We start from the raw sequence: 144,179 nt of genomic DNA, 5'->3' as shown, positions 1-144,179 counted from the left end.
AGCCTGTGATTCTGGAAACAACTGTGAAATAACCTTCCTGGAAATGTTTGTGTCTGCTCTAGAAATAGGCATGTGCACCAAAACACATATGGGGTGATGCACACACAAGCCACCTCATGTCCAGTTGGCATAGAGTTTCTTTCCACCAGCATGGAGCCTCATTTTACCTTCTCTGGCTTAAGACAGGCTCTGTCTTTGCACAGATGCTCATGGGCAGGCAGATGCAACCCTCCCAAGGGAAGAGGTCATAACTTCCAGAGGCCAACTTCCTGCTCACATACCTGTCAGCCAACCAGCCTCCCCTCCGACACTCCTTCAGGGTCCCCCAGTGCCTCTGCTCAGATGCCCAAGTGGCTGTCCAGGTCTCCCTGTCCATTGCACACAGTCAAGGGAGAGAAGGCTAGGGGAGAGCCAGTTATATCCTCACAATCATCTTGGTGCCTTTTCAGGGGTTCAGGACCTTTGTAGAACTCAATTTAGGTATGGGGATGAGACAATGAACAAGCAAGTCAGGGGAGAGACCCTGACTCCTGAAACATGGAATAAAATATAAGTAAACTGTCAAAAAGCATAATGTAACTTTCCAAATAATTAAAGTCAGTGAAGTAAACAAAGAAACTCAAGCACAGGAGACTACATGTTCTGCTATCATTAGAACCTTTTCCCGAAGAGGTACTCAGGTGCACCTGTGATAGGCCCTGGCACACCTCTGTCTTTCGGCCCCTGCTTCCTGCCAGTGTGGGTGCTGTGCTGTGCCTAGATCATGCCCAAATCCATGCAAGGGGTGGATTTCAGTGTGCCTTTGCCCAACCAATTTCAGGACATGTGTGCACAGAGAAGTGTCTGGGTGGCTTGGGGACCATATGTTGTGAATGGGTCACTGCAGACTCCTGTGGGTCTGGGACCCCCATGGAGTAACAGTCCAGGAGAAGAGCACAGGCCAGGTGATCCCTGATTGCCTCCTCCTAATCTGGGCAGAATTTAACTATCCTTCATTCCCTCCCAACCCTACCAAAGTCAACTTTTCCTGAGTACCCCCTACCCTGAGCCCCTTTACACACACACACTCACTCATTCTCACTCACCAGTGACCTCAAATATGTGTTATGTGGCAGAGTCTCCTCTGAGAACTGTGGGCAGCAGCTAGGTGACCTTGTGGAAAGGAGAGGGGTGGGCAGTGACTGACCTGGCCCCACCACACCTTCTCTGGGCACCCCTAGGTGGTTGTACATCCTTCAGAGTCTTCCATGTTCCAGGAACAATCAAATAAGAAGACATGTTTGTGATGGGGCACTGGAATTTACAGTTATCCAGCTGCTTTCAGGCTTCCTGGGCCTTCCCCACAGAGCAGGAAAAAAATGGGGCCCCAGGGCCTCATAGTGATTCTGTTCTCTCTAGGACTGAAACTCAGAATGACCCCTGACTTCTTCCTGGCTGATCACAGGACAGGTGATCTTAGTCTCCACCTGGTTTTGCGCCTGTCCAGTGGGCATAGAAGGTGAAGAAAGTGGTGTCTCCTCCCCTTGCAGGACCCAGGCTGCCAAGCTAACAGTGGGGGCAGCCGTGGACACGAGGACCAGGCACTATACACACTGAGCAATCAGGACAGAGGGAGCTTCCTGGGACCCTTTGGAGCCAGAGACAGGGCATGCAGAGACACAGTAGGCCAAGCCCCATCATCCCTTTGGGCCTCAGGCACATTCTGCCCAGACTGAGGTCACATGGCTCTAATGACCGAGGTGCAGGAGGTGGGGGGGCAGCATATCACAGCTGAGTCCTTCCCACATGGAGACCACAAGAACCAGAGGGGGTGTGCTGTTCTCTGGGAGTCTCCAGTTCTGAGAGGGGAGCAGTGGGAGAGGGCAGCCCCAAGCATCTTAGCTACCCCTGCCAGGCTGACAGAACTGCCTGCACTGCTGGTGCCACCTCTCTGCCCAGCAGCCTCAGGACTTTGTTCTGTATTATCAGAGGAGGCCAGCTGCGGGGGCTTTAGGAATCACCAATCCAGGTGGAGGAACTGAGGCACACAGAGGGGCAGAGCTTGCCTTATGCCTGCAGTACAGCAGGGGCTGGTCCACGGCTTGACATAGATCTCAGAGCCATGCAGCAGCTGTGTCACTGGGCTCATCCTGCATCCCTTCATTTTGTGCCAGGAGGAACCAGCTATAGATTCTGACATCTGTTTATTTTTTTTTTAAGATTTATTTATTTTTAGAGAGAGGGGAAGGGAGGGAGAAAGAGAAGAAGAGAAACATCGATGTGCAGAGAGGTACATCAACTGGTTGCCTCCCACATGCCCCCATCTAGGGACCTGGCATTCAACCAAGGTATGTGCCCTGACAGGGAATTGAACTGGTGATCTTTCATTTTGCAGGCCAGTGCTCAATCTACTGAGCCACACCAGCCAAGGCAACATCAGTTTATTCTTAATGAAAAAGGATTTTTTGAATGTTGAGATAACCAAAGTCCACAAAAACCATGCTTGCATCTCATTCTTCAGGCATTTGGATTCTGCCCAAGAATGCCAGCAACCCAGAGGCTGGCCTTTCTTGGTACAGGAAATGGTCCAGGGGACAAGCAATCTCTGGGCTGGGGTCTGGAGGAGAGAGGCAGTCACCATGAGTAGTCCTGAGATATCTTCTGGGAGTGAGGGATAACACAGACATAGGAAGGCAGTGATTCCCTTGATTCTAAGAAAAACAAGGAATATATATTCCCAAGATACTTTCCCCTCCATCCCCACGCCCCACCACCGACAGCTGTGGATTTTGCGATATGGGGAAGAAATAAGCATTCATAGCCCTGATTCATACCCTACCTTTAATGGTCTCAACATTGTTTCCCCCTTTAAAAATGGAAACAAGGCCTTGATCTTCAAAGTCAGCCCTCTCCTGAGGGGATCCCCATGACCCTGGAGGAGGAGGTCTGGGGTCAGCTCAGAGGGCTGGGTGGGGAGGCTACAGGGGGAGTGGCCTTTCCAATGATATGTAGCCCTGAGGTTGTTCATGGGTGGCTAGACCTCATCTGAAACATTGAAGTGCTTCCATCCATTTGGGAAATAGCTATTGCAAGTTCAGCCCCAAAGAGGTTAAAACTGTCATCCCAGCTGCACTGTGATTGCTGAGGGCCTCAAGGGAGGTTGTCAGAATTCTGAAGGCTTTCTGCAACAAAAGGTGTGAAAGCCTCCCAGGTAGCATTCCCCTGCCCCCACTCCCCAACTCAGGCACTCTGCTGAGCTTCTGGAGAATGTCCAGGACAGCCATAAGGGTCCAGGTGTCTTTCACTACAGCCCCTGACAGACAGCGGTCATTCTGTGCACCAAGCTCATTCTGGTATTGGGGCCTTTGAACTTGCTATGGTCTCTTGTCTGGCATGTCCTTTCTGGTACCTTCACAGGATGGCTCCAACCCAGCACGGAAGTCTGCTTCAGGCTCACCTTCCCAGGGGGGCCTCCTCTGACCTACAAACTTTATGGCATAGCTTTTCTCATCACCAGCTGTAATTTTGTTCATTTGTTTACTTGTTTACCATCCCACATCCCATGGCCTTAAAAGTAAATACTGAAAGCAGGAGGGACTGTGTCTCTGAGAACTTAGCACATTGTAAGTGTTCATCATCTTTTAAAAAAAAAATAAGCAAGTGGCCTTGACCAGTATGGTTCAGTTGGTTGAGCATCGTTCCACAAAACAAAATGTCACCAGTTAGATTCCCAATCAGACCACGTTTGCATTTTCCAGGGAGCCTGGGTTGCAGTTTTGGTCCCCAGCCAAGGCACATACAAGAGGCAATGGATTGATGTTTTTCTCACATTGATGTTTCTCTCCCTCTCTTTCTCCCTCCCCTCCTTTCACTCTAAAAGTAAATAAAATATTTAAAAAAAATAAGTGAATAGTCTAGTTAGGAATGCAAATTGCCAGCCAATTGTTGAAGAACCCACAAAGGACTGAAGCTGATCCATGGCCCTAGTGATCCATTCCTCTGCATCCTCACCAGAGTCAGACATCACTAATCTAATAGAAGACATTCAATTCAAGGAACATAGACAGGCTATCTAATTCTCCCAGTGAGGCCCTCCAGGGAGCCGCTAGCTCTCCTTGAGAGATGATGGGAGGAAGACTAGGAGATAAATTGTATGTTGTAAGTGGGCTGGCAGTCCAAGGGTGAAGCCCTTGAGGCTGCTCCAAGGGTCAGGAAGACTTCCTAGAGGAGGTGAAAGGCATTGTGGGCAGTGGGGGAAGGAGAAGGACAATTTGGAAGGTGGGTAATAACATAAGTAAAACTCAAGGGGTACACCAAGACAATGAACACTAGGCTATATAGAGAGGAGGGCACCTGTCGGGCCGGCTCGGGAGCCCACTCGCCTATCCTCAATCAACTCCTACAAAGTGTCCTTGTCAGGCACCAAGCTGAGCCTTCTGGTGTGCCAGCTGGAGGGGAACGTTGTGGAGTATAAGGAGAGGAGGAAAAGTGATGAGCACTGCTTAGAACATACACCAGAACATGCTCCAGGCAGCTGAGACTGCTTGGGGGCTCATCTAGGTTTGTTTGACAGTTGAGAGACAGTCCTTCAAGGACCCAGGTGTCTGGAAGGTGCTGCTCCCATGCAGCTGTGCTGCCTGACATAGCCTTTGCTGACATCCAACCATGAGGCTCTGCAGGCTTCTCAGATGTTCATGCCCATCCCACACCCTGCTGGGAGCAAGTCTCCTTTCTTGGGGAGCCTGTGGACCCTGGTGGGCTACTGCCAGTGCAGCCCTGCCTCCCACCAGGCATCCTCAGGAGGAGTTCCAAAGCCTCAAGTCCTGGTTTTTAAAAAAACTACCTGCATTGTGTTGTGCGAAGGATAGAATTATTCATGTTCATTGTGGAAAATTTGGGAAACACTTAACAAAATAACTGAAGAGAAGAGGAACAAAATAAGGGTCTGCAGGGAAGAGCCATCGGGGGAATGACCCCCTGATTAACTTGCAGTGTGTATGTGCTCATCTGTTTTATTTGCATGTACACACATGAATGTGGAGGCTTGCTCAAACACACTCATGACCAAGCATACATGTGCAAATACATGAACACAAGAGATGCACACATGTGCACAAACACAAGGTCACACATGTGTGCATGTGCACGTGGATGCTCTGTGCTTTAAACCATGGCTGCTGCCAAGGAATGGAAACCAACCTCTGTCATCCATTTCTTTCCTTTTCCTGCCAGTGACATGTCCTTCCCCCAACACTCACGCTAAACACTGTTTTACTTTTAACATAATTTTTGCATATTTCACAGGTGAAAATCAATGATGCAGGGCTTTTTGTCACCATGAAGCAATCCACTTGTTCTTGACAGGCCTTTCCTGTTTCTTCATTTGTGTTCCCCTCACCCTATTTTTAGGCTCTGAGATGGAGGCTCTGCCACAAGGACATTCACTCCTTGTCTTTGTGCAACTTTGTGCAGCCCAATACTCAGGCAGGCAGTCTTTTGCTTAGGTGATGGGGTGGGTTTGAGAGCTGTATGTGGTAAAGGTCTTCAGCCTTCTCTGCACCATGGATACTTCCATCAGGCTCTTTATGGGAGCCTGGTGCACATCACAACTTCCTTCACCTCAGGGAAGCCTCCTGCCGTGGCCCTGCCTGCCTGGGTGACCCAGCAGCCTCCTACTGACCTTTCCACCTCCAGTTCCATCCCCTATCCCCAACAGATGCCCTAAGCTTCACTAGGCCCTCTGCCCGGGCCTGATGTCCTGTGTCCCTGCTTTCCACTCCCTAAAAGGCTTCTCACTGCCCGCTCTGTGCATTTGCACAGGCTGTCCCTCAGTCTGTGGCCCTGCATTCCAATCCAAGTTCTCACACTGTCTCCCAGAGCAACTGAGTCCCCATGTACCCTTGGAAGCAGGGTCTCTGAGGCCAGGGCCTGGACATTGCCTTATTAGCAAGTTCTGAGGGATTTGGTCAGGTTTGGGAGCCCCTGTCTGGAGGGACCTCCCAGCCCCTCATTCCCCCCTCTTCTGCTCCTACTTCTGTGAGAGCTCTGGAGTGTAGCTGAGTCCTGGCTGGGCCCCTGGCCTGCAGAACTGGCACAGAGTGGCTCCTTCAGGAGCTTCAGAAGACACCTGTGTCCCCTGGTCTCCAGAACACTGAAGTGGATGAACAGATTCCTGGAAGCCTCATGTGAAAAGAAGCTTCAAATCCTCTGTGTACCTTAACATACTCGTGTATCCTAACAGAGCACATTTGTCCTGATGGAGATCCTCATTCTCAGTGACAAAGGAGAGAAGGTGGGTTTGTGTCTCTGCAGCACCTAGGAGCAAGGCAGCCTCACTCCATCTTCCTGCCTGGCAGGGTCATCCTCCAGGGCAGCCCTGACCTGTGAGGCTGGGATCAGATGGGAAAAACACACATGGAGGCAGAAACAGGGCTGCAAACACACAGGACTGGGATGGGCTCTCAGATGGACCACTGTGGCCAGCCACCCAGTGGGAGGCGGGGCAGGGGGAGAGGACACATTACAGGGGCCTTCCTCAATGAAGGTCTCTTGGAACACTCAAGAGAAACCAGCGCTGTGGTCAAATGTCTTTGAGAAATGCTCTGCCCAGTGGTCCCTCTAGAACATAGCCTGTCACATACAATGCAAGGGTGCCAGGCCATGGGGTGAGTGGGCTAGAAGCCAGCTGGATTTCTGTTTGTGAAGCATGCCTTGCTTGGGCAAAGTGTGCCTTTTTCTAATTCTCACAAAAGGACTGTAAGGATGAGAAGCACTTCCATCCCTGCTTGGGCTGAGATTCTAAGAAACCCTGAGTGAAGCCCAGTGCTAAACATTGATCCTAGAACCCTTCTTTCCTGCAGCACTGGCACCTGGGCACCCTTGGTGGGCACTGGCCTGAAGCCACAAGCTTCCCAGGAGACAAGTCAGTCCCATGTTTGTACCACCTTGCTTTGTGCTTTGGGCCTTTGTCTCCTCACCTGTGAGATGTGTGAAAGTTTTGTCCAAAGTGTGTTGGTTTATAGGTTGGTACAAATCAAGATAGCATCTCAGAGCACCCTGTCAGTGCTCATAGTCTTGGTGGCCAAGCATGGGGCAGATGTGGCAAAAGCAAGCTCGGCTGGGGTCACATCTGGGGTGGACCAGAATGACACCCATGAAAGAAGCAAAAGGACAGTAGTCTAAGCCATCTTGCCTCAACCTTCCTCTGTCCTTTGGATGTGACAACCAGATTCCCAACTCCTGCATGACTATGGGCCTGGGAACAAGGCACTCTCTGGACCTTAGTTCCTCTCCCCATGCAATGGAGAAAGGGTATGTGCTAGACCAAATGGTCCCTCTGCCCTTGTGCTTTCCCCTGTATTGTCTCTGATTTGGTGTTCATCAGACACCCCAACTCTCCTTAGGTGGGGTCAACTGTGCCATCTGCATGTCCAGTCTTCATAGCTTACAAGCTCCTCTGCCTAAAGGCTGCACAAGAACCAGCAATCACCCAAATAAATTTTGGTCTCAGCACCATCTGTGAGAAAGAACATCGTAAGTCCTGTTTTTGGTTGGGGCTGAGACACTATGACATGGCCAAGGGCTCTCTGCTAATGACATACAGGCCAGGGGGCAATGCCAATGAGTCTCTGCACTCCCTATCTCACCATCGCCCAGACAAACAAAAACTCTCTTGGACCACATACCCTACTGTTCTCCAAAGCCAGAGGACTGCCCAGCCCAAGGTATATACCTTCTGGAGGGCCCAACCTCAGGATCTCTGTGCCCTCAGCCATGCGACTCTACAGGACTGAAAGTTTCACTTCAACCTGACCTTCCTGTGATCACTTCAGGGTCAGCTTCCCCGCAGCAGAGCTTCTAAACCTGGAGGCTATACCCCTTGGCAATAGAGGTGTTCTGTAAACCAGACCCCTCAATGTCAGAGCATTCTTTTAGCTGGGCCACACGTCAGTGCCGGAGGGGTGGAAACATTTGGGGGTACAGCCAGCAGGTGGGCCTTGCTCTTCCAGTCTAGTAGGAATCTGACTTTGGCAAGCAGCCACCTTCCTCTGCAGCTTCCACTGCTGATACTTGCCAGGGAGGCAAGTCTGGGCTTTGATCACCCTTCTCCGAGAGAGTATTCTCCCTCCTCCTCTGCCATCAGATGAATAAGGCTGCTGGTCACACAAAGACAAAAACAACCTCACTCCAGAAACTGGCCTGACTAGGAATTGTTGCCCAAAGGTAAGCCTTGTTTAGGATAAATTAATTCATTTCTTCATGAGCAGGAGCCTGAGTGCATCCTCTCTGAGACCATTGGATAGGGCCATGGAAAGAGCTGGGGTGTGGCCTCAGGCAGCCCTGGTAGTACTCTTTGGCCCACCCCTCTAGCCCAGGATCCTGGGTCCCAGGAGGCTGACCCACCCACTGGTGGGCATGAGGGCAGCGGCCCACAGGGTCCTGCAGGCAACCATTGGCAGGTAGCTCCACCTCTGTCCAGTGATCTCTGTGCAGGGGCTCTGGTCCATGCTCTGCTCACCTCTACCAGTCCATACTGGTAGGGGCTCAGTATAACGGGGCAGCAGGACTCCAGGAAAGCATGCTCAGGAAGGGGCACAGGTAGGAAATGCCCCTCACATCTTCTCTGAGACAACAAGACCCAGGAGTGCTCAACCCAGGCCTGCCTCCTTTCCTCCTGCCCTCCTTCCACAGCCTGTGTCCCTGTAGTCTACCTAGAGACCTCACCTAGAAAAAGGACTCTCCTCTCTTCTGCATCTTTTCCCAGGATCACAAGCACAGGAGAGATTTCTCTTCTTACACACCCCCCAACTCCCTTTGTAAAAAGTTTGTTCTCTAAGAGTCTAGTACCTCCAGGTGCCCTTTGCAGGAGCAAGGTGTCTTCTTGAGCATCAGGATCTCTGTGTCCTCCCAGCCCTGCCTCCCAGACATTTCCCCAGCTCCTGGAACCCTCTGGGTCTGACCAGGCCCCCTCAGGAATTGTGCCTTGTTGACACAGACCCAGAACACCTATAGAGTGGACAGAGAGCATGAGTGAGAACCTGGCAGAATGGAGGGAGGACATACTGAGACATCTGGTCTGTTTGGGTCTTTTAGTGGCCAAGGGTGCTCCAGGTCTTTCCAGGTAAACATCCTCCTTTCCTGAGGTAGGTGCTGAGGCATAGAAGGGAGGTGGCCCTTGGGATCTCAGCATCATGCCCAAGACAGCCCCACTGGTGAGCAGGGAGTGCAGGGTTGCATGAGACCTAGAGGGAGGGCTTCTCCTTACCAGGCTCTGCCACACATTTTCTTTGTAGGAGGCCTGAGTTCCCTGCTAAGCTCAGTAGGACATAGTGCTATGTGTCAGAGCTGCTACCAGCTGTCAGAATGAAGGCGTGCCTCTCTCCAATCAGCCCCATCACCCTACTGCCCAACCTGAGGTCTCTGCCTGGTCTGCCTTGCCTCTCAGTACTGCTGCCACTCTGTGCACAGTGAGCGGGGCAGTCCTTCAAGAGGGCAAGGCTGAGAGCAGGGATTCATGGTCATGTACCTGACAACCTTGTACTCAGCTGAGGTTCTTCTCCACCTGACCTATTGGTGAGACAGCAATGACAGGGCCTAGGGGCTGCATCCCAAGCAGTCTGTTACAGTTTGTCATATGCTTGGTGACACACATGCACTTAACTACACGCCCAGGGTGGGTGGGCAGCTTGTCCCCTAATCTGTTATCACATTAGCACAAAGGGGAGGCCACAGTTGAAGGACAAGTGAAGGCTGTGAGGAGAGTCCTGTGGAAGTTTGTGCCCCATTGAGGGCTGTTTATTTGGGCAAAGCAGTAACTTCTGTGATATGTAGGATTAGCTGACCCCCCTCCCTGCCCCTCACACACACCTTTTACTCCAGTGCTTCCTAGAAACATCAGTAATTCATTTGCTTAGAATATTGTTCTGCAAAAGGGAGGGCTAATAGGGCAGTGTTAGGGAAATTAAGAGGCCTGTATAGGTTCTCCTGTGGTCATGAAGTCATGCCCAGCTAGTTCAGGTCCCTTGGGGACAGGGTCAGCAGCTGAGGGAAATCAGCACTTCCCACCCCTCCTATGGGTGCTGGGCATAACTGCCATGCAGTTCCTGGGTGTGCTGGGATGTGAGCACCACAGGGTGACCAGTGACCATTCCAATAGTGCTGACTGGCCCATGGGCTATCCCGTGTCCCAGCAGGTTCCTGAGCATCACTGAGTTCAGGCAGTCCAATAGCATAAACCCTTGGAGCTAGAAATTGAGAACTTTCTAGAGTTCCCCAAGTGTTTCATTCATTTTGCTTCATGTTTGCCAACCACCCTGTGGGGTGGGCCTCATGAACCCTGCATCATACCTGGGAAATGACAGCTCTGAGAGGTGCTGCCCCTCCACTCAGGGTTGGAACCCAACCCCTGCTACAGGGCTACCCTGGGGAATGAAGTGGGTATAGATGGCCCCGGTCAGGCAGTGTCGGGGTGGATAGTTACTGCAGGATGCAGACCCCAACTTCTGCTCCCTCTCCCTCAGTGGCCACTCCTATGTGGTCCCATGGACACAGTACAAACTTTCATCCATGACTGCTGGATGCCTGTCCTCCCCTTGACCTCCACTGCCCTGAAACCCAAGACTCATAGCTCTTACATTTGCAGGGTCTTTGTCTGATCCTTATCAACATCCCCTGTGGGGCACTTGAGGATCCACTTCTCCCTCTGTTCTTCAAGGTCAGTCACTCTGCCTTAGGCCACCTTCCATCTTCCAAAACCCAAACTTTACAGGCCCTAACTTTGTAAAGGAAGATCAAGGCATCTTCACCAGAAGGGCCTTTGGTCTTTGGGGCATGAGGAGAGAGAGGCTGAGGCCACCATTTCCCCCAAAATGCTCCTTCCTCTAAGTCAGCTTCTCTGAGGTGTAGCCCACAGCAGACTTAAAGAGCCCAGGGGCTAAACTTTGCCTGCACTGTCTGGGACATTATTTCTCGGTTTTTTAAAAATTTTTTTCTCCCTCAACTTTTTAAAAAACATAAATTGTTTTGAAGCTTAATTAACATAAAGAAAAGTGCATGAGTCATAAATGTGCAGCTCAGTGATTTTTTCATGGGGTGAATACATGGGTAACTGGCACCCAGCCCTGCATCCCACTGCTACCTGAATCCCTCTGGACCTGGATTGTGTGGTATCCCAATGAAATGTTCTTCTGTGCTTGTTTCTTGTGGTTCATATGATGGGGGTGGGATGATCCCTGAGATGGCTGTCTGTCCATCCTCATTGTTATGGACACTCTACTGAGCAAATACACTGCAGCTCACTGTTGAGGTCTACTGGTGGTGGTTGGGGGAGGGGGTCCCAGTCTGGAGCAATTGTGAACAGTGCTTCTCTAAATGCTCTGGGATGTGTCTTTTGGTGGGAGTGAATGAGCACTTTTGGTGGGTTTGCACATGCTCAGCTTCCGCAGGTACTGTGGAACCATCTCCCTTTGAGGTTTTACCAGCTCATGTTTCTACCAGCTCCCAGGGTTTTTCATTGGGTCACATTCTTGTCAGCACTTGACATTTTCTGCCTTTTCATTTTAGCCATTCTGATGGGTATATGGAAGTGTCACACCATGGTTTTAATTTCCCTTCCCCTGATAATTAATAAAGTTGAATGTTTTTCCTTATGTTTATTACCCTTTTGTATATCTTTTCTTTTGTTACATACTTCCTTAAGTCTTTTGCCTATTTTTTAAAAATTAGGCCTTCTGAATTTTGACTTGTATGAGTTCTTTATATTAGGGATATGAGGCCTATGTTATATATATACAACTGTGTCTATATCTGCACAGAGATACACAGACACACACATTTATTCAATAGATAGATGTCAAGTGCTCCATGCACAAACGTGTGACAGTCCCTGGGGTATGGCAGTGAACAAAACAAAGGCCTTACCTGCATGGAGCTTGGATTCTCCCTAGAGGAGATGAACAAATAAGTAGAAAGAATATATTGACTGTACCCATGCAGAGAAGAGTTCAATGGGAGAGGAAGTGCAAAGGTAGAGGGTGACACTATAATTATGTCACTGAGAGGGTACATATCAGTAAAGACCTAAGGGGCAGAGTCTACAGACACTTGGGGAAGAGCATTGCATGCAGAGGGAGGATGGTCAGAGCCTGAGAAGACTGGCACAGAGAGAGCTGGTGAGGGGGAGTGAGATGGGAGGTCTCATGTGGGATCAGGTCTGCAGGGCCTGGGTGGCCACTAGGACTTTGGTTTTTATTTCATTGGGGGTTCTAGGCAGAGGAACAGGACCTGACTCAGGTTTTAAGAGGGCCCCTCTGGCTTTGGTGTTGAGGCAACAAAGGTAGAAGTAGAGACATTTATTAGGAGCCTGTTGCAGTAAGTCCAGGTTCCTGTCCCAGTTTCCCGTCTGTCCCAGGTGTTCTCGCTGGTAAGGATGTCCGGGGTCACTGACACCCTGGAATCAGGCTTCCCAGCTCTTTGTTCTACCATTCTCAGAGAGTCCTCCATGGTCATGGGATGGACACACTGTTTCTGAGCTCACGTCCAGTTCCCATCACCTGGGCCTCCCTTCCTATGTGCCTCCTCTTTCCAGAAGCCCCCAACAGATGTCCACTGGCAACACTGCACCTGGCTCATTCTTCACTTTCTAAAATTAACTCTGGCAAGGTAATGGGTTTCTGTGTGGGTCCCCACAGCCTTCTCCACAGGACCTTGCTCCTTGTACCCACCCCTCCTCACAGCTTCAAGTAGGGGAACAACCCAGCATGGGTCAGCCCTGGCACTCCTGTTTCCCTGCCTCCTTGGGCACTAAGGAAGATGTAGATATAGTCTAGACACACACATAAATGCTGAGCTTACCCCTGTCAGTAAAGGAGAGAGTGCCATTGTGTCTGCAAGGATGCTTTTGGCAGAGACAATAGACAGAGGGGTCCTCCTCCCTCCTGGGAAAGTCCTTGGGGATTCTGGTGAATTCTGTGGGTGAGCACACATGGGAAACCACTCTATGACTGTATAGGGAGGGATCTTGGGGCTTCATGTAAGCCCAGCCAACTGATCTGGCTGTATGTAACATAGAACGGGAGAGGGGAAAGCTTTCTCTCAGTGTAGGTGGCAGCAGGAGGTTTAACTGCCCCCATCAATTCCATGAGACAATACTGTGAACGCCTTAGGGCCCAGATATTCTGCAAGGCTGTGGGGCAGGCTAAGAACATGGTATAGGTGCCTTGCAGGCGTCTCCAGGGAAAGATCCTAGGACTCACCCTTTTTGGTGCGCTGGAGCCATCTGAAGGGGTGGTGTGGCCATGCAGGCCCAGGGCTCCAGTACCCAGACTGGTCCTGATGGTGTCACAAGTCATTTGCAGAGGCCACTTGAACTTTGCATCCTCCAGATGGCCTGAAATGAGAAGCAGATGCAGCAGGGAAGAAGGACAGTGAAAGTTTAAGAGATGATGTGCCAGCGGTCTGTAGCCCTGACTCTCCCTTCCTGGTCCCCCTTTTCTCCCCTACTGCTCACCCACAAGAGCCATACAGGGGCACAGTTAATAGTGCAGGCGCTTAAGCAATGAGAGGTAGTTCCAGTCCCAGTAGAGAAAGGAGGGGTGGGGACAGAGCTCCAAGAGAAAGACAGCTATCTCCAAGCTGTCCAACCAAAGGACCCAGCACAGCAGCTAATTCCTCAAAACAGAAATACTGTCCATCAAGACTCAGCGTGGTAGTCAATATTGCAACTGGTAAGACAGCAGGCAAACAGGAAGAGGCAGGCAAGAGGAAAGAGAGCTGTCTCATAAACTCCTGGGCAAAAGGTGGGACACTGAAAGTGTCTCCTGTGTCCCCGGCCCCGTTGAGCCCCTCACCACCTCCAATCCTTGCTCTTTGCATCTGCCTGACCCTGACGCCCTCCCTGCTGCACCTGGCCCCATCCCAATTCCCTGGACCACGCCCTGCCTCCACCCCAGGTTCCACCCTGTTCCCCAGTGGGCTTCACCATCCCCCCAGACCAGCCTGGCATTTCTGGCTGCCAGTGGGCTTGGGGAATCGGATAGCGAGCACATGGAGCAGGCAGCCAGGATGTTTCTGGAGCCTCAGGTAGGGCTGCGGTGTGTGACATGTGGTGGCAGATTCCAGTGGTGGCAATTTGGACAAGCTCCAGAGCAACCCCTTGACTGTAGCAGGACCACAGTGTAGGAGGTTTCTGCACCTCCAAGCTTGGGAAAAGGTGCTGATCTCCCAGGAAGGACTGTGACCATCCCAAACACCTCTTGTCTGGCCCAGAGGGAACAGGCCCTGGGAACCACTTCTGCATTGTCTCCACAGAGGTATCTGTGGATAGCTGGGGAACTCTAAGGGCTCAGAAAAGTGGGGTGGCTCAGGCTGCCACTGCCCTTCCAACAGGTTCTGCTAATGCCGGTGATTAGCTATGGTTAAGGGCACCAGTAAACCTGGTAGGGACCCTTGTGGGTGAAAATGGCAAGAGGAAATGGGAGACAGCAGTCCCAAGATACCCAGGGTGCTCCAGTGGGTGGCAGCCCTGGGACTGGCAGTCAGGCTCATAAAAGCCAAGATGACCCTGGGTCATTTCTCCAACTTGAGCGGCCCAGAACTACCTATTTGCCCTGGAGGAATTGCTGGGAGAAGGGGAGGTCTCTGATGAAGCAAGCACATGGGTGAGAGTGAGAGTACTTAAAACTTCCAGAGTGTTTACATATGGGAACAGATGTGAAAGAGAGGGAGAGGCATGTATGGGGACAGGATTCTATCCTACAGGCTCACAAATGCCTGTGTATTTCAGGAGAGTGGATCTCCAGGGTAACACTTCAAGGAGTATGGGCTCCAGGGTGAGGAGCAACTTCCTCTCTACTGGAGGGAAGCTAAGAACCTGTCCTAGAATTAATCCTGAGCATGAAAAAGTATTGCATTTTCATGGCTGTTTATTAAAACCCTCCCTTTGAAATATACCCAGCAGTGTAATCCAGGTGCAATGTGCTCCCATTGTTCCAACCCCCTTTAGCATGGAGCTGATAGCCCAGTGCAGATGGGGACAGCAGAGACCAGGATGTGTCTCACTAGGACCAGTAATGTCAACCCTGCTCAGCATGGCAAGCAAGAGTCCAACAATTTGTTGCCCAGAGTACTGACTACCAATGTGGGTGAGCTATTTGTACCTAGATTAGGGTAGTCAAGGAAGGCCTTAGCATGTGTGACCTGCACATGAAGACCTGATGAAGGGGGGGGGGGGGTGAAGGAAATATGTAACAGTGGGAGCAGAGGAGCACAATAAGAAAAAAACCTGTCAGGACTTTGAAGAGGAACCCAGACTGGAGGCAGGGTGTCAGGAGCAGAGCAGGTGAGAGGACTTTGGGACCAGTGTAGTGACCTACAGGCTCAGACCAGGGAGGCAGCAGTGGAGAAGATCCACTTTGGACACACTCTGAAGGTAAAGCACAAGGCTTTGCTGATAGCAGAGGTGTGGTGTTACAGATGGGGGGGGTGGGGGCAGGCACGCCACTCCAGGAAGTAGAGCATTGCCATAAGCAGAAGTGAGAAAGAATGTAGGTGAGCAGGTGAGGTGGGTTGGAGGCAGTGGACAGCATGAGGGAGCAGGCAGCCAGGATGTTTCTGGAGCCTCAGGTCGGGCTTTGGTGTGTGACATGCAGGGTGGCGGGTTATGGAGGCAGTGATGTGGACAAGACTACCCACCCTATTACCAGATGACATCACCCCTGAGAGAATCTAAAGTTCCTGGAGAGGTCTGGCCTGGAATGCTAATTTGGAGCCTGAGCTTGCTCCTCCCTATGGACCCCTTGCCACTTCCTGGCCACACTGCCTATACCTGTACCTCCTGGCTAAGGACAGTCTGGTCCTGGGCCCAGTTTGCCCAAGTACTATGCCCCCATATTGCTGGGTCTCCTGCAATGGGAGCTCTGCCTGGAGAGGGAAGGTGAGCTGAAGGAACTCCTGCATCTGGTATGACTTGGCTATTGTGTGCCTAAGGCACAGGGGACGGTACCACCTGCAGGTCGCATACCCACCAAGCACAAGGACCAAAGTGTTGCAGTCTTCGAGGGCTAAGAATTCTAGGAGGGCACCCCCACACGCCTGGGGGAGAGAATCACACATTGGCTTTCAGATGGGTACAGTTAGACTTGGACACAAGATGGAGCTGGGGTACCTGGGGAAGCTGCCTGCACCCTCCACACCTCTGGGCTCCTTGCACTTCACCCTTGAGGAGGGCTGCTATTGAGTGACCAGAGGAGGGCCGAGTCTGTTGGGACTGGGGTGTCAGCCAGACCTGTGATACTGCCCTATTTTTCCTCCCCTAATCCACTGGAAAACTGGTTATCCTCAGAAGCCCATCTCAAAAAATCACCTCCTCCAGGAAGCCTTCCCCTGATTTCTTCTTTCAGCTTTAGTTCTCCTACCCTCAGCACCTAGCAAAACCCCTAATTGCAAGTTTCTAACACTATACTGTGGTGTTACATTTGCCTCCTCTGGCAGACCCTGAGGTTGATAAGTTCTTCTATTTTCAAGTGTGAGGCACAGGTCAGCAGGGCCTCATGGATGTTTGTTGACTGAATAAGTGAAGGAAGGAAGGAAGAAACAAACCCATCATCTGGAAACAGCCTGCTGAGACTGCCAAATTCTGCCGCCTTGTTTTACTCATGGGGAAACCAAGGCCCACAGAGACTGTAGTTTGCCTGGGTTCAGCCAGAAGGTCAGGGGTCAGAACTGTCTCCCAGACCAGGATGCCTCCACTGTGCCAGCTTCTATGCTAGCTAGGTCCCTGTCAGTTCCAGGAGTAGGGGAAGCCCACAAACAAACACACAGAGGAGCCCTGTGGTAAGTGGTCAGGTGAGAGCATATAAACAACAGCCAGGGTCCTCCACTGTGGGCTTTTGCTTCTCTGCCCTCTGTAACGCTGCCCTGTGACCTCAGTTGTCAGTAGATTTTCTCTGGAGGGCCCACTCCCCTGTGTCTCAGCCTCCAGCAGAATAACCGCTCTCGATGACCTGTTCACACCCACCTGCCACCTACCTGCGGGCTAGAACCAAGCCCAAGGCATTTTCCAAAAGTCAGTGTGGCTGCCCTAGCAGTTGCCCCTTGCCTTCCAGTGTGAGTTATAGGATCTGGGAGACAGATCACAGATCTCATTTAACCCTCAGGAGGTCGCTTGCATATGATGCAAGTGGAAGCCAAGGCTTTGAGATTTAAGCTTACAGCAACACCAGGAGTAGGGGGAGCCCACATTCATTCTGGGACTGGCTGAGCAGCATCTTCAGAAGAGGGACAGCAAGTTCATAGAGGAGGCTGGAAACCAGCAATGCCCAGCCCAGAGGGCAGAGTGGTGCAATGTCATAGGCCAGGAAAGAGAACTGTGGGCCAGTGGCAGACCTGGGTGACAGAGTGAGCCCACTGGGGAGAACGTGTTCCTGGCCAATGGCTGGGAGACCTGCAGAGTCAGGAGGTCCCAGGACCCTACGACCATGCAGGCACCTGCTCACACATACCCCTCCTTCACTGACACTGGAATAAGCATTTCAGTTTCTACTCCACATGGACTGAATAGGGATGTCTTTGGGGATGGGGACACCTGTACCCAGGGAGATAGATACATAAGCTATTGATTTTTTAAAAAACCTATGTTAGGTCATTCATAATTAAACTCCCTTATTAGTTGTAAAAGATTTTCAGTTTGGCTTCCTGGAAAACCCAAGAAATTAATGGTATTACCACTCATAAGTTACATTCTACCTCTCCATTTCCAATGTACCTTTTATTTATTTTCTTATACTGTGTTTTATAAAAGGTGCAAAGCAACATTAAATAATAACAATTCCCTTGGCTTCCTTTTTCATTTTATTTTATTTTTGTTTGTCTTTTCACAGAATCACCTCACATTTTTATTAATCTTTTCCATTTTTTTGTCTCTATTTTATTTATATCTGCTTTGATCTTTATAATTACCTTCTTTCTATGAACTTTGAGGTTTCTTCTTTTTTCTAGTTCTTTAGGTGTAAGTTTAGATTGTTTATTTGAGATTTGTTTTCTTTTTTTGTTTATTTTTTAATTTATCACTTTTTAAAATTTGTTTTTTTTTTTTAATTTTTCACATACATTTGTCTCCATTTACCCACCACCAGTTTCCCCTGCCCCACCGACCCCCACCTTGTTTCTTGAAGTAGGTTTGTATTGCTATGAACTTCCTCTTAGAACTTCTTTTGCTGCATCTCAAAGATTTGGGAATGTTTGCTTGCTTTTTCAATTTAGTAAGAAGGCCTCTAATGTTTTCCTGTAAGCTGAATTTGGCCTTAAATTTTAAGTAGATATTCTTTATGAACAGTACACTCCATTCCTAGTTAATTGCCAAGAATATACACCAAAAATGGATATTCAGTTTTATTGAATCTTTTCCTTTATTCAGCAAAATCACCAAATTTCTTTCCTCCATGGACCTATTAATGTGTTGACTTATTAGCTTTTCTGAGTGAAATCATCTCATATTCCTTGGGGTCAGGCTCAATTGTGCTTTAAAGTGCTGCCAGTTCATTTTACTGAAATGATGCTTAGTGTATTTTTCATCTATATTCATAGGTTAAATTTATATGTACTTTTCTTATATCATGATGTATTTGTTTTGGGAGTAGATCTTAGTAGTTAGACAATCATATACTTGACCCTCAATATTTCCAGCACCCCAGCTGGCACCGCACATAGTTATCGCAATATTATTGACTGTATTTCCTATGCTTTACTTACTTCCCTGCATATATATACTTTTCTATTAAGGAGACATATTTATAATACTTATGAATCAGAGTTGTGATTAGTTATGAATAGGAATTATGTAGTTGAACTAGTTTAAATACTGTATAAAATTATTGTGTCTCCAAGGCTTGAAGTAATTTATTTTAGAAATGCTCTCAGCTATGGCTTGCTTTTATTTTTCCTTGAGGATTAGTTTGCTCTGTCAACTTACTTAATTTGTACTATGGTTATTAAACTTTTTGAGTTCTAAACACTTTTAGTCTCTTTTAGTTATTTATATTTTCTAGATAACATCCCAGTTCAAAAAGCTTTCAAAGCTCTTAGCACAGAGTTACACAGTGTATTCTTTTAATGTTTCCTTATATCTGTGGTTACATTCCTTTTTCATTCCCAATAGCTGTATTTCTGCATTTTCTCTCTCTCCCAATTTCCTCCCTTCCTGTCCCCTTCCCTGTTTGCCAGTCTCCCTCCTTTCTTCCATCTTTTTGCTGATTAGAATTGCCAGAGGTTTATTTTTTAATTTGTGTTTTCAAACAAATCAGTTCTTGAGTTTAATCAGCCAGTTCTACTCTCTTTCTCGAATTAGATCCACTAATTTATCTCTTAGTAATTCCTTCCTCCAGTTTGCTGTATGTCTGTTTTGTTTAGAAGCTTGATTTAGCTTTTTCAATCAAGAGTTTAATTCATTTGTTTTCATTTTTTTCTTTATTTAAATTATTTTGAATTCTATGAATTTTTATCTGAGTACAGCTTTGGCCATATCAAAGTTCACAAGGAGTTTCCTTATAAGGGTGATTTTTCTGATGTGTCTGTAATTGGAATTTTTATTGCTTTTAACACATAATGTGGGGAAATTTTTTTCAAGTACATGAAATTTTTTGGTTCACCATTTGTTTACTACTGTTCAGCTGGGTGGACATATCATTCTGTCACCTGTACACTTTGTTTGGGGACTGTTTTGGGGGTTTCATTGGTGCTGTGATATATGAAAAATGTGGATGAATACTCTGATAGAAGAACATGATGTCCTATGCTTAGGGTGTGGTATTCACACACTTGTCTCTTTATGTTTCCATCACCCTTGGAGAGACACACTGCAGGATTCTACTCCTTCCCACTACTTGTCTCCTGGCTATCTCCCACTTGTCAGGAAGTGCAGAAAGTTCTAGTTGTCCTCTGCTGTCTCTCTGGCCCATACAAGTCAGCTCCATGCATTGTGCTTCATTACCAGACCCACCTCATGAACACAGCAGGCTGTGTGTTCTCAGAATGTACCTTTCACTTTCAGCCCTTGACAGAAAGAACTAGCCTGCAGGCAGGAGACCAGGGCTACTTCCCTGGCTCCCTCTGCCTGACCATCTGTGTGGCCTCAGGTTGTCCTTAGCCTCCCGGGCTGCACCTTATGTGGAAAATGGACAAGAATGCTTGGGAGGATGCTGTGGGGATGTGTAGGATGGAAAGTCTTCCATGAATGCCACTCATTGGCAGTGAGAGTGTTGGGCTGTTTCAGGATAGGCCTGAATCTGCCTGCCCAGCATAGGGTCTCTCAGGACACATGCATGGCTGGCCCTCTGACCTGGCCAGGCATCATCCCCTTGCTGAGATGCTATCCAGTTCCCTCAGGCCTTCACCTCATTTCCCTATTGTTCTCCTGTGCCTGTGCAGATGATTCTGGGTTCAAATCAGGTCATGGTGGTTACATTCAACTGTGTTCAGACCCAACTACTCTGCTTTGGAGCCCAAAGACTGAGAGTTGATGGCTGAAGCCCTCTGGGCCTTGTTCCTTCATCTGCCATGCCAGTGGCATGCTGCACTGTGTGAGGGTCCACTGCCCAGGAAGGGATGGAGGTGGCTGTGCCACTGGTATTTCTGGGGGCTGGTCAGGCTGCCTGGCTTTAAGCCTCCCGGGCAAGGGGACACAGGGTCAGGGAACACAGGGAGTGGCAGAGGAGGTGGAAGACGTTTTTGTTGCAGGGTTAAGACACATGACTTGGTCCTTTTTCTGAGAGAATCTGGCCTCTGGACAAGGCCCTGGCTCTCTTGACCTAGCAGGGAGCTTGGTGTCCCCTCCCTTCACTGCTTGGTTGGTACTCAGATACTTCTGTTCCTTAAGCACAGTGGGGTCCTGGTGCACCACTCTGAGCATTTGCCAGAAGGATGAAAATTCAAGTGAAGGAAACTGATTTTTATTTGTTTTTAAACACAAAGGAAAATTATTGCTTAGTCTAATTAGGTATTATTTAAAAGTAGAAGAGCTGTGTGTGTGTGTTTTTTTCCCATACATCAGCACCCCCAGGCAGCCTCGGGACGGTGGAGGCTGCCACTCACTCCTGGAGAGACCTGAGCCATGGCCTATGCACTGCCCCACCTGTTCATCCAGAGGAATCCAGCCTCCCTACCTGTCAAAAACCCTCAGCTCTGACACAGCCCCTTCATGCCTCACTTGCTCATGGCCATGCCATGCCACACCACTTCTCAGACAAAGAGCTCAGTAACGTGCTTCCTCCTGGAACCTGGGTTCCTCTACCCTTACAGGCCAGATTCTTCTTAGCAGCAGTCTTAAGCGTGTGCCCCATAAACAAAGGGGATAAAAGAGAAGCAATTTCAGCTGAGGTGGGAATCTGCACCCAGTCCTTACCTCCACCTCAAAGGTACCTTGAGATTTGCAAATATGACAGGAGTGGCTCCCAAGTTTATCTCAGTTTGCATACTCTCTTGTCCAAGCCCAGGCCCAGCTCAGCCTCCAGAAGTTTGAGTCACTCACCCACATGGGGAGCGCTGTGTGGCTTCTGTGGAAACTGATGCAATTGGCTTAAGAGAAAAGAAGGCCAGAGGTGAAGAGGGAGAGGAAGCCCCAGCATCCTCACGCAGCCCTGAGGGCCCTGAGTGGCCTGAATGGGAAGCCAGTGTGCCAGCATCCTCCCCTGCAGGGAACAGGGATTCTCTGAAACCCTACCTACTTATCCTGTCACATCTTCAGTCTCAATAATGGGACGGTTATTGGTAAACAATGACAACTTGTCCCCTGAGCAGCCACAGAGAAGCTGACTGGACAAAAAGGGAGAGAAGAAGGAAGAAAAACCCCAGACTTGGCAGAATTTGTACTTAGGAGTGTGAAGAGGAGATGGCAAGATTCCTTCAGTCAGTGCAAATAGTATTTGGAAGTAGGCAGGAATTCAGAAGGAAAAACGTGAATAAAGCCTTAATTATTAGCATCTGTGCTTGTCCCTGGGCTAGGTCTTTGCATAGGAAGTACTGGGTGAGGTGCTGCCTAGCTCTGGTTCCCATAGCAGCGGCCTCCTGGTAGGGGCCTCCTGGCAGGAGTCTAGTTTGCAGCCCAGAGGGTGCACAGGGGTGAATATGGCCATCCTCATGGCATCTGTGAATATTTCTTGAAGCCTGGTTTATATGAAAATGTCACCCCTTGCTCTACAGCCCCCACTGTGCTAGAAAGGTGCCAAGATGGGAGCTGTAGGGATAGGGCCAGCCGTATCTGTATCCTCCCAAGGATGCAGAGGGAGGAAGGTGAGAACTAAAGAAGCTTCTCCACAGTGGAGTGTCATCCCTGACACTCCCCACCTAGGGCATTGGCCAAGCAGCCACCCCTAGGCCAGAGCCCATATACCAGGACAGGGTTGTGCAACCAGGCCATGGAACTTCCTGCTTGGAAGCAGGAGGTAGCTTCTCTCCATGTTTTCCCTGTCTGCAGAGGGACACATTGATTGTGCTGGGCATGAGGAGATGAGGGGGGCCTAGAGGTAGGATCAGGGAGAGGGGAAGCTCTAACCTCTATAATCTGTGTGTAGGAAGGTAGTAGGTAACCTAGAGGACAAGTGCCCATCAGTGTTCTACAGTTCTAGTGTCACCCAAACCAGCAGGTATTAAGCATAGTGGCCTCATGCCTTGCTCACTGCCACCTGTGAAATAGGTGCTGGAGGTGCAGAGGAGAGTGCTGGCTCCCTGCTCAGGGGTGCCCAGGCCTTGCTCCCAGCCTGATGGACCCCCAGCTTATTGTTGCAGCCAGTATCTGTGATGTGTGGCCCCAGCAGGCAGCACCAGGGATTTCTGGAGCTTAAAGGATACACGTTTCAGATCAAAGTTAAGAAGAACTGAGCTGGGGTTTAGGGAAGGGAAGGACAGTCCACAGCAGGAAGCTTCCTGCTTGGACACTTCTGTTGTTGGACACTGTTGAGGTTGGGTCTTTCCATCCCTGTGGGTGAAGGAGCCAGATGTGGACAGCCAGCAGAGCTAGAGGAAATGGGTCCCCTGCTCTGGGATCCAACCACCTGAGCCGAAGGGCAGACAGGCCTCGGGCCACCCTGGAAGCAGAAGCAAGGTGCAGCTGGCAGGCTCCTGGCTTTCAGAACCTCTTGTACCCTTTAGAGTCTCTGGAAATGATGGTGAGCTAGAAGCAAGAAGACTCTTAAGTAGGTGTTATTTGCTTGTGCTCTGTGTAGATGACACCCAGAAGGCCTGGCCACTGGCAGGTCACTGGGCAAACGCCACCTGGCCCCAGGTAGGGATTGGAGGCTAGCCAGGGACTGCAGTCCTAATAGTTCCAGGAAACTTTTGGTTCCAGAGTGGGAATGGGAGGGAGGAACACTGAGCTTTCAAGAACAGGGGAATTAGAGAAGTGGAAAGAGGAATGAGGACCTGAGAGGAAAAGCAGGTTGTACTTGGGGTGGGCAGCCCTTTGCTCCTCCAGCCAGAGGGTCCAGTCCCTGCTGTCCTTAACACCCCTGGTGTCTCCCACAAATGGGAGTGCCCTCTCATCTTTCCTTCTCCCCTAACACCCTTCAATGCAGGGGGAACCCCAAGAGGCCATGATGAAGAGGCCATGATGAAATGAGTCCATCTACTGCCAGTCTGCCTGCTTTTGTTGCATTTTCTGGTCTTTGAACCCAATTGGGGAACACCAGGGTTGGAGGACAGAAGGTTAAGTGAAATGACAGGGAAACTAAGGAGGTGTAGCTGTCTGTGCTATCTGACCTGTCCTGCTGAGGTGGGCAGTGGGCGGTGGGGAGAGGGAGGGGAAGGGTGGTGAAGCCTAATTCTTATAGTGGGAGGGGGAGGCCCAAGACACAGGCCTATGCCTCACAACACAGAAAATACAGGCAAAATACACTCCAATCTTTCCCCCATGTGTCTCTGAACTCCTGTCCAAACTAGGAGGCTTCCCACAACCCTGACCTCCACCCCTTCATGATGGATGGCTGAGCCAGTAGGTGCCATGAGTCCCTAGGCTCAGCAGCTGAACATCCTGCTTCCTACTCTCCCCTGCCCCAAGCAGAGAGATTCTTAATAATAACTTAGAGTCACAGGTTCCAGAAAGTCGAGGCCTCCTCCAGTATCCTGATGGCTTTAACCTGGCAGGGGTAGCCCTCACCCACTCTGCCCACTCAGGTGGTGTGACTGTTACCAAATAATGGACCCGTTTTCGGGGGGCAGGGGGCCCAGATAGGGTTACTGAAACAACACTCCCCTTCCCCAGAGTCCTTCTTGTTAGGTAGCTGGGGGGTGGCTAAGAAGGGACCCACAGCCAGAAAAGTCCAATTAAGGGCTTTTATTTGAGGCAGGACACTGCATTCAGGCAGGCACAAAGGAAAGGGTAGAAGGGCTTTTAAGATAGGTAGCAAACCCCACCCCCCCAACCAGGAAGGGTGAGTCACCCTGCTCTTCTGCTCCAGGTGTTGGGGTATTTGATCAGGGAGAGGTGATTCTGTAGAAAGCTTAGGAGAGAGGGAAGGGGGCAGTGAGAATTCAACCAGTTCCCAGCATAGTGCCAGCGGCTATGTCTCAGTTGCTTTTGATACAGGGAATCTCGTGCTCAGGTATTTAGCTGATGACATATACCTTCTTTGTTCCAGCATAAACAGTGGTTTAGGTCACTGTTCCAGTACTTTCTGACACCTCTGCCCTAAGTTCTTTGCTGCTGCCCTTAGAAATTATGGCTCTCAGTGGCAGAGTTTGGTGAAAAGGAAAGGAACTATTTATTCAAAAGTTATACAGGTTTTGAGTAATGGCTAAATGTTGCTGTTAAATCTCAAAATCTCTTTAAAACATCCCCCAACACACACAGTCCTTTTACACCCTTTGTCCAATCAGGCCAGTCAGGGGTATAGTCATTCAGAAGAAAAAGGACAGAAGTTTGGAGCATGGCTAGGCAGGCCTCTGGCAATTCCCAGCACCACCCACTGCATTGCTGCAATCTCCAGTTCCTAATCCAAAACCACGTGGCACCTTCCCTTGACCCACTAGCAAGAGTCCTTTCTCCCCTTTCCTTCCCACAGGGTCTTCGCATTCTTCCCTCCCCCGCCCAGCGCTGTAACCAGGGGGGCTGCCTCCCAGTTAGTCCTGGGTTAAAGTTAAGCAAACCTTCTTGTTAGCCTTGTTGATATGCAAAAGAACCGTCTTTGCATATGAGGTATAAAGCTATCCTGTTATTGACATGCAAACTGACTTCTCAATGGCCCTGCTCAAGGCTCCCATCCCCCATGGTGGCCCTGTCTGGGGTGGGGGATATATTTTTCTTGGACACCCCAATCTCTGGACCCCGTTACAAATACACTTCGGGGGGTGGGCCCTGGCTGTGCCGTTACACTAGCTGCACCACATTACGTGACTAGAGAGGATCCAAAGAGTAGACCCAAATCCTCACTAATGCAGAGGACCCCCTAAAGTTCACCAAAGGGTTTTGCATTGGCTCAAAAAATCCTGAAAATGTGGTGGAGGTGGGAGCTGTGCATTTAAACAAGCATTTCATTTATAAATTTGCTTTGACTTGCAACTTCTGGTTTAGAATTTCCTGCATTGTAAAGTGAGGGCCTCTTCTGCTAATCCCTCTCCCTAGACTGCACCCCTAGGGGGTCACCTGTCAGATCCTGAGGCACTTCATTTATATGTTCTGGCCTGAGGAGCCCACCTGGAGACCCCGTGCAGTCCAGGGATGAGGCTGTGCTGGAGGAGGGCAGGGAGGGTGCCCTCCACAACCCCCCTACCCAGAGCCCTGGGAAGGGACTCCATGTGGCCTGACTCCAGCAGCCTGGCACAGATCCACGTTTAGCAGGGATGGCACGGGTGATTAGGAAATATTTATTTTGGAGTAAGCAAGTAGGAAGTATTCAGGGGAGGCTGTTTCCAGAAAGCAAATAAAATGGAAGGCTCACAGGTCTTGGGGACTGAGTGCTTAGGCTCCAGATCCTGCTTCTGCTCACAGCACTCATCCTTTTCTAGAAGTCTCCTTCAAATTTGCTTAGATCTCACCTCCTCAGGAAAGCTAGTATTTTTTTCTTCTTCCAGAGCACCGATCTTCTTCCAACCCATAAAATCAGGACTTTATCTGTGGTCATCATGCATGCCAGCCACAGCCTGTTCCTATGGGTGCTCAGCAGGACAGGGGGCTCTGCTTCCTTCACTGCTGTATCTACAGTGTCTAGGTGGGTCCTTGTTAACCTTTGAATGGATGAGTGAATGAATAAATGAATGAATGGGCAAAGAGTAAGGGCTCTGTGGAGCACCCCACCTCCTGCCATATACCAGTATACATGACTTCAGAGAACCACACAATCAGCCTTTATAAGTGTGCTGGAGTCCATTTCACAGATGGGACAGGGGGCCCAGCCTCAGCTGCCCCAGGGTTCCTGGCAGAGCTGGGCTCACATGTTGCTGGCCTGGTCCAACTAGCTAGCATGGTTCTCTCCCTGGTTGTGTCTTCTAACTGCTGATGGGACTTCTGCTCTGCTCCCATCAAGGCTAGATCTTTTTTTTTTTTTTTTTTGGAACCTGGATGAAACTCAAGACAGCTCCACTGAAGCACCCGTTCTGAAATCTCTGCCAAAGTCTGCCCTCTTGATTAAGGGGCCCACCAGGGAGGGGGCATAGGGCTGGCACCCTGCTCTTTCCAGTATTTTCTCTGTGTCTCTCTCTCCTAGCCAACAGAAGGGAAACTAACAATATGTGTAATCTTCATTTGCTAATTGTGATGCCGTGAAGCTTGCTGAGACAAAAATAGCCTCCATTTGTGTGTATGTGTGTGTGTGTGTGTGTGTGTGTGTGTGTTTGAGTAAGTTAAAAAATAGAAGCCCACTTGTGTGATGCCTCAGAAAGAAGCACACTGTGCAAAGCCTGGCAGAGTCAGGGGCTACTGGTGCCCCCTACCCTCTTTGGGAGGATTCCTGGGGTCTCATGCAGGATCAGTCCTACGGGCCATTTTTGCCCATTTTTCAGGAAGCTGGGATCTTAACTTGGCATCCATGGATGAGCTTCTGGGAGCCTCTCCACTCCTGGAATCATATGCATGAAAAATGCCCTGGAACAAGCATTTTTCCATATGTATAGGGTGAGGGTCATGCCAAACCAAGAACAATGACAAGGATAAATGACAGTCCTGAGAAGGAGCAGGGCTGTGAAATAGGCAGTCCTGGGCAGACCAATCACCACTATTGCCTGATCAAACTTAGACCTTCTTCATCTGAGAAATGGGCATCTCTGTACTGCCTCCTGGGTTAGAGGGATTTCATCAAGTGAGATAAGATGTTTAATACCCAGCATACACTGGGCCAGATGACAAACATTTAAAGGTTAGTCAAAAGAAATCATGTCTCTGCTTCTGTGTGTCTCAGAAATTTCTAGAATTGCAGACTCTAGGATCTTGAAGGGACCCTAAAATTCTGATTGTGTCATGGGAGCTTGCCCCAGACAGCTCTTCTTCTTCATAGTTAACTGGAGGCCTGGCACTGTTCCTGACCAGCTCTGCAGGAGACTGTCCCCTTCCCAGGCTATTATCCCTGCTATCAGCTGGAGCAGAGTCAGCTGTGTTAGAGGCCAGCCAATTATCACCAATGCCACATTCCAGTGTTTCTCCTTTAGTCCTCTGGGCTGAGAAATGTGCTTCATGCAAATACCCCAGAGTAGTAGGGGGTAAATGCTCCTTGACCCCTGCCTCCACGCCTTCAGAATGTGCCCTAGAGGGCAGAAGTGGTGTTGGAAGCAGGTAGCTGGGCATCAGAGGCCTCATAGAGCCCACTCATAGGCAGGCAGTGACCCCTCACATGTGGCTCCTAAAGGATGGGGCGCCTGTCCCACCCAGCCACACTGAGTCTCTTTCTGTCCTCTCCCCTCCCTGCCATCCTGCTTGAGTGGGATTATAGGCAGCTAAAGAAAGGCCCACAGGCCCTGCTTCTGGGCAGGGAACCTCACCCTTGAGGGCTAGGAGGCAAGAGATAAGGTTCCCTGTAAGAGCAGACCCTAGGCATAGGGGCACCCCTAGGGAGCTGTGCAGGGCTGCTCCAAACAGTTGTGAACATGACAACTCTGCACACAAATGTTGCAGTAACTGGGTGTTTCTTTAGAGTCACTATCATTTGTATTCCTTACCCAGGTACTGTTTGTGACTTCAGTTGTAGGAGTGTTACGAGACCATTGGGCAGTGTCAGGCCTCCTTGGATCTTGTTGGACCTTTCAGGATGTGATGCAGGAAAAGCACTATGGAAAGGATATAACCCTTACTCAGACTGGACAAGTGCAAGTGCATGTAAACAGCTGTGAAGATGTAGCAACGAGTGCCATTGGGTGCTCTCAGCAGTCTCTGTGTGCATGGTGTCATATTGAGGCCAGCAGCCTGGCCCAGAAGGATTGGGGCCTCTGCCATGGCTGCTGCTCCCTGGGATCAGGGGGCTACTGGGATAATGGAGTGAGGTGAAGTGTCTCTGAAAGCCATCTCAGGCACAAACTGAGTTTGTGAGTAGGGGAACTGTGCCCCAGGTCACAAAAAGTGTACACATGTGCATGTGCAGGACTGCCCCTCCCAGGACATATGTCCAACTTCGATATCTTCTCTATTTTGCTGCCTGATAGATGGGCATGGATCCTTCATGGCCCTAGTTTGCTGAGACCACATTAGAAAGCACTATAGCAGAGAGCAGCCCTCAAATCTCTAGCTAAAGTCTCCTGAGGAGGCTGCAAAAGAGAATTTTATTTATAAGCTTCTGCAAGAAGTTCCTAAAACTCTCCTTTCCCATCTCTCCCAGAATCTCTGACAGCACTGGTGATGCCTAAGATCTTTCCTCTACCCTCTCAAAACGCTCAGAAGTCTCTCACACTCAGGCTGCCCCCGCTGAGCTTCCCTCTTCTTCCCCTGGGCCCTCAGTCCAGGTAGCTTCCATGCTCTCGATCCTTTGGTGGAATGTGTGCTTAGCAGATGTGTGTGTGCATTGTATACCTGTGCATGCACTGTGTGTTCACTGTTTGAATGCTATGTGTGAGCACTGTGTAAGTGTGTGCTATGTATATATGCTGTGCCTATGTGCACACACTATATGTGAACTGAATGTGTACTGTGTATGTGTGTGCTGTGTGTAAATGCCATGTGTTTTTTGTGTGTGCACTGTGTGTGTAAGCAGTATATGAACACTACATGTGTGCTGTGTGTGTGTGCATGCTCTTTGTATACAGTGTGGGTGACATGTATTTGTGCTATGTATACTGCTTGTGTGCATGCTATATATATTTGTGCATGCTCTTGTGTATATGCCTGGTTTTCTTTGTGTGTATGTGCACTGTATGTGTGTGCACTGTGTGTGCATTGTATATGCATACCATGTATATCTACTGTATGTGTACTCTGTGTACTTCTATGTGCTGTGTGTGTTCATGTGTGCATGGTGTAAGACAGCTGCGAATGCTCAGAAGCTAAAGTATTTGTCTGAGTCCTGACAAAGAACTTCTGAACTGAGCTACATTTACTCAGAGCTCCAGACTGTACCCCCTGGGAAGGACCCAGAGATCAAGGACCATTTTGAAACAGTCCCTCAGCCAGGCTGAGCAGAGCTTGGAGAATGGTGTTTCCATCTATACTGACATGGCACTGGATACACCGTTGTATAAACACTTGTTCTGGGCCAGAAGCCATATTCCATGCCTTTTCTCCTCATGTACTCCTACACCTGCATTATGAAGTTCAGAAGCCATTGTCCTTGCCTGACAGATGTGGCCATCAGCTTGTGTCTGTTCTAGATGTGGGAAGGCGTATGGAAATAAGGCAATGGCCGTTCTTCTCTAAGCTGGCTTTTCTAGTGATCAGAGCCTTAGGCAAATCTCATGTGTGAGCACTTTGTGGTATGGGAGTATGGTCTAGGGAGGGAGGAAGGAGAGTGCATAGATACCGAAGAGGTCTTCCAATAGGACTCAAGGCTGTGGAAAGACTCTGTGAAGCTTTCGTCCATTGGGGGTGAGGAAACAGAATTTACTTTCTGGGTCCACTGTCCCATAGACCCACATTTCCACCAGATGTTACCTGGCCCTGCCCTGACTTCAAGGTTGTGCCTGTGAACTGGATGGATCCACAGGGTAAGAACCTGTAGTCCAGGACAGGAGGCATGTGGCCTGCTGGTGGTTGTCAACTCCTAGGTCAGAGGCCATGAGAAGCTTCCTGCTTCCAACTCCACCTGGAAAACCTTGAACAAATGGCAATGCCCAAGCTAAACCCCATGCCAGTTAAATCAGAATCACAGGGTGGGTGCTGGTCAAAGTGTCTTTTTTTTTTAACTCTCCAGGAGATTCTGGTGTACAGCCACACCTGAGGGGCACCGACAGCTGAAAGGAGAGGTCAGAAGTGGGAGCAGGAGTGTGAAGTACTTGGGTGGCACTGAGGCATGGATGTGAGTGGCACATTACAGCATCTCGCATGGCTCCCAGGAAATAACCACCTTAGATTCCACTTTCTCATCTAATCCTTACCACAGCCCTGCAAGAAAGGAGAGGCAAGAAACTTTACAGCTGAGGAAGCTGAAGCTCCATAGCTCAGAGCCTTCCCCATTGTGGTTGAGACCGTGTGTGTCTCCTGACTCAATCTAGGCATTCACTGAAGTCCCACACCCAGAGCTGACAGCACAGGAAAGGACTTGGTGTGGATGTATGGTCACAGGTAGAAATGCAGAGTGTGAAAGGAATGGAGCTGTGGGAGCCCAGGGGCATCCCCTATGCCAGACTATGGAGAGGGGAGTAGACATGAGCCCTGAAGCAGGTGCAGATGTAGGACCCCACTGCAGTCACTTTCTTCTCTGGGGAACAGCAGGAGATAAGTATGCCAGACGGAAAACCTTGGCTGAGTCTGTGGGCCAGGACAGCCTGTGGTCAGGCAGGGTGGTAGGGGAGCCCAAGAAGTGGGTGGAAAGATGGAAAGGGCAACAGAGCAGCCACAAGAAGCCCCTATGCCTTGTTGCTTTGCCTGCCTGGCCCATCCACCTACTAGTGGTAGCTGGACACTGCTGATGGAAGCTCATCCAGGCAGGTGGCAAAGGGCCAAAGCAGCCCTTGCTCTGCCTATGCAGGGGCAAAGGCTGTGGCCTTCTCATCTGGCACCCAGGCACCCTTTGAGGCTTGGCCAGGAGGATATAGGGAGGACTTCCTTTTCTTGGTGGTGCCCCCAGAGAGCCAGGTAAACCCAGGTATGAAACAAACACATGGCCACTACCTTTGAACTCAGGGCCTTTTCTCTCCCAAGCTGACAGAAGGGCCCCTCCTTCCTGCACCTGGGTACCTGAGCCAGCCCTTGTACTCCCCTGGCCCTGTGTGGGAGATGGGAAGCTTGAAAACCCTGGCTTCTAGGAGAGGGTGATTCACTTTCATATGCTTGGCTGTGAGCGAGTTGTGTCTTTAATTAGAAGGTGTTTGCCTTCCTGCCGGAACACAGGAGGGGCTGCAGGGAGTCAGAAGATGCAGGTTGGATGAAAGTCTGTCCTGTAACTGCCCCCAAAAGTGTTGCTTTGTCCAGGCTAGCCCCAGCTGACTTGGGGCAAAAACACAGGTCTGGGGGCTCCATCCCTGGGCCTTACAGAAACAGGTACAGAAGGCTGTCCCACCCTAGCTGCATCCTCCCCAACCCTCGGGCCTGGCCTCAGGAGGCTTCTCAAGGTGTCCACCAAGTCAGAAGCCACTGAGGCAGGAGAGGTGCTCCCTGTGTTTCTTGCTTCCAACTCTACCTGGAAAACCTTGAGAACATGGCAATACCCAGGATATACCCCAGGCCAGTTAAATCAAAGTCATGGGGGTGGATGCTGGTCAAAGTGGTTTTTGTAAACTCCCCAGGAGACTGTGGTGTACAGGATGAAGCCAGCTCATTTTGCCTGCAGACTAAACCTCTCAAAGGAACAAGTATGTCCCAAAAAACCTCGAGCTTAACCCAGTTGGCCTGGTCTGGAACTCGAGATCCTGCATTTTAGCAATTAAGCAGGTAATGGGCTTGATTGCTCCAATCAAGCAGCTCCCTTGCAGCTCCAAAGTTTTAGGGGAAAATTTAAAACTCCAGAAAACAGTTAAAGTTCTGACTCAGGATGTGCACTATGTACAAATCCCTGGTGACACTACAACTCTGGGATGCATTTATTTTGAGCATCCTTGAAGGGCCTGGCTCTCTGGGGCCTTTCAGGGCCTGTATGTCTAGAGTAACATAGTGCTTCTGTGTCCTGGGCACCACCATGGCTTGGGGGGAACACTGAGCATGCATGTCTGTGGGAGTCGGCTCCTCACGTGGAGGTATACCAAGTCTAGGGTGCAGCATTTTCCAAACTGGCCTCATTTAATCCTCCTGGCAAGTTTCTGAAGTAGTGGTCTCTGTGCCCATGGAACAGATGAGGAAATTAAGGCTCCAAGAGGTTGATGATTCTGATAAAGCCACAAGTGGTGGAGCCAGGCTCTGACTCAGGACTCTCTGCCTTTGCTGCCATCCTGGCATGGCTGTGGTCTAGATGTGTGGCCTGGGGCACTTTGCCCGTCTGTGCCTGTCCTCAGCCAGTGTGCAGAGAATAATGGCTTCTCTTGTGGGGTTACTGAGAGGATTAATGAGATGATTAAGCTCTAGCATTAGTGTCACTAATGGTTAGTATGAAGTATCCAGAGCCTTAGCTACTGTTTTCTTATTATGATTGTTCTTGTGTGCTTTACCCCAAGAAGGAAGCCCAGATTTTCTGGGTGCTCTGCTCTCAGTGATCCTTTTCTGAGCAGGGTAGTGGGTGAGGGTGATGGACACACAGGTATGTGGCCAGAAGCTGCAGTTCCTGCTCTTGCTGGATTGTCAGTGCAAGAACACAGGGACCACAGGGACCACCAGGACCACAAGGCGGGTTTGGGTGGCCAGCAGAGATGCCACAGGATTTAGCAGGAATAGTCCTGACCTCATCCTCATTGACAGCTAGGGAAATTGAGGCTGGTGAAACTTGTTTGGGAACAAGGAGCTGGCCGGTTGCAAAGCAGGGATTCAAACCCGAGGGGACTCTAAATTCCTGCCAATGAGAACTTGCTTGAGGGATCTGCCTCCTCCCACTTGGCACTGAGCCTGGTGCTCATGGTCAGGATGGGGTGGGCTCTCCTAGGGACTGAGGTGGAGCAAGGAAGGGGCTCTTGCCATCCCCGGCACCTATGGTGCCCCATGCACAGATGAGGGGAAGCAGAGTGACATGTGGTCAGGACTCTTGGTCAGGAAAATCTGCCCCAGGACCCTGTGGTCTCTGCCCATCCCCAAGGGGATTCTGGCCCTAGTCTCAAAGCCCACCCTCGCAGGTAGCCGTGCTTACTTTTGCAGGCCCAGCGCTGGAGCTCCTGCCTCTTTAATGTGCCTATAGAAAAGTGCCAATTTCAAAACTAAGCCTTTTTTCCACTAAAAAACAGTTATTTAAAAAGTGACAAAAACAGATGTGCTGTTTAGAAGTCACCAAATAGCTTACGAATGTTTGGAACAGAAAATGAACACCCCATTTCTTCCTTGCAATAAACTCTATAATTAGTGTGTCTTAGTAGCCAGATGTTTTCTAAGCATTTATGTACATATCCTGTACACTTATATTGATATCATTTAAAAATGTCAAATACAGAACTTTGTGCAGCTGGGGAGTCCAGTTGTGGGATCCCTGGTCCAGCTGCTGCAGGAGGTGTCACTGCCCCAAGCTGCAGAGAGAGGCCTCCTGGGCTTTACCTGGGAAGCATGTGGGTGCAGCTGTGGGCCAGTGCCCAGCATAAAACTTAGTACCCTGGCCTCCTGTGCAGCTCAACAGCCCCTCATGGGCAGCAGAGTGAGGGCTGAGTCCCAGTCTGGCTCCCTGCTGGTTCTTGGTCTCAGTAGCAGTGGGGTGGACCTCCCTGCAGGCTGGGCCCAGAGTAGCCATGCCCTGTGGGGAATCCTGCAGGGCCTGTGTAAGTTAACGGGGAGATAGAGTGCCCCTAACCCCTTCCCCAGCACCTCCTGACCAAGAGTGCCCTGCAGCCTCCACAGCAGGAAAGGCCAGTGGCTCAAAAAATGCCGACTCTGATGAAGAAACCTGGGATCGATCAGGAGATCCAACTGACCAAGGATACCACTCTTAGGTCACCTTTTGAAACCAGAACTATGTGATCTTGAGAAAGTTGTCCCACAGCACATAGGTTTCAGGTGAAGTGTTGTGGTTCAGGTCCCCTCAGGAGCCAGTGATGGCACAGCAGAACAGCTGAGGTAGTGAGGGTGCTGAGTTGCCTGGGGAGCCCACCTTTGTTATTTCATCCCATAAATAGTTACTGAGCATCATGGGCCAGGATCCAGCTGGGCAGGAGGATGTGAAGGTCATTTCTAGCCTTGTGCATCAGTAGTCTAGGGATTAACCCAGAGAGGCTTCCTGGAGGTAGTGACACCTGGACTGGACTTGGAAACCCTAGGATTTTCTCAGCCAAGATCCTACTCCTCAGTTTCAACATCTAAAAAAATGCAGAGTTTGCTCAAGTCAGTGGTTCTCTGTCCAAATTGTATCAGAACCCCCAGAGGACTTGTTAGAGTTCAGACAGAGGGCCAGCCCTTATTTTTTGATATGGCAGGGCCTGAGAATGTGCATTCTGACACTTGGTGAGTGGTTTGTGAGCCTGAGCTCCCATCCTCGGTGAAGCAGCACTGAGTGTGGGCTACGGATGTTCCAACCTTGCCTGATCACAGGGACTTGATTTGAACTCCTGCCATATGGGGCAAATAGGTTAAATCATTTTACTCAGGGATTTCTAGAGGATTTCTAGAGGATTTTAAGGTGGCCTCTAGGTGGTTGGCCAGGAGGCTCAGTTGCTGTGCTTTGGGAAAGAGTGTGTTCTGCTTGTGCCCTCTTTGGAGGGCAGCAACCTGAGGCTCTCTCATGGCAGTAAAATAATCATGGCTATGGTTTGTTCTGCACAGTGGAAAGACTGAGGCCACAATGGTTCAGAGGCTTTTTCCAGTTGGATCAGAGAGCAGGCTGTGCCTAGGAGCAGCAGTATCAATGGCAAGGTCAGCACCGAGGGCCAAGAGAACCCGAGGAGGGTGGATGCACAGTCCAACCTCCTAGGCATGAGGAGGCAGCCCTGCCCCCAGAGAGGGAGGATATGTGGCTGCCTGGAAAGTCAGGCACTGGGGCAGGGGCACCTGCTTGCCAGTGACTGGAGAGGGCACAGCTAGCCATGGCTCCACAAAAGCAGAAAGGCCCAGCTCCTCCACTCTGAGCTCAGTCCACCTGCCCTCCAATGGTGGGACTATGTGAGCAAGGGGGTGGGGGTGGGGGAGTCAGGCCATACCAGACAATCATGATGGAGCACTAGCTTTCAAGGCCTCAGGCTGGCAAATTCCCATAAAACCCCTTTCAGGTGCTGCTGGCTGCCTTAGGCAGGGAGGAAACTGAGGACCAGTGGGCTGCAGGCTCTCCCATGCCTCAAGAGAGCTTCCAGCAGAAGCCCTGCTGCAGTGTGAGCTGGGAACCCTCTGCTCACGTTACACAAGTCCAGGCCTTGATGGGCAATCCCAGCATGGGAACACCCAGGCCCTAGATTGTTGCCCGACATCTGTCTAATAAACATCTCAAATTCAAAAAGACATATCCAAAGCATGTTCTAGATCTTTCCTCAAACCCTACCCTCATGCTTTCTCCATGCTGGTCAGTCACTCAGGCCAGAGACCATTCCTTACATGTGCAAAGTCAATCCTGCTCCCTTCCTCCTCTGTTACTGTTACTGTTTCTGTTACTGGTGGTGCTGGTGGCAAAATTGGACCTCGATTCTTAAGTTAGGCAAAAAACGATTTCAGAGCCAATAGCTCAAATTATAAAAGAAAATTTATTTAGAAAGTTACCAAAGTAGTAGAAGGGTCCCCGATGTTGAGGAGAGAGGCAGAGGTAATGCCTCTGGTGGAAAAAATGGGGGAAGGGAAAAGTGCAGGTGGACTCCCAGAGGGGAAACATGTACTGGGTTCTTCATTTTGAGGGTTTTTAAAGGCTGGGAGTTTAGGGGAGCTCTAACGAGCATATCATCAGCTTTACACTGATGTACCAAAATAAGATTTATTCCCCTGGCTTCATCTGTCCTTGGGTGCAGTTGGCACAAATGGCACTAACTGGGTTTTTGTTATCTAGCTCCCTGAATAAAGCGATTTAAGCTATTTGCCCTTTGGTTGGTGAGAAGTGTAAGCCATTTGCTCTTAAGTGTCCTTGGTTAGGGAAGATAGGATTTTGTGATTTTCTAGATGTCTGTAAACTGCTTGGCTGTTTACCTATTTGTCTCTGTTTCCCTATTCCACTTGTCCTGGCTGACTGGCCTGTCTCACTACCACCTGACCTGAGAAATCTCTCTCTGGGTTATGGCAAAACTCATCAACTGGTTTTCAGATCCCTTCGTTGCTGGGTCTCTACATGGCCGTCTTCACCCTGAGTCAGGTCACTCCTGTGCTCAGAACTCCCTCACTTTCTGCCTCACTCAGAAAACAACACACCATTATCTGGCCCCTGAGAATGTGCATGGTCTGGCCTGTTTCTCTCCACATACACTCCCTGCTGATCCCTTCCATACACACTGCCTCAAGATCTTAGCACCTGCTATCCGTTATGCCTAGAATGTTTCTTTCTTATCCTAGGGAGCTGCACAGCTGATGCCATCAGTGGATCCCAATGCCACATTACGGAGGCTGCCTTGTCCCACATCCTCCACCTCACATGTCCAAGTTCTCCTACTGGGTTGTATTTCTCCATAGTTTTTTTCCCCGCCAGTGAGATAGAATTCTAGGAGTCTGGGTTCTTTGTGTCCTGGCACTTGAAATGAGGCATGATGTGCATGAAGCAGGTGCTGAAGAAACATTTACCAGACACCCAGTGGCTGCAGGCCCTCTCACATGAGTTGATGTCTCATGATTGGTGCACCACTCACCACAAAGGCCAGGAGGAGGACCTGGAGGAGGCTCCCTGATGTCTCACAGCCTTGTTCTTCTCTCACAGGAAACTATGCCCCAGACTTCCATCATCTTCTCCAGCATACTTGGGCCCAGCTGTAGTGGACAGATGCAGCCCATAATGGGGGAGCAAGGAGGTGGGGCCAGTGGCTCCAGGGACCTCATCTTCCAGGATGGACGCCTCATCTCTGGGTCCCTGGAGGCCTTGATGGAGCACCTTGTTCCCACAGTGGACTATTACCCTGATGTGAGTGCCTAAGCCTGGAGAAAGGTGGGGGTGACCTGGGCTTCAAGGGAAGCTGCTTCTGGGATGAGGAGGGAGGACCAGGGAGGGTCATGGCAGGCCAGTGAGGAGTGACTTTCCTGTGGCCTCCAGGAAGGTAGAAGATGGCCCTGGTAGCATAAGCAAGCAACACAGTTTCTGGGCGAGGCCCAAGGGGAGTAAGAGGTGTGTAAATGGCCAGGCCAATTCCTCAGAGTACTGGTGAGGCTCTGCATTGCACTTGTCCCATCCCTGAAGTTTGCTTTGTGCATAAACGTCCATAGTCTGGAATAAAGAGGGGACAGCCCTGCCATGCTCACTGGCATTTGGACCCTAGTGCACATGCCCACACCATCGTGGCCAGCCTTCACTTATAATCCAAAGCCTCCCTCTTCAACTCAAGATGAGATGGGTACATTCTAGTTCCCTTGTCATGTGAGGTACCCTTCTGACTCTGATAGTAGTGGTGATGAAACCAGGAAAGTTGGCATTTGTGCTGCCTCTCATATCCAGAACCAATAAGTAGTAACAAAGATTGATTATTTATGGGTGCTTTATTCAGATGCCAACAATCCAAGAAGATGGTAATTAGGTATTTGCCATCTCATCTCAAGCCAACATTTTTATAAGGAGAAGAAAAGGGTAGGTAAGTGGTTTGGGAAAAGGTTAATCAGATAAGAATTGCAGTCAGGTGGGGATTTTCCTAGTATTTCTTTACCTACTGATCAAGCATTCTTTATCTGTATCATGGACATTCCCTTCCTGGAACACAATGGCTCAGATGCTACCTCCATTGTTTGCAGACCCCCTGGGGCAAAAAAGGTTGAATTGCTTGTTGACTTCCTGGAGAAATGTAGGTCATACATTCCAATTTCTGGAACAACAGCTCTTCACATGTATTAATCACTTAAGTCTAACAACTATAACTAAAGCTAAAATCTTTAACTCTTGAGTTCTCCTATCATTCTCCACTGTTAGTTTTAATCATCTTATTTCTAGGAGATTAGTTTCCTATGGAAATAATCATTTTACTATTGAGCATGTAGGAATAAACTGTCCTTCCACATGTTAAAAACCATCCTGCAGGCAATCTGACATGACTAAACAATGAATTATATTAGTGGTGATGTTGCAATCTTCAGAATCTCCAAATCTGCTGACAACATAAAACAGTATTTAGTACAGTTGACAAAGTTTGCACAGTCTCCAGCTGGGGCTACATTAGCAGTTTTTAAAGGAAACATTTCCCTGTCCTTAGAGTTACATAGGCCAACAATTACATTAATAATGTTGGAGCCTTTCCAGGGGAATACAAATGCCTACAAGACATGAAGTAAATTTGTGCAGCATAGGTTCCTCCTGCAAAACTCCTCCTGCAAAAGTGAGAGATACTTAGAAAATGTTTACTACATATACCCAAATATTTTCATCTTGTTTGAAAGGAATAAGTTCTCCATAACACAAGAAAAGAATATGTCATTATTTTCAAAAGATGACTTTAAGGTCTTCATGCTGTTAGACAATCCATTGTTCTTCCGGTGCTTTCTTTATTCTGGTGTGATAAATCCAAGGTTTTATTCCTGATAATTTCACCACAGTTGGGATGGTGAGGAGTGTGTTCCAAGGTCCAGTTCACTTTTCTTCTATTAGGCTTTCTGGACACCCTGTCTTCCAGCTCTTGAGTAGCACCTTATCTCCAGGCTAAAATGAATGTAGCAAACCTGTGGGGAAGAAGTCTCTAATACAAGCAAGGTCATTAATCACAGCTAAGGTCTGATTTAAATGTTGTACATAGTTCTTTACCTTTACTTCTGTTTTTTAAAGTATATTTTATTGATTGTGCTCTTACAAGTTGTCCCATTTTTTTCTCCCCTTTATTCCTCTCCACCCTGCACCCTCCCTCCTGCACATATTAAGTTTTTTGACCTCTCCATTTCCTATAATATTCTTGACCTCCCCCTGTCTATTTTGTACCTACCATTTATGCTTCTGATTCCCTATACTTTTCCTCCCATTATCCCCTCCCTCTCCCCACTGGTAACCCTCCATGTGATCTCCATTTCTGTGATTCTGTTCCTGTTCTAGTTTTTTGCTTTTTTTTGTTTGTTTGTTTGTTTTTAGGTTCAGTTGTTGATAGTTGTGAGTTTGTTGTCATTTTACTGTTCATAGTTTTGATCTTCTTTTTTCTAAGATAAGTCCCTTTAACATTTCATATAATAAGCGCATGGTAACGATGAACTCCTTTAACTTTACCGTATCTGGGAAGCACTTTACCTGCCCTCCATTCTAAATGATAGCTTTGCTGGATAGAGTAACCTTCAATGTAGGTCCTTGCCTTTCATGACTTTGAATACATCTTGACAGCCCTTTCTTGCCTATAAGGTTTCTTTTAAGAAATCAGCTGATAGTTTTATGGGAACTTCTTTGTAGGTAACCATCTCCTTTCCTCTTGTTACTTTTAAGATTTTCTCCTTATCTTTAACCTTGGGTAATATAATTATGAGGTGCTTTGGTGTGTGCTTCCCTGATCTAACTTCTTTGGGATTCTCTGAGCTTCCTGGACTTCCTGGAAGTCTATTTCCTTTGCCAGATTGGAGAAGTTCCCCCCTTTTTTTTCAAGTAAGCTTTTAATTACTTCCCCTTCTTCTTCTCCTTCTGGCACCCCTATGATTCACATGTTGGAACGTTTAAAGTTGTCCCAGAGGTTCCTAAGTCTCTCCTCATTTTTTTGAATTCTTGTTTCTTCATTCTGTTCTGGTTGAAGGAAATAAATTCTTCATTTCATCCTTATACTCCAAATTGTTGAGTTGAGTCCTGGTTTCCTTCCTTTCACTATTGATTCCCTGTATATTTTTCTTTATTTCACTTTGCATAGCCTTCACTTTTTCCTCCAGTTTCTGACCATATTAACCATTTCTGTGAGCATCCTGATTACTAGTGTTTTGAAATCTGCATATGATTTCTTCAATGCTTAGTTTTATTTTTGGAGTTTTGATCCGTTCTTTCATTTGGGCCATATTTCTTTGTCTTGGTGCACCTGTTTCATTGTAAGGGGCAAAGCCTTAGGTATTCGCCAGGGTGGGTCAACTCATGTTGCTGCGTTGCAACACTGTCAGTGGGGGAGGGGTCAAAGACAGAACAGTGCTGCTTGCTCAGCTATCAACTGGCTTTCAGTCACTTTGCCTGCTAACGAAAAGCAACCTGGGCCCATCTGGTGCTGATTCCTGGGTGGGTGGATTTGTGTATGTTCTAGGACTCCATGGGTCTCTCCAACAAACACTCCTGTGAGGCAAGGAGTTTGGTTTCTTTTATTCCTTTTCTTTTTTTTTTTTTTAATTGTTCAAATACATTTGTCCTCATTTTCCTGCCACCACTTTCTACTGCCTCACCCACCCCAAACTCCCACCCTCAGTACTTCTTCACTTTGGCTTTGTCCATGGGTCCTTTATACATGTTCCTTGACCTCACCCTTCCCCTTCTTTTCCCCATTATCCCTCTCCCCCTTTCCCTCTCATTATTGTAGATCTGCTTTTTCTTTCAATGTTGCTGGTTATATATTTCTTTCTTGTTTTCTTGATTAGGTTCCACTTATAGGTGAGATCATACGTATTTGTATTTCACCACCTAGCTTATGTCATGTAGCATAATGCTCTCTAGTGCCATCCATGATGTTGCAAAGGGTAGGAACTCTTTCTTTCTGCTGCATAGTTTGCCGTTGTGTAAATGTACCATCGTATTTTGATTCACTCATTTATTGATGGGCACTTAGGTTGCTTCCAGCACTTGGCTATTGTAAATTGTGCTGCTATGAACATTGGGGTACATAGATTCTTTTCAGTTGGGCTTCTTAGGGTATAATACCAGCAGTGGAATCACTGCGTCAAAAGGCAGTTCCAGTTTTAGCTTTTTAAGGAAATTCAAAACTGTTTTCCACAGTGGCTGCCCCAGTCTGCTTTCCCACCAACAGTGTACTAGGGTTCCCTTTTCTCCACAACCTCACCAGCACTTGGTTCTTAATTTGTTTATGATGGCTATTCTGACCAATGTGAAATGGTATCTCATTGTGGTTTTAATTTGTATTTCTCTGACGTCTAGTAATGCTGAGAATCCTTTCATATGTCATTGGGCCCTGTCTATGTTCTCCTTGGAGAAGTGTCTGTTCAGTTCCTTTGCCCATTTTTTAAATGGATTGTTTGTCTTCCTGGAGTGAAGTCATGTGAGCTCTTGGTATATTTTGGAGATGAAACCCCTGTCCAAGGAATCCTTGGCAAATATATTTTCCCATACAGTTGGATCCTTTTTCATTTTTTTGATGTTTTCTTTAGCTGAGCAGAAGCATCTTATTCTGATGAAGTCCCATTTGTCTATTCTTTCCTTTAGGTCCCTTGCTCAAGGGGATGTATTGGTGAAAATATTGCTACGTGGAATATCTGAGTTCTTCTCTAGGAATACCTATGTTCTTCTCTAGGACTTTTATGGTGTCATAACTTACATTTAAATCTTTTATCCATCTTGAGTTTATTTTTGTTTATGCTGTAAGTTGGTGGTCAAGTTTCATATTTTCTTTTTGCATGTACCTGTTCAGATCTCCCTACACCATTTGTTGAAGAGGCTATTTTTACAAAATTTGATGCTTCTGCCACCTTCATCAAATATTAATTGACCATAGACACATGGGTTTATTTCTGGACTCTCTATTCTGTTCCATTGATCTATGTGTCTGTTCTTATGCCAATACCAGACTGCTTTGATTACAGTGGCTTGTAGTATAGTTTAATGTCAGGTATTGTGATCCCTCCTACTTTGTTCGACTTTCTCAAGATTGCTGCAGCTATTTGGGGTTGTTTATGGCTCCATATATATTTTAAAAATGTTTGCTCTATATCTGTGAAATACATCATTGGTATTTTAATAGGGAGTGTGTTGAATCTATAAGTTGCTTTGGGTAGTATGGACATTTTGATGATGTTAATTCTTCCAATCCATGAACACAATATCTCTTTCCATTTATTTGTTTCTTCCTTAATTTCTTTGCTCAGTGTTGTGTAGTTTTCTGCATACAGGTCTCTTGCCTCCTTGGTTAAGTATATTCCTAGGTACTTTATTTTTCTTGTTGCTACAGCAAATGGGATTTTTTTCCTGATTTCTGATTCTGATATTTCATTGTTGGTGTACAAAAATGCTTTAAGTTTATGAATATTGACATTTTATCCTGCTGTTTTGCCAAATTCACTTACTAGGTGAGTAGTTTTCTGGTGGAGTCCATGGGGTTTTCTATGTACACTCTCATGTCATCTGCAAACAATGACAGTTTTACTTCCTTCTTTCCAATTTGGATTCCTTTTATTTCTTTTTCTTGTTTGATCGCTGTCGCTAGGACTTTCAATACTATGTTGAATAGAAGTGGTGAAAGAAGACAGCTTTGTCTTGTTCCCAATCTTAGTGGGAAAGCTTTTGATTTTTGCCTGTTGAGTATGATGCTGGTTGTAGGTTTTTCATATATGGCCTTTATTATGTTGAGGTATGGCCTCTGTACTCCCACTTATCTGAGTTTCTTTCATCATAAATGGATGCTGTACCTTATCAAATGCTTTTTCTGCATCTGTTGATATGATCACGTGTTTTTTGTCTTTCTTTTTGTTTGTGTGATATATTACATTTATTGATTTGCAAATATTGAAACATCCTTGCATCCCTTGGATGAATCTCACATGATCATGGTGGATGATCATTTTAATGTATTGCTGGATGTGGTTTGCCAATATTTTGTTGAGGATTTTAGCATCTATTTTCATCAGCGATAATGGCCAGTAGTTTTCTTTCTTTGTTGTGTCTTTATCTGGCTTTGGGACTAGGATGATGCTGGCCTCATTAAAAGAGTTTGGGAGTCTTCTCTCTTCTTGGATTTTTTGGAGTAGTCTGAGAAGAACAAGGGTTAGCTCCTCCTTAAATATTTTGTAAAATTCTCCTGTGAAACCGGCAAGTCCAGGGCTTTGGTGTGCTGGGAGTTTTTTGATTAGTTCTTCAATTTCACCAGCTGTTATTGGTCTGATCAGGCTTTCTGATTTTTCTTCATTCAGTGTTGGACGGTTATATTTTTCTAGAAATTCATCCATTTCACTCAGCTGTTCAAATTCCTTGGCATACAATTGTTCATAGTAATTTCTTACAATCCTTTGTGTTTCTTTGGTATCAGTTGTTATTTCTCCTTTTTCATTTCTGATATTATTTATTTGGGTCCTCTTCCTTTTTTTCCTGAGGAGTCTGCTTAAAGGCTTTTCAATTTGGTTATCTTCTCCAAGAACCAGCTCCTGGATTTGTTGATCCTTTGACTTGCTCTCTTAGTCTCTGTCATTCAATTCTACTCTGATCATGATTATTTCCTTCCTTCCTCTCACTCTAGGCTTTGTTGTTGTTTCTCCAGTTCTTGAAGTTGTATGGTTAGGTCATTTATTTGAAATGCTTCTATCTTTTTGAAATAGACCTGTATTGCTCTGAACTTCCCTCTCAGGGCTGCCTTCACTGTGTCCTATAGGTTTTGCTGTTGTGTGTTGCTTTTCACTTATTTCCAGAAAATTTTTGATATCTTCTTTGATCTCATTATTGACCCATTCATTGTTTAATAACAGGCTATTCAGTCTCCATGAGATTGAATGTTTTTTGAGTTTTTTCCTTGAGGTCCAAGAAAATGCTTGTTATGATTTCAATTTTCGTGAATTGTTTGAGGCTTGTTTTGTGTCCTATTATTTGATCTATCTTTGAAAATGTTCCATGTGCATTTGAAAAGAATGTGTATTTTGCTTCTTTGGGATGAAAGGTTCTGTATATGTCAACTAAGTCCATTTGATCAAATATGTCGTTCCCTTTCGCTATATCCTTCTTGATGTTTTGTTTGGAAGATCTTTCCATTTTGACAGCGGGCTGTTAAAATCCCCTACTATCAGTGTGTTGCTGTCTATATCTTTCCTAAAGGCTTCCAAGATTTTCCTTATATATTTGGGTGCTCCTATGTTGGGTGAATATAGGTTTACAATGTTTATGTCTTCTTGATGGATTCTCCCTTTGAGTATTATGAAGTGTTCTTCTGGGTCTCTTTTTAATAGCCTTTGTTTTGAAACCTATTTTTTCTAAGTATTGCTATCTCTGCTTTTCTTTCCTGTCCATTTACTTGGAATATTTTCTTCTATCCCTTTACTTTCAATTTTTATAAGTCCTTTGTTCTGAGGTGGATCTCTTATAGGCCGCATATGTGTGGGTCATGTTTTCTTTTCCGTTCAGCTATGCTGTCTTTTGATTGGAGCATTTACTCCATTGACATTAAACGTTACTGATAGGTACTTCTTCATTTTTTCCTTTTGTATCTGTGTTCCTCTCTTTCTCACTCTTTTCTTCATCTTCTTTACACAGTCCCTTTAGCATATCTTGCAGTGCTGGTTTGATGGAGCTCTATTCTTTTATCCTTCTTTTATCTAGGAAACCCCTTATCATTGCCTTCCATTTAATTGCGAGCCTTGCTGGGCATAGCAGCCTTGGTTGCAGGCCTTTGCATTACTTGCAGTATTTCTTGCCATTCCCTTCTGGCTTGTAATGTTTAAGTTGAAAAGTCAGCTCTAGCTATATCAGGGCTACATTGTATGTTACTACCTGTTTCTCCCTTGCTGCCTTTAGGATTCTCTTTGTCTTTGATATTGGCCATTTTAATTATGATGTGTCTTGGAGTGGGCTTTTTTGGGTTCCTCTTGAATGGGACCCTCTGTGCTTCCTGGACTTGTGTGGCTTTTTCTCTCTTCAAATTAGGGATGTTTCCTATCATCAGTTTTTCTAACAGGTTCTCTATCTTTTCCTCCTTTTCTTCTCCTTCTGCTATTCCTATTATATTATTATTACATTCAGGTTGTTCTGCATTTCCCTGAATGCCTCTTCATTCTTTTTTAGTTTTTTTTTTTTTTCATTTTCTTGTTCTTTCTGGGAGCTTTTTTCTACCTTATCCTCCAGCTTGCTGTATTGATCCTCTGCTTCATCTAGCCTGCTTTCGATTCCTTCTACTGTGTTCCTCAATTCAGAATTTGTAGTCTTCATTTCCTCTTGCCTCTTGTTAATAGTTCCTATGTCCTTTTTTCATGCTGATATAGTTTGCAGTAAATTCCTCGTAGTTTCCCTGTAGGTTTTTGTAATTCTCTCTATAGTCACTGAGCTCACTCAGCTCATTGAGCTTCCTTAGAGCCATTTTTTTGAACTCAATACCTGATAGTTTACCTGCCTCTATTTCATTTAGTTTTCTTTCTGGGGATTCCTCCTTTGCCTTCGATTGTGGGGTGTTTCTTTGTCTTCCCATCATTTATGAGACTCTTCTTTTTTTGCTTCTGCTTCTTAAATTTATCTTTCTTGACTTCCTGACTTTGTGGTGTGAACTTATATGGCAGGACACCACTGTTTTTTCATTCGGGAGTTGCCTCTGATGATGTCAGATGTTGTCCCCATCTGACCTTAGGCAGTTGTTTGAGACGTCCAGGAATCTGTTTGTGGCTGTCTCCTTCAGTTGTTAATCTAGTCACTCTGCAATCAGCAGTCAGGCTTTGGCACCACATGACAGGACATTTTCCCTCCTGTGGGCATGGCTATCGTGTCCTCTCATGCTGCTGCCGCTCAGGGGAATAGCCTGCCTGGGCAAGATGGCTGCTGCTGTATGGGTGAAGAGTCAGCTCCTGGATCCCACCAGCTATTCCCTCAGATCTCTCCTGACAGCATCCTTCCCCAGTCTCTCGTCAAGCGTCTCCGACCTACTCTGCTCCTGCCTTTGCCGGAGCTCTGGATAAGTGGCTGCAAATAAAAACTTATGCATTGGCCCTTTAAATGGCTCTTTGCATCTCCAGCCTCCCATCTCTTGCATAGAGGAACCCTGTTGCTTTTTGCAGCTGGCTATTATCTATGTACTCTTTGGGCTCTGGTTCTGTAGGCTAGAGATTCTCACTTATGATTTAGAACCCACTCTTCTCAGGTGGATTTAACTGGCTGTTTAAATATCCCTCTGGTGCTGCTATCCATGCGCACCCAGCTTACCTTCTCGAGTTTCTACCACACTCCTTACCAGTCAGGTTGTGCTAAAGCTGATTCTTCTGTCTGTCCAAGGTTAAAAGGTTCCTCTCTCACTATTGTTTAGTTGTTTGTTCCAGGTGGTTTCTCCACAGTTTAATTGTAATTTCAGATTTGTTCTAGGACGGTCAGTGTGACTTCCATTCACTCCTCTGCCATCTTTCCCTCTCAAGGCTGAGAGTTTCTCCCACTGCCATATCCCCCACAGATTTTTATAGCCAGAGGTTTTGAAGCTTTCTTTTCCTGCACTAGAACCCTGGATTGCACAGTCTATCTCAGTCCTCTGATGTTCCTCCCAGTTTATTTGCATGCAAGGATGTGACCAGCCACCATTTCAGTCAGCCAGTCCTCTAGCCTCTGCCTTGTCACATGTCCTCTCCACCCTGCTGTCCTTCTCCATCCCTTCTGCTGGTCTGGATTAATGTGTCTTCTTTAATCCCTTGGTTGCTGGAATTCCATACAGTTTGATTTTCTGGCAATTTTGGTTGGTTGTTGTTTTTAAATTGTTTGTTGTCCTTCTTTTGGTTGTGTGAGGAGGCAAAGTGTATCTACCTATGCCTCCTTTTGGCTGGAAGTTTTACCTTCACTTCTTGATCTAAATACATATCTCCCACTCCAATCCTAACCTGAAATGGTTGCCCATACACAATTTTATAAAGACTCAGTTGAATCCCACTTTAAAGAGCCACCCTTTTCCTGAGCAGGTAAATAGGTTAAACTTGATCCCAATGGAGATGAGTTTCTTGACACAGTTTGGTTATATTTTTCTTTAAGGTCTGATTCATCTCTACTTTCCCAGAAGCCTGAGGTCTCCATGTCATGTGGAGTCTCCACCTGTTTCCTAAAATTTAGTAACTTTCTGTGTAATTTCTGAAACAGAAGCAGTTCATTATCGCTCTTGATGCATAGGTAGGCCAAAGTAAGGAATCATTTCTTCCATAAGGCTTTCACTATTTCTGAGGATTTCACAAGTCTAATAAGATATGCTTCTACCCATTTTGAAAAGGTACCAACAAAGACAAACTAATATTTCTATCCTCAGAACCTCAGTATCTGGGTAAAATTATTTGCCAGTTCTCAAATGGGCACTGTCCTTGGTATTGTTTCTTTCTTCCTTATGATGACGGTCTGTCTTGGAGTGTTCTTCTGGTATACAACACATCTAGCTATTGTTTTCCATGTGGCCTTAGAAATTTTAGGACCTGTGAGTCATAGTTTAATATAGATGGTTAATGAATCCCTTCCACAATGAGTGGACTCATGCAAATGACTCATGACTGGCTCTACTTAATGTTCAGGAAGCAGCATAATGCTTTTCTTATTCCTTTTCCATTTACTTTTGGGGCCTTCTTCATCAAAACCCAAGCTCTTAGCTTTCTCTAAGTCTGCAGTCAAATATTCAGGGTCAAAATGTGACAAGTTTAGAATAGATACCAAAGGCATTATAAATATACCTTTAGCAGCCTCCTTTGCTGCTTGATTGGCCAGATTGTTTCCTGTAGTCACTTCAGTGTCCTCTTTCTGATGCCCCAGGCAGTGCATAACTTCTATCTATAAAGGTACTTTAACGGCTTATAATGATTTTAAAATTTCCATTGCATGCTTAATTTCCTTTTTATTGGAGGTTAATAGTCCTTTTTCCTTCCAGATGGAACCATGTGCAGGCAAAATTAGAAAAGCACACTTCAAGTCAGTATACCCATTCACTTTCTTTTCATGCAACAGTTCTAGTATCCTCATCACTGCAATCAGTTCACCTTTCTGAGCAGAGGTTTCTGGTGGCAAGGACTTGGCTTCTACTGTTCCTTCAAGAGTCACAACTGCATACCCAGCCTTTAGGTTTCGTTTTTCCATATAACTGCTTCCATCTGCATATAGAGTCCAGCCTGCCTCTTTTAGAGGATAGTTCTATAAATCAATTCTGCTAGAATACACTTCATCAATTATTTCAGCACACAGTCATGCATTAGCACAGCCAAGTCAGGGTTTGGGAGAAGGGAGGCAGGATTTAACTTACATTTTTGAGGGAGATGTTGGGATTGTCAAGAAGAATTCCTTGGTCCCTGCTCATTCTTCTAGCAGTGAGCCAGAAATTTCCTTTTTGCTTTAGTAGGCAAAAAGCAAAACCCCACTTGGTGGGGTGCATAAATGGTGAATGGCTGTCCTGAGGAAAACTTTTCAGCTTCCTATTAAGCTCACAGGTGGCTGCCCCAGCCTTCAAGCAGGCTGGCTACCTTTGGACAGTGTGATCTAGTTTCTTTGACAGGTATTCTTTTAAGAAACTCAAAGGGGCCCCCAGAGGGCTTTTGTTTTACTGCCTGTTACACATTGAGGCTTTTATGTTTAAGGATTCATTTCTTCAGTCCCTCAAAGATGTACCTTTTATAAACTTCTAAGAGAAGAAGGCTATTTTCATTAGGATCCCAACTGGGCTCAGTTAAACATATTGCCTTAGTATGGTTGGGAGCCTCATCTGGATTTTCTTGGTGCAGTCTCCATGCCTCTTCATTTGCCTTATCCAATACCAACCTGTTCATCTCCCATAAGCAAAATATTCAGTAATACTTGTATGTCTGCTCAGTTGGGATGGTGGGTGGCAAAAGCTGACATAACTCAGTCAGTCATTCTAGTAGCATCATCTCTATAAGAAGGATTTGAGCTTTTTCAGTTTAACAGATCAGATGTAGAAAATGGAATATGTGCCCAATAATATCCAGCAGCTGGCCTCTGGCCCTGCTCCCATTGGAAGTCTTGACATAAGATATTGCCCTGCCCCAGTAAGGGCTTGTCTTGTACCAAATTTGGTTCCCTGATGGATTTGGGATGGAGAGACCAGTTCAGGCTCACCTCCTTCAGTTCCCTCAGTTGAGTAAGGAAGAGGATCCCCCAGGGTTGGAGGGGCTGTGGAAACCCTGATGATGCTTACAGCAGCCATGACATCCTGATCTTCGTGGTTCCTCTCTTCTGAGCTTCTGCTATCTGCCACAGGTAAATTCCCTTTTCTCTGGGCCATCGATCTATTTCCTTTTGGTCCTACATATGCATCTTTATGACTTTATATGAAATCATACAAGCCTATACATAAGATATTTCATCCCATATCCCTGATCTATGACAAAACAACTCTGATTGCCATGTAGTATAATAATTTAAGACCCATTCAGTGGTCTGGACTCTCCTGAGTCCAAATCATACAAAAGTCAAGCACTATTGCAATAAAAACGTTCCATGTTTAGTCATAGGCTCATAAGCATGAGTCAATCAATCAGCCAGATTTAGCCCCACAGGGCTATTTCCCAGAATGGAGGATCCCCTGCCCATTCTACCAGAGAGAGCACTGTCACATCACACAAACTAAAAGGCACCTTAATTTCTGACAACCGTTCTAAGTTGTAACCTGGGACTGTAATCCTGAGCCAGAAAGTGCAGCGATTCAATTGAAAATGAAGGTGATGGAGAATGCCTAGAATCCTCATTGAAATCACTTAGCAGCTGCTAAGGAGTCTCCAAATCAGCACCCCAAGGGACACGAATCCAAGCAGCCAATGGGACTCCCTGACAAATACCCCAAAGGTGTTCCTCCAGAGACACCAGAAAATTAAACTGAAAAAAGTCAGCATTTGTGCTGCATGTCACTACCAGAACCAATAAGTAGAGAAAATGATTGAATCTTTATGGCTGCTTTATTCAAATGCTGGTGATATGAGAAGATGGCAGGAAATGTACCCTAAAAACTCTTAACACCTCACCATTAGTGGGCCTTTTTATAAGGAGAAAAGAAGGGTAGGTAAGTGGTTTGGGAAAAGGTTAACAGATAAGAATTGCAGTCTGGTAGCAATTTCCCTAGTATTTCTTTATCTACTTATCAATATTTTTTTATCTGCATCACAGATATTCTCTCCCTGGAACACAATGACTGAGATACCACCTCATTGCTTTCAGACCCCCTGAGGCACAAAGGTTGACTTGCTTGTTGACTTCCTGGCATCATGTAGGTCAGAGGTCCCCAACCCTGAGCTGTGGACTGTTACTGGTCCATGGCCTGTTAGGAATTGGGCCATTCCACAGGAGGTGAGCAGCGGGCAAATAAACAAAGTTTCACTCACATTACTGCTTGAGCTCTGTCTCCTGTCACAGTGGGTGAGTGAACAAAGCTTCACTCACATTACCTCCTGAGCTCTGGGCTGATATAGGTTATGCATTCCAGTTTCTGGAACAATAGCTTTCCACATGGATTAATCACTTAAGCCTATCAACTATAACTAAAGCTAAAATCTTTAACTCTTTAAGTTCCCCTGTCAGTGGCATTGTGCCTGCCTACTCTCTTTCTAGAGCCAAGCTGCGCTGACCCTTCCAATGACAACTTTTTTCACAGGGCAGAGCCAGGCTCCCTGGCCTTTGTGAGTCAGAGATGGCCTAGGGAAAGTGGAGTAGGAATTGTCCCCTTCTACCCTCCAGCATTTATCTGATGGTGCTGGAGACAACTATTCTTATGGGGATTTGTGGCCCACCCACATCAGGACTCCTCCCTGCATCCTGGGGCTCTGTCTATTCTTCCTCTGTCCTTCCTTCCATTGTATAAACCCCTCTCATGACCTGGCAGAGGCCACTCCCTGCCATCTTTTAGCCCAGATCATGGGGAATCCTCAGAGTATGCACTGCAAAGACAATGAGGAGGGCACATGTATGTGGAACAAGAGCTATGATGTGGCAGTTGTGGACAAGGCCCACAACAGGTTAGTGATTGCACAAGTATTGAGGTCTGCTCCATGGACAAGGCCACACCCCACCATCCAGGACCCACGGGCCAGGCTGGTAAGAACTTGGAGAAGTAGCTTGGAACCAGGCTCAGGGAGCACAGTGGACTGGGCAACAGGCTCACATAGACCTGGAGAGTCCTGCAAATATCCAGTGCTGTTAGCTAGCACCCATCTTGTGGTAGGACAGAGAGTAGGAAGAATCCCATCAGAGCAAGACTGTTGGAAGCTGAGCTCATCAGGGAGGCCTCCTTGAGCTGCTGCAAAGTGGGGTTTATCTGTTACTTGCAAGGTGGGCAGGATTTGGGTGGCAGTGGGAGAGAAGGAGGGCATTCAAGGTGAAGCAAGCTAGGCAGAAACTGTGGCCACTTTAACAGTGATGTTGGTCTTGGGAGTTAGCAGGGCCAAGAGGGGCAGCAGGCCTGGGGACTGTGCCAGGCCTGACCCACACTTTGCCCTCTCTCCCTTTTCTTCCTTTTTTTTTCCTTTTCTTTAGGGAACGTACATCTTCACATTTCTCTTGAGCTCTCGGGTCTTCATACCCCCTCATGACCTGCTGGCCCGTGTGGGGCAGATATACCTGGAGCAGAGGCAGCAGCTGGAGGCTGGGTCTGAGAAGGTAAAGGTGTGCTGACCAGATGCTGCCTGCCTCTGTGTCCCTGGCTACCTCTTCCACTCCTACTTTAAGAGAACATGCTCAGTGTGAATTGCAGGACAGGGTCTGATTGAGACTGGCCTAGGGCCCTCCCTGATGGGGGCACACCTGGGACAAGGCTCACCTCCCAGGATGTGGAATAACTGCCATTGGTAGGCATTCACACCCCCTCCCAAGGAAGGACCCTAGTAAACAGTTCCACCAGCTGTCCTGATCAGTGCTGGGACCTCCCAATAGAGGCCTGACTGTAGTTGGTGGAAAAGAAGCCAAAGGCGCCTGGGTCACTCCCTCCCCAAAAGGGTGAGGTAGCAGCACCCTCAGGATGGTACCTACTCACAGGAGTTTTCAGTGATTCAGACAGGGCTGTCTGCCACTGTTGTCCCTTCTGATTGAGCCTATTGGCAGTCAGGATAGTCAAGAAACCACAGCTCAGTTCTGAGGCCCTGGGTCTTGGGGTGGGATCTGAGAAGCCCAGGGTTTGGTGCAGAAGGGGTGGTGAGCATGCTGTCAGAGCTGGCAGGGCCTAATGCAGGCTGTGGCAGAGCAGAACCTGTCCCTGTTTCATGATGTCCTTCCCTTCCACCTTACCATGAGGTTGAGCTCTGGAGGGTTTGGAACAAAGGTCTGTGAATGCCCATGCCTTCTCAGAGTCTCCTCTTCAGAGGAACTGTCTTGGGGTCATGCGGGGCAGTGATGGGGACAGATACTGACCAAAGCCTAGCGGTCATGAAGGGTTTCTGAGGGACAGGTGGAAATAAGCCTGTGCAAGGTGAGTGGGGATGCTGAGGGTCAGAATGGGGACAGCCTGAGAGGAGCTGGGACTAAGCCTTCCAGCCTGTGTCCATGGTGACATGCATGGCAGGACTCTGAGGTGGCTCTGGCTCCTGCTAAGTGTGGGTGTGGTAGACATCTAGAGGAAGTGATAGCAAAACCTCCTGGGATGTCCATGCACTAGACTCTGTCCAGAGGCAGTGTCTGTGGGATTACCAGGCTGGCTAAGAGAGGCTCTGCCAGGTATGGAGAATCATCACTAAGGGACCATCTGGAGGCTTGGGGCAGCCAGAGTCAGGCAGGTTGGAAGAAGCAGGGGGGGCTTGGGAAGGTGCAGGGCTGGGGAGTTGGGTTCTCTGGGATCCTGGCCCTGAGGGCAGTTGGGTTCACCCTGGAATGATCCAGGTTGAAGAGGCATGGGCAGGTGATCAGGGAGGGCAAGAAAAAGTGATGCTGGCACAGGTGCCAGCAGCAGGGTGGTGGTGGTGGTGGTGGTGGTGGTGGTGGTGGTGGTGGTGGTGGTGGTGATGGTAGCATTGGGTCTATGTGGGCATTTCAGGGGGATGTTTCAGCCAAGCATCTGACACTCCCTCCTCTTCTCTCATGGAGCCACAGCAAGAGTGTCAGGACCATATTTTATGACACAAAATGGGGAGGAGGCTGTCTCCATGTATCTGTGTTCCTTCCCACCACTTGTTAACTTGCTTTAACTTAGAAGGGGCAGGCAAGAGCCTCTTATTTATTGTTATCGCATTTGCTTGGTTTTCTTTACATTCTTGATTATAAGTAATTTCTAACTACAACAAATGAAACTAGTTTTCTATGCCATGGTAGCGATGGTGCAAGTTTTTTAAAAATGAATTTACTTAAGTGAAGAAAAATCTGACTTAATGGTGCCAACAGACAGTTTTTGGCACCAATCAGTGCCAACAAGAATCCCTGATTTGGGGTATGGGGAAGAAGGAAACTTTATGCAGTGCAAAATATCTCAGATGTGATACAGCACAGCTGTGAAAATACCATGGCTATGCAACAACTCAATAGTGTTACAACTCAATTATGAAGAAGCACAGCTATGAGGCAGCTCTAAGTTGCTCTGGCCAGCCTTTTTTTGGTTTCACCTCCAGCCAGGGAAATACAGTCTTCATTTTGTATTGGAAAGGAAAAGTAGCCCCCTAAGCAAGAGGGGAGCTGACTTTATAGAGAGAGAGAAGTTTCCACTCCTGTTCCCTGATTGGTCTGTCCTTGTGCATGAGTACTCCAAATCCTCACACTTCGATTGGTCCAAAAAGCACTGTCCTGATTGATCAGAATGGAGTTGTTCTGGTGGGTGAAGATGCTAATAGAAATATAGCTGCACAGTTCCAATTGGATGGGGAAAACCTCAGTCCTATTGGTTGAAATAGAATTCCAGTAATTCCTTTATAAGGAACATATGGCAGGAACACAGTGCCAACACTCCGGTGGGTCAGGACTTACTCTCTGCCCACCCTTCCAGGCCATGTTGAAGACATTCTCAGCCAAGATTGTGCAGCTGCTGAAGGAATGGACAGAGGCCTTCCCCTGTGACTTCCAGGATGAGAAGGCCATGACAGAACTGAAGGTTATCACCCACCGGGTCATGCAGTGTGATGAGGTGAGGTCATCCTTCAACTCTGGTGGAGCTCCTTTTTGTGTGCAGGGGGAGGGTCCTTAGAGGCAGCTCTGAATGTGGTCCCCTTCCCTGTCACTCCCCCATGAGGACTGCTGGGTGCCTCCATTTGGTTATCTTCCCTACCTTGGCCAGCAATGAACCAGACTTGCCCTTGCCATGTGAAGGACCTTGAACAGTGGGGTGGACCTAACCCTGAGAATGTGGAATGAGCCTAGACCCCTTCCTCTCCTGGGCACTGTGTGGGGGTCTAATGAGAAGGGTAAGAGCCTATCTACCTTTCCTGGCTCCCAAGCTACTCTTGCCTTTATGGGAGACAGGAACCTAGACGACCGGGAGGGAGCCTAGGTTGGCTCTGCCTTGATGATAGAAGTGTTCCATGTTCTCAGCTGCTCCTGTCCCCCAGAGGGCTCAGAAAGCCCAGAGAGAGCTTTGAGAGGGACCAGGGCTGCTCCCTCCTGGGAGTGAAGGCTCCTGACCCCAGAATAAACCTTTCTGGATGCCTTCATCCCTCTTGCTGTGGGATGGCCCTGAGAAGTAGCTTAACTGGCTGCCTTCACCTCCAGTAAAGTTATACTTTTCAGACCCAGAAGCCTAGCTCTGGCCCTGCTCTGGCCCTCAAATCCCTTCTTTACAGGACAGCTCACTAAACTACTCTCTCCAAAAGGCATCTGAGGAGCCCACATTTACCTCACTCTCTCAAGCCCAAGTGCTCATGGCAGGTTTGGTTAGGGCTGTGGGCTCAAAGTCCCTGGACATGCTCATATCCCTGGGCATGAGATGGGCCCCTCCAGAGAGGCAGTAGTCTTGCCACTAGCCCATGAAGGCACCTCCATTGCTTCCTGACCCCCACAGGAGAATGGCACAGTGAAGAAGGCCATTGCCCAAATGACGCAGAACCTGCTGCTATCCCTGGCTGCCCGGAGCCAGCTTCAGGAGCTTCGAGAAAAGCTCTGCTCACCAGCTGTAGACAAAGGGCCCATCCTCAAGGCCAAGCCACCAACCACACAGAAGGATATCCTGAGCGTGTGCTGTGACCCCATGGTGCTGGCCCAGCAGCTGACTCACATCGAGCTGGTCAGTGCTGCCCTGTGCCTGCAAAGGAAGGGTCTGGGGTCATTCGCTCATGCTTACCCAGAGCCACTAGACCCCCAGTGTTTTCCTCAATGTAAGAATTACAGGACTGCCCTTACTGGGCGGACTAGGGTTTCAGGTAAAGCCTGCTTGCCAGCCCTGGTCGCTGCCTTTTGCTGGTGTGTGTCCACCTAAACATCAGGTTTCTCTGTGCCTGGTGCATGGGTCCCCAGGGGCACAGCAGCCCTATGTTAATGGGAGGGGCTGGGGTAGTAAGGTCTGAAGTTGCCCCAGGATGGAAAACCAGCCTGGGAGGAGGTGAGGGGCTTCAAGGGTGAGAGCTAGTTCCTCTACCCTGTCACCTCATCCTGTCTGTGCTCTGGGCTGGGAAGATCTCCTGTGTATGGCAGTCACTGCCCTGAGGTGTCCATCTCATCCACTTGCAGCCTTGTTTCTTCCCCTCCAGGGGAGGGCCTTTTAAATCCCTGGAGTACTTTTAGGGAGGGCCTGGGCAGGAACTGCCCACTGGTTGGGTGCTCTGATGAAGGAGGGGCCATTGCACACACTTGCAGACCAGTCCTGGCTGCTGCTCCAAACACCTCCTATACCCCAAGTGTGGGGCTTGCCCAAGGAAAGTAGGCTTATCACTTCCTGTGCTATCTCGCCCACTGCAGGAGAGAGTCAGCAGCATTCACCCGCAGGACCTGATGCAGATCATCAACCATGTGGACACTCCAGACAAGCACAGGGTGAGGGACTGTGGCCAGAGGATGGGCCCAGCACCGACATCCCATGCAGGGTGGCTGGGAACCCCACCAGAAGACCTGAGAAACTCTGGACTGTCTGACCTCACAATCCCATGGATGTGGGTCTGGCCTCCTGGCACTGGCCCCAGGGGTTCAGCAGATGGCTATACAGAGTGATACATGCTGGGAGGGGGCCTAACACTCCCAGGGGCTCAGGCAGTGTCCTCCAAGGCTGGCTCTGGGCATCCTGGAGACCCAAGCTGGCCAAGGGGACCTGTCCAGTTGCCTCCACCCAGCATCATTTTCCGTTTCTTCCTCTGGCCAAAGTTCCTGCTCCTCCATTTTGGGGCAGGGCTGGGCAGCACCTTCTGGCAGCATCCTTGGTCTTCCTGTGACCTGCTATGTTCTCCCCAGTGCCGAGGGGACCTGACCAAGACCTACAGCCTGCAGGCCTATGACAACTGGTTCAATTGCCTCAGCATGCTAGTGGCCACCGAGGTGTGCCGGGTAAGCACTGCACAGTGGACATGGCAGGGTAATGCCATCTCCTCCCCAATCCCACGGTGCTGCCTGAGACCCTCAGATGCTTCTGTCCCCTCAGATGTTGAAACTGAAAGTAGAGATAAGAAACCTCCATTGGCAGGGCCTTGAATGTACTGCACCACCCCACCCCACCACCACGTCCAATAATGATGACTTACTTCAATGACAACTGAGACCCATTCATGGAGTGTACTCTGTGCCCAGCACATGATTCCTTAGTCCTGTCCACCTGCCCTCCTTCCTTTATTCAGCATCAGAAATGCCACAGCTGTGTTTTCTGCCTCTTCAGTCTGCCGGCATCCCCCTCCCCTACTCCCTTGTCTGACAGCTCTGTGGGCAGCTCCCATCAGATGCCCTTCAGGGACTGGTGGTGGAGGGGATGACCCCATCCTGGGGCTCATGCTGAGGGTGCTGATTGCTCCCCAGGTGGTGAAGAAGAAGCACCGGACCCGCATGCTAGAGTTCTTCATCGATGTGGCCCGGGAGTGCTTCAACATTGGAAACTTCAACTCCATGATGGCCATCATCTGTGAGTTTCTGGGCCTGGGGTTTCCCATTCAGTTTCTGTATGACTGGACTCTCCATCCTGACCCTACCTGCTGTCTTCTGCAGCTGGCATGAACCTCAGTCCTGTGGCTCGGCTGAAGAAAACGTGGTCCAAAGTTAAGATGGCAAAGTTTGATGTCTTAGAGGTAGGCACTCAGTCTCATCTTGTGTTGGCCTAGTGAGGAGGGCCTCCCATCACCTTCTACCCACCCCTTGTTCAGGACCTGCTACCTGCAGTGCCAGCTGGTGTGGACGGTTGAGCCTGCTTGACCTCGCCACACTGGAGAGGCCAGTAGCTTGAGCTCTCCTCAGCTTTGATTTCAGTCAGATCTGGCATCTCCTAAAGTGAGTTTTGGGGAGTGGTAAAGAGTTTGACAAAAAATGAGCCCAAGAGACTGTTGATTGATGCTGACTAAGCAGAGATGGGCTTTTCCTGGTCCAAGTTTCCACAGCACTAGATCATCCGGGTGTCCGGAGGCTGACAGGTAAGCTCGCTCACCGCCTTGCCCAGGTGTATTTGATCATAGAATCCATTTTCTGCAAACATGTTTCTGTAGAGCTAGTAGGTTTGGGAGGCATTGGTCTAAGCAGAGGGGCAAAGGAAGGTTTTGAAAGGAAGGAGGAGAGACCCAGGCTCAGCAGGGCAGGAAAGAGCTGTGTGTGGGCTGTGACTTCTCTACAGCTTTCCCAATGATGTTCAGATCCAATCCAGAAGGCCTTGGCCCTGTGCTCAGCTCAGCACCTCTGGGCTTCCCTCCTGGAAGGGAAGCCTTTCCTGGGTGACAATCAAGTTGCCCAGAGGGGAAGCGCCTTCCCCATTAGCTCATTCTCTGCTCCACTCTGCGAAGGGGTGCAGGGGGAACACTGCCCACCTTGTGTATCCTCCCTCCTGTCTTCCCACAGCACCACATGGACCCATCCAGCAACTTCTGCAACTACCGCACAGCCCTCCAGGGGGCTACACAGAGGTCCCAGATGGCCAACAGCAGCCAAGAGAAGATTGTTATTCCTGTGTTCAATCTTTTTGTTAAGGACATCTACTTCCTGCACAAAATTCATACCAACCACCTGCCAAATGGGCACATTAACTTCAAGGTGAGTCAGCCCCACTGTGGTCTGAGGGGAGGAGCTAGGCTGTCCCAGCATAAGGCAGGGCAGACCTCTCAGCCTTGCCCCAGGGCGGAAAGAATCCATCTGTGCCAGGAGAGCAGCAAGGTCATGCCCCTGTTGCAGAAGGGCCTTTAAGACTGACAGCTACAAGGTAGGTCATACTATTTGACCTCAAGATGTGATGGTGGCATTGCCCTTCTGGGTGGATAATCTGGTTATAAGGCTTGGAGCCACAGGGAACCTACATTCACCCAGGACGCTGGTCCCAGCACAGACCCCACCAGGGAGACAGAGAAGGGGCTACCCCTGGGGGTTTGGAAGTTGGAAAGATTTTAGGCAAGAGTGACTTGAGCAGGGACGAGGAGGCAGCAGAATTCCAGATGGAAGCAAAGACCCGTCTGGCCAAGAGCACAAGGGTAGGACAAAGGTGCTTGGGGAGGTATGGGGGAGATAGGTTGTCCAGTGTTCACCTCACATAGGTAAGGGGTGGGAGGGAGTTACAGATTCCCAAACAGGCCCCAAAAAGTGGCATTGTGACATGTGCTGGTTGTGGGTGCTGTGCTGGTCATGGCTGGAACACAAGCCTCAGCTTGGAGTCACAGATGGAGCCCTATTGGGGTTCCTGCTGCCAACCTGATGGCCCACACAGAGGGCAGGACAGAGTATCCTCTGACATACCTGCTGTGCTGATGCTGCACAAAGTCCTTCCATGGCCATGAAGTCAGCTGTGCAGAGCCACTGTCTCATCCTTCTGGGACCAGGGAAGTGAGCAGCAGACAGACCCCAGAATCTACATTCCTTGACCCTGACCAAAGATTTCTAGCTTATGGTAACAAGTAAACATCCAGTTTGTTCTCTGCCCCTTCAGAAATTTTGGGAGATCTCCAGACAGATCCATGAGTTTATGACATGGACACAAGTAGAGTGTCCCTTTGAAAAGGACAAGAAGATTCAGAGTTACCTGCTTACAGCTCCCATCTACAGCGAGGAAGGTGAGGCCGCCTCTGCACAGCAGCAGCCCCCTCCCCATGTGTACATGTCTCTGTCTCCCTGACTTCTTTGGGGGCTGGCCTGATCATCACCCCCATGCTATACAGGCTCAGCTCAGCTCACAGGGTGAGTTCATGAGGGTGGGTCATGGGCAGCGGACAGGTGAAGGATAAGGACAAAAGGAGACCAGGCTCCCGGGGCCACATGAGAGAGCCAGGATGGGTTTGGGCCAGTGCTACAGAACTAGGCAACTTCTCAGTGTCCCTGAGCAGGAAGCTGGGAGCTCTAGGCCCCACGGGGCCTGAAACTTCACATAGCAGAGATCCATGGACGAGCTCAGGACAGAGGTCACTATACTCTCTGGTCTAGGAGTTCCTTCTTAGCCTAGCTACATGCCTATAATGATAGTTTGAGAAGGGATAACTGGTATACTAGGCAGGTTGACTGTATGTGGACATGGGTTCTGAATGGCTTCCCCATCTCTCAGCACTGTTTGTCGCCTCCTTTGAAAGTGAAGGTCCTGAAAACCACATGGAAAAGGACAGCTGGAAGACCTTGAGGTAGGAACTAAAGGGACCATCCTGTAAATCCCCAAGAGTGGCTCCATACAAGGAAGGGAGAGGACTGGGGGTGGAGTGGGGGTGCCCTTCTGAAAGGCAGTTGAAGGCTCCTCCACATAGTCCAGGGAAAGGAAGGTATCCCTAGTGAAGCTGATAGATGGAGGATTTGGAGTTTCAATGTCCCCAACTCCTTCCTTCCATGACCAGTTCCTGGAGTCCAGGCCTCCACTGACAGCATGGGTTGCCTTCTGCTGGCTCAGGGGAAGGCCTGCTAGCACCTGACCATTGTGCCCTGTCCACCTATAGGACCACTCTTCTTAACAGAGCCTGAAGGTGTGGATGCAGCCTGCAGACACAGGATGAAGCACACGTGGGAACCAAGCTTTAATCTTGATATGGGTTGAGATGAGGTGGCCTCACTGGTTGGGGTCCATTTTGTATATAACTTTTATGGGGGGAAAAATGGTAATTATTTCATTCATCAACCTTTGGCAATTTTTTTTTTTTTTTTAAATAATAGGGCAGGGCCCTGGTTTGGGGAGGGGCGGGGAAAGAGTATCATGGGAGATAGCATCCATGATAACATCTGGGTCTAATGAAATGTAGATTTTTATTTTCTACTTTTGACTATATTCACCTTATGAAAAATACATTAACCCCCCCCCCCCCCCCCCCCGAAATTAATGTGAGCCCTGCCTGCTTGGACACCTTTCCAGCCAGTGTCTCTGATGTCAGGGCTAGTGCCTTAGAGGGTACTGGAGGGCTGTCTCCTGCTCTGCTCTGGCCCCCTGAGCTGCAGGAGGCTCTGTGAATCCTCAGCCCTAGACTGCAGGTGCCTGCCCTCAAAGCCTGGGCCGCTGAGGTTCCAGGTTCCAGCAAGGTCTTGGGAGGCCAAGAGGTCTCATTTGCATACTTCTGGAAGCAAACCTCTGACCGAAGGCTTTCCAAAGTTTACATTTCCTTTTCTTTTATCAGGGATTTATGGGGTCAGGAGGGGCAGGGAGACACTGGCAGCAAATTTTTCTGTTGGTATATGTCTGGCAAATCTTTCTTCAACTACATTTTAGAAAAATAGAAAATCTGAAATAACGTCAGGTATGGGGAGTTGTGGAATTGTCAGTTTTCCAGGCTATAACCGGACAACACACTTAGCTGTAAGGAAGAGCATACTAAGGATACTTGAGGACAGGGACACTTAGGCCATTTTCAAAACCCAACTACCAAGTGAAAAGAAGCAATGCATAGACCAGTATTCCAGTGGACAGTCTCTCAGCACTCCTCCCCTCTAGTGGGAACTCTACTGATGGAATGTGAAACAGCAAATTAGCCAGGCCAGCAACTGCTGGAGCCCAGTCACATACAATTGCCCAACATTTGGAGGTGTATTCCACTCCTAAACTCAAGGAGCACACTCATTCCTAGCTGTGGGATGATGATCGCCCTGTTCCCTAGAAAGTGGGAGGTGGGCCACCCATGCTGACTCAATCTTCCTTGCAGCAGGCTTCGTCCTTGAGTAGTTTGGAACTACTCACCCTGGTCTCTCTTCATATGCCTGGCTTCTGCAGGAGCCTGCAGTTGGAGACCTGTTAGTTGCAAATTCCCACAGCTCCTGGAAGAGCCTGGAGATGGGGAGCAAGGCCTCAGGAAGGAGGTGGCTCTGTGAACCACTGCTGATGTCACCTTTAGCTCTGGGTGGAGCAAGAATATTTACACTGTATTGTCACAGTGTTTTTGCACTTTTTGGATGTTTTAGATAGTAAATGTATGATAGTACCTATTGATTTGTTTATGTATTTGAGATAAAAACTTGAAACTTGAGAGTATATATTTGAAATATGACATTAGAACATTTTCTGTACATGTGTTATGGAGCTTTCCTGTCATGTACACATCATTGGAGCCTCAGTTCTAGTGCCTGCCTAGCACATCGCCTGTGTTTGCCACTTTTTTTTCCCAGTTGGATACATTTTCTATGATGTTTTGGTATTGTGAGATGAACTGTGAGTATAAAGCTGTACTGTAACACAATGTGTCGGTTGTTGGTGTGACTGGACATACCTGCATAAATAAAAGGACACGTTGCTCCCTCACGTGACTACTGTGTGTGTGGCCAGCAATGACAGAGAGCTGTGCTGTGGGCCCAAGGCAAGACTGCCAGTGCCCACACAGCCTTTCATGAGCAGCAAGTAGCTCTCATCTGCACAACACATCCTGACAAAGAGCTTTTGAAAACAAAACAAAAATTATACAGGTGGTGTGTTCCAGTTCTGCTTTCCTCAAAGTCAGATCCTAAAAGGTGTTAAGAGCTGCTTGTATTACACAGTCATGTAAGTTTGGGAAAGCTAAATTAAGCTCTAAAGGTCTCTTTCCTGTAGGGCTCATAAGAACTTTCACTGTCCAGGAGCACTGTGGGTCTCTCCCAGGGCAGGGGCACCTGCTGGCATCTTTCTGAAGAGTAGTTTGCAAAATGCAGCTCAAGGGGCTCTTTCTGTTGTGATGAGTTGCATTCGAGAGAACTACAGAAAAGGGGTAAGGGGCATGTGAGAACTTGGGGAATTGAAGGAAAAGAGTGAGACTAGAATGCAAGCCAACTCCCACCTGCTTCTCTCTGGCTCACCACACTGCAACAATACTTACAATGCCTGGGACCCATGAGGTCACTGGTCATAGCTCACCAAACCTTGTTCTATTCCTTAGAGCCGTGTCAGTCATCTTTAATGTGTTCAGTATTTGTCATGCCCTCAAGACTACCACTGCTCAGCAGAAAATTTTCTGCAGTGATGGGGGGTTCTGTATCTGTACTGTCCACTGTAGCAACTGTTACACACAGGTACTGAGCACTGAAATGTAACCAGTCTGACTGAACATGTAAGTTTAAATAGCTAGTGACCCCTGTGTTAAGACAGAAGGCTGCCTCGTTCCCACAGTGCCTCATGGAGTGGATAGCACACAATAGGTGCTTAGGTGTTTGCAGAGCAAACAAGGACACCTGTGAAGATGTGAGTTTTGGGTAAATGACACGATGTTTTAGGTCTTTACATTCAATGGCATCCTTAATTTCTTGATCAAGTTAATTTTGTAAGTTTCTACTTATCTCATCTAAGAAGGGGAAGCACATTTTTGGTCTGTGTCTTGGACACGGAGCTTGAGCTGGGAGTGAACAGCAAGCTCACTTGGCTAGCTGGTTCCCTCACCATCACCCATAGAATAGTCCCTCCAGGGTGTTCTTTTTAAGGTGTGGTCCCAGCCCAGCAGGGGCAGCACTGGGACCTTGTTTGCAGTTTATCCTCAGGGGTCCACTACACACCTGCTGAATGGGATACAGGGAGTCCAGACAAGCTTGAGAAGCTCTTCCAGCAGGTGAGGTTCTGCAGGAATTGGCTCCTGGTTAACCTCACCACCCACCTCTACCAGGTACCCTCTCAGGCACAGTAAACTCAAACGTGCCACACTCATGCACCTCATCTAACACAAGTACCCCACCATTCTCACACATACACATTCTTGGAGAGAGCCAGCCTCCTTACATCTTCCTGTGAGAGGCACTCTGTGCTCCTCCAGGCCCTGCTCCTCTTGCCACATCACACTGTTGGCATTCGTCTCATGCACTGGAGTCGCAGCTCTTTCTGCATAGGAGCCACTTGTGTAGCTGTGTGGCTGTGTGGCTAGTGACCACCACAGTGTGCAGCTCCTAACAATATTATATGATGACTGAATGCTACCTTTCACTTTACACACGTTTCAGGAACAAATCTATGTTACAGATCAGCTGTGACTGGAAAAAAAGCTAAGGATCTGTACTAACACCATAGAGGCTTCCGTGACAAAACTAAGATTATTTGTGAAATATGCACCAACTACACCTGTAAGTAAAATGTGCATTTGATTGCTTAGGGAGGCAAGGCAGGGTAAGTGTAAGAAGATTTGAGTTCGTTTCCAGTTCTCACCTGGGTACCCTTGGACAAGCTGTTTACATTTTTAAGTTTCTATCTTCTCATAATTAAAATGGAATTACAATACTCTATATCTCATAGGGCTGTGGTAATGGTGTACAGCAGAAAAGTGTGGCCCCTGGTTCCTTAGAAGTAGTCAGTGTTAGCTGGGTACTCGCAATGGCACCTCTGTTGACAATGAATGCAATTTCTCCTGAAGAGAGCAGAATCTTCTGGAAGAGCGAAACGAAGGAATATAAGCGCCTTTCTCAAAAGAACAGCTGAAGTCCTGGTCAATACAAATATATTGTAACATTAACAAAGAGTCACTTAAATGTTAAATTTAACCGGTACATAAATGTTTCCACTAATTTGGGATTCAAAACTACTTTCTAAATGAAAAACCTACTGCCCACCCGCAGGCTGGTAACCTTGGATTATACCAACACAATTTATATCTTAATTCCCAAAATGGAATTCATGATATTGTGAGGAAGGTGAAAAGCTGCCAGAAACTCCAGAGATATACCCGAATATAACCAGGGATCAGCCACAATATGTGGAGGAAATGTCAAAAATATGAGTTATGCACTTGCCCATTTCTAGTAGCATGAAAGACTAAGTGCTTGCCTGATGAAATCAACTGATAAAGTTATGCAAAACTTACAAAGTCCAAGTGGATGCAGGAACCCAGAGGGGTTTGGAAAGCTCTAAAGCCAGCTTTTACCCTGAGGACAGAGACCCTGAGCTTCCACTTTCAAGTCCACAAGGGGATGGAGAATAGAGTCCAGGGCTCACTTCAGAAGGAGAGTCAAACAGGACACCTCTTGTTCATAAAGCTGGCACGACTCTGCATAACAGTGGGTTTGAAGTAAAATACTCCACCCTCCAACCTCACAAAAGGGATTGGTTAAAAAAAAATGCCTGTTTTAAACTTCAGCATGAGGATGAGGAAAATTTTACCCCCAACAGTTTGTAACTACAAGCCAGTGAATTTCATTAAATAGCGCAGCACAAATCACACTGGTCAAAAAAATTTTAAGCCAATTATTTTCTTTTTAATTGTTCAAATACATTTGTTTCCATTTTCCCGCCACCACTTTCCTCTGCCCAACCTATTCCCACATCCCACCCTCACTCCTTCACCGCATTGGCTCTGTCCATGGGTCCTGTATAGATGTTCCTATACCTTGCTCTTCCCCTTCTTTCCCCCATTACCCCCATCCCTCTTTCCCTCTCATTAACTCTTTCTTTCTTCTTTCAATGTTGCTGGTTATATTTTCCTTGCATGTTTTCTTGATTAGGTTCCAATTATAGGTGAGATCATATGTATTTGTATTTGTGTTTCACCCCATGGCTTATTTCGCTTAGCATAATGCTCTCCAGTTCCATCCATGCTTTCACAAAGGGTAGGAGCTCTTTCTTTCTTTTGGCTGCATAGTATTCCATTGTGTAAATGTACCATCGTTTTTTGATCAATTCATTTATTGATGGGAATTTAGGTTGCTTCCAGCACTTGGATATTGTAAATTGCACTGCAATGAACATTGGGGTGCATAGGTTCTTTTCAGATGGGATTCTTAGGGTATAATCCCAGCAGTGGAATCGCTGAATCAAAAGGCAGTTCCATTTTTAGCTTTTTGAGGAAATTACAAACTGTTTTCTACAGTGGCTGCACAAGTCTGCATACTCACCAACAGTAAACTAGGGTTCTTTTGTCTCCACAACTTTGCCAGCACTTGATTTATTTATGATGGCCATTCTGACTGGTCTGAAGCGGTATCCTACTATGGTTTCAATTTGCATTTCTCTGATGGCTAGTGATGCTGAGCATCCTTTCATACGTCTCTGGGCCCAATGTCCTCCTTGGAGAAGTGTCTGTTTGGGTCCTTTGCCCATTTTTAAAATGGATTCCTTGTCTTCCTGGAGTGGAGTTGTGTTGAGTTCTTTATATATTGTGGAGCTCAAACTCTTGTCTGAGGTATTATTGGCAAATATATGTATTTCCCACAGGAAAAGGGTTGGTTCCCTTTTCATTTTGTTGTTTTCTTTAGCTGTGCAGAAGCATCTTATTTTGATGAAGTCTTATTTGTGTATTCTTTCCTTTAGATCCCATGCTCTAGGGGACCTATTGGTGAAAATATTGCAGCATGGAATATCTGAGAGTTTCCTGCCTATGTTCTCCGCTAGGACTTTTATGCTGTCACGACTTACATTTAAGTCTTACGCAACTTGAGTTTATTTTTGTGTATAAGTTGGTGGTCATGTGTTTTTGGCATGTATCTGTCCAGATTTCCCAACACCATTTGTTGAAGAGGCCATTTTTACTCAATTTGATGCTTCGGCCTCCTTCATCAAATATTAATTGACCATAGAGATATGGGTTTATCGGCTCTCTATTCTGTTCTTATGCCAGTACTAACCTGCTTTGATTGCAGTGGCCTTGTAACATAGTTTGATGTCAGCTTTTGTGATCCCTCCTACTTTCTTCTTCTTTCTCAAAATTGCTGCAGCTATTCAGGGTCGTTTATGGCTCCATATACATTTTTGAAATGTTTGTTCTATATCTGTGAAATATATCATTGGTATTTTAATCGGGATTGTGTTGAATCTATAAATTGCTTTGGGTAGTAAGGACATTTTGATGATGTTATTTCTTCCAATCCATGAACACAATATCTCCTTTCATTTATTTGTTTCTTCCTTAATTTCTTTCTTCAGTGTTGTATAGTTTTCTGAGTACAGGTCTTTTTCCTCCTTCGTTAAGTTTATTCCTAGGTACTTTATTTTTCTTGTTGCTACAGCAAATGGGATTTTTTTTTTTTTCCTGATTTCTGATTCTGATATTTTGTTGTTGGTGTACAAAAATGCCTTCAATTTCTGAATATTGATTTTGTATCCTGCTGTTTTGCCAAATTCACTTATTAGGTTGAGTAGTTTTTTGGTGGAGTCTACAGGGTTTTCTATGTACACAATCATGTCATCTGCAAACAATGACAGTTTTACTTCTTCCTTTCCAATTTGGATGCTTTTTTTTCTTTTTCTTGTCTGATCACTGTGGCTAGAATGTTGAATAGAAGTGGTGAAAGCAGAAAACTTTGCCTTGTTCCCAATCTTAGTGGGAAAGGTTTGGTTTTTACCTGTTGAGTATGATGTTGGCTGTAGGTTTTTCATATTTTGCCTTTATTATATTGAGGTATGCCCCCTGTACTACCACTTTGCTGAGTGTTTTTATCATAGATGGATGCTGTACCTCATCAAATACTTTTTCCACATCTGTTGATATGATTACATGCTTTTTGTCTTTCCTTTTGTTTATGTGATATATTACATTTATTGATTTGCAAATATTGAAACATCCTTGCATCCCTGGGATGAATCCCACCTGATCACAGCGGATGATTGTTTTATATATTGCTGGATGCAGTTTGCCAATATTTTGTTGAGGATTTTAGAGTCTATGTTCATCAGGAATATTGTCCTGTACTTTCCTTTCTTTGTTGTGTCTTCATCTGGTTTTGGGACTAGAATGATGCTGGCCTCATAAAGAGTTTGGGAGTCTCCCCTCTTCTTGGATTTTTTGGAATAGTCTGAGAAAAACAAGGGTTAACTCCTCCTTAAATGTTCTGTAAAATTCTATGAAACCAGCAAGTCCAGGGCTTTTGTGTGCCAGAAGTTTTTTTTATGAGTGCTTCCATTTCACCAGTTGCTATCGGTCTGCTCAGGCTTTTTGGTTCTTCTTCATTCAGTCTTGGAAGGTCATATTTTTATAGAAATTCATCCATTTCACCCATATTTTCATATTTCTTGGCATATAATTGTTCGTAGTAATTTCTTACAATCCTTTGTATTTCTGTGGTATCAGTTGCTATTTCTCCTCTTTCATTTCTGATATTATTTATTTGGGTTCTCTCCCTTTTATTTCTTGATGAGTTTGTCATTTTTGTTTATCTTCTCAAAGAACCAGCTCCTGGATTGGTTGATCCTCTGAATTGTTCTCTTAGTCTCTGTGTCATTCAGTTGTGCTCATCTTGATTGTTTCCTTCCTTCTACACACTCTGGGCTTTGTTGTTGTTTGTTTAGTTCTTTAAGATGTAGGGTTAGGTCGTTTATTTCAAATGTTTCTCTTTTTGAGGTAGGCCTGTATTGCTCTTAACTTCCCTCTCAGGATTGCCCTCACTGTGTCCCGTAGGTTTTGGACTGTTGTGTCTTCCTTTTCATTTGTTTCCAGAAACTTTCTGATTTCTTCTTTGATCTCATTATTGACCCATTCATTGTTTAATAGCATGCTATTCAGTCTCCATGAGTTTGAATAGTTCTGAGTTTTTTCCTTGAGGTTGGTTTCTAATTTCAAGCCCTTGTGGTCCAAGAAAATGCTTGTTATGATTTCAATTTACTTGAATTTGTTGAGGTTTGCTTTGTGTCCTATCATGTGGTCTATCTCTGAAAATGTTCTGTGTGCATTTGAAAAGAATATGTATTTTGCTTCTTTGGGATGAAGGGTTCTATATGTGTCAGCTAAGTCCATCTGATCTAATGTTCCATTCAGTTCCACAGTATCTTTGTTGATGTTTTGCTTTGGAAGATCTATCCATTGTTGACAATGGGGTGTTAAAACCCCCTACTATCAGTGTGTTGCTGTCTATATCTTCTTGAAGTCCTCCAAAGATTTCCTTATATATTTGGGTGCTCCTATGTTGGGTGCATATAGGCTTACAATGTTTCTGTCTTCTTGATGAATTCTTCCTTTGAGTACTATGATGTGTCTTTCTGGTTTTCTTTTTATGTCCTTTGTTTTGAAATCTATTTTGTCTGACATAAGTATTTCTACCCCAGCTTTTCTTTTCTGTCCATTAGCTTGGAATGTTTTCTTCCATCCCTTGTCTTTCAGTCTCTGTAGGTCCTTTGTTCTGAGGTCAGTCTCTTGTAGGCAGCACATGTACGGATCATGTTTTCTTATCCATTCAGCTACCCTATGTCTTTTTATTGGAACATTTTACCCATCTACTTTAAAAGTTATTCATGCTAGGTACTTATTTATTTTATTCCTTTGGACCTGTGCTCCTCTCTCATTCTTTTCCTTCATCTTCTTAAGCAGTCTATTTAGCATATGTTGCAGAGCTCGTTTGATGGAGGTGTATTCTTTTAGACTTCTTTGGTCTACTAAACTCCGTTTTTCACCTTCCATTTTAATTCCGAGCCTTGCTGGGTAGTCTTGGTTGCAGTACTTTGCTTTCATGACTTCAAGTATTTCTTGCCATTCCCTTCTGGCTTGTGGTGTTCTGTTGAGAAGTCAGCTGCTAGCCGTATCGGGGCTCCCTTGCATGTTTCTACTTGTTTCTCACTTGCTGCCTTTAGGATTCTCTTTGTCATTGATATTTGCCATTTTAATGATGATGTGTCTTGGAGTGGGCCTCATTCGGTTCCTCTTGAATGGGACCCTCTACTTCCTGGACTTGTGTGACTCTCTCCTCAAATCAGGGAACTTTTCATTACATTGTCCAAGCAGCTTATTTATCCTTTCTTCCTCTTTTCCTTCTGGTATCCCTATTATAATGATATTATTACATTTCAGGTTTTCCTGCGTTTCCTTAAATGACTCTTTATTCTGAGTCTTTTTTCATTCTTGGTCTTTCTGGGAATTTTTTTCTACCTTGTCCTCTAGCTCACTGATTCAATTCTCTGCTTCATCTAGCTTGCTTTTGATTCCTTCTACTGTGTTTTTCAATTCAGAAATTGTAGTCTTCGTTTTCTCTTGCTTCTTATCGTTAGTTCGTCTTTTTTCATGGTGATATAATTTGCAGTAAGTTCCTTGTGGTTTCCCTGTATTTTTTAAAATTCTCTCTGAGCTCACGGAGCTCATTGAGCTTCCTTAGAACCACTGTTTTGAACTCAATATCTGATAGTTTACTTGCCTCTATTTCATTTAGTTCTCTGTCTGGGGATTCCTCCTTTCCCTTTGACTGGATGGTGTTTCTTTGTCTTCCCATTATTTGTGAGACTCTTCTTTTTTGCTTCTGCTTCTTAAATTGATCTGTCTTGTCTTCCAGGCTTTGTGAACTTCTATGGTAGACCTGTGAATTCCAGTGGTGTAGTCTCATTGATCTCCTGATCTTGGTGCTCTTTGGATGCCTTTTTTGTTGGCTCTCGCTGTTTTTTCCTTCTAGATGGCAGCTCTGATGATGTCAGATATTGACGACATCTGACCTTAGGCAGTCTGTTAGAGACTTCCTGGAATCTACTGTCTGTGGCTATCTCCTTCAGTTGTTAAACTAGTCACTCTGCACTCAGTAATCAGGATTAGTCACCACAGGCCGGGGCAGAGTACCTCCTGGGAATGGGGCTATTGTGTCCCCTCATGCTGCTGCTGCTCAGGGGAGTGGTCTGCCTGAGTCAGAAGGCTGCTGCCACTTGGGGGAGGAGTCAGTACCAGGATCCCACCAGGTACTCTATGTTCTCTTCCCAAAACCTCTGTCTCCAGTCTCTCCTCAAGTGCCCTTTATACCACTCTGCACCCCCTTTAGCCGGGGGTCTACTATATGTGGCTGCCACACTGTACTCCACACTCAGGCTTAAGCACCACAGGGCCAGAGCAGAATCCCTTCTGGGGGCAGGGCTATTGTGTTTTCTTACACTGCTGCTGCTCAGGGGAGTGGTCTGCCTGAGCTAAGCCAAGGATTTATTAATGTGGCCCTGAAATAGCACTGCCCCTAGGTTACCCACTAGAAGGAAACATTCTGACCTATATTCTAGTTTCAAAAGTATCTCCCACTAGCTGTGTCTAATCTGTTAAACCCATCTGTTGGACTTAAAAATGTCATTTTCATTTCTAGAAAAACCAGTGGAAGTTCTTTCCCAATCTATTTGGTCATAATTCTGAAGAAATTACAAAAACTTAACACAGAGACAAAGATCAGGAAAAGTGAAACAGGTTGAGACATGGAGGATAAAAGTTTAACACATATTATCAGGGTTATAAGAGAGTGAGAATGAGGCAGAAACAATGAAAATATAATAGCTGAGAAAATTTCAGAATTGATAAAGGGCAACAATCTAAGGAGTCCAGAGAATCTTAAGTAGGATCAGAAAAAATAAATTTGCACACAGATGTGTCACAGTACAGAGATAAAGAGGAAAAAAATCCCTACAAAGGAGTATCAGCTGTTGCTAGCTCACTTTACAACAGAAATAACTGAAGCCTGACGACAATGAAGTAACATCAATGTGCTAAAAGAAAATTTCCCATTCTATATCCTTTAAAAATATTTTAAAGATAAGATAAAGATATTTACAAACTAAACTGGAGTTTGCTCTTGGAAGATCTTCACTAAAAAAAGATTCTAAAGGATGAATTTGACTCTTACTATACAGGGTCTAGCACAAATAATGCCCCATTTTTATTACAAAATCTTTTATTACAAAATCATAAGCATGTTATTCTGTAACAACAAAATATCACACTCAAGCACACCATATAATATTTTAGGTGAAATGTTCAAATTAAAACTATAAATTATTACACCCATATTATTACCATACCAATGACACTCAAAGCCTTACTTCTGCCAGACCCTGTATATACAAAAATTATTTCTAGATGTATCATAGATTCAAATATGAAAGGCAATACAATAAAATGTCTAAAAGGAATATAAGCATTTCTTTAGAGTACACAAAGGTTTCCTTTTACTGGACATCAAAATCACTAGTCATAGAAGAAAGAAAATTGATAAACTAGACATTATTAAAATTAAGAACTTCTGTTTATTAACAGATAACATTAGGAGAATCAAGAATAGTCTCCTGGCTAGGAGAAGATATTTGCAATACATAAATCTGACAAAAGATTCACATCTAGAATACAGAAGTAACTCCTAGAAATATTTTTTTTTTAAAAAGGCAACAAGAGAACAGCAAAATATTTTAACAGGTATTTCATAAAAAAATATAAATGGTCAATAAGCATATGAAAATGTATTTAACATTATTTCCTTTATGATAAACTAAAACCAAAATGAGGTAACTGTATACAGGGGTGGGCAAAAGTAGGTTTACAGTTGTATGTAAAAGTTTATTCTTGTATTGTTTTTGTATCATTTTCCATATGAACTGTAAATCTACTTTTGTCCATACCTGTATATGCAAAAGAAATTAAAAAGTCTAAATTAAAAACACTGAAAGTCCTGTGTTGGGAGGATGTGAAGCAACTGGATCTCTCATACGTGGCTCACAAGGGCTAGTTATTTAAAAGGACCAAAAACAAAATTTGCCAACCTATAGCAAAACTAATTAAAAAAAGAACACAAATGGCACAAATAAACAGTATCAGGAAGGAAAGGCTATCATTATAGGTCCTGTACATATTACACAGATAATAAGAGGATATTGCAGACAACTTTGTATATTTCATCTGAATTTTCAAATTATCAGTATAAATTCCTAGAAAATTTCACTTTACCCAAAATAACTAAATCAAAATTGACTCTAGAAAAAATAGAAAACCTGAATAGTTCCAAAATCATTAAAGAAATTGAACCAACAATCAGAAATCTCTCCACAGAAAGAAGTTCATGCCCAGGTGACATGCAGGCAGTTCTGGAAAATATTCAAGAAAAGAAATAACTCCAGTCTTAACAAAACTTTTCTAAGAACAAAATAAGAAGGAACATCTGCAACCTATTTTATAAGCTAGACTATTTTAATAGAAAAGCTCAACAGGGATGAGAAAGGAAAGTTATAAGCATTCTTACTCATGAACATAGATAAAAAATACCTGAAATACATATACACATACAACCTTGTGCACGCAAATTCATACAAAGATATGTACATGGGTGTGTGTGTGTGTGTGTGTGTGTGTGTGTGTAGGCATTTGTGTGTACATACGCAAACTTGATCTAGCAAAATGTAATAAAGATAACATATAACAGATTGTAGTTTTCCAGATTTCCAGGATAACAGATTTCCAGGAATGCAAGGGTATTTCAGAAATCTGATGAGTTCGTTTCATCAAGTTAACATATTATAGAAAAAGATCATGTGATTATCTTGATAAAGTAACAGTATTTGATAAATGTTCTTAAGTACGATAAAAACTCACCAAGTAGTAATATAAGGTAAATTTGTTAACTTGATAAAGGATATTCATAAAAACACCACCAGTAAATATCATACTTAATGATGAAACACTGAGAGTGTTCCCTGTGACATCAGAAACACAGGCAGGAAGTTCACTATTATCACTTCCAGTCAACACGGCACAACAAATCCTAATCAGCATAAGATGACAACACTATAAAAATGAAAAGACAGAAACAAAATTCTTACATATACATATATATAAATATATAAAATTATATAGCAGGAAAAAATGCAAAAGAAACTAGCAATACATTTTGGAATTAGGAGTTTTGGCAAAGATGCTGAAGAAAATCAATTTGTTTTCTAAACCCTAGCAGTAGACAATATAAATAAGATAGTTACAATGCCATCAAAAAGGCAATGTATCTTGGAAAAATGTAAAATTATACTTAAAGATGTGAATTTTCTCCATAATGACCTTATAGATTCAATGAGATTCCAATCAAATTCATAAAAGTTCCTGTGAAAATTAACAAGCTTATTCTAAAACTTACATGACAGTAGTACCAAGGCTTCAAATAGACAATCTTTAAGAACATGGCAAGTAGCCTAACTCTCAGAGATACTGAATAATTTAGACTGTGATGTAATGGCATGGTGACAGACAGAAAGCCTTATTGAACAGATGACGGCCCAATTCAGACCAGTGAATGTGTGAACATCTGATGGATGAGAGTGGTTTTGCAGATCAATGGGGAAAAAACAGACCTTATAAGAAGGTGATGCTGGAAAGAAGTAAAATGCACTCATTACCTCACAGAAATTCAGAAAAATCTCTTCTACTTAGGTTAAAGACCTAATTGGGAAAAGCAAAGCTATGTTTGAGGTATTCAGAAAATAATATTTATTCGCAAAAATATATGCACCCCTATGTTCAGTGCAGCATTATTCACGGTGGCCAAGACATGGAAACAACCGAAGTGCCCTTTAATAGAGGATTAGATAAAGAAGATGTGGTACATATATACCATGGAATATTACTCAGCTAAAAGAAAAGGTGAAGTACTGCCATTTGTAACAACACAGATGGACCTTGAGAGTATTACATTAAGCAAAATAAGTCAGTCAGAAAAAGCTAAGAACCATATGATTTCACTTGTATGTGGGACATAAAACTGAAACTCAGAGACATAGACAACAGTGTGGTGGTTACCAGAAGGAAGGGGGTTGGGGGAGGGAGTAAAGGGCCAAATATATGGTGCTGGAAGATGATATGATTTTTGGGTGGTGGGCACACAATGCAATATACAGATCATGTATCATAGAAATGTACACTTGAAACCTATACAATCTTTTAACCAATGTAACCCCAATAAATGTAATTAAAATAAAATAAAATACATTCCAGTTCATATTTCTTCTGCACCAGTTGGGATTAAATTAAGCAGCAAGTGACAGAATCAAATGAGTTTTGCCTCTTTCCCATCTCTCCCCAGGGGGAGGACTGAGTGAGAAATGAGGCAAGAGGCCAGAAAGGTTGCTCTAGGAAAGCTGAGGAGTGGGAACAATGTAAAACCCACACACTGCATAATAAAGTTCAACTTCTTGGGTTAAAAAAAAAATTACACACACACACACACACACACACACACACACACACTAGCTTTAAACATCCTTTCCTTTGAGGTCAGAATTTTATAATAAAAAGAATACATAAAGGAAGATTAGGCATATTAAAGTTCATTTTTATTCATCAAAAAGTACCATCAAGAATGCGAAAAGACAAACGACATCCCGGAAAAAAGGTATTTGCAAACATGTAACCAACAAGAATTTGTATCTGGACTATGTGAAAAGTCCTATGAACTGTAAAATGGGCAAAATGACTGGAAATGCAAATTATAATTCCTGCCTAAAGCCCATTAGATTAGCAAGAATTAATAAGCCTAACAAAATTAAGTAGTGCCTAAAATGCAAAGTGAATTCTCTCACAGTGCTGGATGTGGTCAGTCTACTTTGGAAAGTATATTGAATGTACAACACCATGAATGATCTAGCATCATCACTCCTGGAGAAATTCTCGCATTTTTAAGAGACATGTAAAGTGGTACTTATGACAACACTGCCTGCAAAAGCCAAAAGCAAACAAGCAAACAACAAAAACCTACAAACTCAAATATCTATAAAAGTAGAATAAATATTGTAGTATACAGCTACATGCCATTTAATGATATAATACATTCTGAGAAATGTGTCAATTAAGCAATTTGCAATTTCATCCTTGTATGAACATCATAGAGTGCACTTACACAAACCTGGATGGTATAGCCCACTACACACCTAGGCTATATGAAATAGCCTATTGCTTCTAGGCTACAGGCCTGTACAGCATGTTACTGTACTGAATACTGTTGAAAACAGTAACACAATGGTTAAGTATTTGTGTATCCAAACATATCGAAACAGAAAAGGTACTCTAAAAATACAATATAAAAGTTAAAAAATGGTGCACCTGTGTAGGGTACTTACCATGAATGGAGCCTGCATGACTAGAATTGCGCTAGGGGAGTCTGTGAGTGATGAGTGAATGCGAAGGTCGAGACTATTACTGTACAATACTGTAGATTTAAAAAATTGCACACTTAGGCTATGCTAAATTTATCAAGCAACACGAGATTAAATCAAGCAGAAGAAAATGATGCAATCAAGAAGCAGCAGTAAACATGAGATGTCATATGTTGCTGCCAGGGCAATACCATGTTTCACAGCGAACTTTTTTTTGTAAAAGTGCACTATTAAATAACGATAGAAAGTGTAGTAAATACATAAACCAGTAACACAGTCATTTAATATCAAGTATGACATACGGTACATAATTATATGCGCTATATGACTGACAGCACAGGTTTGCTTATACCAGTCTCACCACAAACATGTGAGTAATGCATTGTGCTACAAATTCTGTCTCTCCAGAAGTACAATATTTATTGATTGACTAATTTTGAGAAAGAGAGGAAGGGGAAAGAAAGAGCAATTTTTGTTCCATTTATTATGCATCCATTGGTTTATTCTTGTATGTGACCTGACTGGGGATCAAACTTGCAACCTTGGCATGTCATCCAGGATGATGCTCTAACCAACTAAGCTACCCAGGCAGAACTCTCCAGAGCTACAATATAAGCTCCACCATTCTTTTTTTTCTTTAAATCCTCACCCAAGCATATTCTTTTATTGGTTTTTAAAAGAGAAATGAGAAACTTCGATTTGTCACCTTCTGTATGTGCCTCAACGGGGGATTGAACCCACAACCTCGGTATGTGCCCTGACCAGGGATCAAATGCACAACCTTTGGTGCACAGGATGATGCTCCAACCAACAGAGCCAGATGGCCAAGGTTAAGCTCCACTATTCTTGTTCACTGTTGTACTCAATGTCTAGAATGGTACTAAGCATATAGTGGGATTTCAATAAACATTTTGGAATAGTTGGTTTAAAGGCAATGGTGTACTCCTTAGTCCTCAAGACAGTGATTCTGATGTTTTAACATCACAAGGTGACAGGAATTTGTCAGCTCCATTATAATCTTATGGGACCAATGTCATATATATGGTCTGTCCATTGACTGAAAAGTCATTATGCAGCACATGACTGTATTCATACAGTGGAATACTAGTCAGTATTAAACATAAGTTAATTTTGAGATTAACATTGGTAAACCTCAAAAATTGAGAGCTAAAAATACATACTGAATTAATATGTATGTATATTCACTGGGTAGAGGTAAACACATAATTGGGAAAACTTGGAAGAAAAACAGGTGAAAAATTACCACAAACATCAAGTTGGTGATTACAATGGAGAGAGAGGCTATGTGATCAAGAAGCAGCACACAGAAGGCCTTTAATTGGTAATGCTCTGTATCTTAATCGGGGTAGCTCATGCCCTGATGTTTCCCTTATTATTCTTTAAAGTACACAGTTATACATATTTGTACTTACGATATTTTACAACAGAAATTAATTTATCACATTTTCATTTAATTTTTGGTAATAAAATACTTTATTGGTACCATTTAATGTAAAAAACATGACAATGTTTCCACTGCTTAGCTTCCATCTTTAAGATAAAAGTTAGTTTAAAAAAAAAAATCAGGAAAAAAATCATTTGATTCTGTCAAAAAACAAGCTGAAACTTACCTTGGCAAATAATTAATTAGGTTCCCTCACTTTTCCCTGGTCTTCATAATACTTTTATATCAAAGTAGACAACAGCCTGAATAACTGCACTAAACATTTTACACATCTTAAAAAAGAAAGCCTAAGTGCTATCCCAACTTAAAACTTGTAAGGATAATTAGTAAGAGTTATTATAAAATTGAATTCATATAGCACCAAGAAATTTGGAATTTATAATATTTCATGGTATGATTTACTGAGTCGAAAGAGTAATGATTTTTCTTCTGTGATTTTTCCAGAGGTTTATATACAAATAGAAAAAACAACGCTGGGCCCTTGTTAAAAGCTAAAGTTTAAAAAATCTACACATGCCTTTCACCATATCTCTAATTTCTGGATTTAGCAATTGACGCTATGGTAAAAGATTCATGTGTGATACATAACATAGTATGGTCCTATCTGAATATAAGTCCTTATTCATCTTGTCTCATTAATACAATTTATACCTCAAAACATCATTCTATCTGCAAGTAATATATATCTCTAAAATAGTCTATAATCCAGATTTCCATTCATACTCTTCTCCCTCTCCTCTCCTCAAATCAGTCTGATCTTATGGTATATATATCTCATTTTCCTTTTCTCCCTTCTGTAAAACTATCAACTCAAAGTATTATGCTAATAACGCAAATACAGATGTAACATATATTAACATATTAGGAAAAAAGGATTGTAAATACATATGGATCCATGCTAAAGGAGACAGTACAAACCAAAAACACATAGCATCATGCTATGCTCATCTATTCTGAACCACCCACCACTAGAAGGTCCTGACAGAGCCCTGGCTCATGATGTTACCAGACCACTGGTGTCCTGTGCCCCAACATAATTCAATGTCTGTTAGAGACGTTGCCATGCTGATTGTAGTTCTCTTGAAACAGTCTACAGAAACTCTGACTTCTAATCCTGAACATTATGACAAAGTAATAACACCCTATATTTTTAATTAAGTCATAGATTCTAAGTATTTCCAACTATTACCCATTTGCTTGGGTAATAAAACAGACATTTAGGGGACTAAACAACAAGAAGGGGTTTTTACTTCTGTCTTCTCTTGATTGGTTGGGGATTTCAGATGTGTCATTTAATTATCCTCCGTTTCAGTGAAAAAGGATTCTTCAAGCAACTGACCAATGATCTTCATTTAAAAACCAAGCAAGTTGACTCAAGTGGTTAGGTGAAAAACCTTTGTCCACACACTCTATCTGTAATTCTCCATCTGTGCAGGAATGAGATGCTCCTTACCCATCATCATCATAGATGCAACCAGAACACATGAGAACATGGGTAGAGTAGAAACTAACTCAAAACTACTTCTGGAACCAAACACCAAATTTTGATTTATCAATGATTCCAGATGGAGCATTCTCACAAAACAGAGACTTTGCATTGAAACAGTTGCTTTTTCTTTTCATATGAAGTTAAACTCCTAAAGTAATGTTAGAAAGAACACAAAAGATAAGCATGTCTTCCCTAAAAGAGGCACTACATCTGGAACTGGAATTAAGGCTAAACAAATAGTGCTGGTTTGTGGTTTGGTACTGGGTTGTGGTTCAACTAATGGTTACATTAACCAACAACTTCACTATTTGTCCTGTATGCTTTTTTGCGGAGATGTGTCTCTATCTCCTCCCTGAAGACCAGCATTCCCATGTGTGAGTGAGAGGCTTCATTCATGGCTTTGGACTGGATGCACATGCGGTACTGCTCGGGGGTCAACTCATCAGCACAGTGTTTCTCATGCCAGAGGTGGAAAAGACCAGGAACTGGAGTCCGAATCACAATCAGGTCACCATGTAAGTATTTTCGATAAAGATGAACATCTTCTCCACCCCAGCCTTTAACTTCCATGTCAAATCCACCTGTAGGATCAAAATTAGCACTCTAAGTAACTACCTAGCAGCTGGAACACAGTCAATCCCGGTAAAGACTTTAAATGTTCTGTTTCAAATGAGATGGCATGGAATATAGTCCACAGACACCTCATGTTGAGGACTGACATTCTGGTTTGGAAGTCCAGTTACCAGATGACATCTAGGAGTTCAAGGTCTGTTGTTGAGACTATTGAAATGAAATTAAATATTTGAGACTACTTTGTACACTTCAAAGTTCTATAGAAAATTTTGAGAAAGTCAAGAAGGAAATATAAATCACCCATGATCTAACCACCATGAATATTTTATTGTTTTCTTTCTCTCCTTTGAGATGCAAGTTTTGCTGGGTTGCGTAAAACTTACCAGAGGGAAGAAAAAGAAATGTCTAAGCTAGAGATATAAATTTAAAAGCAGAGTCCAGGTCTAAATGGTAACAAATGCTAATAAATAGAGGTTAAATAGGCAGGGGAAGGTCAGTCTGCAAGAGACTGAGAAATGGCCCCAGAGGAGAGAGAAAATTCTACAAAATGTGCTATCACAATAGTTAAGTGAAGAAAGTGTCTTGAGGAAGAAATGGTCAAGCATGTGCTGCTCAACTAAGAACATAAAAAGAAGTCAACTAGATCTGGCAACATAAATGTCACTTATAACCTCACGTAGAACAATTCTGAGAGAATGGGCAGAGGGTTAACTAGAAAGGGCACATGAAATGGGAGTTGAGACTAATTTGAGTTGAATAAAAATGCTTTTTAAAGAAGCATGGCAAACAAAAACCATTTTTAGTTTGTTTATTTTTAAAGCTATAAAAGATTCTTAAACACTGAGAAAAATTAATTCTTTTATTAAGAACTGGGTTTTCAAATTATGTCTTCTGTCAAATAATTGTACTCCACTGAATTTCACATCCACAGGATGACAATAATCCAGGGATCTGTAAAAAGCATTACTTTAAATAGCCACAGCTTCACTAAAAGCTATGTCTGAGACATATGGGCTTTTGTGCCTTGTAAGTACAAATAAATTCTTCAAATATCAGAGATGGTATAGATACTTAAAATAAATGGGGAACTTCAAGTTTCTGGTTCAGCACATAAAGAGCTTAAAAGTCAACACTGCATCCTAACAACAAATTTTAAAAGCTTAACAAATTAAAAAAATCAGTAATGTTTCTCAGACTCCTCAGAGAAATAAAGTCATGGGGCAAAGTGCTCCCCACCCCCAAACTGGAGAGACATGATAAGTGGGTAGGATATAACCACAATTGTTAGAGCAGAAATTCATGAGAAATTAGGGAACCAGTGCAAGGGTAGGAAAATCTCAGCTGCAATCAATGAATTGCTAGAGGCTCAACTCCAGGAGGGCCTATTCACAGGAGGGCCCCTATACTTTTGTGAGTTTTACTTCTAGGAGCTCTACAAGGTTCTAACAATGAAGATGGGAGAAACATCCCCCAATGCTTCCAGAAGGGGGAGAGGAAAGTAATGGTTCTGAAACATGCCAGAGCATTTTAATAACCTACTTTAGCTTTCCTGTCCCACCGAAGGTGAGGGGCAGTGTCTGACAAACGCTTGCAAAGTTCACAGTCCAGACACACCTCTTCTCCCACAGCCCACTACCACATTACTCAAGACCGATTTACTGCAGTTTCCTCTACCCAGTATGTCATGTCCAGCTATGAAGAAAAAACTAGGCATATTAAAGGGCAAAGAACAGTTTCAAGGGACCAGAGCAAGCATCAGAACCAGGCTCATATGGCAGAGACTTAGAATTTAAAACAACTATGATTAACTGCTAGAGACTTTAATGGAAAAAGTAGACAACATCCAAGAACAGATGAGTAATGAAGGAAAGGGAAAGAGAAACTAAGAAAACATAAAAATGAAATGCTAAAGATAAAAAACAATGAAACAGAAATGAAGAATGTCCTACTAATAGGACAGTAAATGGAACTGGCTGAGAAAAGAATCTGAGGTTGAGGACATGTCAATAGAAACTTCCAAAACTGAAAAGCTAAGACAAAGACGACTGGGAAAAACAAACAAAAGCAGCAAAGCATATTCAAGAAGTATAGGGCAACTACAAAAGACATAACATACATATAATGGGATTATCAAAAGGAAAGGAAAGAGAAAGAAACAGAAGCTCCAAAATTTCCACAAAGAAGTGCCCCTGAGGGAAGGGGCTCCCTTTCTCACCAGCCAACATCATAGGATGGTTTCTTTTGCTGTGCAAAAACTTTTTGGTTGATGTAGCCCCATTTGTTTACTTTTTCTTTTGTTTCCTTTGCCCCAGGAAATGCATCAGAAAAAAATATTGCTAAGAGAAATGTCAGAGATTTTACTGCCTATGCTTCCTTTTTGGAGTTTTATAGTTTTGGGTCTTACATTTAAGCCTTTGATTCATTTTGAATTTATTCTTCTATATAGTGTAAGAAGGTGGTCTAGTTTCATTTTTTGCATGTATCTGTCCAATTCTCCCAACACCATTTATTAAAAAGACTGTCATTACCCCACTGTATGTTGCCTCCTTTTTCACATATTAATTGACCATATAATCATAAATGTATTTCTGGGCTTTCTATTGTGTTCTGTTGATTTATATTTCTTTTTTATACCAGTCATGATTACTATGGCCTTGTAGTATAGTTTCATATCAGGTAGTGTAATACCTCCACTTTGTTCTTCTTTCTCAAGATTGCTTTGTCTGTCTATTCAAAATCTTTTGTGGTTCCATATAAATTTTTAGAATATTTGTTCTAGTTCTGTGAAATATACCATTGGCATTTTGATAGAAATTCCACTGAATCTATCGATTGCTTTGGGTAGTATGGACATTTAGTGTTAATTCTTCCCATCCATGAGCACAGTATATGCTTCTATTTATTAGTATCTTCATCAATTTCTTTCTTCAGTCTTAAAATTTTCCAAGTACAGGTCTTTTACCCTCTTGGTTAAATTTATTCCTAGGTGTTTTTTACTGATACAATTTTAAGATTGTTTTCTTAGTTTCCTTTTTGAAAGTTCATTATTGGTGTATAAAAATGCAACTGATTTCTGAGTATTTATTTTGTATCCTTCTACTTTACTCATTTATCAGTTCTAGTAGTTTTCAATGGAATCTTTAGGATTCTCTATATAGAGTATACCATGTCACCTGTAAATAATGCCTATATTACTTCTTCCTTTCCAATTTATTTCCTTTTCTTGACTGATTGGTGAGGCAAAGACTTATTCTGTATTGAATAAAAGTGGTAAAAGTAGACATGCCTGTCTTGATCCTGATCTTAAGGGAAACATTTTCTCCCACTATGATGTTAGCTGTGGGTTTGTTATGGCCTTTATTATGTTTAGGTATGTTTCCTCTATTCATACTATGCTGAGAGGTTTTTTAAAAAATCATAAATGGGGGATGAATTTTGTCAAATGCTTCTTCTGCACCTATTAATATGATATCATTTTTATCCTTCATTTTGTTTATGTGGTATATTATGTTAACTGATTTGCAAATATAGTACCAACCATGCATCCCAGGAATAAATCTCATTTGATTATGGTGTAAGATCTTAATGTATTGCTGACATTGAATTACTGATATTTTGTTGAGGATTTTTGCATCTATTTTCATCAGGAATATTGACCTATAATTTTCTTTCTCTGTAGCATCTTTATCTGGTTTTTGAATTAGAATAATGCTGAACTCATAAAAACAGCTTGGGAGTCTTCCCTCCTCTTGAGCTTTTTGGAATAGTTTGAGAAGGATAGGTACTAATTCTTTGACTGTTTGGGAACAATTCACCTGTGAAACCATCAGGTCCAGGACTTTTGCTTGATGGAAGTTTCTTGATTACTGCTTCAATTTCATTAGCTGTAATCGATCTATTTAGATTTTCTGATTCTTCCCGCTTCAGTTTTAGAAGATTGTATGTTTCTAGGAATTTATCCATTTTGCTCAGATTGTTCAATTTATTGGCATATAGTTGTCTGCAGTACTTCCTCATAATCCATGGTATTTTTATGTCAGTTGTTATTCTCCTCTTTCATTTCTGATTTTACATATTTGGGCCCTCTTTTTCTTTTTTCTTGATGAGTCTCTTTAAACATTTATCAATCTATCTTTTCAAAGAACCAACTCTTGGTTTCATTCGTCTTTTGTATTTCTTTTTATACTCTGTTTATCTTCTCTGATCTTTATTTCCTTTCTTCTACTGATACTGGGCTTTGTTGTTCTTTTTCTAGTTCCTTTAAGTGTAATGCTATTTTTTTTGAGATTTTTCTTGTTTCTTGTGCTGGACCTGTAATGCTACCAATTTCCTTCTTAAGATTGCTTTCACTGTGTCCCATATATTTTGGGTTGTGTTCTTGTTTTCATTTGCTTCAAGGTATTTTTAAATTTCTTCCTTGATCTTACTGTTAACCCATTCATTGTTTAGTAACATGTTGTTTAGCCTCCGTGTGTCCATGTGTTTTCCAGTGTTTTTTATTTTTGTGATTTCCAGTTTCACACAATTATGGTCAGAGAAGATGCTTGACATGATTTCAATCTTCTCAAATTTACTGAGACTAATTTTGTGTCCAAACTTGTGGTCTCCTAGAAAACGTCCCACATGCACTTCAAAAGAATGTCTAGTTCGTTGCTTTGTGGTGAAATGCTCTGAAGATTTCAATTAAATCCTTCTGGTCTAGTGTGTCATTTAAGGCCACTATTTTCCTGTTGATTTTCTCTGTGGAAGATCTATCCATTGATGTCAATGGTGTGTTAAAATCCCCTATACTACAACCGCATTACTAGGCATTTCTTTCTTTATGTCCATCAAGATTTGCTTTATATATCTAGGTGCTCCTATGTTGGGTGCATAAATATTTACAAGAGTTAAATCCTCTGGACTGATCCCTTTAACATTATGTAATGTCCTTTGTCTCTTATTATACCTGTTTTTTTAAAGTTATGTTCTCTGATATAAGTATTGCTACTCTAGCTTTTATTTCTCACTTCCATTTGCATTAAATATCTTTGTCTATTTATTTACTTTCTATGTGCATCTGTCATTCTGAGGTGGATCCTTTGCAGACAGCATATTTTTGGGTGTTGTTTTCTTATCCATTCAGCTAACATATGTCTTTTTATTGAAGCATTTAAACCATTTACATTTAAAGTGATTATTGATAGGTATGTACCTATTGCCATTTTATTCTTTATAACTATGTCCCTCCGATATCTTTTTCTTTCTTCTTCTTAAAGAAGATGTTTTACCTTTTCCTGTAATCCTGGTTTGGTGGTAATTAACTTCTTTAGCTTTCTGTCTGGGAAACTCTTTACTTCTCCTTTGATTTTAAATGACAGTCATGCTGGCTACAGTAGTCTTGGTTGTAGGTTCTTCCTTTTCATCGCTTTGAGTATTTTTTGCCAGTCCTTTCTGGCCTGACATATTCCTGTTGAGAAATCAGCTGACTGTCTTATGACCTCCCCTGTAGGTAACTGTCTTATTCTTGCTGCTTTGAAGATGCTCTCTTTGTCTTTAACCTCAGTAATTTTCATTATGATAGGTCTTGGTGTGGGCCTCTTGTTCATCTTGTTTGGGAGTCTCTATGCTTGCCCGACTTGTGTGTCTTTTTCCTTCACCAGGTTAGGGAAGTTTATTATTTTTTCAAATAGGTTCTCAATCCCTTCTGTCTCTTCTCCTTCTGGCACCTCTATGATGCAGATGTTATTATGTTTCATGTTGCCCAATGGCACCTTAAACTATTCTCATTTTTAAAAAAAAGATTTTATTTAGATTAACAGCTGAAGGAGACAGCCACAGACAATAGATGCCTGGAAGTCTCGAATAGACTGTTTAAGGTCACAAAGGGTCAACATCTGACATCATCAGAGGCAAATCCAGAAAGAAAAAAGAGCGGTCTCCTACCATAGGAGGTCACACCAAAAAGTCAGGAAATCAAGACAGATCAATTTAAGAAGCAGAAGCAAAAAAGAAGAGTCAATACTTTCCTTTTCTGTTAGTTGTCCTTTAACTTTTTTATACATATCATATAGTCTTAAATGTTTAATATGGTCCTATTGTCAATGTCTTACTTTATAACTTCTGGGTTTGAATATGTTACTTCGGGGTAAGAAAAACATTATTTTGTATTTTCTTCTAAAACTCCTTAAATTTTACATATTGATTTTTAACTCACCTGAATATTTTTTTTGGTATAATATGTGAAAGAGGGCTCTATATGTTTTATTTCAAATAATAGTGGTCCATGCACCTTATTTGTTGAATAAGCCTTATTTTCCCCCACTGATTTGAAATATCAGTTGAATCATATATATAAACATTGTTAGACAAATACATACATTTGTTTCTACAACGCTCATTTTATTTCATTGATCTACTTGATTATTTCTATGCTGGTGTCACATTGTTTTAATTGCTGAGACTTTATAATGGATTTAAATTTTTTAATATTTTATAATGGATCTTGACATTTAAAAAATAAATAAATAAAATCAATCTGCATTTAAAAACAAAAAAGAGGAACTCTGACTTTTTAAAAGTGACAACATGGATGGAACTGGAGGATATTATGCTAAGTGAAATAAGCCAGTGGGTGAAAGACTAATACCATATGTTCTCACATCTATTCAACAAAATAAACTCATGAACAAAATAAACCTCAGGCAAGGAAACACGGAGCAGACTGAAACTGACCAGAGGGGAAGGGGAAGGAAGACAATGGTGTAAAGCAGGAAAAGGGACTAGACAAAAAACATGTAGAAATAACCAACAGACATGGACAACAGAGTAGGAATTGACTGTGGGAGACGGGGGTGGGGTGGGATGTGCGGGGAGGGCAAAGGGGGAAAACTTGAGACAACTGTAATAGAATAAAAGTGACTTAAAAATTTTTAAAAATTTAAAAAACCAACAAAAAAAGATTTTATTTATTTATTTTTTAGAGAGGGGAGGGCACGCAGAAATAAAGGGAGGGAAACATCAATATGTGGTTGCCTCTTTTGCGTCCCTTACTGGAGACCTGGCCCGCAACCCAGGTATGTGCCCCCCAGACTGGGAATCGAAACAGCGACCCTTTGATTCACAGGCCAGCAATCAACCACTGAGCCAGAGCAGCCAGGGCTAACTATTCTCATTTTTAAAAATTCATTTTTCTTTTTGCTGCTCTAGTTGGGTGTTTTCTGCTATCTTGTATTCCAAATCATTAATTCAGTCCTCTGCTTCATCTGACCTATTGTTTATTCCTTCTAGGATATTCTCATTTCAGATAATGTATTCTACATTTCTGACTGGTTATTTTTTATGGTTTTTACGTCCCTTTCCAGGCTTGCTATCTCTTTGTTTAAGTTCTCACTAATTCCACCCATTCTTCTTCTAAGGATGATTCAAGTTCCTTGAGCATCCTTATAAGCATTGTTTTGAATTCTATCTGGTAGCTTCTCACCTCCATTTCGTTTAGCTTTTTCTGGAGTTAGCTCCTGTTCTTTCATTTTGTGCATTTTTGTCTTCCAATTTTGGCTGCCTCTTTGTGTTTCTGTGTATTAGGTAGATCTGCTATGTCTCCCAGTCTTGGTAGGGTGGCCTTATGTAGTAGGTGTTCTGTGGGACCCAGAGGCAATGTCTCATTGATCACCCAAGTTGGGTACTCCAGAAATGTCCACTGTGTGGGTTATGTGAGCTCTCCTGTTGCAACTGAGTCTTTGTTATTGGCCCATTTGTGTATGGGGTTGATCCTTAGGTTGGCTGACTATGAGGGGGCTGCTGTGTGGGTGCTGACCACACGAATCAGAATTTGCCTCAGCAGGTTCTGGAGCCTGCTGAAATCTCCCTTTGGATGTGCTGCTTCTGAAGCTAATTGGATCCTGCTCTGATGTTTGAAGCCCTCAACCGGATGTGTTGTTTCTGGAGCCTCTTGGGAGGAATTCTGGTGCATATCAAAGACAGATGCTAGCTGTGACTGGTCCTGAGCAACCTGTTTGAAGTCAGAATGTCATCCACAGTTTGTGGATGCCTCTGCTAGGCTTTGGTATGCATGGAAACCAAGCTGCACATCAAAGCCAGCCTCTACCAAAACCAAGCCTCAGGGTCAGCACAAGGCCTAAGGCATCCTGGTATCTACCTCTGCCTGCCTCCACCTGTTTGCTGCCTATTAGCCTAGTCATTGAAAGAGCCTCTGGCAGTACTCAAGTTGCATGGGCTAGGTTCTCAGTGAGTCACCAGGTAGGTTGAGTGGTGTTCAACAGACTGATACAGGTTCAAACTCCATGTTAGTGCTGGCTCTGAAGCTACTGAGCAAAAACCCCACAGTAGCCTTTCCAGGTGGCTCAGCTAGTTGGAGCATCGTCCTGTACACCAAAGGGCTGTGGGTTTGATCCTTGGTTGGGGTGCATATGGGAGGCAATGATTTATATCTCTCTCTCTTTCCCCTTCCTCTCTCTCTAAAATCAATAAACATATTCTTGGGTAAGGACGAAAATAAAAAGGCCCACAGCACACCAGGGTTGTCAGCCACCACCTGGGTGACCTCAGACCTTTGTGGTATGGTGTGGTGTCAGAGTCATCAGCGTGAGGCCAACAGAGTTTATCAGTCCTAAACATACCAAGATTTGGCTGTGTGAAGAAAGGGCTCTACACAGGTCGGGCATGCAAGGGAAAAATGGCCCCAGTTCTAGAGTCTGTTCCAGATTCTGCCTGGACATCCTGGAGAGCCTAAGATCAGCAGGGTGGAGTCACTGGGAATACGGAGGATGGGGCCAGTGGATCTCCCCGGGGTGGGAGGCGCAGGTCAAACTCACAGGAAGGTGGGAGTATTCCACTGTCTCAGAGTCACACAATCCACAAAGTGACAACCCATGTCTGCTCGGACCTCTATACTCTGGGCTCAGGCAGCTGACTCAACAGGGCATGAGTTCTGCAGTATGGTGTGACAAGGAGTCCAGATGGTGGGGCTACTGCATTCCCCCAGGCTGATGCTGTATGGAGAGAAGTTATTCACTGAAGAAACAGTGTCTGTGGTGTGGGAAGACTCAGCACAGGACCCTGGTGGCTGTCCGATCAGCTCTCTCTCTGAAGCCAAAACACCCAGTCTCTCCTCACAGGACTGTTATCTACTCTGTACTCCCTCAGCTGGAACCCAAGGTTAGTGGCTGTTGAATGAGATTTTGTGCACTAACCCTTTAAGAGGGCACCTGGGTCTCTAGCAGACCTCTCACACTGGTAGTGGAATCCCTGCTGATTTTCAGAGCCAGGTGTTATGTGGGTGCCTCTTCCCAGCTCTGGTGCTCTGGGCTGGGGAACCCAGTATGGGGCTGAGACTCCATATTCCTAAGGGAAAACATTTGTAGCTGAGATATCCCTCTGGAATCTCAACCACCACCCATAGGAGTGGGGCCAGCACATTTTGCATCTCCATGCTTCCTACCAGTCTCGATGTGGCTGCTTCTGTAAACCCCTGGTTATAAGACTTCTGTTTAGCCAGTCTTCAGTTGGTTATTCAGGTTGATTGTTCTATATTTTAGTTGTAATTCCAATTTGGTCCTGGGAGGAGGTGAGTGTAACTTCCACCTAGTCCACTGACTCGTTCTTTTTTAAGGTTTCTCTCTGTGGGATGTCTCATTGATTCATCTATTCTTCCCCTAAGTTTATTCTCATAAGCAGTGTTTTGACCTCTGTATCTGGTATATTGCTTTCCTCCATTTCACTTAGTTCTGTTTCTGAAGTTTTGTCTCCAGTTCTTTCATTTGTGACATGTTACTTTGTTTCCTTAATTTGGCTGCCTCTTTGTGTTGTGCCATTAGGTAGATCTGTTACATTTCCCAGTCTTGGCCAGCTGGCCTTATGTAGTAGGTGTCATGGCACTATCTCCCCAGTCACCTGATCCAAGTGCTTCAGGGTTGTCCTTTGTGTGGGTTGTGTGTGCACTACTGTTGTAGTTGAGCTTTGATTGCTGTTGGCACATCAGGAGATGGGACTGACCTTCTGGCTAACTGATCACAGCAGATAAGCTGTTGAGTGGAGGTTAACCCCATGAAATGGGATTCAGTGCAGGATTTTGGTGCCTGTGGAGTCCACCCTTTGGGTATGTCTTTTTTGGAGATTATTAGTTGGTGATCTAGTGTGGTCTGAAGCCAACCTCTGGCTGTGTTGTTCCTGGGGCCTCTTGGGAGGAGTACCAGCGCAGGCCCATGTCAGCCACTGCCGATACCTTACCTGAGGCCACATGGTAGGAGTTACAAAGAAATCTGTGCTTGGCAGCTGCCTGTTCTGGGCTTGGAGGCACCTGTAAGTGGTTATGCTATAAATTGATGCCTGGCCACTAGTGCCAGGCTGAGGGTCACTTAGCAAGAAGTACAGGATATTCTGAGGACAGCTGATGCTTGTTAGGCATTTGTGGACCTTTGAGAGATATAAGGAAATTCACAGCACAGGTTGCAGCCTGCTGCTTGTGAGAAGAGCTGCTGAAATATGTGGGTTGGGTGAAGTCTCAGGGCATCAGCAGGGTGGTCTGAGCTGTGATAGCTGGTTTCATGAAGACCTAGATTGGTTGCATGCATGCTGGGTGAGGGGAGAGCTTAACAAAGGAAAATGGTGCCTGTCAGCACTTGTCTTGGACAGACCTGCCCTTCCAAAACTCACCCCAAAGCCAGATAATTCAGTTCCCCCTTGTTTACCCGTGGTGCTTTTCAAGCTGCTGCCCCAGAGCTGGAGCTCAGAGTGATGTGTCCATGAGCAAGTAAGTCTGTGCATGGGCCCCTAAATAGAGGTATCTGGGACTCTAGAAGCCCTCTTTCTTAACCAGACAGAACATATGATGATTTTTACAGCTACAGGCTGGGGGAACTACTCTGCCCAGCACTGGTGGTCTGAGCTGTCGAGCCCAGTGTGGGGCTGGGCCCCCTCGCTCCTCAGAGGATAACTCTACAGCCAAGATGTCCCTCTTGACTCACAGGTGGATATGAACTAGCCTGTTACGTATCGTCTTGTTAACAGTCTCAACATGGCTTCTTTTTATCCTTACTTTATATATTTTTTTAAATAGTTCTTTTTAAAAAAAGATTTTATTTATGTATTTTTAGAGAGGGGAAGGGAAGGAGAAAGAGGGAGAGAAACATCAATGTGCAGTTGCCACTCGTGCGCCCCCTACTGGGGACCTGGCCCGCAACTCAGGTATGTGCCCTAGACTGGGAATCAAACCAGCGACTCCTTGATTTGCAGGCTGGCAATCAATCCACTGAGCCACACCAGCCAGGGCTATTGTTTTCATCTTATTTATAGGCATTCTGTTTACCTAGTCTTCAGGTGATTCCCAAAAGTGGTTGTTTTATGTTAGCTGTAATTTTGATGTAATAATAGCAGCAGACTAGCACAGTGTTTACCTACTCTGCCAACATGACTGAAATCTCAGCCTGCTTTCTGAAACTATGCTCTAACACTTCATTTTCTGCTGTATAAGAATGGAGCTGAGGTATGGCAGGAAGCCTCAACCAAATTCTTCATGGTCATTTGTGGTTTAGGAGAGTGATGAATAAATTAGTAACCCTAAGTCCCCCACTCCAACTTCAACCAGAGTCAGAGAGAGCAGCCTTTTTGTTCATTTGTTTTAAATACTGAAATTTTTCGTAACAGTTCAATAGACAATTTAAAGGGGTTTCATTTCTCAATAAAAAGTATAAAAGCCCTTCGACCAGATAACGCAACATTACTTCTTGCTGTAACAATCCATGAGTACAACACTAAAGTTGTGTAATGATCTTTTGTTAGAAAATTCAAATCAGCTGCAAATATGGGTAACGAGTCACACAGATATTTAAAAAAACCAGTGTTTTGATTTTAAAGAAACAACACTTTTTGTTTTACCTTTATGACCTACCTCATTTTTGCTATTCAAAGACAATAATTATAGACTCATTTTGCCTTTCCTACGTCCAGACTCTTCCTTTCAGCTATTCCTGGACATATATAATTTAAGAGGAAAATACTCAAATTTGAGATCTTTCAGAAAAATGACATAAGGTAATACGTAAAGTCCTCTCCTTAAATGTGATGTACACTCACCAACAGTCAGGAAATCTGATCGGTACTGACAAGTCATTCCAAAGCCAAAATCTCGCCAAAAGCCAGAATCCTTTTTGTGAACCTTAAGGTAGAGAGGGGGAAAATAAATAAATAAATTTAGTCCCTTATAAACTAGGAAAAGTTTTAATCAACAATGAAAAAAATGTTCCAAATAATAATTTTTCCTGTCATTATATGACTGACAATGAATAATTACCTCTGTGTTTTGCGTATTTCCAACTATAAAACTACTTTTGCCCCACCCTGTTAATCCCCATGAAAAAAGATTCTGGCCACTTTCAACTTATTTGAATTAAAGCCCTGTCTAAGGTGCAAGCTGTTACTAGTAATCAAACGGTGTGGTGCCTGATCTCAAGGGCTCTACATCCAATCTAGGAGGGCAACAGTTGCACATACTGCAATACACTGTCATAAATTCTACAATGTGAACCTTATCTGGTACCTACCCAGATTCTATTCCCCTACTGCCTTCCTTATTGTGCAGTTTTGGCTCCATGCAACCCATGACCTTCAAGCAAGCTCCTTCCACCAGTACACAGTATGAGCCATGAGGACTCTATACCAGTGTGACAGCCTCACCCCATTTAGTATAGAAATTGGTTCATTAACAGGTATTTGACAAAATTCAGGCCAGTATGCTAAAATGGGAGGGATTGAGAACTTTGGAAATGAAAGTCCCCTTGTCCTCCTGAGCGCTACCAGAAAAAGACACTTGCTTGTTTTAGATGGTGTAGGGGGGAAGCTGGCAAACTGCAGCCTCCAGGCCACCTGGTTTTGTAAATCATTTGACTTGAATACAGTGACACTCATTTGTTTACAAATTTCCTATGGCTGCTTTCATGATACAGTGGTAGAGTTGAATAATTGCAACAGGGACTATATGGCCTGCAAAGCCCTAAATATTTTCTATGATGCTCTGTACAGAGTAAGTTTGTCAACTCCAGGTGTAGGGTGTAGCAATCTTTGGAACTGCTAGTCCTTCTTCCACAAGGGAAACCAGCTTTAAAATGAACCTGTCATCACTGAAGTCCAAGCAAACAAAGAAAATCAGGGTTTTGTTGATACTGAATCCCCAGAATCAAGTAAAAGTTGAAGTCTGGTAAATCTTTATTTTATTCATAGATATAACAAGTGTTTAAAGTGTTCACATGGTTCTGGGAACTGGGACACAAATGTGAGCAGAGGTGACAAGTACCTACCTCTCTCATGGCACTGGTTTCCCCCTAGTGTCTAGGTAGTTTTAGTTCACTGCTGTTTACTCTTGGTAGAAAAATTAGTGTTCAAAAACCCGTGGCTGTTAGCTATGATTATAAGGACCCATCTCCAGTGATAGTGGAGGGGCTGAACATGGTCTAGGGCACAACATATCAACAGGAGCTCATTCTTGCAGACTGGGGCTCCGCATCCTCCCTACATCTCAATATTCCTAGAGCCACCTTTCTGGCTCTAGGGACCACATACACTGTCTCAGCCTGCGGGCCAATCTCTGTGATGCCTGCTGCTTAGCACAACCCCAGAGAAGCAAAAAGACATATTCCTCTGTGTCCTCTTGAACATGATCCAGATTGTTCTCTCCACCATTGATCCTATATCCATCCACTTAACAGAAATTTCTCAAACGTCAGACTATTAACAGTAACTGTCTCACTTTCCAATACTAATATGACATTTTCTTAATTTTTACAAAGGATTTTGGGTGTCAGGTAAGGTACATGTGGGTGCTTGATTTGCCATTTTGATCCCATTTGTATCTGTATTCCTAAGTAATACTGGCCTACAGATAAGGTAGAGATGTGTTTAGTATGTGTATGTGTGTATGCTTTGCAGGTATTAGTGTAAAGATAACACTGGTCTCATAAAATATATTAAGTAGATCATATGACACTAATATTGCCTGTCTTTGAAAATTTGGAAAACCTCACCAGTAAAATATCATCTGTATGTAACTGTATAATACTTTTTTGATAACTGTTCTAATTTTTTAAGCAGCAATAGTTTCTTCAAGGCTTCCATCTCTTTTATTTAGAAATACTAACATCAGCTTTTATAAAATACTACCATGAACTTACCTCTTATTAAAGGTTTATAAATTCTCAAATCTTTCCTTTTACTCAGAATTTTAAAAAGTTACATAAAATTCATTTGTTTTATTATAATTTCCAATGTTGTAACTTCCTTTTTACCTTGAATCTACCTACTTTATGATTAAAAAAAATTTTTTGCACATAACAAATAACCTATATTTGTCAAGCTATTATTTTTGGTTAATTTCTGCCTTTATCTTTTTTCCTCTGAGTTATTCAACTTTTTAACAAGTTAACTTCTTAGTTAATTTGTTTCTATTGTTTTCTTAATGTTAACAATTAAAAAAAATAGGCTAAGTACAATACAGTATCCTGGACTGGATCCTGGAACACAGAAGGGATATTAGTAGAGAAATTGGTGAAATCCTAACAAATTCCACAGTGTAGTTAGCAGTAACTTACCAGTATTAATTTCTTAATTTTGAAAAATATACCATGGTTACATAAAATGTTAACATTATGAAAAACTGGGTGAAGTCTAGGAAGGCCTATACCACCTTTCTACATTTTCTGTAAATCTATATTATTTTAACATAGTAAGTTATTTAATATTTTTAAAATGTTAAGTATGACTGTTATGCTGATATAAGTGCAACTCTAAATTGTGACACATGACTTTCCCATGCAATGACTTTCTAAGTAATTCCCTACAGTATATTATTCCTTCTTAGTTATCTAGTAGTTTAAATTTCTAGTTAATAAGGTTTATAAAATTAAAATTTATTTTTAGTATTACTATAAATATGTTGGCAGAAGTAATTGTACAATTTTCATATTCTGGAATGTGAAGTTTTCTCTGTGCCCTAAACTTTTTCCCCCCTCTGGAATGACACTAAAACAATAAATATGAAAGCATTTTACAGGAGGTAGGGGTAGAAAACTATGAAAATGTGTTCATAATAACTACAGTTTGTTACTGAAACTTTGTTTTTTACTTGTGAATGAAGTATAAAGGAACCTAGAAGGGATCTTTGTGGCCCTTCAGAACACAGTGAGAGTCTTACCAGCTGCTGCTCCACAGGAGGGGGTACATTCTGACTGGCATAAACAATGGCAGGGTTGTAAAGACTGAACACTACAGGGTAAAACACCTTCTTGCCTATAAATTAAAATATACATTTATATCACACAAGTCATAAAATGAAGGACTGGTCTTATAACAGTATCTATTAATAACCTGTTAAAGTCTTTGATTCCATATGATGATTTTATTTTATCGATATTGATTTTATCAATATTCAGGCTACTGAACATCCTATTGATTTGATAAACGTGATGATGATCTTTTAAATAACATATGAGTAGGCCAGGCTGTGGAACTGTAGCATTACAAAACAACGGAAAAAAAAAAATAGACTAAAGGGTGCTCCACACATTTATTCCCTTGACTTTGGGGAGATGCGCAAAGGTATTCTCTCAGCTATTCATTAGGTGAGCCATTTATTGGGTTGGCTAAAATGTTCAATTCATTTTTTTCCATAAGGTGGCTCTAGTAGCACTTAGCTGTCTTTAATTTCATTTGAAACAATTTTGTCAGATTTTATTGTGACAGCTGTCATATAGCATGCATAAAAAAAAATCAAAATAAGTGAATTTTTGTGTAGCCATTTTAATATTGAAACTGATAAAAAATATGCAACATTTTTGGCATATTATGTTTTATTACTTCAAGAAAGGTAAAAATGCAACTGAAGTGCAAAAAAAAGATTTGTGCAGTGTATGAAGAAGGGGCTGTGACTGATCAAACATGTCAAAGTGGTCTGTGAAGTTTCGTGCTGGAGATTTCTTGCTGGATGATGCTCCACAGTCAGGCAGACCAGTTAAAGTGGACAGCGATCAAATAGAGACATTGAGAACAATCAATGTCACACCACGGGTGAGACAGCTGACACACTGGAAATATCCAAATCAAGCACTGAAAATCATTTGCACCAGTTTGGTTTTGTTAATTGCTTTGATGTTTGGGTTCCACATAAGCAAAAAAAAACTTCTTGACTGTATTTCCACATGTGATTCTCTACCTAAATGTAATGAAAACATTCCATTTTTAAAACAAATTGTCATGGGCAATGAGAAGTGGGTATTTTACAATAATGTGGAATGGAAGAGATAGTGGGGCAAGTGAAATGAACCACCACCAACCACATCAAGGGTTGGTCTTCATCCGAAGACGGTGATGTTGTACATATGGTGTGATTGGGAGGGAGTCCTCTATTATGAGCTCCTTCCAGAAAACCAAACGATTAACTCTGACTAGTACTGCTCCCAGTTAGACCAACTGAAAGCAGCACTCAATGAAAAGCATCCAGAATTAGTCAACAGAAAATGCATAATCTTCCATTAGGATAACGCAAGACCATATGTTTCTTTGATGACCAGACAAAAACTGTTAAAGCTTGGCAGGGAAGTTCCGATTCATCTGTCTTATGCATCAAACACTGCACCTTCAAATTTCCCTTTATTTCGGTCTTTACAAAATTCTCTTAATGGAAAAAATTTCAATTCCCTAGAAGACTGCAAAAGGCACCTGGAATAGTTCTTTGCTCAAAAAGATACAAAGTTTTGAGAAGATGGAATTATGAAGTTTCCTGAAAGATGTCAGAAGGTACTGGAACAAAACAGTGAATACATTTTTCAATAAAACTATTTGTGAAAATGAAAAATGTGCCGTTTATTTTTACATAAGAATCAAATGAACTTTTTGGCCAACCCAATATTATGCATTGTTTCATCTGATTAGCAGGAACAGATACAGGTTAACCTCGGCAATCATCAAAAAACTTAGAAACAAGTTAAATCCATTTTTCAAAATGAACCATACAAACAGTAAATCCAAAGAATACTGCCTAGTGAATAGATAAATAGAAAATAATTAAAACATAGAACTGCAGATAGATTTGAATAAGATTTGGAAAAGTTGGAAAGATAAGAATCAAAATGACCTTATGTAATAGCCCTTGCAGAAAACCTTGTCACTCAAGGTTTTCTTTTCAAACCTTTTATCACTCAAACTGATAGCACTGAAGGGCCCTTAAAGGCTAACTGGTCCATATCCTCTCAATAGGGAATTCCTCGCCAAGACTGGAGTCCATCAGATAGATAATATTAAGTGCTCAGTAATTATAAAGGACCCTGTAAGTAAGGTAAGTAGCCTTTTTATTACAAGATTCCTAGCTGATACTCATCTTACCTTCCTCAAAACCCAGTTAGCGATGAGGAGCTCAGTTTCCCATAAGCAAATGTGTTTCCCAAGATCAAAATATTTCTTTCACATTAAGCCAATGTCTCCAACTTCCAAATTTTGAACTTCATGCTGTTTGGTGTAACAAAAGTAAACCTAACTCTTACACACTCACTAGGCTCTGAGAGTTCCTGACAGTTACCCCACCAAACTAATTAGTAAGAAAGTAATTATTTGCATGATATAAATCTCTCTACATAAAAAAAACCCACTATGAGATTTTTTTAAAATACAAAACCCTTTTCACTTGAAAGATTTAAATTACATTTAAAAGATTAAAAAACATTTAAAATAATTTATTAAAACATCATTTGCTCATCCATTTTCAAACATATCTATAACATAAAGCAAAATATATTCAGTCATCTCAAATGCACAGTCTGGAGACAAAGCACTATCTGTATCAAGACCTCCGCATGCATATTCTTCTGTGTGTGTTGGTGCCACCGCCTGACATATGTGCTTCTGATTCTCACACATCTCCAGAGTCTGCTTCACTCACACATTTTCTGATGGGTGCTGCTTCCTCCTTGTCAATTTCAAGAGTTTTTATTTCTTTGCTATTTGTTTATTTGCATTCAAATGTAGACATCAGAATTTGGCCATGAGAGAACAAGGGGTATGAACTTCAGGAGAAGAAATTTTCACTTTTTTAGTTAATATTCCAGTTAAATTATGCCTAATATAACTTAAAAACATAAGTTGATTCAAAATATGGGACATGCTGACATTGTTCTAAATTCTACACTCAGCTCATCTGTTAACATTTTACGCACCTGGCTCAGCATTTAACCGGCAGCTGTTAAGGAATTCGGCTGAGAAATATATATCAACATCACAGAAAAACATCAAGACCTCTCCCTTGTCCCAAGCTCGGGCACCCACATTTAGTCCTCGTCCACGATTAAATTCTTCATTCAATGAGACCAAGGTGTAATTGTGAAAATTAGACTCACTATGAGGAAAGCACATATAACAAATTATAAGTCCCCTTAAAGTTTAACAACTCTCTTCCTTCAATACAATGTACAAATTTTTTACACTTCAGATATATTATGTTGGTTTTACATTCATATAAGGAAAAGAAATCATCAGCTTCATGTGTATGATCATGAGAGAGATATATTCACTAAATACCCACATGTGAGGCAACATGATGGTGGTGTGAGGTTTGTAAGTGTTGAAGGGCTACTGCCCTTCAGAATCTTAAAAACCTATTGGAGACAATAAGAAATGTACACATGGAAAAACAGCCATAATGTTTGGTAATAAATAATACATTCCACATGAATGGTACAAATAAAGAGTGCTCTTCTATTGAGTTCTTCAGATCTTTGCTCAAGTGTCCTAATCTTATCAGAGATACTCCTTGTACCATATGTGAAGTAGCCCCTACTCCCTCTCTTTAACCTCCATCCCACTGCCCAGCTTTGTTTTCCTCAGTTCCACTGGAAAGTGCTCTCCACTAGAGGAGGAATTCTGTTTTGTTTATTACCATGGGCACAGTGGCCCTCATAGAGTAGGAGTTCAATAAATATTTGCTGAATAAATGAATAAACAGCATTTCTGAGAAAAAAAAGATTGCTTCTACCTGGAGTAGTTAGAGAAGATGTTGGAAGTGGAATTTAAGCTAGGCTTTGGTTAAAATCCTGAATTTGGTGGCGACTGTAAAGGTCATTCCAATTAATTATCCTCAAAGGCAAAGAGGTAATAAAGTACAAAGCATTATAAACAGGGATTAGACAAATCAAATTGGCTAAGAGGGATCCTAGAATGGGAACAATGAGAGAAAACCAGAAAAGGGTCAGACTGAGTAATACCTTCCATGAGAAGTTAGAGATCTTGGTCAGTGTCCTAAAGGCAAAGAAGAGTCAGGGTTTTTCCCATTAGAGCAGTGGTTCTCACTGTGAAGTCCTTGCATCCAGAGCGTCAGCTTCCCCTGGGCATGTGTTAGAAACCCAAATTCTCAGGTACCACCCCAGACTCCTGGATCAAATGCTATGGGTGAAGTTAATCATCTGTGTTAGTAAGCCCTCCAGGTGACTCTGATGTCAAAGGTGGAGAGTGCCACACTGGGGTACAGTTGGATCAAAAAAAGGAACTTTTTAGGACGATTACTCTTACAATAACATACAAAAAGGGGATTCAAAAACACACACACACACACCAGAATTATCTTCTGGAGGACAGGCCCCTTGTAGCATAGGCTTCCTCCACTAGGTGAATGTTCTTGGGACCCTTCTGAATCAGTGCACCAGCTGGCATTGCTGTGAGAGGCTGCGTTTGACTTCAGGGACTTTTTTGAAGACACGACGCATTTGCCCATTTCATGATGGGTGATTTACAAGCACACCTGCCCACACAGGGCTGAGTGTTCAGCAGTTTTTGACCGAAAACGGCATAACCCCTGTGCCTTACCCTTCATATTCACCTGATTTCACCCTGAGTGACTTTTCTGTTTCCCTGGATGAAAAAAGTCCTCAAAGGGAAACATTTTGCCAATGTGAAAGAGGTGAAACAAAAAAAAGCAGAAAGACAAATTTAAAAACTGAGCAGTGGAGAAAAACATCTTGAAAGGTGTGTCACATCAAATGTCGAGTACTGTGAAAGTGACTGAAGTTTAAGCATGTAAGAATAAGTACACAATTTTTTATAAATAAATTCTGGGGTTTTTTGGGGTCTCCCCCTTGTAGAATGGGAAATGGAGAGATGGAAGCAAAGACTCAAGTAGTGTATGAAGTGGACTCTAAGTACTCTGAGCGCCCATGCTCCCCTTCTTATAGGATATAAATCTCTCCCTTCTTTTGAGGAAACTGCTGTTCACCACCTCACACTCCTAGCACCAAGTGGAGGAACTAATCATAGAGCACCCCAACAACAGTAATTCCCTAAAAGCAGGCACCAGACTAAAGCTGGGCTAATCACAATACCCCCACCTGGCCATAATGATTGGCTCAAGAGTGGGCAAAAGTTACTTCCTGGGGATTTTCTCAGCTGGATCTTGGAGAAAGATGTTTTCCTCTCTGATAGCAAAGCTCACATGTAGAAGGAGACAATCTGCAATGGAGAATAAAGTCAAGATGCAAAGAAAAACAGACAAGAAGACAAGAGAATTTTGATAGTATTCAAGTCTCTGGTTCAAGCCCCTAAGATATTAAAGCTGACTTGGTTTTCTTCTCCAAGGCTGGTTGTAATGATCCCTTTAGTTTTGCAAGTTATCCAAGATTCTTCAACAGCACTCATTTTTCTTGCACTCAAGACAGGTTTCTATCATTTACCACAGAGGAGTCTTGATTAATGCAGGGGTGGTTTTAGAGATACCAATGTGAATGCTTGGCAATTAGTAGGTGACCTGAAAATGGTAAGGAAAGAAGAGAAGGAATGAAGGGGTGGGTGGAAGATGTGTGGTGGCAGCAGCAAGAAAAGGAGAGAGGAGATCCTGTGCAGTAAGCAGGAACTGACTAATGAGAGGTGGAAAATTAGTGAAAGATGCAGACATCAAGTACAGGGGATCATAGGAATTGTCTTAGTCTGAACTAAATGAAAGACATCAGGAGGACAACACAAGGTTTGCTGTTTACATATCAATGCTGTGAGAAAGCCCCTCAGAGGTAGGAACTAAAACTCCATCTTCCATGCCCACTCCTATTACAACCATTCCAGTCAGGCTCTAAGCATGGTATCTCAAGCATAGCTGGTGGGAATTCAATGAATGTTAGTTGAATGATTCAAGAAGAATGGTCAGCCAAATCTGGACTCTTTGGAAATGGCCACAACTAGTAGAAAGGCAAGCAAGTAAAGGATACGGAATCAGTGTGGTCAGAAAACAATCAACTTAATATCTTATAATATGTTTACATTTACAAAATATTTACATTTTACAAATATCAGAGGAATGTTTCAAGAAGGAAGTATTTGCCAGGTGTCAATATAAAGAAGTAATAGAAGGATGACAGAGAAAAGGCTGAATTTGGCAATTAGGTTGTAACTTTAGGATCATAACTTAGAGATGAAAAGGCTGAGAAGCTATGGAATTAATAATGAAGTATTAAGGAATTACTAATTCATTCATTCAAAACTCTGAGCACCTACTATGTGCCAGGTACTATATGAGTTATCTGGTTAGAGAATTACCGTCTTGTGAGGTTAAGGTATGAAAAGGACAGAAACCTAACAGTGGATACTGTGGAGTCAGATGGAAGTTTCTTAAGGATAAAGGGAGACCTAAGCATCATTTACAGGGTGAGAAAAAATGGAAAGAGAGGTGACAAGTAAGAGAAAGATTCAAGAGATAGTATCAAAGTGAAGGGACTGCGTTTGAAAAAAGGGAAAGAGTTCAATGGGAGGAAATCAAGGAGTCATAAATGGAAGCATAGATAAAGTGATTGGGCTCCAAAGTGAGAGCACGCTGATCATACCAGGCTGTCTGCTAAGAGGTTAAGTGAAGATGTGTCATTGAGAGTTGCATAAGGGAACCTGGGGTGAAATGAGGAAACTTTAATGCTCAGCCAACTTTTAAACAGCAGCTATTCCAAATTAACTCTTTAAATATCTGAAATTGTCACTCTTCTAATGCTATATATCAAGGACTTCTATGTGGACATGGCTCACCCACCTTGTGACAGATTCTAGGATGGATTTGACTTTAGACAGTCCTTCTTTACCAAAATACACCACTGTGAGATGAATCCTCTTGTCCTGATAAATACATACATCCCTAACAGAATTGAAAAATAAAGTTTAATCAGGAAAACATTAGGCTCTGTTGATTCAGAAAGCAATCGCGTGAAGAAAATGAACAAGGCATATTAATTAAAGACAAAATCACATGAGTTTTAAGTAAATATAAAGTACTGAATTATTAAAGTCATCACTGTGAATGAGTAACAATGTATATGTCTAAATAAGCATAACCCTTGCAGGGCGATGGAAACAGTCCAACACCGTTGCCAAATTTGAAAATATTTTGGAAGTTTTTGCTTTGGTATTCCCTTCAGGAGCAAATTACAAACTACTCAAGGAAATAAGCCAAATCAGTTCACAACCAAATAAATAAATATTCATCTTTTATTTAGAGACTTATTTTGTCTTCAGACTGACTAGTACCAGAAACTACACCTATCATCAAGGAATAAATACTTGCTACGAATGAGATTACTAACTGTAAAGAATACTGTAGCATCTGAAGGCAATTCCCAGAAAGACAATAAAAAATGATTTAGGAAATCAGATCCCAAGTGAGCTATTTCAGACATGCAAAATTCACTTGGAAGCATGACTTCTAGATATTGTTACAGAAGAGTGTTAACTAACTTCAAATTCAACAATTTCAATATGAGAATACGGATTGGAATTACAAAGCATTAAAACTAGCATATTAAAGTATTTCAAACAAGGCAAATGTTAAAACAAAAAAATCAAAACATAAATAGTTATTCTACTATGTAGTGGTTAATTCTTCAACACTTCAGCATTTTAAAATATCCAAATTTAATGGCAAAAAATCCTTTAAAAAATTGTTAGTCTCTGCTTCCCAAGATGGAATAACTTTCTCCCATTTTTAGTTGAATGTTTATATTTCTAAAATTTATTTCAATGTTAAAATTCCAATTGTTCTTAAGGGAATTTTCTGGGGAGATAGCAATGTTCCATATCTTGATTAGAGAGGTGGCTACATGAGTATACATTTGTCAAAAGTCATGAAACCCATATCTCTGAAATAAGTGGATTTTATTGTATGTAAATTATGTCTCAATAATGTTATTTTTAAAAATGTAACTTGTCTTAACATGAATTCACACACAATTATAAAGGTCATCAAATTTAGTTTCTCATAATTGTCATCCTGCATTTATTTTACTTCATAGCTGAAATTGTCAAAAACACAATAAGCTATATGTGCTTTAAGAAAGATAAAATTATCCTGTAATTCTAAATAATCATACTCAGTGAAGGTAAGTAAATGTGTATGAAGTGTGATTTTTTTCCAGGCATGCTTAGACCAATCATTAAGTTCCAAGAGTTACCTGAAGTTCTGCATAAACTGTACAAATGCTTCAGTTCTTTCAGCAAGTGGCACGATTATATTAATAAGTGATCTAGTAATGTCAACCATCTCACTCTTTACTTTCATGAGAGGTCCAAAAGGGCGGAAGAGGGTCACATGTCTATATTCCATAAGGTCTGCTTTCTTAAAAAAGAGTTCATACTGTGTGCCCTTATCTCTCTCGGTGCGGTAATAACCTGAAGGAAAGAGTTAGGGACAAAGATGTCTCCATGTCAAAGTTTATAAATTCAATCAAAAATATTAAACCAGATCTGTAGGATTTTTATCTGTTTGTGAAAGTATTTATCTCCACAACTATTTCTTTATAAAAGAAATTAAAAACAGTTCACTGCTCTACTATATTATCTATATTATTATTCAATCCATAGTATATGCTTCAAATGACAAGGAGAGTTATAAGAATATAAAGCTGGTATTGGTTCCTTTCTTTTCAGGCAGATATGAACACATTTTACACATTACTTAGTTATGTTATTTCCTTAGCAGCTTTCAATTCTGCTTAAGCTACAAACATAGAGTGAAAAGACAAAAAGCTGAGCTTGCAAAACAAATAGAAGAGTTTTGAAAGAGACAACCCATTGAAAATGGCAGGCAATGACAGCAGAAAAAAAGAGGTGGCTACAGGGAGAAGACAGCTGAAATGCCAGAAAAGCACAAAGTTCTCCCTGATAGCCTCCAAAGGCCCCCAAGGTATTCTAATACATATAGCAAGTGACATCCATGATAACTTGGGGTCAAAAAAATTACACGTGGTAGACAACTTATACATTAAGCAAAGAGAACTTGTAAGAAAGATTTATATCTAAAATGGTTTTAAGTCTGCAATTAAATATCCAGCAGAGGATATTAAGATGGAGATGGGTTGGATCTATAATTATTCCTGTTTATATCAATCAACAAATATCTCAGGTTTATAGCAGTGTTCCTCAACTTTTGAGTCATGTACCATCTTGATGTATAAAAATCCCCATGACATTTTTGCCATTTGTATTAGGAAAATACTTTCTAAATACCAGATATGCTTTTTAACATTATGTATATGCCTCTTTGGTGTTCTCACCTGTGCTGTTCTCCTCCCTCCAAAATATAGAATAACCATTAATATACAGAATTAGGTTTTTTTCTTTATCAAATGGTTTTAAAATCTTGAGCCTTAGTTCATACATTTTTTAAAAATATAAGAAAGGAACACCAAGACCAGATAAGAGAGGAAGGCAAATACATACACATGTAAATACACAAGAGCTCTAAGAGCCCTTCAACTTGGGTAGTAGTCTTCTATATAAGCTTAGATTTATTCTATTTCCATGGTTCTTATTTTCTACTTTATTACAATCACATTATAACTTTTTCCAAAAAGCCACTTCAGACTCTTGGTGGAGTAGAGTGGGTAAACAAATGTTTTAATACTATGGAAAATGACTGACATGTTACCAGCATACAAGAATAGCATTTTGTCATACTAATATACCTATGGACCAACACATTTTTCACATTACCTTCTATGAAGTCATTTTCATTAAATATCAGTTTCTCTCCAAGGGGACCATCCTCATCTTCCTGTTCATCATCTTCATCAGGATTATTAATGACCTCCAAGCCAGCTTCAATAACTTCTACCAATTCATCTCGCTTGTCTTTTCTAACTGGCTTTTCCTCAGGATGACGAGTGAGACCCATTTCCAACTGAAATACTTTCATTAAGGTAAAACTTTCAAAGGGAATGACCCCATATTCACTAGGTAGTTTGGCTCCTATGCTAACTTCAGCTTTGTCAATTTGGGAATGAAGAAACTCTAAAAGATCACTAGGTACTTGTTCTTTGTGGCCTTGATAGCTTATGCCATTAGCCCCTATATTCTTTCTCTCTTGTAATGATCTCACCTTCTCACCCATTTCTTGCAATTCTTGTTTTAGTTGTGCAATTTGGCGTTTCAGACTGGTTGCCCTGGTTTGATAATGTTCTTCTTGTTCCTGCAGTAGGGCTTGATAATACTCTTTACCATAATTTTCCCCAAAGACCCCAGGAAGAGATGCATTTCCATCAGTTTGGGGGGCACATTCCAGAAGATACAAAAATAGTACCAAAATGCAAAGTAAAGCAAGGCCCAACAGTAGCCACTGGGTCCGGGTCTGAAGAATCAGTCCTCTTCTAGGCATTGTTATTAATGTGGACTTGCCTAATGAGATAAGTTCTTTGCTTGTTCATACCTTTAGTAAAAGGTTATCAAAGCTTTAAAAACAAAATCAGTATTTCCATAAAAGTTACCAAAATGAATTTTGCTGTAGCTTAAAAAATTTCTTCCTTCAGCAGTCAAGACTACTTGCAGAAATGAGAAATTATGCATACTTCCTGTATTGTTACCTTGATATCCATAATGAAGATCTACAGAATCAATAAAATTCCATTATATGTGAGGTGCCTTTCTGAAAGAAACAGTTCAGAATCAATCAGAATTTTGTTTCTTTAAATACAGCGTCCAGCACAAACAACTCCCCTTTTTTGATTACATAAAATCTTTTATTACAAAATCATAAGCATGCAGTTCTAAAACATAAAATATCACACTCAAGCATACCACATGAAATTTTATGTGAAATGTTCAAATTGCTCATGCAAGACATTCACATACCCTACCAATCATACTCAGTGGTGTTACTTCTGCCGGACCCTGTACATCAAATTATTGACAGCTTCAGTAAACTTATGTGACCAGTATATTTCAAACACCATGAGAGGTGCTAATACAATTCAGAATATTCAGTAAATTGTGGGAGAAATTATTTAAAAAAAGTCTTACAAAACACTAAGATATGATATGTACATGCAAACAGAATGTCTATACAAACATAACCTCCTGAATGAATAAAAAAACATTAAAGTTACGTTTAGAATCATTTGGGTTACATACATTCTACTGTCATCTAATTGTTTGGAAATTATATTGCTTATAGCTCTATATTAATATACGATTTTGATCAACACACCACTTTCCACCTATTATTTCCACCTATTGCACATCACTGTTTGGGAACTGAGTTTCCTTAAATTGTTTTTGTTATGTTAATAATGACTTACTAGAGAGAGCAAGAGAGATGTTCTTCAGGTAATTAATTCAAGAATTCTAGTTCATTAATTTCTATGGTTCAAATCTAAGAGCCTTAAAATTAAGTGGAGAAAAAAACACTTTCAAAAGGTCACAAACATCTGGAAAACACATTAAGAAACATATTCCGAAATCCTCCAGAAGACTATTCGAGCATTAGATCACACAATTCTTTCAGAGCAATAGATTTCCTACAAGTCCAGAAAGGCTTAGAGTCTACATAAAGAAAAAACATGAATATTTTAATATTTTTTTCTGTTTTCAGGGAAATAAAAATCAAAAACCTTTTATAAATTTACAAAATTATTCAATACGTAGTATCATTCGTACCACAACCAGTTGTGTGAGCTCTCCTGTCGTCTTTCTAAACTAAGGATTCTTAAATGCAGAAATAGAAATGGTTAAACAGGAGAACAGGGGAGGCCTCTGCCCCAGAGAGAAATTCCATTCTAAAGAAGTGTTTGTCAGGAACAACATGTAATACTATAGTAAGCTTTTAACAATGTTTTCTACCAGTGCAGCAGAACCTGCAGAAGATTATCACCAGGGAACATGAGTCCTAATCACTTTTTTAATGATTAGGAAAGCCTAGATGTTTCTGTGAGAAATGCTGCAACATGTGTTTTATGTGGCACATATCAGTATAAAATATAGGCTAGTAGACCACAATGGACTTAACTATCCTTAGCCATTTATTACTTTAGTTAACCAAATGATAATCAAGCATCTTGAAAATTTTAATTTACCACTGAAATAGCAGTGTATATCACATATAGATTTGCGTTACAATTATATATACATGAGGCAGAGAGAAGATGGTGGCGAGGTAGGTGGGAGCCAAGTCCACTTGCTTGTGCACCAGACTTGGGCTCTTAGCTGATCTCCCAAAAAAGCAAGTGAACAGTCAACAGAATCTTAGATGATATGAAGTTTGAAAGCCAAAGAGTACAGAGGATGCTTCAAAATGGGTCATAACGATGTTTTATAGGCGAATGGGGAAAGTATCCAGGTGTGGCACCAGCTCCTGTGGAGAGGCCGGTCAGAGGCAGTAGCCTAGCAGCTCCCTCCCATGCCAGGGCAGGGAATTCCCAGACCCAGACAAAGTACACTGGGCCCCACGGCACTATTGCACTGAGGCCATCAAAGCAGGAAGCTCAGAAAGTGTGCAGCAATGGGGATTCATAGTGTCACCCAGCCTTGGCTCACACAGAGCTGCAGTCTACACCAAGCAGGAGAGAGCTAACACTGTTACAGATTATCCTCCTCTGTCCCCATGAAACACAGAACTATTTAATCAGAAACTATACAATCTTGGAAATAAACTAGGAAAGACTCAGATGGGAAGTGTAGGGGCTGGGGGAACGCACCCACAAATTTCCTCAAAGACTGAACAGTGCCTCCCAAGGGAGATGCAGAGGTCTCACCCTCTCAATCACAACAGAAGCTCCCTCTAGAGGCAGGGGAAAGAGATACAGGTGGTGTTGCCGCACGTTAGAGGACCCACCCCAGGACCCTGATAGAAAACCAGAGATGGATCCAGAAAGAAGGCAAACACCAACAGCTGAGACAAATTTCACCTCGCTCTTCCTCAGAACTTGTGTTTTTTTTCTCTTCTTTTTTTCCTTTCATATAGCCTTTCATTATTTCTTCTCTCACTTCAATCGTATTCCAACTCACAACTCCTGGTCTTTTATTTTTTATTATTTTTATTTAGATTATATTATTCTTCATATTATTGTTATTTCAAATCCCATATAGCATCCTTCTTTGGTCTAACTCTATTGTTCCATCTTCCTGACCTTTCTCACTGTTGTTGTTAACTTTATTTTCTCCCATGCTACGTCATGTTCTTATTCCTTACCCTTACTACTTTTCCTCCATCTATCCTTGCAAAAGCATTCTTCCTTAAGTATTCTCACATTCATTTTCCCCTCTTGTGACAGTCTTGTATCCTTTCCTCCTTTATAAATTGTGACTAGTTGAGTGAGGGTATCACGGCTATTACTGTTCTTCTTCAAAGGAACCCCTACTTGTTCACTAAACAGTACTTTAAATCCCATAAGATACTTTCCACCTGTCTCACTCCATTTTGCCTTCCCTCTGCCCTTGATCTGTTGAGTTACGAATTTTAATTTTTTTTTGTTCCCTTTCTTAGCCTGGGCTCTACTGCTTACTCTTATTAGTCTTCCTCCCCCATCTCCTCAAATATCATTTTTCTTTGCTGTAGACATCTTATATTCACTTTTCTCCTTTGTATGATATTCTTATTCCCTTTCCACCTTTATTCATCTTCACTCAGCTGTTGTTGCTATTGATCCTCCTATGGTTTTTGTGCAATTTTGTTTCCATTGGTTCAGTACCTGTTCAATTTTACTTCAAATCTCATAGTATACTTTTCCTTACTCCATTTTTGCCATTGGCCTTCCATGTTTTATGTACTTTAAATTTTGTTCTCTCCCTTTGTCTCATTTCTATTCCCTACTCTTATTACTTCTCCTTCTTCTTCCATCTCAAAATCATTTTTCTCTTTTGTTCATCTCATATTCCCTTTTTCCTATCTTAAAACATTCTTAATCTCTCTCCGTCTTCATCAATCTTTGCTCAATTGTACTTGGTTGTGGTAATGTGGTAGGATTTCTTTTTTCTAGAGTGGGTTTGGATGTCTGCTAATATTGCTCTGCTAACCAACACCTGTACAACAGCATACAAGATGCAGAAGTTGTAACTTCCAGTGAGCCAGCTGGAGGAGAGAACCCACCAACAAATGAGTCACCAGTAAGCAAAGCCCAAGTACAACAACAGAGCCCACACAAACTGAATAAAGGGCAACCCTAGGAAAGCCAGATAAGGAGATCAAAGAGACTGTACCACTAAGTCCCACAGAACTCCTACCACAGAGTCCACCTCACAAAGACAGGCAGGCAAAGCAGAGCATCCTGAGACACAGAAACAGAGTCACCTAAAATGGGGAGACAAAGAAAGAACCCCCAATCAAAGGAACGGAGAAATCCTCGGAAAAAGAGCTAAATGAAATTGAGGAAAGCAATCTGTCAGACATAAAATTTTAAAAAATGGTTGTAAGGATGCTCAAGGAACTCAGTGGGAACTACAACAGCATGAAAAAGGAAATAGAAAGTATAAACAAGAACAAAGAAGAAATGAAGAATAAATATCTGGGAAAAATATACACTAGAAGAAATTACAAGCCGGCTGGATGAAACAGAGGACTGAATCAGCAAGCTGGAAAACAAGGTAGAAAGAAATACCCAGGCAGAGTAACAAAACAAAAAGACTCAAAAAGTATGAGGATACTTTAAGGAACTTCAGGACCACATGAAATGTAAAAATATTCGCATCATAGGAATACCAGGAGAAGAAAAGGAACAAGGAATAGAAAACCCGTTTGAAAAAATAATGACAGAAAAATTCCCTAATGCAGGGAGGGGGAAAAATCATGCAAGTTCAGGAGGCACAGAGGGTCCCAATCAAGATGAACCCAAAGAGGCCCACTCCGAGGCACATCATAATTAAAATGCCAAATGTTAAAGACAAAGAGAGAATTTTAAAGGCTGCAAGGGAGAAGCAGGTAGTAACATACAAGGCAGCTCCAATAAGGCTAGCAGCTGATTTCGCAACAGAAACACTACAAGATAGAAAGGAATAGCAACAAATATTCTAAGTAATGAAAAGCAAACGCCTGCGACCAAGACTGTCCACAAGGCCGTCATTAAAAATGGAAGGCAAGGAGTTTCCTAGACAAAAGAAGGCTGAAAGAATATACCTCCAACAAACCAGCAATACTTGCAAGACATGTTAAAGAGACTACTTTAAGAAGCTAAAGGAAAAGAGTGAGAGAAAGAGAATAGAGCTACAAGGGAAAAAATGTCAATCAGTAAGTACCTAAAATAACCTTAAATGTAAATGGATTAAGTGCTCCAAAAAAGACATAGGGAATTGAACAGATAAGAAAATATGACCAGCATATACGCTGTTTACAGGAGACCAACCTCAGAATAAAACATTTACACAGACCAAAAGTGAAGAGCTGGAAAAAAATATTCCAAGCAAATGGACAGGGGAAAAACAAACAAACAAACAAAAAAAAACAGGGTAGCAAAACTTATATCAGAGAAAACAGATTGCAAAACAAAAGCCATAAAAAGAGACAGAGAAGGATATTTCATAATTCTTAAGGGAAGAATCAATCAGGAAGACATAAAAAGTGTAAACATATATGCACACAACACAGAAGCACCCAAATATATAAAGAAAATCTTGGAGAAATTAAAGAAAGATAATAGACAGCAACATACTAATAGTACAGAATTTTAACACCTCTGCGTCAACAATGAACCAATCGTCTAAACAAAGAATCCACAAGGATATTATGGCACTGAACAACACTCTAGGTCACATGGCCGTAAATGGTATATACAGAACCTTTCACCCCAAAGAAGCCAAATATGCATTCTTTTCAAATGCACATGCAACATTTTCAAAGGTAGACCACATGACAAGACAAAAAACAAGCCTCAACAAATTCGAGAAAATTTAAATCATATCAAGTATTTTCTCAGAACACAATGGCTTGAAAGTAGAAACTAACCTCAAGGAAGAAACTCAAAAATAATCAAATCCATGCAGACTGAATAACATGTTATTAAACAATGAATGGGTAAACAATGAGATCAGGGAAGAACTCAAAAAGTTTCTGGAAATGAAAATGAACACAGGACAACTCAAAACATATAGGACACTGCAAAGGGAGTTCTAAGAGGGAAGTTCATAGCAGTATAGACCTACCTAAATAAGAGAGACAAATTTCAAATACACATCCTAACCCTATAATTACAAGCACTGGAGTAACAACAAACAGAGCAAAGAGTAAATAGATGAAAGGAAATAATCAAGATCAGATCAGAATTAAATGACTTAGAGACTAAAAGAACAATTCGAAGGAAAAATAAATCCAAGAGCTGGTTCCTTGATAAGATAAACAAAATTGGCAAGACTTTTACAGACTCATCAAGAAAAAAAGAGAGGGGAGTCAAATAAATAGAATAAGAAACGAAAGAGGAGAAATTACAACCAATACCACAGAAATACAAAGGATTATAAGATATCACTATGAACTAAATGCCAAGAAATCTGAAAACCTGGGCAAAATGGACGAATTTCTAGAAACATATAATCCTCCAAAACTGAGTCAAGAAGAAGCAGAAAGCCTGAATAGACCAATAACAGCCAGTTAAATTGAAGCAGTAATAAAAAAACTCCCAGCACACAAAAGCCCTGGACCAGATGGCTTCACGGGGGGATTTTACTCAACATTTAGAGAAGATCTAACCCCAATCCTTCTCAAACTATTCCACAAAATCCAAATGAATGAAGATTCCCAAACTCTTTTTATGAGGCCAGGATTATCCTAAACCCAAAACCAAATAAAGACACAACAAAAAAGAATACCACAGTCCAATATTGCTGATGAGTATAGATACTAAAATCCTCAATATTGGCAAACTCCATCCATGATTCCTTAAAAAGATCACCCACCATGATCAAGTGGGATTCATCCCAGGGATGCAAGGATGGTTCAATATTTGCAAACCAATAAATGTAATACATCACATAAACAAAAGACAAAACCCACGTGATCATATCAATAGATGCAGAAAAAGCATTTGATAAGGTACAGCATCCATCTATGATAAAAACATCAGGAGAGTGGGAGTACAGGGGGCATACCTCAACATAATAAAGGCCATATACGAAAAACCTACAGCTAACATCATGCTGAACAGGCAAAAACTAAAGGCTTTCCCACTAAGATTGGGAATAAGAAAAGGATGTCCACTTTCTCCACTTCTATTCAACACAGTATTGAAAGTTCTAGCTACAGTGATCAGACAAGAAAAAGAAATAAAAGGCACTCAAATCGTAAAGGAGGAAGTAAAACTATCATTGTTTGCAGATGACGTGATACTGTGCATAGAAAACCCTTTAGACTCCACCAAAAAACTACTCAACCTAATAAGTGACCTTGGTAAAACAATGGGATACAAAGTCACTGTTCAGAAATCTGAGGCATTTCTGTACACTAACAATGAAATACAGGAAAAGAAATTAGGGGGAAAAATTCTATTTACTATAGTAGTAAGAAAAAATAAAATATTTAGGAATAAACTTAACCAAGGAGGGAAAAGATGTGCACTCAGAAAATACACAACACTGAAGAAAGAAACTAAGGAAGACACAAATAAATGGAGGTATATACCGTGCTCATGGATTAGAAGAATTAACATCATCAAAATGTTTGTACTACCCAAAACAATTTATAGGTTCCACACAATCCCTATTAAAATACCAATGACATATTTCACAGATGTAGAACAAACATTTCAAAAATTTATATGAAACCATAAACGACCCAGAGTAGCCACAGCAATTTTAACAACATAGGAGGGATAACAATACCTGACATCAAACTACATTACAAGGCCACTGTAATCAAAACAGTCTGGTACTGACAAAATAGCAGACACATAAATCAATGGAAAAGAACAGAGGGCCCAAGAATAAACCCATGTCTTTATGGTCAATTAATATTTGACGAAGGGGGCAGGAGCATAAAATGGAGTAAAAATAGCCTTTTCCGTAAATGGTATTGGGAGATCTGCAGAAGTACATGCAAAAAAAATGAAAGTAGATCACCAGCTTATGTTGGGAATCATCCTGCCTTGTTTCAGAGACTGCAGCCTCGCTGACAGGAGAGAGGGCCCCAAGGCTGGAGCTGAGCAAGGAGGCCTTGGGAAAATAGGCCACTGAGGAGACAAAAACCTGTTCCCCTGATGGGTAAGACTCCCTCAATGACAGGGGCAACCTAAGACAGGCACAGTCGCATAGGGGCCATCAGGGAAGGACTTAGGGGACACAGAGAAGGGGAAAAAGACCCTCGCCCCTTGGCTTTGTCATGGCGCGAGTCTTCATTCTATCTGAAAGAAGTCTCCTTATCTCCTGGCTGCTCTGCCTGGCCGCCTGACCTGTCAGTGAAACAATCTAAAGGCAGGTACAGCCCTAAACAGGATAGGGTGGTCCTGGGGACAATTAGGCCTGTAAAAGGAATGGATTAAATCCTATGAAACTTACTTTGCTAAGAATGCCCTTAAGTTAATGAGAACTGATGCTGGAGACCACTTTGTGAGGCACTGGGAACTGTAGCTGTGCAAAAGAATACACTGTATCCACTGAAGCTTGTTCTGCTTCACACTGTCCTGATAAGGGAAAAAACAGGTGTTTTACTTCACAGCAAGGAGATAATTTCTGAGCCCTGAACACTGTGCCTTCATGAGCATCTGGTGCCAACTTGTCTAACAGACTTTGATTTAAGACAGACCTCTGTATTTCTTCAATTTATTATCTATAGTCTTTTGATGTATACTGACAGGCTTTGTATGCATGCTGTATACCCCTGCACATATTGTTCTCAATAAAAACCACTTCTAGGGAAGGGCTCAGGGCGTTCTCCACCAGAGGGAATCACTAACCCCTTCTCCTGACAGGCAAATTGTGTCTGGTATAGTTTATTTCCCCATCCGTGGGAACCCAGAGCAGCTGTGCGGGACAGAGTCCCTCCCCCCTCAAACTTACACCATGCACCAAAATAAACTCAATATGGATAAAAGATTTAAATATAAGCTGTGACACCATAAAAGTCCTAGAGAACACAGGCAGAAAATTTCAGATATCCCGCGCAACAATAATTTCACCAATATGCCCCCTAGAGCAAAGGATATAAAGGAAAAAAGAAACTAATGGGACTATATCAAATTGAAAAGCTTCTGCACAGCTAAAGAAAACAGCAAGAAAATGAAGAGGGAACCAATCAAATGGGAAATCGTATTTGCTAGTGATACCTTAGACAATGGTTTGATCTCCAAAATATATTAAGAACTCACACAACAGCAGTAAGACAAAAAATTCAATTAAAAAATGGGCAGAGAACCTGAATAGACGCTTCTGCAAGGAGGACACAGAGGAACCAGAGACATATGAAAGAACGCTTAACATCACTAGGTGTCAGAGAGATGCAAATTAAAACCACAATGGGATACCTCTTCACACTGGTCAGAATGGTCATCATTAACAAATCAACAAACAACAAATGTTGGTGAGGTGGAGATAAGGGAACCCTAGTAAATTGTTGGTGGGAATGCAGACTGGTGCAGCCACTGTGGAAAACATTTTGGAAGTTCCTCAAAAAACTAAAAATGGAATTGCTTTTTTGATCGAATAATTCCCCTGCTGGGACTATGCCCTAAGAATCCCGAACACGAATCCAAAAGAAACACTATGTACCCCAGCATTCATAGCAGCACTACTTAAAATAGCCAAGGGCTTGAAACAGCCTAGTGCCCCTCAGTAAATGATTGGATCAAAAAACTGCGGTACATTTACACAATGGAATACTATGCAGAAGAAAGAAAGAAGGAACTCCTACCCTCTGCAACAGCATGGATGGAATTGAAGAGTTGTGTGCTAACTGAAATAAGCCAGGTGGTAAAAGACAAATACCACATGATCTCACCTATTAGTGGAACCTAATCAACAAAACAAACAAGCAAAAGAGTACCAGAGACATGGAAATAAAGAACAAACTGACACCAGAGATGAGGATTATAGGGGGAAGAAGGGGAAAGACCCAGTCAAGGAACATGTATAGAGGACCCATGGGCATGAACAATGGGGTGGAGATTGTGGGGAGGGGTGGCAGGGCAGGGGAAAGCAGGGGGGAAAAATGTGGGACAACTGTAGTTGAACAATAAAAAAATTTAAAAATTATATATACATATTTATGAGATCTTCAAATAAATGTATTGATAAGTGGGTTGAGTTTTACTATGACAACACCTATTTTACACATTGTAAATCTTGTTTTATTGTAAATGATGTAGACAAAGATAGGAAAAAAATTTGATATTAACAAGATCTTATTCCCCAGTACCTGTCGTTTGGTTGAAATAAACTCATAAAAATTTTCTACAGGTTTGGACATTTGTTACATCAACATTTACTTGGCGTAGTGTGGCAGGATTCTGGAAGAAGCCCACCCAGGACCATGACCCTGCAGCCCTGGACCCCTACTAAGTACAAACAAGGGCCTATTTTACACCACAGGCTCAGAGTGAAGTTGGATGACTCCCAGGCCATGACGTTATTTGAGCTATCCTTAGAAAATCCTTGAGGTGAATAATGGTTGAGATAACCAAGGGAGAAGAAAGAAAAGGTGGGTTGCTACTTTTAACTTCAACTTTTTAATTGGCATGCTTACTGAGAATCCTAACAAAATATTTACTAATTAAATGAGAGCCCGAGCTGTCTTTAGCGCCAAATGAGAAAGCATTTGTGTCCCCAACCTGACAAGTTGATTCAGATCCCCAAATACAGGGTGGCAAAAGTGGGCTACCTCATCTAGTGAGGTAGCATAGCCAATTCCCAGAGAAGCAGGTGCGAGCCCAAGGAGGGCAGAGCACCTGGAATGGATTCACCCTGAAAGACCTGAGACACGTTTTCAAGAACTGAGAGACTTGAAAAATGTTGCAGTTCTTGCTGCATTCAATAAACTCTCGCTGGCCCTTGTTTGAGTATTCTTAGATAATGAAGAATCTTTGTGGGGTTTCCAGCAGAAAACTTCGTCTAGGGTGTAAAGCAGTCCTATAGAGATATCCCCTGCAATTAGCTCATCCAGAGACATGCATATACAGGCTGGTTTTCCCTAGAACTTTGTTCAGACTCTCCAGATGTCAAAATTAACATGGGAAATCATCTCTCCAAGACCCACCACAGTCAGCCCCCCATTTATAACTAAGATGGCCAAAATGAGGACCCTTTGATACTTCTATATTTTTTGTGTGCATAATTAGAAAAAACTGGCTACAAAATTGGGTAGAATGAATAAAAATTTTATTTTGTTGGTTTCTTAAAGCTTCAAAAAGAGAATTTAGATAAACAGATCAACATGATGTCAACCCAATTCTTTGTGGTATTTAAAACGGCTGTTGTTATTTTAAAAGGGGGAAGGTCATTTGGAACTTGCCTTGTCAAAGGCAGACATGAATTGTAAATGCCTCCTAAACAAAATTTAGATTCAACCGTTCTCTCTTTGTGTCTGTGTGTGTGTGTCTACATGTATGCATGTTTTAAATGTTAGATAATTTTCTACCTCTGGATGGTATTGTTAAAATTAAACACAAGCACTTGTAAGAATTGGGTATTCTAAACTTTTCAGAAATATAAAAACCTACTCAAATGCTTTCCAAGTAAATATAATCTAAGATTAATCCTTAGTAAATAAAGTTTGCTTAAGTTTGTTGCTTTAGATAACACAGATATGTCTTTATTTTGACTGAGCTGTACAAAAATAAGTCCATGTTAATAATTGACTTTTGTGTCTATGAAAAATGTTTCCAGATGCTATAAAATGTCCAAACTAAAGAATGCTTTTCATTAAAAATTGAGGTTTTCATTAGAAATTGAGGTTTTTAACGGTTAAAATCTCAATATATGTACTAATAACTTTGTGGTGTTCCAGAAGGGCCCCTGAAACATGTCAAATTACTTGTCTTTTATGTTAAATTGCATGAGAAAATCAGAGATAAAATATAAAGAGTTAGGTCTTTGGAAAACCCAACATGGATACTTGGTCCTTCTCATTTTTCAGTTTTTGCATTCCTTCATGCATCACAGTGGATTTGTTGAACTTAGATGAAAGAAACTATGAGCTGACATTATTGAAAGAAAACATCTTACACTACTGCCAAAGTTTCATAGACTCACTTCAAGAAAATGTCAAGTTGGTAACTACTTCCTTTCATAGTGAACTCTGAGGAGACAAAGACTTTAGATTGTGATTATTGGAAAGAACATCAAATAAAAGACATTCTCCAACTTCGTTGGAAGGGAACGTATCTGGCGTCTAACCACAAATTGACATCACCCTAGTCTGATACTCATCTCCACGTACAATGGTCATCAAAGTCCCCTAGAATAAGACGCTACTCACATCAGAAGTAAACAGTTATCCCAAGACATCAACAAAATCTTTATACCTATGGATTGATACTGAACTTAGAATCCATTTTGTTTGATTGCCTTTACCTGTCTGCTAATGACAGTGGTCACAATAATAGTTACATCTGTTCTTTGGGTTCTTCTATATAGTCCAACTATTTATCATTACTCTACATGTATAACTATTAATACTCTTTTCAGGACTTATGTAATTGTAATACTAGATGCCAAAGGCAGAAAAATGAGACAGAAGGCAAAACTTGGAACATGACAATTCATAGGACAGAAATGATCTAGAGTGTTTTTTTTTCACAATGATGGCTATAAGACCTGCATGACTCCCATTTACCTGCCCTTCCCTTTTGGGGGGAAAATTCGACCTCAGTTCAGATCCCATGGTTCCAGTACTGCCCCGTTCCCAATGCTTAATAAGATGATGCTGATACTTAAGACTTCCTAGGAGTAAGAACACATTATCTGACCAAAAAGTCAGTCAGTGCATCTTCCATGTTGATTTATGTCCAAAAGGGGGAACTGTTGATGAAAAAAAGGGGGTTCAATGGAAAGTAACCTCACGTGGTGATCTGATCATAAATTCCTAACTGGGCAGGTCATGGTGGATAGTCACGCCCCAGGACAACAACTTCTTTAATGAAAGGGTCTAAGCCAGCCCTGTCCACAGTTCTTGTGCACCTAGGTTAACAAACCTTTGAAATACCAGAAATAATGTTCCTAAAAAAGGTATATTTACTCTCAAGAAAGTACATAATCTTGTTAACTAGCCTGGAATCCAATCTCAACCTTGCCTTCTCCAATCTTAAGTCCCCTCCTTAATTTCAAATGCACAGAAGCTACAATCCATTACTCCCCAAACCACTTCAGATCTTCCTCCCTGGAATATGTCGTCAGTTTGGCTGAAATAAACTCATAAAAAATTTTTTTAAAACTATCTACTTAAAAAATAAGGATGCAAAGCTATTATTAGTTCCAGGACTTTACTATGCCTCAAAACTATTTCTTAGCCTAAGAAATCACTCAAATTTCATTAATTCAAAATAAAGTTCTGCAGTATCTCTTTTAAATATTTGTAAGATATCACTAACCCATCCATTCACTATGGAAAAGAGAGACTAAAACTAAAATACAGAGACATAATCTTGTATAAATTGTTAATAAAGTTATACACACTTAACTATACTGTACTCTAACTGTTTTGAAGTAAAACTTAATAGAACAGCATGTAATCTAAGTACCTCTACCTTTTATTAATATAGTACCTCATAGTTTTGTCTTTATATAGAGAATGGATGTTAACCTATGAGATATAACCCATTAATTGGTAATTACCAAAAGTTTATTTTTCAATGAAATAGAACAGAAAACATCAGTGTATATCACATAAAGCAGTATTTTGTGTTGCAATTATACATCCATATATGAATATAAAATCTATATATATATTTACACATAAGTATATATTTATAAATATATATATAAAATCTCCACAGAAAATGTATTTATAAGTAGGTTTTGGTTCAAAAATACTGAAAAAATAGAGTTTTCTGCTGTTATACCATGACTGTCATTATCTATGTCATGTACTGGTATCATAAATAAGGTTCATTCATAGCACTTATTTAATCCCAAGTAACCTTCTAAGCATAAATAGGAGATAGTTAAATGTTCTGATGGGAGAATGAAATATACTGTAGAAATGAAAAAATAAGCTGTTACTGATTCAAGATGGCGGAGGAGTAAGTGGAAGCTACACTAACCTCCTCCAAGGACCAACCTGGAATTACAACTAAATTGTATAGAAATCATCTTGAATAACCAACTGAACACTAGCTGGAAAGAGAAGCCTTACAACCACGGACACACAGAAGAAAATACTTCAGCAAAACGTGACTGGTAGGGAATGCAGAGGAGATGTGAGAGGGCTGGCTGGGCTCCCAGAGGCAGCGGCTTAAGTGCCAGAGGGATATTTCAGCGGCAGGGCAATTCACCCTCAGAAGTGTGGGTTCTAAATCCCAAATCGGGCTCCTCAGTCTTCAGCACCAGAGCCAGAAAGGAACCCAGATAACATCCAGCTGTGAAAAGCAGCAGGGGTTGTCAGCTAAAGTGAGATGGCTAGAGACACAGAGAGTCTTTTAAAGGGCAAAAGCACAAAATTTAATTTGCAGGCACTTACCTTGGGGGCCAGCAAAGGGCGGGTAGAATGGACTGGAGACACTTCAGGAGAGTCTGGGGTTGGTGGCTCTGGAAGACATCTGAAGTAACAGCTGCCAAGATTTCTGTACTAAGTCATTCCCCATACTGCAGGAGCCATCTCCCTCAGGCAGAGCGCTCCTCTCTGAATGGCATCAGCCTGAGGGGAAGCAACAGTCCCACCTGCAGGAATTACTCTGCCCTGCCCATTGTACTTAAGCCTGACTGCTGATCACAGGCTGATTAGATTAAAGACCAATCAGCTTAAAGGCTGATTAGTTTAAGATCTAAGGCAGAAAATACAAAAAAGCAGCCAAAATGAGAAGACAAAGAAACAGACCCCAAATGAAAGAGAATTTTTCAGAACTACATGAAATGGAAGTAGGAATTTATCAGATAGAGTTTAGAATAATGATTATTAGGATACTCAATAGCATGAAAAAAGACACAGAAACCATAAAAAAGGATCAATCAGAAATAAAGAATGCAGTATCTGAGATACAAACAGTATCTGGGAACAAACAGTAGGTTAGATGAGTAGAAGATAGAATCCGTGTTTTGGAAGACAAGGTAGAAAGAAACCATCAAGCAGAGCAGCAAAAAAATTTTTTAAAAAAGAGAAGAGCTTAAGAAACATCTTGAACAACATGAAGCGTAAGGAGAAGAGAGTGAGCAAGGGATTAAGAACCCATTTAAAGAAATAATGACCAAAAACTTCCCTGTTCTGGTGAAGGAAAAGTCCAGGGAGCTCAGAGAGTCCCAAACAAGTTGGATCCCAAGACACATCATCATTAACATGACAAGGCTTAACTATAAGGACAGAATACCAACAGCCACAAGAGAAAAGCAGTTACCTACCTACAGGGGAGCACCAAACAGACTCCCACCTGATTACTGATCAGACACATTTCAGGCCAGGAGGGAATGGTGTTAAAATATTCAAGGTGATGAAAAAAGCAAGAACCTACAACCAAGGCTAACTCATTTAAAGTTAAAGGAGAAATGAGGGGCTTCCCAGACAAGATAAAGCTAATGGAGTCTTTTAACACCAAACCAGTACTCCAACAACGGTTAAAGGGCTTGCTTTAAGAAGAAGAAAAAGGGGGAAAAAACCAACAACAGAGGACAATAGTCTAACAATAAAATGGCACTGCATATCTATCTATCAATAATCACCTTAGATGTAAATGGCTTAAATGCTCCCACCAAAAGACAGAGCGTAAATGAATGAATAAGAAAAAAAGAACCATATATATGGTGCGTCCAAGAGATACTTCTCAGATGAAAAGATACATGAAGGCTAAAGGCAATGAGTTAGAAAAAGATATTTCACACAAAGGTAAAAGGAAAAAAGAAGTGGAGTAGTAGCACTTGTATCTGACAAAATAGGCTTTAAAACCATGGTTATGGTAAAAGACAAAGAAGGACACTGCATAATAATAAAGGGAATAATCTAACAACAGGATATACCCTAGTAAAGATTTATGCACCCAACATAGCAGCGCCTAACTATATAAAGCAAATTTTGATGAACATAAAAGGAGAGATCAATGGAAATACAGTTATAGTTGGGGATTTTAACATCCCACTGACTTTGATGAATAGATCTTCCAGGCAGAAAATCAACAAGGAGACAGCGGCCTTAAACAACACACTAGATCAAATGAATTTAATTAATTATCTTCAGAGGGAGAATCAAGATGGTGGAGGAGTGAGTGGAAGTCACACTGACCTCCTCCCAGGACCAACCTGGAATTACAACTAAATTGTGGAGAAATCACCTGGAGCAAACTGAACAAGAGCAAGAGAGGAGCCCTGTAATCTAGGGGATCAGAAGAATCAGCTTTAGCGCAGTCTAACTGGTAAGGAGTGCAGTACAGACCTGAGAAGGCAGGCGGAGCACCCATGGGCGGCAGCAACAGAAGGATAACGATAGGGCCAGTTGGATCTCCCTGAGTAGTGTGGACTCGAAACCAAAAGAGGGGATCTCCAGTCCACAGCACCAGAGCCCAATAAGTACACAGAAAACAGCCAGCTGCAAAAAGCAGCAGGGTTGCTCTCTGCCAGAGACAGGTGGCTGGAAATGCAAGGAACTGTTTAAAAGGCCAACACATAAATTTTTATTTGCAGCCAAGTACCCTGGTCTCCGGCAAAGGTAGGGGCAGAGTGAGCTAGAGACACCTCAGGAGACACTGGGGAAGGAGCTTTGGGGAGAGAAGTGAGAGAGTGGCCAGCGGGATTTTGATGCTGACTCATCCCCCATGTGGCAGCAGCCATCTTGCTCAGGTAGAGAATGTTCCCCCTGAGGGGTTCCAGCATCAGAGGACCCAATAGCCCCGCTCCCAGGTGGGATTCCACGCCTCCCTGTGCTGTCTAAGACGCCTGCTGAGTGCAGAGTGACCAGATTAACAGCTAAAGGAGACAGCCACAGACAGCAGATTCCTGGAAGTCTTGAACAGACTGCCTAAGGTCAGACAAGGATGACATGTGACATCATCAGAGGCAGATCCAGAAAGTAAAAACAGGGGTCTTCTACCATAGGAGTTCACATCACAAAGTCAGGAAATCAAAACAGAACAACTTAAGAAGCAGAAGCAAAAGAGAAGAGTCTCACAAATAATGGGAAGACAAAGAAATACACCCCACTCAAAGGGAAAGGAGGAATCCCCACAGACAACTAAATGAAATTGATGCAAGTAAACTATCAGATACTGAGTTCCAAACAATGGTTCTAAGGAAGCTCAACGAGCTCCGTGAGCTCAGAGAGAATTACCAAAAACTACAGGGAAACTATGAGGAACTTACTGCAAACTATATCAGCATGATAAAGGACATAGAAACTATCAATAAGAGACAAGAGGAAATGAAGAATACAATTTCTGAATTGAAGAACACAGTAGAAGGAATGCAAAGCAGGCTAGATGAAGCAGAGGAATGAACCAGCGAGCTGGAGGACAAGGTAGAAAAAAGTTTCCAGGAAGAGCAAGAAAATGAAAAAAGACTCAGAAAGAATAAAGAGGCATTTAGGGAAATGCAGGACAACCTAAAACGTAGTAATATCCATATATTAGGGATACCAGAAGGAGAAGAGGATGAGGAAGGGATGGAGAACCTGTTTGAAAAAGTCATGATGGAAAACTTCCCTAATTGGAGGAGAGAAAAAGTCACACAAGTCCAAGAAGCACAGAGGGTCCCATTCAAGAGGAACCCAATGAGGCCCACTCCAAGACACATCATCATTAAAATGGCAAATATCAAAAACAAAGAGAATCCTAAAGCAAGCAAGGAGAAACAGGTAGTAACATATAAGGGACCCCAATACGACTGGCAGCTGACTTCTCAACAGAAACCCTGCAAGCCAGAAGGGAATGGCAAGAAATATTCCAAGTCATGAAAAGCAAAGTCCTACAACCAAGACTGCTCTACCCAGCAAAGCTCTCAATTAAAATGGAAGGTGAAATAAGGAGTTTCCCAGACAAAAGAAGGCTGAAGGAATACACCTCCACCAAATCGGTACTGCAAAATATGCTAAAGGGACTGCTTTAAGAACATGAAGAAAACAAGTGTATGAATACCCAGTTCCTTTTGCAGTCATCAATACTTGATAGTATCAATATTTTTAATACTCATTCATCTGTTTTGATAATGATGTGTTATTTTAATTGTTCCTCTATTATTTGTTGAAACTAAAGCTGTTTTTGTATAAAAAATATCACTGAATTCAGGAGCTGGGTCTTTGAAAAGAAAAACAAAATTAACCAACCTTTAACCAGGCTTATCAAGAAACAAAGAGATAGGACCCAAATAAATAAAACCAGAAATGAAAGAGGAGAAGCATTAAAATACAAGGATTGTAAGAAATTACTTTGAACAACTACATGCCAAAAAATTGGTAAATCTGGATGAAATACATTAATTTCTAGAAATATAAAATCTTCCAAAATTGAATCAGGAAGAAGCAGAAAACATGAAAAGACCAAAAACAACTAGCAAAATTAAAGCAATAATAAAGAAACCCAACACACAAGATCCCTGGACTGGATGGCTACACAGTTGAATTTTACCAAACATTCAAAGAAAAAGTAATAGCCATACTTCTCAAACTATTCCAAAAAATTCAAAAAAAGGGAAGACTCCCAAACTCTTTTTATGAGGCTAATATTATTCTAATTACAAAACCAAGTAAAAATACGACAAAGAAAGAAAATTACAGGCCAATACCTCTGATGAATATAGAGGCTAAAATCCTCAACAAATATTAGCAAACCAGATCCAGCAATACATTAAAAAGATCATACACCATGATCAAGTGGGCTTATTCCAGGAGCGCAAGGATGATACAATATCACACATCAATAAATATAATACATCACATAAACAAAATGAAAGACGAAAATCACAAGATTATATCAATAGATGAAGAAAAAGCATTTGATAAAATCCAGCAACCATTTTTGATAAAATCCAGCAACCATTTATGATAAAATCTCTCAGTAACATGGGAAGAGAGAGCATATCTTAACGTAATAAAGGCCATACATGAAAAAATTACTGCCAGTATCATACTCAATCGGCAAGAACTAGAAGCTTTTCCCTTAGGATCAGGAACAAGACAAGGATATCCGCTTTCCCCATTCTTATTCAACATGGTAGCCACAGCATTCAGACAAGAAGACATAAAAGGCACCCAAACTAAAAAGGAGGAAATAAAACTTATTATTTGCAGATGATATGATGGTGTACATAAAAAACCCTGTAAGACTCCATGAAAAACTACTCAACCTAATAAGGGAATTTGGCAAAGCAGCAGGTTACAAAGTCAGTATTCAGAAATTGAAGGCATTTTTATATACCAACGATGAACAATCAGAAAGAGAAACCCCTGTAAAAGGAAAAAATTCCATTTACTATAGCTACAAAATAATAAAGTGCCTAGAAATAAATTTAACCAAGGAGGCAAAAAACCTGTACTTAGAAAACTATAGAACACTGAAGAAAGAAAATGAGGAAGATACAAATAAAGGGATGCATATACAGTGTTCATGGACTAGAAGAATTAACATCATTAAAATGTCCATACTACCCAAAGAAATCTATAGATTCAACACAGTATAAAAATACCAATGGCATATTTCATGGATATAGAACAAATATCCCAAAAACTTATATGTAACTAAAGAAGACCCCAAATTGCCTCAGCAATCTTGAGAAAGAAGAATAAAGTAGGAGAGATCACAGTATATGATATCAAACTATACTACAAGGTGACAGTAAACAAAATAGTCTGGTACTGGAATAAGAACAGACACAAAAATCAGTGGAACAGAATAAAACCCATACCTCTATGGTCAATTAATATTTGACAAACAGGGCACAAGCATATAATGGAGTAAAAATAAACTCTTCAATAAATGGTGTTGGGAGAACTGGATTAGCACATGCCAAAAAATGAAACTAGACCACCAGCTTACACCATACACTAGAATAAAGTCAAAATGGAAACAAAACATAAATGTAAGTCATGATACCATAAGAATTCTAGTGGAAAACTTAGGCAGTAAAATTTCAGATATCTCACATAGCAATATTTTTGCTGATATATCTACTAGGGCAAGGGAAATAAAGGAAAAAATAAACAAACAGGACAATCAATTAAAAAGCTTCTGCATGACTAAAGAAACCATCCTCAAATTGAAAACAGAACCAACCATATGGAAGAACATCGCCAATGATACACCAGACAAGGGTTTAATCTCCAAAACATATAAAGAACTCATATGACTCAACACCAGGAACAAACAATCCAATTACAAAATGAGTGTTGAGCCTGAATATCACTCCTTCAAGAAGGGCATACAGATGACCCATAGACAAATGAAAAGATGTTCAACATCACTAGCCATCAGAGAGATATCTACAATGAGATACCACTTGAGAGCTGCCAAAATGTCTATCATTAATAAATCAACAAACAATGCTGGCTAGGATATGAAGAAATGGGAACCCTCGTGAACTGTTGGTTGGAGTGCGCACTGGTGCAGCCATTGGGAAAACAGTATGGAATTTCCTCAAAAAGTAAAAATGGAACTACCTTTTGACTCAGTAATTCCACTGCTGGGAATATATCCTAAGAATTCCAAAACACCAATTGAAAAAATGTATACACCTTTATGTTCATAGCAGCACTATTTACAATAACCAAGAGTTAGAAACAGCCTAAGTGTCCAACAGTAAATGAGTGGATTAAAAAACTGTGGTACATTTACTCAATGGAATACTACCCAGCAGAAAGAAAGAACTCCCACCCTTCATGACAGCATGGATGGAGCTGGAGAGTATTATGCTAAATGAAATAAACCAGTCAGTGAAAGACAAACACCACCATATGATCTCACTTATAAAAGGAACCTAATGAACAAAATAAACTACTGAACAAAAGAGAACCAGAGGCATAGAATCATGGAGTAAATTGACAGTGGTACGAGGGGAGGACAGGGGTGAGGGCTATATGAAAGAAGCTAAAGGGATTAGTCAAAGAACATATATGAAGGACTCATGAAAATGGACAATGGTGTGGGGACTATGTAAGTGGGGGACGGGCTTAGCACAGGGGGGCGAAAGGGGGGAAATTGGGACAACTTTATATAAACAATAAAACATTATAAAAATAAATACATAAAAATAAAATAAGGATAGCATCAAGAAAATGAAAAGACATCCCACAGGATGGGAGAAAATATCTGTAAATCAGGTATCTAATAAAGGTCTGTGTCTAGAATATATAAAGAATCTTTACAACTCAATATTGAAAAGATAAATAACCCAATGGGCAAAAGAGCTAAATGGATATTTCTCTAAGGAAATATTAAGAACGGCCTATAAGCACATGAAAAGACACTCAACGTCATTAGCCAACAGGGAAATGTTTTAGCACACCAAAACCAAAATAAACTGCCCTCAAATCCCACTGCAGTCACTGCCACAACCATGACACCAAAATGAATGAAGCAGAATCAGCAGCAGCAGCTCCAACTGGAAGACCCAACTGGAGACCTAGAGAATGGGAGTCCCATCGGACCAGCCAGACTCCTGGCCGTTCCCATGGCCAATGGTAAGTTTGGTAACCACAAGTCAGCCCCAAAATGGAATCCATCCACATGTCCACCATCAGTAGAATGGATAAATAAGTTGTGTGTACATGCAATGGGGTACTACGCTGCAATAAAAATGAACAATTCCTGCTGCAGGCAACCTGAATGAATCCCACAAACATGATATTGAATAAAAGAAAACAGACACAAAAGAATGCAGACTCTCTTCACAGAGGTCCTTCAGGATAAAGGTGACTGATGACTTCACTACTGCTGCGTCTCCAACCTCCTTGCTGGGCAAAGACCCAGTCTGGGGAGGCGTAGGCCCCAGTTCTGTCCCATATGATCGTGGTTGGTGGTAGTGGGGGGTGGTCAATGCTGAGTCTCCTTTTCCCAGATCAGGACCTGGTAGTCCCTCTGGGGGAGGTTTTCACAAGGAACAGAGACTTCCTTAAAGGCTCAAAACCTCATCACTTGTCGAGAATACCTGCCCCCCCCACCTCCAAGGATGAACCACAGGTTAGGGAAGACAAATCTGACCATCCTGTTTGCCAACACTTTGCCAAAAAGGGTTGCTGTTGGTGTGAGGACCTCTGCTTTTTACCATCCAGGCATCAATGGAGCTCCTCTGTAAGACTGTGCCTTCCCCTCCAAGCTATAATGAGCTCTCTGTGACCTAGCGGCCACATGTTTCCCTGTGGCCCTATGATGGCCACTGTGAGGCTGTTCCACCTTCTATCCCCAGTCAGTGATGCCCACCCTAGTCTACTACCACTCCCATTTGGGGTCCAGAGATATATTTTATCACTTGCACAGTGAACACTCTTTCTTCTCCTCACACTGCAGAGACTCACCTTCAGGGTCCCATCTTGCTCCCCTCAACTGCCTTCTGGATCCTCTTCCCCCTTGCCAACTGACTGCTGAGCAGGGAACTTATTTGGTACTGTTTCTTAGGCATTTGTCCACCCAGCCCCCAGTTATGCCCTCGATTCCTGAGCCCCGCAGCAGTTTCCTACCATTCCCTTCTTTTAGTTGCATGTTTTAAGTACTTTTTTAATGTCATATCCTCTACCCCAATGTTGTCAGCTTTCTCTGTGAAACTCACCAGGCTATCTGACCTAAAGTCAAGTTTGGGTGACTAGTACAGAGTCACTCCCTGAAAGGTCACTCTCCTTGCTTTTAGATTTAACAGTTACTGCATCATTAGCACAATCCCTACCATTATGGTCTATGATCACTGTGTTTTGTGGTACATGAATCCCCTCATACTCTTTCCCAGGGTCTGTGGCATTTCTTTCTCTGTCTCCCCAAATGAGAGAATTGTGAGACTTTAGGCAAGACTGCTTCCCTGATCCTCCCTATTTTTCTGGTGTTGGTTTGACATAGACCCTAAGATATCTTCTAAATCCTATGATGGGCCTATCCTATCCTTTCTATAACCCATTTTAGTTAAGCTATGTCACTGTGAGTCCAAAAACCCTTTTGTTTGAATTCCTGAATCTCCATGTGGCCTATCTTTGCGTGGAACCTGGAGAGTACTGTCGCTTTCTACCAACCTTCTTCCCCTATACCTCTGGCATTGATTGTTTTCTGTGAAAACAACACAGAACAGGCTCAGTTTTGGACTGGCCCTGAGGAAACAGTAAGGAGCTGTGTCGGCAAGAGGGAGGGATAAGAGGTATTAGAGGACTGAAAATGAATTTTTCTTGTTAACAATTTTTATATTAGTAATAAATGCAGTGGAAACAAAACAAAAAACTCACAATAAGGTACATATCACATCCATTAGGAAGTAATTAAAAATGAGTCACAGATCTAAATGTAAAACCTAAAACCATATAACTAGGAGAAAGCATAGGAGAAAGTTTTTGTGACCTAGAGTTAGGCAAAGATTTCTTTTATATGACATTAATAGCATAATCAATAAACTGGACTTCATCAAAATTATTAATTGATGACTAGGGGGCTGCCATTCAATGTGGTAGAGTAGATAAACACTGTTCTTGCTTCCTCCCATGACCGTATCAAACTTACAACTAAACTACAGAACCACCATCACTGAGAAATACCTGAAGTCTACCTACAAAGAAAGAAAACTACAGGCCAATTTCGCTGATGAACATAGATGCTAAAATCCTCAACAAAATATTGGCAAACCGCATCCAGCAATACACTGAAAAGATTATCCACCACGATCAAGTGGGATTCATCCCAGGGATGCAGGGATGGTTCAATATACGCAAATCAGTAAACATGATACATCACATAAATCAAAGAAAAGACAAAAACCACATGATCATCTCAATAGATGCAGAAAAAGCATTCGATAAGGTACAGCACCCATTTATGATCAAAACACTCAGCAAAATGGGAATAAATGGGGCATTCCTCAACGTAATAAAGGCCATATATGAAAAACCTACAGCTAATATCATACTCAACGGGCAAAAACTGAAAGCTTTCCCACTAAGATCGGGAACACGACAAGGATGTGCACTCTCACCGCTTCTTTTCAACATCGTATTGGAAGTCCTAGCCACAGTGGTCAGACAAGAGAAAGAGATAAAAGGCATCCAAATAGGAAAGGAGGAAGTAAAACTATCATTGTTTGCAGATGACATGATAGTGTACATAGAGAACCCTGTACACTCTACCAAAAAACTCCTCAACCTAATAAGTGAATTTGGCAAAACAGCAGGATACAAAGTCAACATTCAGAAATCAAAGGCGTTTTTGTACACCAGCAATGCAATAGAAGAAGAAGAAATCAGAGAAAAAATACCATTCGATATAGCAAAAAGAAAAATAAAGTACCTAGGGATAAATTTAACCAAAGATGTAAAAGACCTGTATGCAGAAAACTATACAACATTGAAAAAAGAAATTAAGGAAGACACAAATAAATGGAAGCATATACCGTGCTCATGGATTGGAAGAATTAGTATCATCAAAATGTCCATACTCCCCAAAGCAAGTTATAGATTCAACGCAATCCCTATTAAGATACCAATGACGTATTTCACAGAAATAGAACAGACATTTCAAAAATTTATATGGAACCATAAATGACCCCAAATAGCCGCAGCAATTTTGAGAAAGAAACACAAAGTAGGAGGGATCACAATACCGGACATCAAACTCTACTATAAAGCCTCTATACTCAAAACAATCTGGTACTGGGACAAGAACAGACCCATAGACCAGTGGAACAGAATAGAAAGCCCAGAAATAAGCCTAGGTCTCTATGGACATCTAATATTTGACAAAGCGGGCAGAAGCAGAAAATGGAGCAATAACAGCCTCTTCAACAAATGGTGTTGGGAGAGCTGGACGGCTACATGCAAAAAATTGAAATTGCATCATCAGCTGACACCATGCACAAAAATAAACTCAAGATGGATAAAAGACTTAAATAGAAGTCGCAACACCATCAAAGTCCTAGAGGAGAACATTGGCAGGAAACTCTCAGATATCCCACGCAGCAATTTTTTCACTGCTATGTCTTCTAAAGCAAGGGACATAAAGGAAAGAATAAACAAGTGGGACCTCATCAAAATAAGAAGCTTCTGTACGGCTAAAGAAAACATCAGCAAAATGAAAAGGGAGCCAACCATATGGGAAAATATATTTGCTAATGATACATCAGATACAAGTTTGATCTCCAAGATATATAAAGAACTCACTCGACTCCACTCCAAGAAGACAAACGGTCCAATCAAAAAATGGGCAAAGGACCTGGGCAGATGCTTTTCTAAGGAGGAGATACAGAGCGCCCAGAGGCATTAGAAAGGATGCTCAGCATCACTAGCCATCAGAGAAATGCAGATCAAAACCACCAGGAGGTACCACCTCACACCGGTCAGAATGGCCATCATAAACAGATCCACAAACAACAGGTGCTGGCGAGGCTGTGGAGAAAAGGGAACCCTAGTACACTGTTAGTGGGAATGCAGACTGGTGCAGCCACTGTGGAAAGCAGTGTGGAATTTCCTCAGAAAGCTGAAAATGGAACTGCCTTTTGATCCAGCGATTCCCCTGCTGGGACTATACCCTGAGAACACCAAAACGCCAATACAAAAGAACCTATGCACCCCAATGTTCATAGCAGCACAATTTACAATAGCCAAGTGTTGGAAGCAACCTCAATGCCCATCAGTAGATGATTGGATCAAAAAGTTATGGTACATATACACAATGGAATACTATGCAGCAGAAAGAAAAAAAGAACTACTAAACTTTGCGACAGCATGGATGAAACTGGGGAGCATCATGCTAAGCGAAATAAGCTAGGGGGCGAAAGACAAATACCATATGATCTCGCCTATAAGCGGAACCTAACCAACAATACAAAGATGCAAGGAAAATATGACCAGCAACACTGAAAGGAAAAGAAATCAACAGAGACAAGAGGGAAGGAGGAAGGGGGGACAGGGAAAGGGAAGGGAAGGGGAAGTCAAGGAACACAGAGCAAGGACTCATGGACAAAACCAAAGGGGAAGAGCTGAGGGAGGGAAAGAGGGAGGGGGCAAGGGAAAGGGGTGGGGGGAGGCAGAGACAAATGTATTTAAAAAGGAAATAAATAAATTTTAAAAAATCCTTCTAGATTGCATTACATTACAGTGATTAATGGTACATAATTGATCAAAACAACATAAATAAGTTTGATATATAATTACTAAATAGAAAATTATACCTTTATTGAGGTATAATTTAGATCCAAAAAATTACCCATTTTAAGTGTACATTTTGATGAACTTAGACAATTGCATTCGGTTATATAACCAACACCACAATCAAAATCAAGAAGATATAAAACATTTCTGTAATTCCAAAAGTTCCCTCTTGCCTCCTTGCAGGAAATCCCCCACCCTTATTCCTAGCCCCTGGTATATGGTGAACTGCTTTCTGTCCCTATACTTTTGTGTTTTATTGGAAATTGCTGTGTGTTTGTGTCTCCCCTCAATTCGTATGTTGAAATCCTAAGGCCCCATGTGATGGTATTTGAACAGAAGGCTTTTGCGAGTGCTCTGCCCTCATGATTGGAACTAATGTCCTTATAAAAAGAGACCCCAGAGAGCTTCCTGGCTCCTTCCTCCATGTGAAGACACAGTGAGAACGTGCCATCTATGAACCAGAGAGTACTCACCAGACACCAAATCTGCCAGCACCATGCAAGATCTTGGACTTTCCAGCCTCCAGAACTGTGAGAAATAAATTTCTGTTGTTTGTAAGTCAAAAAAAAAAAAAAAGAGAGAGAGAGAGAGAGAGAAAAGAGAAATACCTGAGGTCCAGCTGAATGGAAGTCCTACAACTAAGGATATAAATAAGCAGCCACGCTGACATTAGCAGAAGGAGTAGAGACACGGAATGGGCTAGTCCCATAGTTATGTGTGGCAGTGAAAAACCGGTACTGATATCTCAGCTGGAGAGGTCTCTCCTGAGGAGCAAAAAGTCCCAGTCCCTCCCAGGCTCCACAGTGGAGGCTTCTAGTGCTAGGAACAGATATCCCCATAACTTCCGGTTATGAAAACTAGTAAGGATTGTGGATGAGTGAGACACAGGGTTTCTAGAGTCCTAAGCATTCCTTTTACGGAGGCCAAACACAGACTTGCTTGTTGACAGACTCATTTGCTATCATCTCCATCACAGAAGCAGCAGCTTGAAAACAACCAGGATAAACAGAGAGGAAGTGAACTGTCTGGCTTAGAGCAAGGTCTGGAGGTGCAGGTTTCTTCCAGACAGAAGTACTGGCAGAAGAGATTATTCCTTTGTTGAGCACTCCCATGAACCAGACTACAGGCGTAGGCCAGTGCCATATCTAAGTTTCAATCAACCAGGTAAAACTGTTTGCCCTGACCTGGTGATTCCCTGAGACCTCACCCCATTCAACATGCATGCCCATTCAAGCCACTTTGAGCAGCTTTCCCATACAAACATCTTGTTGCAGCTCATGCTTAGGACATTCTTGAACCCTTTCAAATGTTCACAAATCCCAAACAACTCAGAATCTGGGTTCAACATGTCCCCCCGTGCCTTGCTCAATAGCCCCAAGCCAGGCTCTAGCGGCAGCCAGTCTCGTTTACCAGCTTAGACTCTCTCAGGTACCTACAAGCCCAGTGCAAATGGCAAATGTCTGCAGATCACTTTGTAGCTCATACCAAGTGGCTCCAGGAAGGGCACAGGCAGAGACTGACCTTGGCCTGCACTGGAGCTTCTCCCAAGAGGCCTCAGACCAACACACCCAGTGGTCAGCTTCAGACCACACCAAAGCACTACCCAATTAGCTCCACAAAGAACACACCCAAAGGGCAAAAATGGCAGTTATCAGAGCCCCTCTAAAGCAAATCCTGCTACATAGTGTGAGCCCCTGCACAACAGCTCAACCATTGTACTCATGGACAATCCTTACCACCAATCAGCCTGAGAATCAATCCCACCCATTTACATGTCACACCAATCAGGGCTCAACTATAACAGGAGGGCACACACAACAACCACAAGAGACACTCGTGAATCATCTGGCTCAGATGACCACACAGACTGCATCACTGGGCCTCACAGACACAAACCATATAAGGTCACTCTACCAAGACTGGGCGACATAGCAGACCTACCGTATAAATAGAAATAAACACAGGAAAGCAGCCAAAATGAAGAGACAAAGAAACACATCCCAAATGAAAAAGAAAAAAAGCTCCAGAAATAGGACTAAACAAAATAGAGACAAGCAATTTACTAGATGCAGAGTTCAAAATACTTGTTTTAAGAATGCTCAGTGAACTTAGAGAAGAATAGATTATTCCAATGAGAACTTCAACACAGAGACAGGAACCATAAAAAAAGAACCAACCAGAATGAAGAATATAATGACTGAAATGAATATATTAGAGAAAATCAACAGCAGATTAGATAAAGCAGAAGACTGAATCAGTCATGTGTAAGACAAGGTATCGGAAAATACCCAATCCCAACAGCAAAAAAAAAAAAAGAAAGAAAAGAATTTTAAAATGAGGATATGTTTAAAGGACCTTGGAGCAATTATCAACTGTAATAACATTTGCAAAACAGAGGTACTAGAAGAAGAAAGAGAACAAGGGATGGAAAACCTATTCGAAGAAATAATGATTAAAACTTCCCTAAGCTGGTGAAGGAAATAGACACAGGGTCTGGAAAGAGCAGAGTCCCTGAGAAGATGAACCCAAAGAGGCCCACACCAAGACACATTATAATTAAAATGGCAAAAGTTAAAGACAAAGAAAAAAATCTTAAAATTAACAACAACAAAAAAAAAGCAGTTACTTACAAGAGAGCAACCATAAGACTGTCAGGTGATTTCTCAACTAAACATTTAAACCAGAAGGCACTCGCAAGAAATATTCAAAGTGCTGAAAAGCAAAGACCTATAACCAAGATTACTCCACCAAGCAAGGCTATAATTTAAAATTGAAGGAGGGAGAAAGAGCTTTCCAGACAAGAAAAAAACTAAAGGAGTTCATTGCCACTAAACCAGTATTACAAAAACTGTTAAAAAAACTTATTTAAGAACAAGAAGAAGAATAAAAAATATAAATATGAATAAAAGGGCAATAACTATATAAGCATCAATAATCACTTTAAATGTAAATGGGTTCAATAGTCCAATGAAAAGACATAGGGTAGCTAAATGGATAAGAAACTGTCTACATGAGACCCACTTCAGACCAAAAGACACACACAGATGGAAAGTAAAGAGATGGAAAAAGATATTTCATGCCAATGGAAATGAAAAACAGAAAAACTGGGGTAGCAATACCTATATCAGACAAAACTGACTTTTAAAAAGATAAAGAACATTTCATAATGATAAAGGGATCAATCAAACAAATGCCATAACTCTGCTGTAAACATTTACACACCTAACATATGAGCACCTAAATATATATAAAGCAAACACTGATGGACATAAAGGGAGAGGTCGACAGTAACAGTTATATTAGGGCACTTTAATACACCATTATCATCAATGAATAGATCTTCTAGAGAGAATATTAACAAGGAAACAGAGGTCTTAAGTGATACACTAGATCAGATTGATATTTTTAGAGCATTTCATCCCAAGGAGCAGAATATACATTCTTTTCATGTGCGCATGGAACATTTTCCCAGACAGAACGCATGTTAGGCCACAAAACAAGTCCAACAAATTTTTAAAAGATTAAAATCATATCCAGCATCTTCTCCAACCACAATGGTATAAAACCAGAAATTAATTACAAGAAAAAAAACTGAAAAACACATACAGGGAGGCTAAAAAACATGATACTACTATACAGTAAATGGGTTAACAATAAGATCAAGGAAGAAATAAAAAGATACCTTGAGAAAAATGAAAATCAACACACCATGACCCAAAATCTTTGGGGCACAACAAAAGCAATTCTCAGAGGTAGATTCAAAGCAGTACAAGCCTACCTCAAGAAACAAGAAGAATCTCAAAAAACTGACCTATACTAAAGGAAATAGAAAAAGAACAACAAAGCCTAAAGTGAAAGAAAAAAGAAAATGAGAAAAGATCAGTGTGGAAATAAATGAAATAAATATCTATAAAAGATGAATGAAACCAAGAGCTGGTTCTTAGAAAAGATAAAAATTGATAAAACTTTAAGTAAACTAATCAAGAAAAAAGGACAGGACCCACATAAATAAAATAAAAAATAAAAGAGGAGACATGACAACAGATACCACAAAAATAAAAAGGTTTATTAAAAATACTACAAACATATGCCAAAAAACTGAACATTCTGAAAGAAATGGATAAATTCCTAGAAACCTACAACCTTCCAAGATTGAATCAAGAAGAAACAAACAAAAAAAAATCTAAACAGACTTATTACAACCAACAAAACTGAAGCACTAAACAAAAAACTCCCAGCAATCAAAAGTGCTGAACTGGAAGGCTTTGTGGTTGCTTTTAGCAAACAAAGAAGAATTAACACCTATCCTTCTCAAAGTATTCCAAAAATTTCCAAAGGAGGGAAGGTTCCCAAGCTCATTGTACAGGTCTTCATTACCCTATACCAAAGCCAGACAAAGATGTTACAAAAAGAAAAAAATATATATGTGCCCATAAAAAAAATCACTAACAAAGTATTAGCAAACTAATTAAGCAATACATTAAAAAGGTCATACATCATTGATCATGTAGGATTTATTCCTGGGATGCAAAGTTGGTTCAATGGCCACAATCAATTACCATGCTACAACACATAAAAAAATGAAGGATGAAAACCACATGATCATATCAACAGATGCAGTAAAAGCATATGACAAAATCCAGCATCCATTTGTGATAAAAATACTCAGCAAGGTGAAAATAGAGGGAACATACCTCAACATAATAAAGCCCATGTATGACAAACCCACAGCTAACATCATACTCAAGTAGAAAAACCAGAAAGTATCTTCCTTAAGACCATGAACAAAAATGTCCACTTTTACCACTTTTATTCAACACATATTGGAAGTCCTAGCCACAGCTCTCAGATACAAAAAAGAAGTAAAAAGTATTCAAATAGGAAAGGAAGATGTAAAACTGTCATCATTTTCAGATGACAAGACACTACATATAGAGAACCCTAAAGATTCTACACCCCCAAAAAACTAATAGAACTGATAAATTCAGTAAAGTAGCAAATGCAAAATTAATATTCAAAAATTGGTTGCATTTTTATACAGCAAGAAGGATATACTGTGTTCATGGGTAGAAAGAATTAATATTGTTAAAATGTCCATACTACTTAAAGCAATCTATACATTCAATGCAACCCCTAACAAAATACCAATGACATTTTTCACAGAACTAGAACAAATAATCTAAAACTTATATGGAACCACAAAAGTTCCCAAATAGCCACAGCAATCTTGAGTATGTTAAACGATACTAGAAGGCTATAGTAATGAGAACAGAATGATACTGGCATAAAAACAGACATATAAATCAATGGAGTAGAATAGAGCCCAAAAATAAACCTATGACTTTATGTCATTTACATTAGGTCAATTACTTCATGAAAAAATAGGCTAGAATATACAAATGGGGCAAGGACAGTATCTTGAATAAATGGTGTTGGGATAACTGAACAAATATCTGCAAAAAAAAAAAAAAAATTGAAACTCCATAGACTACTTCCTTACACTATATACAACAATAAATTGAAAATGGAGTAAGGACTTTAATATAAGAACCAAAAAACATAAAACTCTTAAAAGAAAACAAACGTAGCAAACTCTCTGGCAGTGCTCAAAGGAGATATTTTAGATATATCTCCTCAGCCAAGGGAAACAATAGAAAAAATAAACAAATGGATTACATCAAACTAAAAGTCTTTTTTTTTTTTAACAGCTATGGAAACCATCAACAAAACAAAAAGACAACCTACTGAATGGGAAAAAATATTTGCAAATAATATATCCAGTAAGGAGTTAATATGAAAAATTGATAAATAACTCATAGAACACCAAAAAACCCAAACAATCTAATTTAAAAATGGGCAAAGGAGCTGAATAGACACTTCGCTAAAGAAGATGTATGAATTACTGAGTCATACAAAAAGATACACAATGTCACTAACCATCAGAGAAATGCAAATTAAAACTTCAATGAGATACCACCTCAAGCCTTCAACAAGTTTTGACAAGTTTTGGCTAGGATGTAGAAAAAAGAGAACCCTTTTTTTGCTTTTAGTGGGACAAACTGGTGCAGCCACTATGAAAACCAGTGAGGAGATTCCTCAAAAAATTAAAAAGAGAATTACCTTGAGACCCAGCAATTCCACATCTGGGTATTTCTCCAAAGAAATCCAAAACACTAATTTGAAAAGATGTATACACCCTTATGTTCACTGTAGCATCATTTACAATAGCCAAGATACGGAAACAATGTAAATATCCATCAATAAATAACTGGATAAAGGAGAAGTGGTATATATACACACAATGGAATATTACTTGGCCATTAAATGAATGAAATCTTACTGTTTGAGAATAGGAAAGGAAGAAGTGCTCATATTGAAACAAAACCAATGGGCCTAGTAGGTATTACGCTAAGTGAAACACGTCAAACAGAGAAAGACCATGTTATTTCACTTATTTGTGGAATCTAAAAAACAAAATAAATGAACCAAAAACACCAGAAACAGACTCACAGATATGGAGAGCAAAATGATGGTTGCTAGATGGGAGTGGGGTATAAGGGCTGGGTGAAAAAAGTGAAGGGATTAAGGAGTACAAATTAGCCATTGCAAAATAGTCAAAGGGATATAAATTGCAACGTAAGAAATACACTCAATAATACTATAAAAGCTACATATGGTAGCAGATGGGTATTAGACTCATAAGGGGATTACTCCACAAGTTACATAAATGTCTAACCATCATGCTGTACATCTGAAACTAACATAATATTGAATGTCAAGTGTAATTGGAAAAAAAAAGTATGAAAAGACAAGTCACAGATCTGTAAAAAACATGTGCAAAGCATATATCTCATAAAGGACTTGCATTGAGAATATATTTTTAAGATTATCAAAATATAATTATAACAAAACAAAGGCCACTCAAGTAAAAACTGTTAAAAGATTTGAGCACTTCAAATAAGCACATGAAAAAAATGCTCAACATCATTAATCATTAGGAAAATGCAAACTCAAACCACAATGAGATATCACTACACAGAATGGCTAATTTGAGAATGGCTAAAATTAAAGACTGATGTGGTGGTCACAAAGTAGAGGAACTAGAACTTTCATAAACTTCTGGCAGGAATGTAAGATGTTTTCAGTTTCTTAACAAGTTAAACATAACCTACCATATGATCAAGCCGCTCCATTTCTAGATATTTATGCAAGATAAATGAAAGCATATATACACACACAGACTCACACACAGACTCACACACAGATGTTCTAAGCAGTTTTATATATAATAACCAAAAACTAGAAACTACTCATAAAGGCCCATCAATAGGTGAATGGATAAACAAACTGTGGTACAGCCATACATTGGAACACTATTCATCAATAAAAAGGAATAAACTACTGATACATGCTTCAACATGAGTGAATCTTAGTAATTACTCTGATAGAAGCTAGATAACAAATGACTACATACTGTATGAACCCATTTATATAAAATTCTAGAAAATGTAAGGTAACTTGTAGTGACAGAAAGCAGATTGAGTCAGTAGTTGCATGGGATTGGGAGGAGGGCAGAGGAGGAAGTGAGGGCGAGGTAGGGTATAAGAGGTAGTATACCAAAAAGGAATTATAAAAGGCCACAAAGAAGCTTTTGGTAGTGATTGATAATGTCCATCATTTTTTGTGCATATGTATGCACAAATGTATACATATGCTCAAATTATCATATTATATACTTTAAATATGCGTAATTCATTGTATGTTAATTAAACTTCAATGAAGTTGTTTAAAAAATAAAAAAAAAAGATACAGTTTTAGTAGCAGTGCCAAAGAAGCATGTGTAAGAAAACCTCAGTTTGTTCATTAAGAAAATAAGTGTGAATATTTGTTGCCTACAAGTTTGGATTTGAAAACAAAACTAAGCCCCTCACCACTCCCCAAAAGTAGAATCATATTATTCTGAAGGTCTTGTTACATCTTTCTATTGCCCTTGTGATTTTGAGACAACAGAAAAGTGTTAATGTTAATTCATAAAATGACCTACAGGCAGTTTCTACTCAATTTTCTCATTCTACAATTTTATGGTCCTACTACTACATATGTCATACATTGTTTCCGGGATACTTACACTGGACTGTGCCAAACTAACTTCTACGAAAAGAGTAACCTACTGCCTTCTGCAAAATACAAATAATCCGTTTGAATCTACTTATTTTAAAGTTATATTCTGGATAATTTTCCTACATTTTCTGCATAATATAATTATCATTAAAGTTTTCAAAAACTAATGTATAGTTTTCAGTTCCCTTTTTACACAACAAAAACAAAGTCACAAAATTATCTGGAAAACATGACCGCTATCAGAAAAACTAAACTAAAAATCTCATAAACTAAAATCTCATTAAGCATAAAATTTGTGAGGGAGGGAATTAGATTTTATTTCTTGTGCAATTGATGAGTATTAAAAATGACACATGAATTCTTTAACATGTCAGTAAGTCAATGGTTTTTAAGTATTTAGAAATAAAAGTATGATCACTAGAAAACAGTACCTCATTCAACAGATATTTTGAGTACCTATTGTGTGTCAGGCACTAACTGGTAATATCCTTTACCATAAGCAAAACTCCTGTATATATAGAGGTCTGCTTCTGTTCTCTAACCAGAGGCTAGTAAACATTTTAGGTAAAGAGTCAGACAGTAGTACACATCACAACAAGTCAACTCTGTCTTGCAGCACAAAAGCAGCCATAGACAATGTGTAAATGAATAAGTACAGCTGCAGTCCAATGGACACTGAAATTTGGACTTCATATCATTTTCATGGCACAAAGTATTCTTCTTCTCTCTTTTTTTCCAAAGCACTTAAAATGTAAAAACCACTTTTAGGTCACAGGTCATATTAAATAAGTGGCCAGCCAGATTTGGTAAGCCATGCTCTAAATCCTTACATTTTTTTTACACTCCCCCCCCAATTATTTATATTTCTAAAAGTCTCGAAAATAAATACATGTGATTAAAAGGTTAAACATGATATAAGAGCACACAGTGAAGCCTCTCCATTCTATTCCAGAGGTACATTTCCCCTCTCCAGTTTTTGTGTATCCTTCCAAGTCTATTGCCACTACTACACATTTCAGCATAAATAACCTTATATATGCATGACTTTCCACACATTATTTCATCTATAGGATAAATCCCCAGAAATGGAACTACTGGGTAAGAGTTCCTTAAAGAGTTTATTCTAACATGTAATTGGTTTGTATGTATAGCTTCTCCCTTGCACAGGATAAGCCTTCCCAACCAACTTCAAATCACACTGAATGTTTGTTCCAAATTATAGACTTCAGGCCCTGGCTGGGTAGCTGAGTCGATTACAGCGGTGTCCCCATATGCAAACAACCAATGAATGCATAAATAAGTGGAACAACAAACTGATGTTTCACTCCCTCTCTCTCTCTCTCAAATGAATAAATCTTTTTTTAAATTATAGACTTTAAAACTATACCTACTCTGTTTTATAAATCCTTTTCTTTGCAATGCATTGCATTAAATTCCTTAGCTATAGTTAAAAATACCTTGGAGTTGAGAAATAAGTTTTACTGTTTTCTTTGATCACTTTTTTTTGTTTTCTTGAACTCCACATCTATTTTTCTTCAATTAGTTTTTATTTGATATAGCACATCCTCAAGTATTCCTAGTGGGTATGTGTGAAAATGACTTAATTTTGCTTCCACTTTAAATGACAGTTTAGTTATGGATAAGATTCTGAGTCCCATGAGCACATTTTAGTTAGATGACTGCTCCATTGTCATCTAACATTCCATGTCTTGATTAGAAATCTAATTGCAAGTCTGATCTCCACTCCTTTATAGGTAACTATATGCTTCTCTTTGGAAGCTTATGAGATTGTATATTTATAAAAATTTCATCAGAATGTATCTAGGTATGTCTATCAATATTCTTTTAAGACTCTCAGTATGTCTTTCCATTCATAAACTCAAAAACTTCTACTCAAGAGACATTCCCATGTTTTCTTCCTTTGTTCCTTTGAAAATATTTTGGTTCTATTCTATTATAAAGTAGGAATGAGAAAGCTGGCATCTATTGTGAGTTGTGAAAGGCAGAAAACAGGGAAAAGGAGCTGCTAGCACAGCCAGAACCCTTGAATCTGTGCCACATCTTTCCACAGGGTCTCTGAAAGGGTATACTTCCTGATCATCCCCACTGTATAGATGAAGAAACAAACCAGACATGGAAGGATTGATTTATTTTTGCTAGTACTTTTGTCTCCTAACTCATACACCTTTCTGTTTGGCTTTTACTGCCCAGGACACTGCCTGGGTACTCCTACCCTCATGATTTCTGTTCTCTGTGGTTATTTCTCCTCTTCCAATTTCTATTACCTCCTGCAACTCCTATTGAGATGTAAAAATGACTCTTCTGGATCTACATTTTATTGCTATTTTTTCCTATTTTCTATGTTTTAATATTAAATAACTGACTGCTTATTTTCAGGGCAGCTTGTCTGTGTTCAAAAGGCATAATATCCTCCTAAATCTAAGCACACTAATATTTATTTTGAAGTTTCTTCTGTTTCTTACATTAACTCCATTGTTTTATGTCTAGTTCTTATATTTGTTTGATCTGGGGCATCTCTCACATGTTATTGATTTCCCACAAATGGCTAGTGATTTTTGTTGTCTGATACCATTATAAATGTAACAGTATCTCAGTACCCTGGAAACCACTGTACTCCTGTAGTAAATTTCACATTTGTAACCAACCCTATAATTCATTTAATATTTATATACATACTTTTGTAGTATGACAATAACAATGTAGTAAGTTTTTTGATTTGCAATCCCATGTTTCTTCAATCCATTTTTTGTCATATCTTTTTGGTGTTTCATTTCCCTTAACAACCACTAACTTGAGCAACATAGCTCTTACCTAAGAGTTATAGGACAGACTTCAGGGACAGGCCATTACCAGCTCTTACAGACTTTTCTATTAAACAGTTAAAGAAGTAATGATAGCCTGGATAGTAAAATCCAAGGAGTAAATAATAATAAGATAATGAGTTACTTAAGTCTTCACATCATAATAGTTATACCTTTTACTAATCTTTAATGTTATAGAAGTTAAAATAAGAGATTCTATTTTTATAAAAAAGGAAGCTTCATGTTATAAGTAATTTTCTGCCTATCTTATGATTCAGTCATTCTACAGCTCACAGAAACAGACACAGATGTTCACCAAGATGTTACAAGAACGTTCACAGTAGTCTTCAAAATACATAATATACAAAAATTAGAAACACAAATATAATATCCATCAACAGAAGAGTAGTCATGTAATGAACACAAATAAACTCTGCACAGCAATATAGAATGTTAGTGTTTCATGTAACATTAAACATCATGGATGAATCAATCTCACAGTAATGTGTTCAGCATACTGCAAAATTCCATTACCAGGAAGCTCAAAATAGACAAAACCAGTAAATAAAGACTGAAATCCAAATACTGATTACAAGGGTATTAACTTAGTTGGAAGCAGCAGAGGGAAACTCCTGGGATGATAGAAATATATATATATAAACTTGACCTAGTTGGTGGTCACTCAAGTTAATAAATATACAAAAAAATCCATTGAGCTGTACAATGAATATTTATGCCCTTAGTGACTTCATATGTGTTTTATACCTCAATAAAAAAGATGAGAAAAAAGTGTAATTTCCAAATTGGTTGGAGCTAAATCCGTGCTTATATATATCAAAATTCTCTGAGCTATAAATCCTGGAAATCCAACATGCCTTTTTACATTGTTTTAGTCACATGACAATTTTAAACTAATGGTATCAGAATAGTAATACAAAGTGAACGTGAACGTTCTCAGTCATAAAACACCTGGTTTCTCACTTTCCAGTTCGAAAGTACTATTTTAATACAACATGAAAAAACATTAATTCCACCAGAAATTAAGGCCCTGCTCCTAAGAACCTTCAATGATGGTTAACTGTCCAGAATGGTATATATATATATATATATATATATATATATATATATATATATATCTATCTCAATGAAGAATAAAATCTTGATTTATAATCAAATTTTCGTTCTGCCAATAACATCGTCACAGATAAAAGTATCGTTATTGCGTTTACAAATTATTCCTCAGCAAATCGTTCCAAACTAGTGTAATTTTCAAGATGAACTCTGAAAATGCCAACGGCCCACTCCGCCGTCTCCTCGGCCCTCAGATTCCCACACAAGTGTGCATCTTTCAAAAGCGCTGCTGTCCGCCACAAACGGCTGCTATACGAGAACACTTGGTTAAAAAAAAAAATGGATAAAATAAACAAGCAGATCAACGATCTCTGGCAGCCTCGTTCTCAAAACTCAAACCATGCCGAAAACCCGCGGCTTTTCCTGACACAGAAAAGACTTCGAAAGGATTCTCCGTGAGGCAATCCCACGAGGTTGACCCGACCCGGACAGAGACTCACAGCCCTCGAGCCACGCCCGGGCCGGAGCAGTCAGAGCCGCAGGCGGACAGGACCGGGTGACCGGGTACTCACCGCGCTCACAGTCTGCGCACAGTGGCCGCCGCCCGGCCGCCGCGCCCCGGCCGCACCGCCTCCTTCTGGCAAGCGTAGAGACGTCCGGCCGCCTGGGGGTTGCGCCGCCGCGCCCACCACCGCCACTTCCGGCATGCGTAAGGAAATGGAGCCGCGGCTTTGACTTGCACTGGCTCCAGCCCCGCTCACTCCCCGCAGGCCCTCCCATGCGTGCTCCAGCCCCGCCTATTCCCTCGCCCAAGCCCAATTCCGGGCTTGAAAATTTCAGTAAGTGGCCTGCAGTATTAATTAATCTGTTATCTGTTAAAAATATGTGTGTGCTGTGAGTGTCCGTGTAGATCCAAAAGCGATTTGTGGCGTTAGAGTGCCCGAAGCAGGAAGCTGAACCTGCCCAAGCAGTCGTCTGCAGGGATAGGAATATCAGTCCAGGCCCACTGCTGACTTTGCAGGAGGGAGAGATTTCCCCGAGAATGGCAGCGCTGTCCTGCCCCGTGTTCTGTCCTGGCACCCGGCAAGAACGATAAGTGCCTGCCTGCGTGGGCCACTGAGCTTAGGACTGACAGGCTGCCAGAGGTGTCTGAGCATCCTCGAGAGCTGGACTTATCTTGAGACCCCAGCGAGGGGCCCTGGGCTGCCAGTGACCTTTAAGCTAGTAGTCACTGGACTTCTTTGGACCTGAATTTCCTTACAAGTGAAATGAGGTAGTTGAAGTAGACATTCTGGGAAATGGCTTCTTGGTGTCACATTGTGTGAATTTAGTGAAGGAAAAAAAGAAAGGCTCAACTTCAACTATTCATCTTCAAAGTATTCAACTATTTATTCCAGGGATATCCCCATGATACTTTGCTTTGCGCTGAGCAGCAACACCGAATGGCTCTAGGGTCTGCTTCCCACCGCTCTGCTTTTCTTACCAAGTTACCTTGGTAGGCTATTTGGGCTTAGGTTCTCTAAGCCTGTTTCCTCGGCTGCCTTGTGGGGACAGTAACAATAGAATATGACTCCGTTGTGAGGATTAAACACAATTTTGTATCTGCAGTGTTTGGTGTTTTGCCTAGCAGGTAGCAGACAGTGGGAGCTCACTGTCATCATTAAGTGCATCAAGTTAGAACAGAAGGCTAAGGTGACTGTGGGGCGCGTCCAACAGAAATGGCATTCCAGGAGGAGAGGA

The 144,179-nt window shown here is 42.2% G+C and overlaps 2 protein-coding genes across 3 annotated transcripts; one reads left to right on the top strand and one right to left on the bottom strand.

Annotated features, from left to right (window-relative positions):
• The first annotated feature begins 36,965 nt into the window (after positions 1 to 36,965).
• On the top strand, positions 36,966 to 60,089 carry RASGEF1A (RasGEF domain family member 1A). The gene is made up of 12 exons (XM_054576842.1): positions 36,966 to 37,178; positions 51,540 to 51,662; positions 53,968 to 54,105; positions 54,976 to 55,197; positions 55,869 to 55,943; positions 56,355 to 56,447; positions 56,910 to 57,012; positions 57,096 to 57,175; positions 57,933 to 58,124; positions 59,008 to 59,131; positions 59,617 to 59,689; positions 59,996 to 60,089. Exons 1-12 carry the CDS (start codon positions 36,984 to 36,986, stop codon positions 60,018 to 60,020), a joined length of 1,443 nt encoding a protein of 480 aa, XP_054432817.1. The 5' UTR covers positions 36,966 to 36,983; the 3' UTR covers positions 60,021 to 60,089.
• Positions 60,090 to 75,603: 15,514 nt separating this feature from the next.
• Positions 75,604 to 143,068, bottom strand: CSGALNACT2 (chondroitin sulfate N-acetylgalactosaminyltransferase 2). Of its 2 annotated transcripts, XM_054576859.1 has the most exons (9): positions 143,012 to 143,038; positions 130,899 to 130,953; positions 103,779 to 104,702; positions 102,239 to 102,455; positions 100,828 to 100,929; positions 96,989 to 97,167; positions 93,976 to 94,070; positions 90,867 to 90,948; positions 75,604 to 78,802 (listed from the first exon to the last, which is right to left on the bottom strand). In XM_054576859.1, exons 3-9 carry the CDS (start codon positions 104,437 to 104,439, stop codon positions 78,510 to 78,512), a joined length of 1,629 nt encoding a protein of 542 aa, XP_054432834.1. In that variant the 5' UTR covers positions 104,440 to 104,702; positions 130,899 to 130,953; positions 143,012 to 143,038; the 3' UTR covers positions 75,604 to 78,509. The 2 variants fall into 2 exon arrangements, with proteins under 2 accessions (XP_054432834.1, XP_054432835.1); XM_054576860.1 differs by lacking the exon at positions 130,899 to 130,953 and having other exon boundaries at positions 103,779 to 104,706; positions 143,012 to 143,068.
• Between the last annotated feature and the right edge of the window lie 1,111 nt (positions 143,069 to 144,179).

This window comes from Pteronotus mesoamericanus, unplaced genomic scaffold (genome assembly GCF_021234165.1).
Source record: "Pteronotus mesoamericanus isolate MK-2021 breed Mesoamerican mustached bat unplaced genomic scaffold, CSHL_Meso_final contig_35, whole genome shotgun sequence".
Lineage (NCBI taxonomy): Eukaryota > Metazoa > Chordata > Mammalia > Chiroptera > Mormoopidae > Pteronotus > Pteronotus mesoamericanus.
Note: the sequence above shows the minus strand (reverse complement) of the source record. Positions and strands in the feature narration are given on the sequence as shown.

Excerpts from the sequence above, each read along its gene's own strand:
- RASGEF1A (XM_054576842.1), top strand. The coding sequence starts at position 36,984 with ATGCCCCAGACTTCCATCATCTTCTCCAGCATACTTGGGCCCAGCTGT. Across the intron at positions 55,944-56,354 it reads ACACTCCAGACAAGCACAGG|TGCCGAGGGGACCTGACCAA; the intron begins GTGAGGGACTGT and ends TGTTCTCCCCAG. Across the intron at positions 57,013-57,095 it reads CTCCATGATGGCCATCATCT|CTGGCATGAACCTCAGTCCT; the intron begins GTGAGTTTCTGG and ends TGTCTTCTGCAG.
- CSGALNACT2 (XM_054576860.1), bottom strand. The coding sequence starts at position 104,439 with ATGCCTAGAAGAGGACTGATTCTTCAGACCCGGACCCAGTGGCTACTG. Across the intron at positions 100,930-102,238 it reads CAGTTTATGCAGAACTTCAG|GGATGTATGTATTTATCAGG; the intron begins GTAACTCTTGGA and ends CAATTCTGTTAG. Across the intron at positions 78,803-90,866 it reads ATCAGATTTCCTGACTGTTG|GTGGATTTGACATGGAAGTT; the intron begins GTGAGTGTACAT and ends TTGATCCTACAG.